General features: G+C 41.4%; 2 protein-coding genes and 1 long non-coding RNA gene across 5 annotated transcripts; 1 reads left to right on the top strand and 2 right to left on the bottom strand.

The window, feature by feature from the left end:
• The first annotated feature begins 12346 nt into the window (after nt 1-12346).
• CEP68 (centrosomal protein 68) lies at nt 12347-37533 on the top strand. 3 transcript variants are annotated; one of them, XM_020916224.2, is made up of 8 exons: nt 12347-12475; nt 18011-18098; nt 21728-22123; nt 23691-25205; nt 26599-26721; nt 29415-29511; nt 33149-33321; nt 34259-37533. In XM_020916224.2, the coding sequence occupies exons 3-8, from the start codon at nt 21770-21772 to the stop codon at nt 34280-34282; spliced, it is 2286 nt and encodes a 761-aa protein (XP_020771883.2). In that variant the 5' UTR covers nt 12347-12475; nt 18011-18098; nt 21728-21769; the 3' UTR covers nt 34283-37533. The 3 variants fall into 3 exon arrangements, with proteins under 3 accessions (XP_020771883.2, XP_020771884.2, XP_020771885.2); XM_020916225.2 differs by lacking the exon at nt 18011-18098; XM_020916226.2 differs by lacking the exons at nt 29415-29511; nt 33149-33321; nt 34259-37533 and adding an exon at nt 28703-29383.
• LOC139039466 (uncharacterized) lies at nt 29209-32995 on the bottom strand. Its single transcript, XR_011492726.1, has 2 exons — nt 32765-32995; nt 29209-31789 (listed from the first exon to the last, which is right to left on the bottom strand). It is a non-coding gene; the product is annotated as an uncharacterized lncRNA (long non-coding RNA).
• Nucleotides 37534-38350: 817 nt separating the features above from the next.
• Nucleotides 38351-66991, bottom strand: RAB1A (RAB1A, member RAS oncogene family). The gene is made up of 6 exons (XM_020916228.2): nt 66692-66991; nt 51208-51280; nt 45257-45352; nt 41011-41106; nt 39519-39650; nt 38351-39170 (listed from the first exon to the last, which is right to left on the bottom strand). The coding sequence occupies exons 1-6, from the start codon at nt 66712-66714 to the stop codon at nt 38973-38975; spliced, it is 618 nt and encodes a 205-aa protein (XP_020771887.1). The 5' UTR covers nt 66715-66991; the 3' UTR covers nt 38351-38972.
• Nucleotides 66992-133979: the final 66988 nt, after the last annotated feature.

Genomic DNA, 133979 nt, shown 5'->3' on the forward strand with positions numbered 1-133979 from the left:
TGCAAAGAATCGGACATGACTGAGCGGCTGAAACACACACACACACTTCATACTTACGCATATTATTCACATGGCTCCAAAGTCAGATCTACATATGAAGTCCTGTTCAGAGAAGTCCGACTTCTCTCCCTGTCTTCCTCCCCCCGCAGGACCCTGTCCCTCTGTCCCATCGGTGCCTGCGTGCTCAGTCAGTCATGTCTGACTCTTGGAGACCCCATGGACTGTAGCCCACCAGGCTCCGTTGTCCATGGGATTTTCCAGGCAAGAATACTGGAGTGGGTTGCATGCCCTCCTCCATGGAATCTTCCCAACCCAGGGATCGAACCTGTACCTCCTGCATCTCCCTACAGATTCTTTACTGCTAAGCCACTGGGAAGCCCCATCCCCATAGGTAACCATTTAAAAATTTTATTGGTTATTTTTCCATCACTTGGCTTTTAAATATAAGTGTGTGTGTGTGTGTGTGTGTGTGTGTGTGTGTGTAATCTATACATTTATGTATTTAATATTTTATACATTTTTTATGGCTGTACACTTTCTCTACCTTGCTTTTTTCTCACCTCACCATACATGCTGGAGACCACACCATGGTAGCATTTAGACATATTCTTCATTTCTCTCAGGTGGATAGCTGCCAACTGAAATTGAGTATTTAGTTTATCATGTGCCAGGCACTGTGCTGAGTGGCTTACACAGATTATCCCGTTTAATCCTCAGAACAACCCAGTGAGGTTGGCACTATTACAACTGCCACTTTACAAATGAGAAATTAAAGGTTAAGAGATCGGTCACCCAGCTGAAAAGCAGTGAATAATTTTTTAGGATAGAAACCAGAAATGTGTAAACTTTAGGCCAATATTACCCATGTATTTCTTTCTCTCTTGTGCTTAGTCATTCAGTTGTGTTTCACTCTTTGCGACCCCAGGGACTGAGGCCCGCCAGGATCCTCTGTCCATGGGGATTCTCCAGGCAAGAATACTAGAGTGGATTGCCATACTCTCCTCCAGGGGATCTTTCCAATCCAGGGATTGAACCCAGATCTCCCACATTGCAGGCAGATTCTTTACTTTCTGAGCCACCAGGAAAGTCCATCTTTCTCTCTAGTTAGACATAGAGAAGTTAGACATAAAGATAGACCATTTATACAGTGAATTTGTAGACATCAGTGCCCCAAAATACTCAGAGGTCCTGAATGACTTGTAAACAAGGATTCATGGAGAAGTTTCCATGGATTCAGAGGGCCTATCAGGCACAAAATTTAGATAGACATAGATCCAGAAAGTAACTTGAAAACCACTTTTAAATCTTTTCTGGCATGTGAAAAAAAGTGACCAATCTATTGTGTAGATTAATTATATATATCAATGAGGTAACTTGGAATCAATGAGAAATCAAAGTAGACAAAAGTCATCGTGGAATTGTCAGATCTTCAGACACAAAATACGAGGTGTGTCTTCGGACACGCTCCACCTTGCTCCTCCACTGAATTGTTATTGTTCTTTGTTTTCTCATAGGAGAGTCTCTTTCTGCCATCAGCTGTAGCTGGCCCCCATCCCAGGGCAGATGGGCCAACTGCAGAGGAAGGGTGCAGTGAATGGCTGGCGGGGCTGAGAAGATACCCCCAAATGGTATATGTCCCAGGCCTTATAATGCGTTGTCTCCTAGTTATTTGTATGGTTATTCCCACCTTCTTAAAAGATTGTTGGGAAATTTAGGCAGGCCCTCATACACTCGCTTCTGTATACTTTCCCCCATCTCAGCATAGCCAGTGGATCAGGGTGGGCACTGGACCCAAAGGAAGCCAATTACTCTTGTTGGAATTTGTGGTTGGGACCTGAGATGTGTTGAGGCTTCTGCTGGATACTCCAGATTCCCACCTCCATCAGCACGACTCTGTTCAGACCAGCCGCTGAGGAGTTCCTCTGCTTTCTTCTTTCACCTCCTACCTACCCATTAGGAAGTCATTCCTGCTGATTTTACCTCTAAACTAGATCTCAGATTCACTTGGTTCCTCCACCCCACTGTTGGCACCTATCTATCTGCCATCTTTCACCTGGACAGTTGCAGCAGGTTCCAGATTCGTGTCCCCCTTTCTCTCGTGTGATCTTCAGATGTGAATTGGAGTAAGGCTCACTTCCGCTTAGAGTCCTCCAGTGGCTCCTCTCTGCACCCAGAACAGAATCCACACCCTTATCCAGGAAGCCCCACCACCTCTCCTGCCTCATCCCTGCAGCTGTGCCCCTTGCCCACCTCACTCCAGCCACGGGCCTCGTATAGGTTCCCCATGCACCTGGCGCTTACCCACTCACAAGCCTGTGCCCATCTGGATGCCTGGAGCTCATGTTCTCCCTGACCTTGTTGGCGCCTCATCTCTCTAGCCTCACCTAATGTCGCCTCCTCCGAGGAGGTTTCCCTGACCACACAATCTGAAGTAGGCCATCAGCATTTTTCTTCTCTCAACACCTCATTTGTCTCTTTTCTGGCACTTAGCACAGTGTTTAATTATTTTTTATTTGTGTATTTAATTGTCTCCCTGGCTCAGTGGTAAAGAATCTGCCTGCCGATGCAGGAGACTTGGGTTTGATCCCTGGGTCAGGAAGATCCCCTGGAAAACAAAGTGTTAACCCACTCCACTGTTCTTGCCTGGGAAATCTCATGGACCAGGGAGCCAGGCGGGCTACAGTCCACAGGGTCTCAAAAAGTCAGACAACTACCACTTTTTAAAGGGATAATGGGATTTAAAACTAAAGTTGCTGTTTGGATTATAACTCATAAATCCATCTTTTTTTCAACTTATATTAATTATGCTGATAACAGTTTACTTCCTATTAATAAGGCATTTTCTTTTCTCCAGATAATAGAGGTTTACTATCCATCAACACTTTACAGGGAAGATCTGTGCCTTCAGTCAGATTTGCCCTTTTCAAATCGGTCAGTGTTCTCATTTGTTTGTTTTTGTTTTTGTTTATTTTCTTTTAAAGAAATGAAGGGTAGGGAAGAGCTTTGGTAGAAAGCTCCAGGAAATCGCTTGAGTTCTGTTAAATGTTCTCTGTTCTCTGAGTGCATTTTCAGAAACAAAAATTACTTTAAGCCCTTAGGGAACTGAGTTTTGCAGCTGACTCTGCACCTGGTCAGATATATCAATCACCATCCTGGAGGGAAAACTTCCCTTTAGGGAAGGCCTAAACCCCTACAGTGGTACCCCTGTACCCTCCCACCAAGCGGAATCCCCCACTATACAAGTCAGGATGCTTCTAAAAGGTAGAGTCCACTCTGTGGGAGAAGGCGAGGGTGGGATGTTTCAAGAGAACAGCATCGAAACATGTATACTATCTAGGGTGAAACAGATCACCAGCCCAGGTTGGGTGCATGAGACAAGTGCTCGGGCCTGGTGCACTGGGAAGACCCAGAGGGATCGGGTGGAGAGGGAGGTGGGAGGGGGGACCGGGATGGGGAATACATGTAAATCCATGGCTAATTCATTTCAATGTATGACAAAAACCACTGCAATGATGTAAAGTAATTAGCCTCCAACTAATAAAAATAAATGGAAAAAAATAAATAAATAAAAGGCAGAGTCCAGTACAGGGAAGATGCTCCATAGATGTTTGGCAGATCAATACTATACTCCCGACCCCATTAGTATGGGCTTCCCTGGTGGCTCAGTGGTCAAGAATCCATCTTTAATGCAGGAGATGTGAGTTCAAGCCCTGGGTTGGGAAGATCTCCTGGAGAAGGAAATGGCAACCCATGCCAGTATTCTTGCCTGGAAAACCCCATGGACAGAGGAGCCTGGTGGGCTACGGGTCCATGGGGTCGCAAAAAGAATCCCACATAAGGAAGCTTTTTGCACTGAGCAGACTCCACCTTGTGGCCATATTTGAGAACTGCGCTACTGCCCAAGGGCTGCAGAATCATCACCTCTTCTTTTGTAGTTCTCATACCTCTTGATGTTGTTTAGTCGCTGAGCCCTGTCTGACTCTTTTGTGACCCCATGGGCTGCAGCTGTGAAGCTTCTCTGTCCACGGGATTTCCCAGGCAAGAAAACTGGAGGTGGGTTGCCATTTCCTTGTCTAAAGTATCTTTCCAACTCAGGGATTGAATACACATCTCCTGCCTTGCAGGCATGTTCTTTACTGATGAGCCATGAGAGAAGCCCTCACATATTTCTGCTAAGTCACTTCAGTCGTGTCCGACTCTGTGCGACCCCATCCCTGAGATTCTCCAGGCAAGAACACTGGAGTGGGTTGCCATTTCCTTCTCCAATGCAGAAAAGTCAAAGTGAAGTTGCTCAGTCATGTCTGACTCTTCGCGACCCCATGGACTGCAGCCTACCAGTCTCCTCCGTCCATGGGATTTTCCAGGCAAGAGTACTGGAGTGGGGTGCCATTACATATTTCTAGGTCTCTTTAAAAAGTACACCAAGATATGGACTTCTCTGGCGGCCCAGTGGTTAAGATTCTGTGTGTGCTTCCACTGCAGGGGACTAGGGCTTGATCTCTGGTCAGGGAACTAAGATCCCATATTCTGCACAGCTCCTTCTCCCCCCCTCCCTCCAAAAAAAGTACACCAGATCTACTGCATGGAATCTCATGCAGAGCTCTTAAACACAATTTCTCTCAAACCACATATATTCTTTATTCTCCAAGTCTCTACATCCTCTTCTATCTATATAATTGGTTTTCTTTAATTTCTTCAAAGCCACAATAGGACAGGTGCTTTAAAAACACTTTCACATTTAATCCCTTCAGTAGTCCAGGAGACTGATGTATACTAGTATGACCATTTCACAAGTGAGGAAATCTAGGTATGTAGACTCAGAGTTTAGGAACTTGCCCAAGGCCACACAGCTAATTAGGGATGTGGTGGGGGGTGGGATTTGAACTAGGTCACTTAAATATGTAACCCAGACTTTCCAGCGAACCTCACTGCCCCCTGATGAATAGGATTTTCATCTACCCAGATTTTGAAATTGGAAAATAGTAAGATGCTCTTGGTTACTCTGTCTCTCTTTCACTGATAGGCAGAGAAGGTTTACTGATACCACCTCCTAAACGACACTAGAATGTGTCCCTTCCTCTTTTCCCACTGCCATACTCTTCCTTTGGCCCCTCCTCACATCTCCTGTAAAATACTGCAGTAGCCTCCTAACAAGTTTCTATTCCCCGCCCCTCCATCCCTCCCCACTAAGGAAAGGTCCTAGTTGGTTTTGTATTTTTTATTTATTTGGCTGTCCTGTGTCTTAGTTATGGCATGTGAACTCTTAGTTGCAACGTTTGGGATCTGTTTCCTGACCAGGAATTGAACCTACACCACTATGGCTCAGATAATAAAGAATCTGCCTGCAATGCAGGAAACCCAGCTTCAGGAAGGTCCTGAGAAGGGAATGGCTACCCACTCCAGTATTCTTGGCTGGAGAATTCCATGGACAGAGGAACCTGGAAGGCTATATATAGTCCATGGGGTTGCAAAAGAGTCGGACTCGACTGAGCAACTAACAGTAACTAACCGCTGCACTGGGAACGTGCAGTTTTAGCCACTGGACTGCCAGGGAAGTCCCGGTCTTAGTTTTAAACTCTAAATCTGAAAAGTCACAGACCACCCAGAGGACATTTAAGCCATATATACCAAGAGCCTTAAAAATGACTGTACCCTTTCAATCAGTAATTCTTCTATTTCTGTGAATCTACTTTTCAGAAAGAATCCCGTGGGTGGAGAAAGCTTAAGTGCGCAAAGATGATCAGGGCAGTATTACTGATGTAATACAGTCATCCCCTCCAAGTTTTTAAAAACTCTATTATGGAATAAATTATCTAGATCAAGTTACTTTCAACTCCCAACAATAAGAAAATCTGTCTCATGCCATCTTTGGGAGGTCCTTGGAAGACTCTGTGGTTATGGGTCCTCCCTGGTCACTGCCAAGGCCCCCAGTCTCCATTTACCTGGTTCACTCAGGTATGTTGTTGTTTGTTAAGTCTCTCATTGTGTCCAACTCTTTGTGACCTCATGGGCTACAGCACACCAGGCTTCCCTGTCCTACACCACCTCCCAGAGTTTGCTCAAACTCATGTCCATTGAGCCGATGATGCCATCCAACAGTCTCAACCTCTGTCACCCCCTTCTCCTCCTGCTCTCAATCTTTCCCAGCATCAGGATCTTTTCCAATGAGTTGGCTCTTCTCATTAGGTGGCCAGAGTACTGGAGTTTCAGCATCAGTCCTTCCAAGGAATATTCAGCATTGATTTCCTTTAGGATTGACTGGTTTTTTCTCCTTGCAGTCCAAGGACTCTCAAGAGTCTTCTCCAGCACCACAGTTCAAAAGCATCAATTCTTCAGCGCTCTGTGTTCTTTATGGCGTAACTATCACATTTGTACATGACTATTGGAAAAACCATAGCTTTGACAATCCGGACCTTTGTCAGCAAAATGATGTCTCTGTTTTTTAATATGTCTAGGTTGGTCATAGCTTTTCTTCCAAGAAGCAGGCTTCTTTTAATTTCACAGTCACTGTCCTCAGTGACTTTTGAGCCCAAGAAAATAGTCTATCACTGTCTCCACTTTTTCCCCATCTATTAGCCATGAAGTGATGAGACTGGATGCCATGATCTTAGTTTTTTGAATGTTGAGTTTTAAGCCAGCTTTTTCACTCTCCTCTTTCATGCTCATCAAGAGGCTCTTTAGTTCTTCAGTTCTAACAGCCACTAGCTTCCATGTCACCCTCAGGGCATGTGGAAGTTTGGTGAGGTTGGCGACACCTCACTGTTCCCTCTGAGGTCTGGCCAGCCCCTGGCAGGAGGGGCTAGGGAGTCGTCAGGGAGGAGAGCGTAGGTCCTGGCTGTCTCAGCAGCCTGGACCCTTCCCCTGGCCAGAGGACATCTTTTATTTTGGAGAAAATCCTCAAGTGCCTCTGCTCAGGTTTCCTCAGAGCCATTTCCTGTCTCTTCTCCCCACTGTACACTAAATCACCTCAGTGGGGTAGACTTTGAAAACAAAGCCAGGAAGGGAATGTTTTTCAGCTGCTTCTTTCATGTCACCACAAACCTCCCCTGAGGAAAGTAAACACAGGGCCTGCTACCTGCTTGAGGAAGGGGAAGAGAGGAAAATGGTTGAAAAAATAGATATATTACAGCAATAACCCTCTGTTTTTCCAGTCTCTTCCATGCCTGTGGAAATCTCTTTCCTGTCTGTAGCTTTTGTTATTTCACATTTGTTTGTCTAGCTGTGACAAACCTAGACATATTAAAAAACAGAGATATCACTTTACTGACAAAGGTCCGATTGTCAAAGCTATGGTTTTTCCAATAGTCATGTATGGATGTGTTGGGACTTCCTTGGCAGTCCAGTCTAGTACTTAGGACTTTGCCTTCCAATGCAAGGGGTACGTGTTCAATCCCTGGTGGGGGAGTGAAGATCCCACATGACTCCTGGCTGTAAAACCAAAACATAAAAAAGAAATAATATTGTAACAAGTTAAATAAAGATTTTTCAAAACAGTCCACATTTAAAAAAAAAAAATCTTAAAAAACAGACTGTCAGATATTTCTCCAGTAAAGATGGGTTTATTTGGGATCAACTGAAATTTGCAAGGCAGGAGTCTTCAACTCTGCCGTGCAAGTTCCCCACCGTAAGGGAAGGAGACTACTTTTTTAGAGGGGCAAAGGCACGGGAGAGCACTGTGGTAAACAGAGTCCTTGACTTTTCCTTGCCAGGAAAGAAGAGATGTCTTTTCTTCTTTCTGTTGGGCTCTGCTATGGTTGCAGGGCATGAGTGAGCCTCCGTTCAGGTCTCTAAACTCTATTTACTTGAGGTTTCTGCTTAATAATCTTAACATATCTATCCTCATTTTCACCTCCAGCTCTGACTTCTGAACTTCAGCTCTATATGTCTCCAACTAACCACAAATCAGCACCACTAGACATCTTACTTTCACTTTATGTCCAAAGTTAACCATCACCCCCAAGTCAGCTTTCTCTTTCTTCTTTCCGTCAGCGAGATGGAGTATACAGGCCAAGTGAAGTTCCTTCCCTGACACTACACCCTCCTAGAAGTCTCAAGATGCCTGCTGGCACCCCCAGTTTAGCAGCTCTTTTGCAGAAGTTGTTCCATCTGGTACCACTTCAGAGGCTAATGAATAGACTGTTATTGCCAAATAAAAATTGTCACTCGCCTTCTGGTTCTACAAGAATGAAGTCATTGGCCACTGCAGTCTCTGACTTTCAGCACATCCTTCAAGGTGTTCAGGGTGGATAATAGGAATGAGGCATTCTGTGCTCTGGGGAAAATTGGCTGGACAGGCCTTCAGTTAGATATCTTCAGAAGGAGTTTTCATGAGCCCAATTTCTGACATCTCCTCATACCTAGAAAAGCACTAAAATCATTACCAGAGATGTCTGTCCCTCATGACTAGAAGCAACCTTCTGCCATAATGTGTGCTGAAGTACAAGTGACCCCTTCACTAAGCTCACATATGTCCTGACTTCCTCCCCTACCTCTTCAGAGCAATGCCTCAGAGCTCCCTGCGAGGCTGTTTCCCAGGCTATCGTCCTCATTTTGTCCTAAATAAAACTGAACTCACAATTCTCACATTGTGCAGGCTTCCCCAGTGTCTCAGTGGCAAAGAATCTGCCCGAAATGTAGGAGATAAGGGTTCCATTCCTGGGTCAGGAAGATCCTCTGGAAAGGGAATGGCAACCCACTCCAGTATGCTTGCCTGGGAAATGCCCATGGACAGAGGAGCCTAGCGGGCTACAGTCCGCAGGGTTCAAAGAGTCGCACACAACTGAGCATGCATACAAGCAAGCATACACCAGTTTAAAAAATGAGGAGTATAGACTCTATTTCTATCTCCCTTCTTGCTATATTTACAAATGTAAAGTTTTCAGTGATTTTTAAGTGATTTTCATCCTCTTTCTCTTCGTTATTGCATTTAAAGTATATCAGTGATAGTTAACTCCAAAATTTAGTCTCCCTATTACATTGAGATAGGATACTGATGAAGATTTAGAAGATGAACGTGTTACCAACCTGGACTCTAATCAACAGGCCCTGATGAGAGGACAGAGGAGGAATTCAGGCAAGGCTTTATTGGGACTGGTGCTGTAGCATGAGGGAGGAAAGACAAGTAAAAAGATCCCTTGCTCACTCCCCGAAGGGGGAGAGCTGGTTCCTTAAGTGGGGTGAGGGGAGGAGTGGATCTGTGGGGGCCAGAAGGGGTTTGTGTGGTCTGCCCACCCCCTGTGTGGTGCTATGTGCAGGTATCATGCAGGATACCCTGCTTTTGCTCCCAGAACCTCAGAAGTGGCAGTTGGGTTTTGGCCTTTTTGTATCTTTTTGTTCACAGTTTGTGCCACCTGCTCACACATGCAGTTATTTTTAGTCTCTTATAGTTTCTCTGTATTTTGTTGCTTGAGGAGATGTCCAGGTGCGAGCACTGCAGAAAAGGGTCCCAAGTCCCAGGTCCCAGCCTGTCTCAAATGGACCATCATCTGCATACTTGGACCTGGGACCAGATACAATGACTGCTGAGACTTCCAACTGTTCTCCTTTGGGGCAGGCATGAGGACATTTTTGTTGCTCTAAGAGACATGGTTGTATTGTGCAGCCTCAGAGATGAACCATAATGGGGATCCTTTTGGCCACCAGGACCTGAATATCCTTCTGATTTGGAGTGAGCCCCCCCGGTCTGAGTCTTAGATTTAGATTGGGCCCATCTCCCACACTAGAAGCCAACTGATACAGCACAAACCACGACAGAAACCAGAACTATCTTTGCCTAATGGTAGTTAGAACACAGGAATATGACCTACAGTTAGACAAGTCGATAGTCCTGCCCAAAACTTGAATCTTGAATGCATACCTAACATCACAGAAGGGCTGGAAAATAATTCATGGAGGCACTGAAAGTGCAGACATACATTCCTAACCAGAGAGGCTGGAGCAGTGTGGCTTGGGCTGAGTATCTTGCTCCCCAGTCTTCCTGGATTTTTACCATTTCCAGACCTGGTCTCCCAGCTTTGCTGATATAAGTAATATAACCATATACATTTCTAGATTTATTTTGCTTAAGCTTAGAGGCACCATAGGTAAGAAATTCTCTCTCTCAGCCTCATTCTTTAAAATCCCAGACAGGGATTCAGGCCATCTCAGGTTGGGTCACACCTTTGTGGAGAAGAGGAAGGAGATTATAGTTGGCCTGCCCTGGGCTCCATGCCTTCTTGTTCTCTGTCCTTCCTGCCTTGAAAGGCAAGAAATGTGATGCCCCTAAAGACTCATCTGATCCAAAGGATTTCAGACAATTCCTCAAAGGAAAGATCACTTCTCAGGCAAAAGCAAAAGATGCTCACAACACATAGTTACAGGAAGTCATAGCTAAAAGGTGGCACAGTGGTAAAGAATCCACCTGCCAATGCAGGAGATACAGGAGACATGGGTTCGATCCCTGGATGGGGAAGATTCTCTGGAGAAGGAAATGGCAACCCACACTAGATGCTTGCCTGGAAAATCCGAGGACCCTGGCAGGCTACAGTCCATGTGGTTGCAGAGTCAGACACAACTGACTGACTGAGCATGGATGTGAACTCTGCTAAAAGGAACCTCAGGAGTCATCCATCCTCCACCCTCTTACAGACAAGGAAACGATACAGGGTAGAAAATTATAAAGGTTAGGTGCAAGGTACACACAGTGCTGCAGAGTTGAAAGGAGAAGGAGGGCACATCTGGTTGAGGAGATCAAGGTGGGATTGGATCTGGGACCTGACATACAACGGGGGTAATGGGCTGGTGTTTTGCTAACTTCAGAATTACTTTTCTGCTCATAGTCTGCTTATTTCAAATTCCACCTCCCATAACTTCCTTGGCTTTTTGAAAGTTTATTCATTTGCCCTTGATTTTGTTTTCAAATTCCCTTCACTTGTATTTGGTACCCTGATTCTATCCTCGACCTGGTTACCTGTTTGGTCTTGGTTAATTCTCTGTCCAGCTGGTTGTCTTGGCTAGGAAAGCCCCAAGTCTCAACCGGTGGGACTGGATGACAGCCCCAGAGGTCTTCTGTGTATTCAGAGAAGACCAAGGGCCACAAACAAAAACATCTTCCAGTGTCAGGCAGGTAATATATGTGTGAAGTGGCTGGCTGTTACTTAATACAGAAGTGGTGCTTATGGGATTTAAATTTCTTATCTAAAAAGCAAAAGCAAATAAAATCAATGTGTTGCCCAAGTAAAACCAAGAAACCATGTGGGCAAGTTTCTTTTCTGTCAAAGTTTATGACTCTTGGATTAGACAGAACCCCCAGCTATCATTGCAGACTCTGGAAAACCCAAGAAGTCTTTATCTGGTAACCTGTCTGAGGCCAAAGAGCTTAATGGTAAAGAATGTGTGCTCTGGAATCCAAGTTGTCCACAGCGGGGGTTCAGACATTTACAGACCTGTTTGATGAACTGGTGAGACATTCAAGGTAAGCCAGATTGCTCAAGTGCTGCTGCGTAAACGTATCAGAACGCAGGACAGGTCTGACACAGATTACCAGGTGATCCCTTCCCCATTCCAGGCCGGTGGTAGTCCTTTTACACCCCAGGATTCGCTCAGCAGTACAAGCTGTGCAATTAAGCTCCCAGGCCTCATGCTAGCTGGAGGAGAGAAGGAGGTGGTGGAAGAGGATGTGCATCGTGGCCTCCCACAAGCTGGATCCCACTTCCCCTCAAATTCCATCACCGATTTCCCATCGGAACGGGCTGCTCAGAGACCCGCTAAGCAGCTCCTGGTTCATTTATTCACGAGCCTCCCATCATTTCCGAGCCTGCCTAAGGTTCCACCTAAAGCTGTCCCCAACCACCAGGCCGGGGGGTGGGCACCTCGCCCTCTTCGGCGCTCGAGCGCTGTGGCACCTGTTCAGGCCTCGGTCACACGCCTAATTGTTTAGATGCGACTGTAAACAGACGCACGAAGACTGGGTCCGCCTCTCTGGCAGCGGCGCGCCAGGAACACTGCCAGGCGCTTTGCCCAAAACGAACGGAAATGAACGGGTGCATGACTTGGGCTGCGGCCTAGCTAAAACAGAGCGCCCGAGGGCACCGACCCTTCCTCGCGGCCGGGGACTACGCGCCCTCTCACTACTCCTTTCATCCAGAACACTAGAACGTGAGCCGCCAGCGCGGAAGGCGAGGAAGGACAGCCGACAGAAGAAGCGCCGGCTTCCCATAGGCCAAGGCGGTACCAGGGGTGGGCTGTTCTTGCAGGAGCGGGTCGTGCATTGGTCGGGCCTCCGGCCTGAGGGCTGGGATTGGTCGCACCTCTCCGAAGGCGCCTCCGCGCGGAGGCGGGGCGGCGGAGGGCGTGGCCGGTGCTCGGTCCCGCCCCAGGCGTTCAGGACTCCGGCGGGAGGGCCGCGGTGTCCACCTGGGACTCCGTCTTCGGAGCTGCCGTATACCACTGCTGACGCCGCAGGCCCGTTCGGGAAGTCCGAAGGGTTCCGGACGAGGTAGGTAGCAACCGACTGGTGCACGGGCGCGGAGTTTGAGGTTCTGCGAAACCCGGGGCTGCGGCCCGGCCCCCTCGCCCTGCGGGGGCGGGCCGCGGGGCCTTGCGTCCCCCTCCCCTAAGGGCGCCGAGCCTTCTAGGGGCCGGGGGCGCCTCGTGCCTGAGCCTCCATTTTGCAGGCCGAACGGCGGGTGAGGGTAGCGGCCGGGAGTCGGGGCGCGGAGGCGGGAGGCCGCAGTTGGAAAAGCCTGAGCGCGGCGAAATCGGGCCGCGGGAGCGAGCGTGTCCGGGCATCTTCCCGTCAGAGCAGCTGCGCCGCGTTGCTGCCCCTGCTTCCGAGGACTCTCTCCCTCGCGACCTCGTTTCGGGCTTGTCTTGTTTATTACTCTGCGCGCACGCCCGGCCCAGGTGCTCCGGGAGTTAGGGGCTCGAGCTGCTCCTGGGTTCGGGCTGCCTTAGAGACCCTCTCTCACCCGCTCAGGGTCATTCCGGCTGTTAAGATGGAGACGAACGATGCCTTCTGGTCGCTTTGAATGCGGCAGCCCCCGCTGCCGAGGAGAAAATGCAATTCGTCTCACATGTTTTGCCTGGAAAGGCCACCCTTTCCAACTGCCATCACTAGAATGGTTCTCAGCCCAGGGGCACAAGTCCAAAACCTGTTTCAAGCCTTTTATAATTATTGGGTTGGGTTCGGTGTATTGTTTGTAATAAAAATGAACGGAAACCTGCCAGTGCCACAGCAGATTTGGACCTCACTGGGAGTTTACTGGAGGGGGGTGGGGAGGGCGGACACGTAGATAGATGATATTCGTAAATACCCTTACGTTCCTAGACCTGGGATGTGAAGGATGTTGTTAAACACTGATGCATGAGACACTGTTTGGGGTCAAGAAGTCAACGTTACAAGGCTTGATTAAAAGAGGTAGAGGTAACAAAATTCTGTAAAGCAATTATCCTTCAATAAAAAATGAAAAAAAGATAGAGGTCATCCCTTCTCCTTGTTCCTTCCACCACCTGGGTCAATCAGTTCTGGGTCTCCTGCTACAGAAAAGAGCAAATAACTCATGTTTCACCTCTTCTGGAAGGCTTTTTAAAGTTCTTTCCCTACCCCTCAACTAATAATCACTTCCTACTTTGATCTGCCTTCTGTAGCCTCTGTTTTTATACATCCCTGTATTGTGGTTTCCCCAGCCCCTAGGACAGTGCTTGGAACACAGAAGACACTCAGTGGTTGAAGGAAGCCAAAAGAAAGCAAAAAATCAGTAGTGTAGCCAAAAGTCGACAAAATAAAAACTAATTCCATTAACATGTTGGGCCAGTTATTCGCACAAGTGAGGAAAGCAATTGAGCTGTGGCTCTCAAGTCAGACCCCATGACTTTAGCTCAACCTTGTTACTAACTTCGGATAAGTTAGGTAAGTAACTTCTTCATGCCTCAGTTTCCTCAGTAAAATGGGAGTGACAATAGTACTTGTTTCATGATTTCTGAGGATTAGATAAAACATTGACATAAAGTGCTTGGCATAGTTCTCTGGCACAAGGAAAATGTTCCTTAGCTGTTAACACTTGTTAGGATAAAAATAAACATATTTGAGCAGATTCACTAATACTAAACATCTGTATGGTATTTAACCCTCAGGTTCTGTCTGCCTTTTGGTCCTTATCTGTTCGTTGATTTTAAAAACATTCCTTAAGCCATTCCAGATTTTTTCCCCCACTGTAAATGTATTCCATGGATTACCTGTTTATGCATTTAAAGTACTGTCACCCACTGGAAATTGATGGAGTGCCAAATAACAGTTTGGCCAAGTATTGCAGTAATATTTGATGCACTCTTCATGTGGTCTGTTACTGAAAATGGTCATGTAGAAGCAGAGGCAGGGGAGGCCGATGTGACTGACAAAAAAGTTGGTTCAGATTGAAGTGGACTTGAGATGGTGTCTCTCCTTTTAACTTAAATCTGTTTTCATGAAAAAACTGTCTCCTGTCTTTAAAGTTGTTCACAAACATTGTGAACAGTGGAAGAAGTCTTCTAGTAGCTCTGAATCTATTTGCTAGACCTTGAGGTGGCAGATGCACCCCCTAGGGGGAGGTTGCCTCACTTCCAGATTTTCCTGTACCACTTTCTGGTCACAGGAAACAGGCTTAAGTTGTCCATTTCCTGCCAGCTGTAGGTCCCCTTGGCATGTCAGTTTTCTCTTGAATTACTCAGAGTCTCCAAAACAAAGACCCTGTCTCTTCTCACTTGTAACTATCACAGGAGAATTCTCCTCTCTGTGCTTTTAGTGTAGCTACATGAATCTGCAATCCTTTCCAGGAAATACTGTTCTTTCTGAAGATGCCTTTCCAGTTGTGACATCCTGTCATTAACCATTAAGAAACCGGCCCAAGGTGTGAGCTTTTCCTATGTATTTCCCTTTCAGGATGCTGAAACAGGCTTACTAACTTGGTGGTTCTGAAACATTACTGTGCCTACCAACCACCTGGAGAGCTTGCTAAGATGCAGATTCTGGTCCCAGAGCCCTGGGGGTGGTGCCCGAGAATCTGCATTCCCAGCAAGCCCTGAGGTGATGCAGGTGCTGCTTTTCCCTGGACAATACTTTTGAGTAGAAAGATATTAACATAAGGATCTACGTTTGATTTTTAGATGTACTGGTAAACAGGCTTTGTTTTCTTTTGGTATTTGATGAAGTGTTGGAGTTAGAGCTTTAAAAAAAAAAAAATCTGTTTTTAACACTTCCTCTATTTTGTTCCAAAAATCATTTGAGTAATCTTTCCAAAATCATTTCAGTGTAACAAGATTTTTCATAAAAGTGATTGAGACAGATCAGGTGAAATACAGAAGTTGAATGCCTCTCTGGCCTCTGCATTTTACTTGCGTGAGACTACTGATTTGGCTCTGAGCTTCCAAGCAGCAAGAGCAAAGAGGAGAATTTTTTTAAAATCAGTTTTGCCAGTACCTATATAAAGTAAAGAGCAAACTGGCTACTCAGTGAAATCACAGCTTCTGTTACAGAGACCTGAGAATTCTTCTCCAAAGAAAAGCGTTCTTAATGGCATCTCCAGAATATCAGTAAGTTTCTTATCAATCTTCACATCGTGTGGCCCGACAGACTTATAGAAAACTGTCAGCACAGTAAAAGCAGTGGCCTGTGGAACTGCAGCCATATGGTCCAGGGCCAGCTTCTTTAGACAGTAGGAATGATTTGTGTTATGGAGCAGATGTTTTTTGACCTCGCTCTTTGGTGGGAACAGAGTAGTGTTAGTCACTTGTTGATGTCCAACTCTTTGCAAATCCCATGGACTGTATCCGCCGGGCTCCTCTGTCCATGGGATTCTCCTGGTAAAAATACTGGAGTGGGTTGCCAATCCCTTCTCTAGAGGATATTCCCGACCCAGGGATCGAACCCAGATCTCTGGCGTTGCAGGCTGATTCTTTACCGCTTGAACTACAGGGAAGACCTTGGTGGGAACAGAGGGTCCACTTCATGGACATGTTCAACCCCCATCATCCTCATACTTTGAGCTTCGTTGGATGGCAGTAATCTACGGCCAAGGAGGCCAGAGAGCTTGGGGTGGGGGGAGGGGTTGCTGGAAGCTCAGTTAAGATCCTTGTAGATGCGGCAGTCGGAGAAGGCAATGGCACCCAACTCCAGTACTATTGTCTGGAAGGTCCCATGGATGGAGGAGCCTGGTAGGCTGCAGTCCATGGGGTCGATAAGAGCCGGACCCAACTGAGCGGCTTCACTTTCACTTTTCACTTTCGTGCATTGGAGAAGGAAATGGCAACCCACTCCAGTGTTCCTGCCTGGAGAATCCCAAGGACAGGGGAGCCTGGTGGGCTGCCATCTATGGGGTCACACAGAGTCAGACACAACTGAAGCAACTTAGCAGCAGCAGATGGCGGCAGTGTATCTCCTTAAAGGCCATCTAAAGACCTCTCGTGACAAGTTAAAAGATCAGCCTTGCTGTGAGGTTCTCTTGTCACAGAGAACACAGTTTTTGGTTGTTTTTTTTTTTAACTTTATTAAACTGGTTACATAAAAGATATTATACATTCTCATGTTAACAGTTCTTGTCATGAACAAAAGCACCAAAAATAGTGCAGCAGTAAGATGTGCTTCACATACAATCACACGGTGATAGGAGCTCGGGCCCGGAAGGGGCTGCAGGGCTTGCGCAGTCAGGGAAGGAGCAGGTGGAAGGGGGCGTGGCTTTGAGCCATGAGCCTCCCAGTCTCAAACCTCCCGCACAGCGTTCCTGGCAGCCACCCCACTCTGAGGCCAGCCTGGGCCCCTTGTGACTGCTCCTCTTGTTGGCCTCCCCTCATACGTCTTCACCTGCTTTCATCCTGCCTCCCATGCCTGGACTGGCTTCTGCCTTTGGGCCCCTTTCTGCCATCCATCTAGTTCCCCCAGAAGCCTTCCAGCAACCAGACAGTGCTGGGTCCACTTCACCGCCCCCCCTTTCTTCCTTGTGTGAAGATTCATGTTCCCAGAGAAAGGGCTGCACGGAGAGCCTCTTTGCTTCTCTGGCCTGATTCTGCCACCGCGTGTGCGTGGCATTCATTGACCATTTACACCTATGGCCTCCTACAAAAACAGCTTGGAGCTTCAGGGCTTTAGCCCCTGAACCCAGGCACAGGGAAGAACCTGGCTTCCTGGGCACGGTTGCTGTAAATCAGATGGTTTGTGCGCTTGTGATTTAGAGAATCCTGATCAGAGAAGGATTGCCCCCTAAGTTGAGCATTTGTGCATTTGAACGGTTTAGTTAAGAGAAGAACACAGCCAGCCCCCCTCAACCTCCCCCCTCCTTTCCACCCACATACGGACTTCCGAGTTCTCTGTTCTCCATCCTGGACAGGAGTGAGTGGGAGGAAGTCCTGGCAACTGTGATACTAGGAAGGGTCAGATGTCCAGACTTGACCAGTTAGTGTGACCCCATAGATGATATATGAGCATATCTTTACCATAGGGCAAAAGTAAGCCAGATTGTTGAACGCTACTGACAGCATAGCACGTTTTCATCTGAGCAGTCCATTTGGTATTCTAGAAAGGAGGACGCTTGTCTCACTGGAAGAATTCAAGCAGAATCCCCTTCTCCACCCTCACCCTCAGAGGGGTGAGAAGAAACGATGATGTGTAAAATCTAGAGTCTGTGTGGAAATGAGAGCTGGACTGTCATACAGTGTTACAGATGCCCACCTGACACTTGCCCACAGAGCTGAGCCCTTTATCCATTTGCTTGGCTGATGATCGATGTCTTCAGCAGTCATTCCTTCAAGGAGTTTTCCCTATCCCAGCTGAGTTCTCCCTTTCTTTGTTTTCTGCAATACTTATGTACAATTTGGATTGAACACTCATGGTGAACTTTTTTCATTTCACATGAATCTGTTTTAATTCTCATTTAAAAAAAAAAGAAAGCTCGTGTGGCACAGGGAAAATACACCTTGATTTGTTAGGCAGATTAATAAATGAGATTCTGAACAGACTATGTATCCAGACTAGAAAATAACCACCTATAATCTGTCTTTTCAGAAGTACCATTTCCATGAAAATCACTGAATTTCAGACCTTCTCTCCTGGTTGCTGAAGGACTTTTGGCGACACTGTTCACTTAGTTCAGGTTTGTATCTATGCTTGAAAGTTACCTAGCGGTATCTCCAGAGGAGCTTTTAATTCTAGCCCACCACTCACCCCCAGGATGAGGAGGTACCTTCTTTTTGAATAGTGAAATCCAGACAAGACAAATCAAAAACACATTGTTAAACAGAGACAGAGATCATTTCTTTGTACCCCTCTATTGCCCCAGCATCATCTTATTCCAGTCCCCTGTCATTCAGACCACGTGCTTTGGTGAATGGGGGCCAGGAGAGTAAATTTGGTTTAGCCACCCATTATGGCCTGACTCTGGCCATTGAAAGAATTTATAGAAATGGAGCAAGAAATTGGGGCCTGTGGTTAGGTTCAGCCTTCACCCTAATTTTTCCAGCTGGTGGGCTCAGCTTGTTGCTATAATTGTGAAAACAGTTTTCCTGTCATCGCCTTCATGTGCCGTCTCTTAAATAGCCACTAGGTGAGGATGTGGCTCCGTGAAGGTCTTTCCCTGTGGGACGTGGTCCCTTCCCAGTCTCTCTGCTTTGTGTCTGTTTGGTACCTTGTTCCCCAGTTGGTGCATAAAGAGCTTGGGTTCTGGAGTCACTCGGGCCTGGATTTGACTCTCTGAAAGGTTTCCCCCCTCTGTGAAATTAGGATGAGAGGACCCACCTCCTGTGGGAAACTGGCGTGCTCTCAGGCCACAGGTGGGGAGTGTACCAGATGTCTGAAGTACCCGTGTGAGTCCCCTTCACCTCAGCAGTTTCCTCTGACTTGATCCTGTGGGTGTGCTAGTACGTGTGCAGTGGGGTGGGGGTGGGGGGGCGGGGGGGGGCGTGTGCGCACTTGTTCATCACAGCATTAGTAGCAAAAGGTTGGAAATCATATAAATATCCACCAGTAGGTGGAATAAGCTATCGTGCATCCTTACAGTGGAGTACAGTACAGTGCTGTGTGGTGGCAGAAACCAGAAGGCGCTGACTGTGCATTGCTAAGGGAAGATCTCCAAAGTATTTCATTTAAAAAAAGAAAAAAAAAAAAAAGCAAGATTCTGAACAGCATGTCCTGTACAGTTAACTACTTTTATGTTAAAGGGGGTGGTGGGGGAAGATGAAATAAACTTTTGTGTTTGTCTACATATACATCAAGAGATGAGAAACACACACAGCATTAATTAGACCTACCTGGTTTTTTTGTGGGAATATATAGTGGTAAACATTTTTGCTTGATTGATATGAAAAATTGGCTGCTTTTCTTCCTCTGTTGGACTCCTTTGTTCCTTGTAAGGTGGCTTGCTTCACTAATTCTGTCTCGCAGCCCCCCGCCCCGCCCCATGACACCGGGTGACCTGCCCCATGCACTGTGTGCAGGCGCTGTCCACGTGGCCTGTGTCCTCTGGGCGTAGGGGAGGGAGACTTGCATGTGCAGTGTATTCTCTATCTGAACCATATGTGACCGGTTCAAGGCAGTCGTTCTTCTGCTGAGTCCCTGTGCACGCGATGGCCGTGAGAAGGTGCTAAGAGTGCACGTGACCTGTGTTCTGCTCTCGGGTCGCTGCTGACTGAAGCCTCGCCAGTCGGCCAGGCCGGGCAGGACACTCTTGTTTTCCGGGAGCACTGTCCCCACCAGTGGTGTTTCCAGTGTGAGGGCCGAGCAGGACGCGCCTCCTCCGTGGCTGCCTCTACCTGCTCAGGCTTCCCTGCTGCCCCAGCACCTCCCGTTGCCATCAGTGCCTTCCTGTCTCTGAGGAAACGAGGCTGTTTCTGGCCAGGTTTTAGCTTTGAGGTTGGCAGTGCGTTCCAGGCAGCTGCCCAAATCCTCGGCGCTTGCACTCGCTTGCCTCCCTGTTCAGTCCTGGAGGTCTCCTGCCCGCTTTCATCCCAGCCTCATCTGGCCCTGGCTCCCAGCAGAGCCCTCACCTGCGCACTCAGGCTCAGGGCCCACCCTGTGGTCCCTGAAGCTCCTGTTGGAATGGCCCTGTTCTCAGATCCAACTGCCAGGTCGCTCCTTCCCTTGTCCCAAGGGCTCACGCTGCTTCTCCCCCCTGCTGCCCGCCCTGTGTGCTTCTGTCTTGTTGTCACATGCGTGTGCACCGTGTGGCCACTGCCATTGTCATCCCCCCGGATTTCCGTGGCTTCCCTCAGTTACCTGTTAATCGTAACCCAGGTCAGCGGGAGGACAGTTGCTGCTGTAGCTCTGGCCATCCTTGGAATGAGAAGTGCCCACCTGCTCCACCGCCCAGGGTGTGGCTTCCCGACTGCCTCTCCTTCGCCGGCAGAGCAGGCACTGTGGGAGCCCTGAGCGCAGCCACAGCCTGGAGGAGAGCAGTCGGAGCCAGGCTGGAGCCGCCTGCCTGCTGCGGGGCTGTGGTGACCGCAGCGCTGGCAGAGAGAGGGCCCCAGCCAGGCCCCTTGCCCCGTGGGGCTGGGCCAGAGAGACAGGTGACTGTGTGTTCAGTCACCAGGTCGGGTCCGACTGCAGCCCCCTGGACTGCAGCGCACCAGCCTCCTGCCCCTCACCATCTCTTGGAGTTGGCCCAAGTTCATGTCATTGAATCGGTGAAGCTGTCCAACCGTCTCATCCTCTGTCACCCTCTTCTCTTTCTGCCTTCAATCTTTCCCAGCATCAGGGTGTTTTCCAGTGAGTCAGCTGTTCACATCAGCTGGCCAGAGTATTGGAGCTTCAGCATTAGTCCTTCCAATGAATATTCAGGGTTGATTTCCTTTAGGATTAACTGGTTTGATCTCCTTGCTCTCCAAGGGACTCTAAAGAGCCTTCTCCAGCACCCCAGTTCAAAAGTATCAATTCTTCAGCGCTCTGCCTTCTTTATGGTCCAGCTCTCACATCCGTACATGACTACTGGAAAGACTGTAGCCTTGACTGTGTGGACCTTCATCAGCAAAGTGATGTCTTTGCCTTTTTACACACTGTCTAGGTTTGTCATAGCTTTCCTGCCAAAAAGCAATTGTCTTCTAATTTCATGGCTACAGTCACCATCTGCATCGATTTTAGAGCCCAAAAGGAGGAAATCTGTCACTGCTTCCACATTTTCCCCTTCTGTTTGCCGTGAAGTGATGGGACTGGATGCCATGCTTTTAGGTTTTTTTTAATATTATGGCTCAGACAACAAGGGTGACTTTAGGCAGGACCAAACCATGACTCATGCTTCCCAGTGTTAGTGGTAAAGAACCCCCCTGCCAACGCAGGTAGACATAATAGATGTGGGTTTGATTTCTGGGTTGAAAGATCCTCTGGAGGAGGGGATGGCAACCCACTCCAGTATTCCTGCCTGGAGAATCCCATGGACAAGAGGAGCCTGGTGGGCTACGGTGTATGGGGTCGAAGAGAGTCAGACACAACTGAAGCGACTTAGCACGCAGCACAAACCTTGACTCTGGTTTGGACTTGCACTGACCCTCCTGGGCATCTGTTGGGGCTGCTGCAGCCACATAACAGCAAAGGACGAGATAACAGCTCCCACGTCCCCTTTGGAAGGGTTTGGAGCTGAGGAAAAGCCAGACCTCTGTTTTTCTTTGAGGAAGTGGCCATCATTTGTTCTTTTGGCCAAAAAAATATTTGTCTTAATTATTAAGAAATAAAAGGTTTCCTGGTCATAGAAGCAGGAAGTTTATCTTTTTCTCTCCTTTTCTCATCTTGTAGGGAGCTGAAGCTTCAGCAGAACCCTGACCCAGGGACATCTCAATGGCCCTGGGAGAAGAAAAGGCAGAGGGGGAGGCATCCTCAGACAAGAAGGCCCCTTCCTGTGGGAGCTGGAGCCGCAGGGAGCAGGAGCTGAGCCCCGCAGGGCCTATGCTTGGGGAGCAGCCGCCACGCCTAGAAGCTGAGGGAGGACCCGCCTCCCCTGTTGGGGGCACCGAGGGGCTCCCCAGCCCTACCTGCTACGGTGGGGTTGGCCCTGGCTCCTCCAGAACCTGCCAGCCACTGGCCAGTGGGGCCAGCAGGGAGCCAGCAGCCGGTGGGTCTAAGCCCGCTCTCAGTTGCATGACTCCTCCTGCCAGCCTGGAGACTGGAGATCTGCCCTCTGCGGGAAGCCAGGTAGGCACCAGGGTAGTGGGGCTGTCCTTTGAGAGTCCACTCCAGCATTGTCTCACCATCTTACAGCTGCCCCAGCACCTGTATGAGGCGGGGAGGTGGGGGAGCTTCGGTAGCTTGGATGTGCTGATTTCTGTTCTGCAGGTTCACATGGACAGGTGGGCCAGCTGAGAGCTCTGTTCACAGCATCTGCTCTTCCTCAGAAGTGTGACTGGTGACCTTTTGAGGATTGGGGATGCTGTAACCAAGACATCCAGAGGCCAGGCAGGGGATCCGCAGTGGGGGAGCCATGTCCTGTTTTTGACTTGGTGATGTGGAGGCTTTCCGGGGCCCCTGGGGAGACATGGGGAAGAAGGGTCCGGGGCCATGGGCTCCTGGGGGCTGTATCCCACTGGGCCCTCGGGGACCTGGCAGCACTGTCTCTGGGCAAAGAGGATTTCGGTTGCTTCCCCGACTACAGGCAGCCTCGCCTGTGGGTGTCGTGTGGAGCAGGGAGTCCTTCCTGTCTCTGACCTCAGGCGAACCACCGGATCTTGCAGGCCCTCAGGACAGTGGGAAGGGTTACCCGATTGACCTGTCCCCCAACTCTGGCGGCCTGTGGTGGTCTGCCTGCCAGGACCTTTCATGGTGACGGCTTCCATCTGTGCTGTGTCACGGTGGCACTGGCTGCCACGTGCTGCCCGGGGCCCTGTGACATGAGGAGGTTCTAAGCATGACTGCCTGGGAGGAGACAGAGGCTAGGCCCCCTTGCCAGGGGCCCGGGGCCCTGTGAGGCTCAGGGCACCTGAGTCAGTGAGGTGGGCGGCCAGTGAGCGAACACAGAGGCAGGCTGTTTGTGAGTGTCCGCCTGGTGCTAGTTGCGGCACTGCTGTTTGTTGAGCTGCCATTGTTCACCCTGGAGCTCATCTAATCCGCGTAGCCTGAGGAGGCGGTCCTGTCACCACCCCCACGTTGCAGGTGAGGGAGGTGAGGCTGGCAGCTAGGGGTTGGCCTCAGGGCTGGTGGTTCCAGAGCCCATCCCCTAAGCTCTGTGCCATCCTGCCTCCCTTGGGGGTGGGCTCTTCATCGAGCCGATTAAAAGTCTGAGTGAGGAGGCTGGGGTGAATGACTCATTTTGCCACTATTGAGTCACTGCTGGGTGTGAGCCGAGCCAGGTGGGGCCTCATGGGCCACCTGCCTGCCAGGTTCGCATGTGTGTCCTGTCAGCAACAGAATTACTGAGGTCCTGCTTGCCCAGGGCGCGCTTCTCTGAGGTTAGGCAGCGTGTTCCAGCTCCTGCACAACAGAGCTATTTGAGTTCTGCTCGCTCACGCATGGGGCGTCTGTGCAGGAAGAATGGGGGAAGGCTGGTGGTGGGGGTTGGGGGATCAGCTCCGGGAGGACCTTCTGCCCCCTTGTCTCCATCTCCAGCTGCACCCTCGCTGAGTCTGACTCTCGAACCAGGTAGCAGGCTCTTTTTTTCCACAACTTTCCTCTGGATCATCTGGGTCCCCAAAACCACCCCCGAGTTGTCCCCGAGGAGAGAAGTCTGGCTCACCTGTCTGACCTTTTCCTTCCCTCCTGTCACTAGGTGGAGGAGACCAGGCTTCCTGCCCCAGAGGTGGACGAGCTACCTCGGACTCGCGCCATTCCCAGAGCTGCTGCTCTTTGCTCGGGAGACGATGCTGACACCGAAGACGACCCGTCCCCTGTGGAGTCGCCGCAGGTGCCAGACCTCTGCCCACAGTCTCCCATCCCAGACTTCCCATGCCCGTCGAGGTGGAGGTCAGCCGTGAGCCCGGGGATGCCCGCGCCACTGTCATCCAGCTGCAGCGTGTCGGCCTCCTCCCCTGGCAGCAGTCTCCAGGGTCACCAGGAAAAGGCGGAGCCTCGGAGTGGCTGCCTCGCCAAGGTTTCCTCCTGCCTGGAGCTGGCTGTCCCACCGTCAGCCCCCTCAGCGGTAGGCCCTGGGCCTCGGCTCCAGTGGTTGCCCCAGCCCGTGTCCTCAGCGGGGGATGCCCCCGGGCTGGGCAGGAGACGCCTCTCCTTCCAGGCCGAGTACTGGGCCTGTGTGCTGCCCGATTCCCTGCCTCCCTCCCCAGACCGCCGCTCCCCACTCTGGAACCCGAACAAAGAGTACGAAGACCTGCTGGACTACACCTATCCCCTCAGGCCCGGGCCCCGGCTCCCGAAGCAGCTCGATAGCCACGTGCTGGCTGAGCCCGTCCTGCAGGACTCAGGCGTAGACCTCGATAGCTTCTCCATCTCCCCGGCGAGCACCCTCAAGTCACCCACTAACGTCTCACACAGTTGCCCACCAGCCAAGGCTGCCACCCTGCGGTTCTCTGGGCCCAGAGAGCCAAGCCTTAAGCAGGGGCCCTCTGGAGTACCCCAGAAGCAGGGTGGTGTGGGGTCAGCATCTTGCAGCCCTTTTGCCTCTACCCCCAGAGCCCCAGGCGGTAGGGCCCCTCCTTGGGTGAGCAGAGAGCCTGCCCGGAGGAACCTGAGGGACTGGCCACCTGTGGGCAGGCACCTTGAGCTGGGCTCTCCACACCTGAGGACACGGCACAGAGGGTGGCCCTCACCCGGGCTGGAGAGGGAGAAGGGGGCCGGCCAGGGCCTCAGGCGCCTCGCCTGCACGGAGTCTGGATGGAAACCACAAGAGGAGGTGGAAAGTGATGACGAGTATCTGGCCCTACCCACTCGGCTGACACAGGTTTCTAGCTTGGTTTCGTATCTGGGCTCCATTCCCACCTCCGTGCCCCTGTCCACGGATGCTGCTGAAGGGCAGAGCTCCCTGGATGTGTCGGACAGTGATGGGCCAGCTTCCCTCCCATCAGACTCCAGCCAAAGCCAGCTTCCCTCCAGGGCTACCTTCAGAGGGTCCTGGAGCGCTGAGGACCAGAAGCACCATTTGCTGCGCTCCTTCGCCCATGCCAGGCGCTCTGCTGGGGAGGGCAGTCTGGTGAGCGGCCAGGCCCTGGGGGCCTCTGGACCAGTGAGAACACGCGCCTCCTGGTCGGCAGTGTTGGATCCAGATGCTGAAGGGCAGCCTCCCAGGAAGGGTGGAGAGCAGGGACGAGAGTCACTCGTGCAGTGCGTGCAGGTAAACTCGGCGTTTCAGCCCTGCTGCCTTTCTTCCCCTTGTCCACTGGTGAAGCTTGGTAACATTGAGCACTTAGGTGCCAGGCACTGTACTGCGCCTTCTGTCCAATCCTGATGACCGCTGGCGTTCTCTTGTCACCGTTGGAGGAAAAGGCAGCGAGGTGTTAGGTAACCTGCACCTTCATGGACCGTGAGAGTAGAGCCTGTGCCAACCAGTCCCCAGGCTGCCCCCAGGGCGCTTCACCTCGAGGGTCAAGAGGCCCTCTGCACAGGAGGGACCTATGCTCAGACGCCTTCAGGAAGTACAGGCTCAGTGAAAGTGTTTTCTTGGCCAAAAGACTTCCCAGAACTTTCATTTGATGCAGTGCTGTAACTGCAGATTTGAGAGGGTCAGGTACACTATTGCCTAGACTTGCTAGACTCTTGTGGACCGTCTGAGAATATCAGGAGGTGGAGCTAACACTGCATGGAATAGGGTTGTCAGTATCAGGTAGTTGTGAGTTTTGGCTCCATCTCTTTATTTTGCTTGTTGGTAGGGTGTGGAGCTTTGCCTCTTTGGTCATCGTGTGGGTTAAATGAATAATTCATGTCACATACCTTGCATAGCCCCTCACATAAGGATGTTCAGGTGCGTGGCTGTCCACCCATTGGGAGAGCCCAGGGCCTGCCTCCCGCCTGAGCACCCAGATGATGTGTCCACATGGCAGCAAGGCAACCAGCCGAGGGCTTTGTCCCCAGGAGCGGCATCACAGTTGTTTTCTAGCTCTCAAGGAGGACTTTAACCTGCCCCATGGTGTCGTGTGGACTTTATTTGTACTGTGAAGCAGGTGGTACGGGTGTTAGCATGTGGAAGATTGAAACCGTGGGATACAGGCCTGGGCTCACAGCCCCCTGGTGAGTGGCTCGCAGGAGTCTGGGACCCGGCTCCCTGGGCGGGTAGGAGCAGACAGGGACAAGCAGCTTTAGTTCAGTTTTCAGGTGTAGGATCAGGTCAGTCTTGGTCACGGGCCCTCATTCTGTGTCCACGTCGTCCCCAGGAGCAGTTGTACAGTCAGTACGGTGCTGACCGAGGAAGTGATCTCTGTGTTGGGCAGGTCCCTTCTGGGCCGTTCTTCCCCCCAACTCTCTCCCCTCACGTGCCCTCCTTTGCCCCTGCACACAGGGCTGGCCCTTCACAGATGGGGGACAGAGCCAGGGTGAGCCCTCCATGTTGCCCTGGCAGAGGTCTGGAGTCACGGGGTGGGGACAGGCCGGGAGCAGAGAGGAAATGACGTCTTGGTGGGGAATGCTCTGGAAAGGTGCAGCCTGTAGTCTGGGAGCCCCCAGATATTTTTAGCCTGTGAAAATGTAGCCTGTGGTTCCATGGGTGACACACGATTTATTTGTCTACACAGACATTTTGTTGTCAGCTGGAAGAGCTGATCCACTGGCTGTATAACGTTGCAGACACTACTGACCACCTCACTGCACCCAGATCCAGCCTTACGGGCCTCAAGTCTTCCCTGCAGCTTTACCGGGTAATAAGTGGTCCTGGTTTCTGATTGTTCACTCACTAGAGTCGTGGTAAATTACTTGATTAGAAAGTAAAAGTTCAAATGACTGATGCACATTATGTCATGATCCATTGACTTTTACCTGAAATCTAATCGGAGATCTTCCCAGAAACCTAATTCTTTTCAAATCCTTAATGCTGAAAAACTTAACATGTAGGAGTTACTTCCCAAACCAAGTAGAGCTTGAAGAAAGTGCATTTTACTTATCTTCAATCCAGAATACTTCAGGATTTTTTGCAATGTGATTTTCCAAATGTTTCAGGTTTCCCTGATAGCTCAGTTGGTAAAGAATCTGCCTGCATTACAGGAGACTCCGGTTCGATTACTGGGTCGGGGAGATTCCCTGGAGAAGGGCTAGGCTACCCACTCCAGTATTCTTGGACTTCCCTTGTGGCTCAGCTGGTAAAGAATCCGCCTGCAATGTGGGAGACCTGGGTTCGAACCCTGGGTTAGGAAGATCCCCTGGTGAAGGGAAAGGCTACCCACTCCAGTATTCTGGCCTGGAGAATTCCATGGACTACAGTCCATGGGGTCACAAAGAGTCGGACACAACTAAGTGACTTTCACTTTCCAAATGTCTCAGGGATTGATAGGGAGAGAGCTGCATTGTTAGGAAATCACAAAACTATTGAAATTAAGTAAAATTAAAAGACTAGGTTTTCAGTTCTGGCCACATCCCAAGTGTTTGGTCGTCACATTTGTCTGGTGGCTGCCATACTGAACAGAGCATTTGGAACATTTCCATCATCACAGAAACTGTTGGACAGCCCTGACTAGTATTTTAAGGATTTGAGCTGAATTGCACTGACTCCAGAATACACACAAGGTATTTTGATGGTATTTAAACCAAAATATGACCCAGGTTACTTCTCAAGGTATTTTTTGGGGGGTAGGGGTTACCTCTTTTTAGATTGTTAACTATCTCTTTGTGGGTCCTGGTTAACTTTGTAACGGGTGTATTTTGTGACATTTTGTGCTGTTCTGGCATAATTATCAGTAGGCCCCCTTCATTCTTAGAAGTGTTCTGGATTTGATGATAAAGTATCAATTGATACTGATATCAGTTGATACTGATATTCACATTGACTGAACCACTTGCTGACTTAAAACATGTCTGTCTGGCTGACCAAGTCTTTCTATCACCTCTTCCAAAGGAGCAGAGGTAGTGTTGTGCCTGAACTTGTGGTTTAATCCAGTTTTCTGGGACAGTTCTTTCAGAAGAGTGTGTGATTTACTTGTGACCAAGCCAGGGCCACACCACCCAACTCAGAGCTCCTTCCACACCCAGGCAAGAGGGGGGACCCTTTGTTTTCCAACTTGGAGCCAACTAAAATTTAGGGGCAAGGCCTTGCCTGGGTGGGCCAGCTGCCCTACCCTCGTGGGAATGCTGCTTCCTGCTGAGTGGACAGTGGTTGCCAGAGTTCCTTTCCCAGAGCACGCTTGAGAGAGGAGAGGAAGGCTGAGCGTGAGGGCCCTCCATGCAGAGCCGTGCAGGGCCCGCCCCCAGGAGGCCCAGGCCAGCACCACCATGAGAGAGGACACTGCTTGGAGTTTGGACCTACCGGGGTGGCCTTTCTAGAGGGCCTCTGCCCCACTCCGCTCAGAGCAGGTGTCTCATAGCAACTCTTGTTCTTTCCATTTAATCCCTCCTCCTGTCCTCTGCGTGTCTCCGCTCCCAGGCCGGTCACATGCACCTGTCTTGCTTTGTGGGTAGAGCTGAGATCTGAGCTGGGAGTTACTGCAGGTTAGCGAAGCCTAGCCTGCTTGTGTCATCCACACAACTGTGTGGGATCTCAGTCAGCGCTGCTCCACACAGAATTGTGCTTGGCTCATGCCCACATGTGAGCTGCCTCGAGCCTACTTAGATACCAGATTTAAGCACATGTACGCTGGTTCACACATTTTTCATTTGTGACCCTGTCTTGTGTATTTTGTCTTAACACAGTGGGTATGTGGCAGCATATAAACTGCAGAGTACTAAAGAAGAAAATAATAAATACAGGTTAATACGCAAATGAAAACAAGACAGGAATATAGTAAATCCAAAAGTAAAACTGCAACTTCAAAATGTGAACTGCACCCTGTGCTGAAGGTGGTCATGGATATGACTTTACATCTTAGCAGCTGAAGGAAAAACCAGAAAGAGCTACAAGGCTTGGTACTGCAAGGGGAAAAGAAATCAACTGCTCAGGAGACTCACAGCTTCCCTGACGTCTTCCCATGGCCTCAGGTCCAGAGAGCAGGACAGAGGGAGGACACGGGGCAGGCTGCCGCTACCTGTGGTCATACTGAAGGCGCCTCTGGTGGCTCTGACCAGGTCCACTAGAATGGAAAACAGTCTCAACAGGCCCGTGAGCTTAAAGGGGACTCTGTGAGGTGTAGCGCACACAGGAATCCCTGCCTCCAAGCTCAGGAGCCGGGTTCTGCCAGAGAAAAAACCCTGCTTTTGTCAAATTGTAAACAAAAAAAAAGGATTGACTCTGGATTTGCCTTGGGCTCAAAGAAGATGAAATTAAACTACTGTACCGTTTACTTGGGGAATTCTGAAGACTGGTGGGTTAAAGGGGAGTCCAACTACCAAACAAAAGATCCTTTTTAATGACTTTTATGAAATGGTGGTAATGAAGCTTTTCCCTGTTTTTTTGTTATGCTCTAAGCAATTTAAGAAAGATATAGATGAACACCAGTCCCTGACGGAGAGTGTCTTACAGAAAGGGGAGGTCCTCCTTCAGAGCCTGCTGGATAATACCCCAGGTGAGATGCTTGTGTTTTTAATTGAGCCGGTGCCTAATACCTCTCAGTGCAAGTCCGGGACCCACTCTGTCACCAGGCAGAGCCAGTAATACAAGAATCCCTCATGTCCACACCCTTTGGCTTCAACTCCCACAGCTGACTGCCAGCCTCTCGCATCTTCATGGCCCCACAAACACGTGATGAGGCAGTCACAGCCCTGCGGGTGTGAGAAGTCAGGCATTGAGCCTGCAAGGATGCACCTTTTTTCCTTTTCTTTAATATGTATTTGGCTATGCCCAGTCTTAGCAGCATGCAGGAGCTTTAGCTGCAGCGTGTGAACCTTGTTGCTGCATGTGGGATCTAGTCCCCTGACCAGGGATCAAACCAAGGCCTCTGTTTTGAGAGCGTGGAGTCCCAGCCACTGAACCACCAGGGCTGTCCCAAGAATAGTGCTCTTTAAGCTGCTGCCTTTCCTTGGTGGGAATGCTGGCTTTAGTCCAGATCCCCTTAGCTTAGGGGAGCCATGGACACAGTGAGGAGCCTGCAGGGCTCCCTTCCTTTTTGCCCTGCAGGCTGGACCCCTCTCTGGTTATCTGCTTTGGGAGAGGATTTGTTCCAGGACAGTCAGTTCCAGAGCAGTCAGTCTGTTCTATGGGAAGAGACTGAAGGAAGAAGTGAACTGATGAGAAAGGGACAGGTGGACAGTGGTACACAAACTAAGCTTGAGCCCCTTTTGCAGGATGGATTCCCAGATTAGGAAGGCGTGAAAATCAGACTCTGAGAGTGCATCTCAGGGTGCAGGTGTTTCCAGTTGGCCTTGCCCTTGCTGGGGGCAGGTATGATAGGATGAATATGACAGGAGAATGCTAAATTAAAGCAAGGAATTGATAGACCCCTCAAAGCAGTCCCTATTTTTCTGTAAGACTGAGCAAGCAAGTGCTGAAAAAGCCCATCTATGTTCTGCCTCAGTTTTGGAGTGAAATGGGATTTACACTGGAAGCAAAACAGTGTAAACAACAGTGGGCAGGACCCACTGGCTTGAGAAGGGAAGAGGTGGCGCTTTCCTGACCAGCAGTGGTGGGTGGGTGTGTGGTAGGGAGGTGGCGCGAAGTGTCCCAGCCTGAGCACCGCTGACACTCTGGGCCATGTGATACTCTGTCACGAGGACAGCTGTCCTCTTGTGGCACCATGTTTATCAGCGTCCTCAGCCTCTGCCCGTTAGATGCCAGTAGTATACCTCCTTGGTTTTGACAACCCCAAACACCTCCAGACACTGCCAGGTGTCCCCTGGGAAGGAAAACACCACCAGGACTGAAAACTGAGCATGGGCAGAAGGGTTTTGCTGGGGGCAGCCACTGAAGGGTTTTCAGCAGGGCATGACTTAACCCGTTGTCATTCACGTGAGCCCACGGCAATCCCTTGCCCTGGGGACACCTTTGCTTTGGCTTATCCACTGTGCTCTTGCATTAAGAGTTTTTTAACTTTTATCGGGGCGGAAATGTGGTATGCCAGGCTCCTTTGCCACTTGTTACACCAGCACTGTCTTGAGTACTGTGTGCAGACCGCCACAGCCCCGTGAGGCGGGCAGTTCATACTCTGACTTCACAGAGCTGACTGCATGGGGCCACACAGGGCGTGGCAGCCTGACTCCAGCCCCTATGTGCTGACACCCCACTCAGGCTCCTGCACCTCCACACACAGTAGTATAAAGAACTCAGCACCAGGAAATTTCCTGGAGGCCACATGTAACAGAGGGCTTCTTACAAGCTACAGGTTGTTCTTGGACCTTCATTTAAAAATTGACTCAGTAATACTTCTCAATACTTAACCGGTAATGATGTCCCCCTCTGCTCTTCTCTCCAAAGGAGTCTAGAGGTATTTTACTACCTAAATAAGAGACTTTTTTTTTAGGGAATTCTCTGGTGGTCCAGAGGAGAAGAGCTAGCGCTCTCACTGCTGTAGGCCCAGGTTCAATCTCTGATTGGGGAACTAAGATCCCACAAGCTATGCCTGGCCAAAAGAAAAAAAAATGCTTTGGGGTGTTTTGTGGTTTTCAGATCTGTATCCAGGGTCATTCAGATGGACACCATGCCCCTCCCAATTCTCTGCTTGCGCTAATCAGGAACTTGGCTGTTTTGTGGAAATCACAGGTTCCCCTAGACATACACAGGGTCTTCAGCTAGGCGCACAACTCTTCCCTCCAGATCACACTGTCAGAGTCAGTGGAGCCCAAGCATGGACACCGCAGTCCCCGCAATCTTTTTCAGAGCCCGCTTTCATCTTCAGCCACATGCAAAACCTGAGGGACAGGTCAAATTAATTCCTTCAAAATGTGTTCATCTCACCTCCAGCTAAAGGGTTTTCCTGTAGTTATCTGGCAAGTTTTCACTACATTTTGGCCCGGTTACCTTGGTGCGTGAAGTAGCAGATCTGCCTTACACCCTACCTCCTCATTATCCTAGATCAGACAACTAGAACCTATTAACATCGAGCTGAACCAGGCATGTATTCAATGAAAACATCGAAGTCTCAACTGGGAAAGAATTTCATCACTGTTCCAGCTTTCCTTTTGTTTGGCCCCAACCAAATGTTCTAACATTTTAAGATAAAAGTTAAAAAACTACAGGCCCCCTGAATCCCACTGACCCCACCCAGGACTGTTCACATGACTGGTGAGCTTGGAGGAGGGAACCTGACCCGCTCGCCCTTACAGGTGAGCGGTGCCATGCCCTGGCTGCGTTCCTCGGCCGGCCCTGCTGGCTGCTCTAAGTTGTCAGGTTGGCGCTTTGCCCGGATGACGCTGCACCGCTGTGGCTTCCCTAGGGGCTAACCTCCACAGCCTATTCCTCCTTCCGCCCATCCATCGGCATCCTCTGCAGATAACTTAGCTTCCCCTTTCCCTTCCTCTGCTCACAGATGTTGCAGCTGTGGCAGGAAATTAGGGAGAGGGTGAACACAGCTGATAAAAGGCACAGGAAGCAAAAGCAGCCTTTGTGTTTAACAAAGGAAGTCAAGTTTTTAAAAGAAAAAAAACCAAGCCTGCTGTGTGATGCACTCTGAACCTGGTCCCTCCCTTCCTCAAATACTTGGCCTGTAGGGGTTGGAATCTTGGCCTCATGAACCATGTTGTCTTAGCCTGCTTTCAGGTAATCTTTTGAAGTCTGTTCATTTAGGACCCACCAAAAAGGGTTCACAAGCAATCCCATGTTACGTTACCGCATCACCCATATATGTGCTAAATGACAGTCCCACAGGCAACGTAAGCTGATTGGACCTGGTAGCAGGACCTGGAGTCCTCATGGTGGCATGTTGTTTTCATTTCAGACTTCAGCCCCACAGGATCTGGGTGTGAGCCAGGGGTCTTATCTCTAAAAGTCAGATAATACCAGTCATCAGACAACCATGTCTCTCTGCATTTTTGTGAATTGTATAACTCCACAGAGTGGAGCCAGTGAAATAATTCAGCATCAATCACAAGTTAACAACATAGATTCCGCAGTGCAGTTCAGTTCGGGGGCGGGGGGGGGGGGGGAGTATTTTTTTAAGTGGACATTGTGAAACTTGCCATGTTCCTGTTTTCTGCTACACCCTGGTATATTCCTTGAAGGTACACTTGTGTTGTCTCTTTGGCCTTACTGCTTTAAAACTCGTTTGTTAGTGTTGAAGGATGTCCTGGGCAGGATCTCAAGGCAGCCCAGCGCGCTGGAGAGCCACGCGGATCGCCTGTACGACACCATCTTGGCCTCCCTAGACACACTGGCCGGCTGCACCCTCACTCCCAACAGCACGCCAACGGCGCACAGGAGCGCCAGTGTGAAGGGTATTAGCCTGGTGAGTAAAGCAACCCCAGAGGAGAAAATTTGTCCTGAGACCCCAGTGCCTGATTCTGGAACAGAGTTCTCCTCTAATAGTTGGCTGTTTCTTAGAAGCTTCTTGAACTAAGACCTACTGAAACAAATGAGAGGCTGGGAGAAGCCGCTGGAACTGAAAAGGGGAGATGCTGCCATTGCCAGGAAGTGGGGCTGGGGTGTGGCGCTTTCTGTGATGATGAAAGCGGCACGTTCCATTGCTCACTTGCAGCCCTGTGCCTGCCGAGGACTAGGCTGCTCTGTGCTTCCATCTTAAATGGCTGACGTGTCACCCCTCCCCACCCATGGAAACAACTGTAGAATTCACCTGTACCAACTTTTTTATGTCTGTGCACATGTGCTTCTCCGGTACAGGCTGCCTCTATCCTGTAGGCTCTTCCCACCCAGCTCGTGTGGTGCTCCATCTGTAAGCAACTCTTGACAGTGCTGAGTAGCCACAGGGATCCTAAGTTACAACTATCCACATCTCCTTTTCCTGGAAATTGCTCTCTATAAGCATCACACACCACCCCCCTCCAAAAAAAAAGGCTAGGGGATGGATAGATGGGCGCGCCAGGCCTTGGAGATGTCACAGATAGGAACAGAAGCTGAGAGCAGAGGGACTGCTGCCCACTGTGGGGCTACCACTGCCCCACACCATGATGCCACAGCTGGAGCATGCTGCTTCTGAAACTTCTACAGCCGAAACCTGGCATTTAACTCAGATTTCCTGAGTGAGAATTCACTGTAGATAAAAGAAGGTAAGGGATAAATCCAGGTACGTCAGGAGCAGGGAGTCCCTGTATTTGCATCAAATAAATCTAGGTAGTCATTTTAATACTAAAATGAATGCAGATGATTGCCATGTCACTTCCTCTGCAGCATTCTGCCTGTAACAGATGCTTCTCTTTCTCTTTTAGGCATCTTCTCTGGAAGAGATGTAATAATCTGTCAGTCAAAATGTGGCTGTTGGGAAACTTTCAGAAGTCCTTGTGAGAGCTATTTAATATTGAAACCAAGGGGGAAATGTGACTCTAATGTACTAGCTTTAAAATGCTAGCTCTTCCCTGAAAGGAAGGGCTGCTGAGTTACTGTTTCTATTTAAAATGAGTCCTTCCCAGTTAAGGTTTTCCTTTGGTGCTTCTTATAAAGAGCATGTAGTTTTCCAGTTGTTGATAAAATAATGCCAACAAGGCTTACAGGATTTCCTCTCCCTATGTCCAGTTAAAAAGAGGAGACAGAACTCCTAAACTAGTCCGTGTACTGAGATCATTTAAAGAAGGCTGGTATGAGAAAGAAGGTACCCAGTACTTGGTATTCTCAGGCATACAAGAGGATCCAAGAGACAAAAGGTGACTGGTGAGCCAGGAACTTGGATCTTTTCATAAAGCGAAACATAGGCTTATAAATCACTCTTTGAAGACTGTAGGAGACACTCAAACTCTCCAAAATAATAGAAAGTTTTGAACAAATAGAAGCTCTGCAAATTAGTTTGGGCTGCTAAGATACCTTTTATCATCTTAAGTGCTCAGGGCTCCATCTGCCTGCCCAACATTTTAAAGGAGAATGTGATAGGGGCTTAAGAAGCTGCTATTGAGCTTCAGTCCATTAATGATCTGCCTTCAGGGTACCTCCAGGAGGAGGCATCCTCCTTGCCTCCCTGTGAAGAGTCAAGAGAAGGGCATGGATAGGCTCACACAGCCTGGTTAAATAACTATAGAGCTAAGGCTGTTCATAGTGAGGAAAAAAGGGAATTCTTTGTTGCTTTGGGAGTTGACATGTAAGTACCTTGTTGGGGGGGAGGGGGGCTTTTTAAATTTAAATGAATGGCCACTGCTGGTAATCACACATTCTGCAAAAACAAAGAAGTGCTTTAAAAATGTTTTATTGGGCTGTGAATGCACATGGAAGGAGGAAAGCACTTTCCCTGTGTACTTGTATTCCAGTAGGCTATGACCTGAGGAAAGGGTTCTCCACACTTAAATATGTGATCAACACTTCAAGAAAGTCAAGATCCTTTCTCAAACTCTAGGTTCTCACTTGAGGAGGGTGCTTAAGAAAGGAAGATACTTTATAAAGAAATTGACAAATCACCTGAACCCAGAGCAGGTTAACATTAGAACAGTTGCTTTCATAAAGGAGCCTTCTGATATCCCCTCAGAATAAAATAACTTAATAGAAATTACCCTCTTTAAGAGAAGCTTAGAACTTTAATTTTGGGGTAAACACCATCTCATCCACCTCTGTGAACTAAAATCCTAAAGAGTTTAAACTGGAAAATAAGCTGTTAATAAGTTTTAATGTTTAAAGATTTTAATTCTAAAGGGAAACTAAAAAATTCAGTAGCAGTTATATAAAATGGAGTATTTCAAGTGCCTCTGCCATTCTAGTATTTATCAAAATGCTTAAGGGCATAATTTTGATTCTGCTGTCTCAGTTTTCATCGTGGTTCTGTACATAGATTTAAAAAGACAAAACACCTTCCTAGCAGATTATTATATATGTAAAATAGTCTTAACGGCCTTAATTGGTTGAGAAGGCGTATCTAATAATCTCTGTTCTTAAATTGATATATTTCACCTTCTCTTTGACGTGACTATAAATTGGTACATGCCTTTCCAATGAGTGTGTTACAGGACAAGCCCTTGGGAGTTAAGCCCATTTATTTACAAACATTTTGCTAGGCATGAAAATGCCTTAACTAGTTAGCAAAAGAATTGTTTCTATAGGACTGTCATCTTCAAAGTGACCAATGGTATTTCTAGTAGTTGAATGCTGTAAGTGCCATTCAATCTAATAATTAGCTTCAGCTGACAGAAATTTTCACAGAATATTTTATTTCAGAGTACCCTATTTTGTAAACTATTTTACCAAGCGATGATCTAAAGATATTTTTGTTCACTTCCTTTGCCTACTCTGGACCTACTCATGAATATATCACTGAAGAGTATCTGGACAGCTATTAATGGTATCTTCAGCAGTGCTATAGGTATAAGACCTCCCTTAAAATTCAAGCGGAAATTGTTTCTGACTAGAAGATGCTGCCAGCAGCATTTCGTGAGCAAACACGGCCAGGTTTGATTCTGGTAGCCTAGCTGGCCAGTGCTCTGTGGTACATGTTAGCCACAGCAGTGGCTCACAGTGACACCTTATGTAGTTACAGAATCCCAAGTTTACCTGTAGTATAATTTTCTAGTAGTCCCCTTAAAGTAGTAGAACTGAAGTCCACAGGAAAGTGGCAGTACTGGGAGCTAGATTGGCAGTTTCAAAACCTGGGTTCTTGTTGCAGCTCCATGGCTTAAGCTCATCTGCAAATAGTAGACAGTGTCAGTACAATACTATTTTGAAGCTTAAATGGGAATACAAGAAGGGCAGATGTAAAATACGTTGCAATGACAAGCATACATGCTAAAGGAAATTTTGGTCCGAAGTCAAAAAAAGTCATTGCTTAGACCAGAATGGCTATCATTTTGCAAGGATTACCAGAGACTGTGACTGCTCAGGTTTAGAACATGTGAGCTAATTCATAGCAACCACTTACAAAATATGGACAGCAGTAATTCGAGTGACTGGATTATTAAAAGCCCATAATAATATAGCTTGAAATATTTGTACTTGAAAATGGGGGTAGGAATGGGAGTATTTTCCCCCAAAATTGCATTTATTAAGTGAGTAGTGAAGCATGCTGAAACATCTTGTCCCAGCCTTGACTACCACAAGGAAAAGAACAGTAGAATTTTCAAAAATAAATATGTAAATATGCTTACACCTCAAATTCACATAATTTTTTTTGCTAACTCACCAAGAAAAAGCTGACAGTTTGAACAACTTGCTGTATTAAACAAAAGTGCATTACATTGTCTGAAATTTGTATCATCTACTTTAAAAATATTTCTAAATTATTTGTACTGTATTGATAAGGCAAAAAAAACCTTTTGAAGCATTAAAAAAATTTCACCCAAATAACTATTGGTAGCTTGAGGAGTTTTTCAGTTGCCTTATGTGAAGATGAATAGACCCAACAAGCACATCTATAATACAAAGTAAACTGTGATTTTATTGTGAAATTCTCATAGATGGAAAATTAAATTGAATATTTATTCTGTCCATTTCATTTTACAATAATCTTACCACTTATTTTTGTACCATGTATTTCAATTGCCTGTTTAGTGAAAATAAAGAAACCTATAATTTTTGGCTTGTTTTTAAGTTTTATCACTGAATTAAAGACCCCACCATAAAATGTGTAGCCAACAGCCACATCCCATGCCCCTAAGTAAAGAATATTTTGGTTACTATTTCAACCCCAAGGAAACAATCTGACTTCTATCACCTTAAAATGCCAGAGTTAGCAAAAGATTTTTGTTTCCCCACAATAAAAACAAACCCTAGGATCTTTCAGGTCCTAGTTAACAAAATTTTCACATGTGCAAAATTCGACTGAAATAAATATTTCTCTCATTTATCACTCCCGCCCAGCATTCATGTTTTCAGCTAATTTTAAGGGACATATTAGGGCAAATCGTAAATGTCCTGCTTCCTACTTAAATGCTTTAACTCGCCTCCAACCTAAGGTATACAATTGTGGAGGATAAAACAGCTGACATCGGACTCCAAACATGGAAGAAACAATATTAGCACACATGTTAGTCTGCCAATTAAGGAAAGGTGTTTTCCACCTCTACCACAGAAGAATCAAGTGTTGATCAATGAAGCCATTTCAAATGGTTCTAGAGAAGGATCAGAGATAATAGGCTACATAGCATACATTCTAAAACTTATTTTCATACAATTTAATCTCCCTGAACCACTAAGCTTGGTTAAATCCCTGTGCAGCACAGAAGCCTCCCTAGGTCATTTACTGGGTATATTATCTGGAAAGCATATTGGATGCTGCTCTAAAATAGGTCTACAATGCCCTGGTTGCACACACAAATGGCTGTTTTGAGTATAATGCAAGGCTCTATTTCCCTTTAGCCATAAGAATTAAAACAATACTTATCACCATACAGTTTGATATTACTTCCAATAAGTACAATATTTATTAAACATATCTTCAGTTGTTTTGTTACATAGTGTGCAACAAATTACAATATTCTGCAGCCACAAATTATATGCAGAGTAGAAGAAACTATTAATCAGATAGTGTAATCTTTCCGCTTATAACTCTACAAGGAAGAACTAGCAAATCAGATCTTACATATAACATCTCACTAAACTTTATGCATGGAAGGTGACAGACACTGGTTGTGCTGTTTGATACAAAATGGCTGAACTTCATCTTCAGAAGACTAAACCTGACATCTAAACATGCCAATATAAACATCAAAACAAAATATATTCTAACCAACCACGGGAAACAGTCTGGTATCAGGAAAGCAACAAGGATTACACACATTATTTTATAAACCAGCACACAAAGGTTTAAAACAGTTCTGAAAATGAAGTTAGCTGTCTTGAGTCAAGGGAATAAAAAAAAAGTCAGTATTGACCATTTACAATCTCTGACCTTTGTGGAGACGGTAAGAATCTGTTGTAGTGCAGCTACATACAGTACAATTCAGGCAATTTTGTTTTTTTCACTTGGGTTCGGATTGCAAATTCATTGCTGTGAGAAAAGGACGGAGGCAAATTTTAGCAGCAACCTCCACCTGACTGCTTGACCGGAGTGCTCTGAATTTTAACATTGGACTTCTCGGCACCACCAGCTGTTGCTCCAGGACCCATTCGCTTTTTAATCTCAGCTGCCATCGTCATGAAAGACTGTTCTACATTCGTTGCATTCTTAGCACTGGTTTCCAAAAATGGAATTCCAAGGGAATCAGCAAATTCCTAAGAGAACATGTAAGGCAAAATTAATTGAAAAATCTTTTTCACCATCTGAAATAAGGAATGATGAATGACTTAAGCTTACTGAACTCAGATAAGACAATGCACAAATCATCATTGTGAAAGTTTCTAGTGCATGTATTTTAAAAGTTAAGGTGGGGACTTCCCTGGCAATCAGTCCAGTGGTGAAGACTCCGTGCTTCCAATATATGGGGGCATGGGTTCAATCTCTGGTTGGAAAACTTAACAATAAAAGCTAAGTTGGCTACAGCTACTGTGTGACACTAAACCCATATAAAATTCAAATTCAGCACCTTCCAATTCAGTCTGAAAGTCAAACTTGAAACATACCTTTGCTGTTGTGTAGTCTACTACTTTCTTTGTGGTCAGATCACATTTGTTCCCTACCAACAACTTGTTGACATTTTCACTGGCATAACGATCTATTTCCTGCAGCCACTGTTTAACATTATTGAAGGACTCCTAAAAAGACAATTTAAAGAATGATAATATAGTTCTGAACATAACTATTCTAATGAAGCAAGTGATAAACAGAAGTGTCTCTCCTGACCTAAGAAGAGCTAGTGAGACAATATAGCTATTAAAAAAGAACTCTTAATGCTAGGAAAGAAGTGAACTGACATTTTGATACATACTTACATGAATAAGAATACAGAATTTGAAAGCTTGAGGATGACAATGCCTTATTTGAGAGGGAAATACAGCTCAAGAGTTAAACTATAGCCCAGGCAGATCCCATTGTTTTGGAATATGCTATTTATATGCACGACAAAACCTAGTTTTTGAAATGTGACAAAATTCTGGCTTATGAATAAGGCAGCCTAACTGTTAACTACTAGAGATGTCAAAAGTTATTAAATAAATGGGTCCAACATAAAGATACTTGTTTTCCACAGTCATATTTAAGGGAGGAAAATTTCCATTTTAAATATTATAAGCAAATGACTTGAGATTTATAACTATCAATGATTTCATGTTTTATCACCCAGTACTCCTAATGGTGCTGAATCTGAAGTCTTATAAGTCTAGTTATCTCCTAATTAGCTCCAATTTCATATTTGACCTGAGATTGAACATTTGCTATAAGAATTATACACTGTAATTTTCATGAACATTTTCTACAAGAATTACACATTGTAATTTTCAAAGTTCATCTTTCAATCCTTGGCAGGCAAAAGAAGGACCCTGAAATTTTCTTTCTGAGCAAAAGAACAATTACTGCCTTTGAACCACATTCTTACACTATTCTTCACATCCCCCTACCTTTTTTCAACAAGCTTATCTTTAGATATTCACTGTCCTCTTAAAATGTTCCTTAAAGCTCATCCCTATTTCTGAACCACACACTCCATAGGCAGAGACCCCTAATCTTACTTTTGGCAATTCCAACAGGTCTAATTACCAGGCAAATTTCTGTTAACACCTATCACCAAGGACACAATATGAGCCAAACAATCCCAGTTCCCTACAAACCCTTGACAAAATGGTTTAATTGATAATAAATATAATTTGGGTCCCTTGAAAGCAAATGTAAATCCAATTACTAAATTTTCTGTTTACTAAAAGAAAATAGGAAATTTGGGCTGACCAGTTTATTAGGTATTCAAATGATGTAGGGGAGAAAAAATAACACTATACCTGTTCTTAAAAGATAACTGGTTTAAGATAAATGGTTTTGTATCATTCACTTCATTTGGGGTGGACAAAGTCTGCTATATAAATAATACTCATTGCTTGTATGCAAAGTAAAAATAGTGTGATATTTAATCAAATAATAACTTACTACATTGTTAGTGAGACACAATTTTCTCCTGGAACTTACCTGATCTGTCACATCATACACAACTATGATGCCATGGGCTCCTCTGTAATAACTGGAGGTGATTGTTCGAAATCTTTCTTGGCCCGCTGTGTCCCACTATCATAAAATAATCAAGAAATCCAAACAATTCCATTAAAACAAGAGTTGGGGAAAAGGAGGCAAGGAGGGAGAACAGTTTAGTTTACATAGTTGTGGATTACCAGGATTTGCTATGGGAACATTAGCTCTCTGTGCTCACACTACTAAATCACAAAGAAACTGCCAAATATCTGAAGGTTCAAAAAAGAAGGCAGAGTCTAATTTAGCTTGCAGTTAATGCTACCAATATTGTAAATTATAAGCCCTCTGATCAGCAACTATGTCATACTTTTCATATACTCAATAGCCTTTAGCACTGTGCCAAGCTTACACTATGAATGCAAAGATGGGCTGACTTGATATTAGCAAATCTACTGGTGTAGTGCCCCTGCTAACACATTACAACTCTCATCAAACATAAGACAAAATCTCTTGCTAGCACATTTTATCATCATGGCAAACACTGAAAGGACCTAATTCAGGTAACTATCAGTCAAGACAGCACTTTAGCCATCTCAGGAACAATTATTTTAATCCTAGGGAAAACAATGTAAGGAATATGATTCCAAATACTTTTATAAAATTTCATTTTAAGAGCAATTTACCACACTTCAATCATTTAGGCTCCAACAGTGGAAACAAATAACACTGCCACATTAAAGTTCGGAGTTAAAACTATTAAAAAATATCAGGTAAACATTTTAAAAACCATGGTTTTAACAAGCGCAATGAGAATTTTGTTTCAATTGCTCCTAAATAATGACCTTTCCTTTTTAAAAAAATTGGTTTTTTTTTTTGTTTTTTTTTTTAGAAAAGCTACCTACCCCACTAACAGGCTTCCCAGCTGGCACTAGTGGCAAAGAGACATAAGAGATGCAGGTTAGATCCCTCAGTTGTGTCCCCTGGAGGAGGAAATGTCAACCCACTCCAGTATCCTTGCCCGAGAATCCCATGAACAAAGAAGGCTGGCAGGCTCTAGTCCATAGGGTCACAGAGAGTCAGACAAAATGGAAGCAACTGAGCACACACCCCACTAAAACTTAATACTTAATGGAAAAAATAAATGAATAAAAAAATAAAAATAAAACTTAATACTTGATTGATCGGGAAATAACCGAATGGTTACTTAATGGTTAACCATTAAAAAAACAAAAGATAGACTTGTAGCCTAATACAAGTGGAGATTATGATGAAACAGCCTTTCGTGGGAAGAAGTTGTAAAGTTCTGGAATATATATGTGAACTTGACATTGCTCCCCACTAGTGTCCTAAATGGCAAAAAAAAAAAAAAAAAAAGGAAAAAAAAAAAGTTCAGGAGCACTGAGTGAAATCACTTCCTTTTCTAAGACCCAGCCAACAGAGCTGTTAAAGTAAGCTGCAATTTGGGGGAACTTTAAATACAGACTGACTACTGGATCACATTAAGGCATCAGTATCACTGCTGTATTTAAAATGGATAACCAGTAAGGACCTACTGTGCAGCACATGGAACTCTGCCCAGTGTTATGTGGCAGCCTGGATGGGAGCGGAGTCTGGAGGACAATGGATACATGTATATGTATGGCTGGCTCCTTTTGCTGTCCACTTGAAACTACCACAACACTGTTAATTGGCTATACCCCAAAACAAAAAGTTAAAGAAAAAAAAATTTTTAAGGCATTAGTGTCAGTTTTGTTAGAAGTGGTAACGGTGGTTACATAGTAAAATAGATGCATAGTTAGTATTTTTGTAGTAAAATATGTCAATAACCACTTTAACATACTCCAAGGGGGAAAAATAATAATGAAGTAATAAATAAAGTAATATGTTAACACTTGTTCATCTAAAACAAGCAAAAGCTACCTTTTTCATCCAAAGTACTAGCCTATTAAGAGTCAGAAGACCGTCAGTAGGGAGCCTCAAGTCTAAGCAGGATCTCTAAAGTCAATTTGACTTCAAAACATTAAATTTAGGTTCCTAGTTATTAGTTTCTTCATCCATAAATTCCAGATATCACTACTTTATGAAACTGCTAAATTTAAATGAAATAATGTTTATAAAATGCCTAGCACAATACCTCATTATAGTAGCTACTCAATAAAATGTTAGTTCCCTTCTCTTCTCCACCACTAACCAACCCCTTTCACAAGGATAGGACAAGAACAGGAAGAAACTATTTCTGAATACCTGTTAAAGAATTGTAGCTAAGCAATGGCACCCAGAGAGTAAAATTCCTGCTATCTTCTTGCCACTCTGAAAACTCTCCTGACTCTACATCCAACATTACCTTCCCTCTGTAACTGATCACCCTTTATGGACATAATCCTCATTACCCCTCATAATCACGAGGTAAACCGATTTTCCCTGCTGTGTCTCTCCTACTGAAATGGGATCCCCTATGGGGCTATGCTATGTTTCATCCATCCCGGCAACCTTGAACCTATCTGAATGCCTGTGCAATGTGAGCATTTCTGTAAAGCTTCGTGAATGAATCAACATTCACAGAAAGAGGCCTTTCATGGGACTGGACTCCATACATGCCCTGCAGTGCTGAATGTTTTGTAATCACCAACTGTGATAAAGACCCTGATGGCACACTTGAACAAGAAAAGCAGAAAAAACAATTAAAATATAGATAAACCCAATCATTCTTTTTAAAGACCTGGAAAACATGAAAGGGTAAGTCAAGCCAGGCAAGGTGAAATGTAGCAGGGTTAAAAGTAAAATCTTGCATTTAGATTTTTAACGCCCTAGTCACAAAATTTAAGACTTAAACAAAAAACAAACCAAAACCTTAAGACCCAAACTAGTAGGTAAAATAGCTACTGAGATAGCAAATGTAGTAAACTCAGGCTTTCTTTTTATGTCCTTGTATGGGCCAATGATGAGAAAATGGCAAGAGTCCCTACAGTCTGAGAGGAAAAAAAGAAATTCAGAGACCAAATCAATAGAGAATTTACCCCATGTAGTCCACACTGGCCAGATACTATCTTATATTTGATTTTAGGAATCATATTTTAATAAGTGGCACTTATAAAGGAGTAACCTAAATTGTAAAAGGTTCTGAAAACATGCTTCCAAAAAGGAATGACAGGTTGTGATAAGATCAATCTAAATGGCAGGGGCTCCCAACAGAAATTAATTTTGATTAGGCAGCTGCAAAGTTTTTACACAGATTAACATATATACATACACAAAACTATAGATCTGGTTCTCACAACTACTTAAACTATAGGTTTGGTTCTCACAACTACCTATTAGTAAGTCAAGTATCATCACACTCATTTTAGAGGTAAGAAACTGAGTCTCAGGAAAAAGGCTGAAGGTAAGTTAAACCCATGACTCTCCAACTAATAAACAGCAGAGTGAACACAACAAATCCAAGTTTTCTGACTCCAAATTCAGAATTCCTTCCAGTTCAGGGTGTTATCAATTCCATAAAAAGAGCAGTCACTTGTCTTCCATGTTACCTCATAGTAAGAGCCAATTCGAAAAGATATCTGAGATTTTTTTTTAAAGACCAAAGGTATGTGCATCCTGGTAGTACTCAGACCTATGGTTAAGTTTCTACTACAACTGCATATTTTTAATTCAGTGTTGGGGTTTTAAGGATGGGTAAGGGAGTGAGAATGGCACAGGAACACAATATACTGAAAACAGAGCTATGGGTCACTTGGTTCTGCTACTAATGGTAGGCAAGTCATTATATCTCTCAGCATCCATTTTCTGAGCTGTAAAATATGTAAGAAAAGCTAAATTCCCTTCCAATAAAATTCTACACTTCTACAGCGTTGGAACATACTATCTAATAAATACTCAACTAAAACAAATATGAAGAACCTCTCCTAGGTTTTTCCTGGATCCAGAGTATTCAGCACAATAAAAGACATATGAAAACTGCTCAGTAAACAAACATCAACTTAGACCCCGCAGACCTCACTGATAAAAGTGCAAGAAAAAGAACTAGGACCAGGTTTGACTTAAAACATGCATTTCTCAACTCTATGAACAGAAAATTCAATGAAGAAGGTAATCTTAAATCACTTTCAATCTAAACAATTCTTACTCTACCATTCTGTCACAGATGAATGATTCCTAAGATACTTTCATTTTAACATATTAAAAATAACAAATATTCTAAATTTACCAAAATAATTTCCAAAATATTTCTAGTCCAAAAATTACTTACTATTTGAAGTTTGATTGTTTTCCCATCTAACTCTATAGTTCTTATTTTGAAATCCACACCAATTGTGCTGATGTAGCTTTCTGTATATGTATCATCCTAAAGGGAAAAAAGTTAACAATTAAAATGAATGTTCAATAGAGTAAATAAGAAATATGTTAACTTTTATCCAGAAAGCTGATAAAGTTTGTAAGACACAATCTGAGAACAGCCACTCCATCCTGCTCCTGCACTCAGTTCACATTCTGAAGACAAAGTGCTATTTAATAATGGTTTAAGATTTTTTTCCCAATAGCTATTCTTTAGTTTTCCAATCATCTCTTGGCAAATTCTTTACATATATCATACAGATAAGGTTTTATATTTTGAATGACTATGAATGATTTTTCTAATTTGCTAATCAGCAGAATTCTTGCTCCTCCACCCCCACTGGTTATTCAGTTTATTCAACACAAACCTATGGATCATGTCCCTCTCCTGAAATTCTTTTAGAAGTCAATTTTATTTCTTAGTTATGACTTTTAAAATTGAGATATAATTCATATACATAAAATTCACCCCTTTAGAATATACAACTCAGTGGTTTTTAGTATATTCAGAAGACTGTGCAACCGTCACAACTATTTTAATTCCAAAACATTTTCTTCACTCCAAAAGAAAACCCTATACCCAGCAGCAGTCAGATTTCTTCCTCTCCCCCTAGACTCTGAAAACTACTAATCTATGTTTCCACAGATTTGTCTGTTTTGGATACCTCATATGAATGGAATCATACAATGTGACCTTTTGTGTTTGGCTTCTTTCACTCAGCATAAACTTTTCAAGGTTCAGCCTTTGTTTTTTTTTAATCTATCTATATATATATATATATATACAGAGAGACACACACAATTTATTTTTGGCTGTGCTGGGTCTGGTTTTTCTCTAGTTGTGGTGAGTGGTGGCTGTTCTCTAGTTCAAGTGCATGGGGGTATTCTCTTTGCAGCGGCTTCTCTTGTTGCGGAGCACAGGCTCAGTACTTGTGGTGCAATGGGCTTAGTTGCTCCACAGCATGTGGGGTCTTCCTGGACCAGGGATCGAACCTGTCTCTCCTGCACTGGCAGGCAGATTCTTTGCCACAGAGCCACCAGGGAAGCCCCAGCCATGTTACAGCATGAATCAGTACTTCATTCCTTTTTATGGCTGAAAAATAGTATACTGTATAGATATACTACATCTTGTTTATCAGTTCATGGACATCTGGGTGGTTTCTACATTTTAGCTATTACAATAATGCTGCTATGGACACTTGTGTGTAAGTTTTTGTGTGAATAATGTTTAACCCAAGGCTAAACTTTTAAAATTACACCTGTTTTTTTCCCTCAAGTACCTATTACAATTATTTTACTCATAATGAAAACAAAATTGTTTTTTTCTTTAAGTGAAAAGATATGTAAATGGAGAGATCACGCTTTCACCACATAACCCCACTGTACAATCATCAGGCATAAAGCACCACCTAGCAAGTATTCTGCTAACAAAGATGGATTTAGGCTCAATCAAGCCTAAACCTATTAAGAGTAGCACTGTTAAAAAGAACTTTCCTTGATGACAGAAAGGTTCTAAAGGCTGTGACTGTCAATACAGTACCCAGTAGCTCCATGTGGCGAGAACAAGGAACTGAATTTTTTATTCCATTCAATTTTATTTAAATTTAAATAATCACAAGGGACTCGTAACTACGATAATGATAGATAAAGCACTGCTCTGGGGCTTACTTCCAATTACAGAAACAGGAGGGACAAGTTTAAAGACACCACAGAGAAGCAAAGTGACAAACCTAAAATGTTGGACAATTTATAGGACAACTGCCCCAGTTTCTACAAAAAGAAAGTGACACGAAAAATACATAAATAAAAAAGGAGGAGGTGGAAGTGGGAAGTTGGAAAAACTCTAAAAGACTAAGCAGCAAAACAAGGAAATGAAAGTATGAACATTGTGTTACAATGTTGTGTTAATTTCTGCTATAGAGCAAAGTGATTCAGTTATACATACAAAACTGAATAATAACATACACATTCTTTTCCATTATGGTTTATCACAGGAAACTCAATAATTTAGTTCTCTGTGCTATACAGTAGCATTTCCATTCTATATGTAAAAGTTTGCATTTGCTAACCCCAAACTCCCGCTCCCATCCTCCTCCATCCTCCCCTCCCCACCACTGGCAACCACAAGTCTGTTCTCTATGTGATAAGTCTGTGTGAACCATGTTTTAAATTGTGATTCAAACTAACACCACACTTTTTAAAACAACCAGGAAAATTTATTTTGTAACTCAACAAATGTTTTTTATATGATAAAGTATGTGCGTTAGTTACTCAGTCGTGTCTGACTCTGCAATGCTGAGGACTACAGCCTGCCAGACTCCTCTGTCCATGGGATTCTCCAGGCAAGAATACTGAAGTGGGTTGCCATTTCCTTCTTCAGGGGATCTTCCCAACCTAGGGATCGAACCCAGATCCCCTGCATTGCAGAAAGATTCTTTACCATCTGAGATCAGGGAAACCCTATATTAAATAAAGTATGTAAGGAGAAATGACACATTGGAATTTCTATTTGTAGCACTCCAACAAAAAGAAGGAGAAAAAGGACTAAATGAAACGAGTGTGGGCAAGTCTTGATAATGCTGAATCAGATATGTATATGACACTGAGACAAAGATGGCTAAAGCAAACTGTAAAATGTGATCAGAGTTCCAAGTGGCTAGAGATAGCTATGTTGACTTATCCTCCACATATATTCACATTTCTCCATAAACAGAATCACTGGGTAAAAGGATATTTTTGAAGCACTGAATGCAATTTCACAAAATACTCATCATTAGATACTCCTTCTTTAAATTTAAATTTTCAAGTAAGTATCACGTACTATAGAAAATGGATAGAGAACAACATTCAGCACTAGAACATGCCAAGTGCTTTGTTAGAAAAACTTATAAATGCTGTTATTAATAGAATTCTTATATACCCCGAAATGACCCTTACTTGCATGCCTCTGAGCCACTGCACTTCCCATTTCAACTGTCCAAATTCTCAATATCTCTTTCTCCCCCTTTCTCCCCCAGCTTTATCCCCCTAACTCCCCAGCCCGTGGGCAAGTTGGCAATTTTTATCCATTTTTCAAATTTGAGTTCAGGCAACAGTGATTGTTCAAACATTCTTCAATTCCTTGGCCAGTAATTAAGAGATTCTTCCCTCTGTGCTCTCAAAGCTTATTATACATTTCTTAATCATACTTGTTACAGCTTGAATCTATTTTAGGGATCTGAGAATCAGTATTTTTAAAATGCTTCCTGGCTCATTCTGTGTAGGAAATACTGAAAACCTGTGACTTAGGTCAGTAGGAATCTGGAAAGGATTTTCTTTGAAGCACAAATACCTCAGGCTATAGCCATTTTCCTCAAGAGATGCTAGCTTCTTCCCACCTACCCAGATTACTGATTTAATACTAGGAATTATTCTCAATTTTAATACTTGTCACTTTAAGAAATATGAAGTATTGTCTAATTTTGACAGTAAAGAATCAGCCGGTAATGCAGGAGACCTGGGCTCAATCCCTAGTCAGATTCCCTGGAGAAGGGAATGGTAACCCACTCCAGTATTCTGGCCTGGAGAATTCCATGGACAGAGGAGCCTGGTGGGCTACAATCCATGGGTCACAAAGAGTTGGACACAGCTGAGCAACTAAACAAAAAGAAATTTTTAAGTCCTTTAATTACAAATAAAACTGAACATTTTTTCATATTTACTGGCAATTTATATTTCTCCTTCTGTAAGCTGCCCACTCATGCATTCATTCTTATTTCCATTAGGACAAATATCCTTTCCTTACTAGTGTATAAATGTACTTTATATATTGAGATCATCACCTCTTCCTCCATATACTTTTTGCTAGGACCACTTGTTTTCTAATATTATGTGTCAACATTAATTTTAATGCAATCAAATTTAACAATCCTTTCTTTCCTGATTTTTTCCTGTTATTAAATACTTTCAAGTAAGATTAAAGAGTCACCTAGGTTTTATTCTGGTACTTACATGGTCTCATTTTCAAATTATTATTATATAATGAATATACATGAGACTCACTAACATCTCATCAGAAAAGTAATATTAAATATTTGAGATGCTGTCAAGCTTGCAGTGATGGAGTTTAAATTTTTAAAAATTCTAATTTTCCCTTGAATAACTTAAAGTTATTATAGGCAACAATTACTATCAGGTATTTTCCTTGAAGTGACAATGTCTGTTTATCTGATAAAATGTATACCCAATACTCAGTTCTAGATAAATACAGCCTGTTAGTTGTTCTTTCAAGTTTAAAAAAAAAAAAAGTTCAATGAAGAAAGCAGCTAGTTTAGCTCATAATGGAAACAACTATACAAACGCTTTTCTCTCCCTTTAGACAATCAACACATTCCAGTCTTCAGGAAAACTGTTTTATGTGTACTCATTTTTTCACACAGAATATTTAAAAAGGAAACACTCAACAAGGATCAAGATCTCTAAAAATTAATCATTTTTAGAAGCAACCTAGGTGTCCATCAACAGATGAATGGATAAAGGAGATGTATACATACATATATACATACCATGGAACACTAGTCAGGCATAAAAAATGAAAAATTGACATTTGCAACAACATGGACGGACTTGAGAGGGTATTATGATAACTAAGTCAGACCGAGAAAGACAAATACTTACATGTTGATTCTTAAAATAAAAAACAAAGCTAATAACTATAAGAAAAAAAGACTCACAGATTTGAGAACAAACTAGTGCTTACTGGCGGAGAGAGAAAGGAGGAGGAGCAAGATAGGGGCAAGGGATTAAGAGGTACAAACTACTATGTATAAAGCAGAAAGTTACAAGGACATATTCTACAATACAGGGAATATAGCCAACATCCTATAATAGTAAGTGGAATATAACCTTTAAAAATTGTTAATCACTATATTGTACATCTAACACCTATATACACTGAACATTAATTATACCTCAATTTTTAAAAGTATGAAAAAAAGTAATCATTTTTACTGTTTCATCAAAGACACACTTAAGTGATAATGGTGTTTTTTCCTCCCCTGCGAGCGAACAGAGGTAAACACCATGACTAGGAGCATAATCTGGGGCTTAGCATTACTTCAACATGGGACTAATAAGGCACTTGCAGTTTTACCTACCATTGCTTTTGCACCATCAGGGCAAAGATCAACAGAGTGAAAAAAGACAAATGTCTTTTGTCTCAGTACAACTACTTGGTAATCATTTATACTAATGATTTAGTGTTATTAGCAAGTGGTTTTTGATCTCACGGACCCCAGGAGGGTCTTGATAATCCCCACTGGTTCACATCTTAAGAAGCAATCATCAAGACAGTGAGAATGAAAACATGTTAAATTTGAAGGCAGTTCATAAACACTACGAACAAGACCGTGCATTTTATTTATTAAGTTGAAAGTTATTATTAAGTTATTTATCAGTTTGTAAATTTCATCCATTGTCAAATGACAATGATGCCACTGTCAAAAAAAATAAATAGTCTGTACCAGGCCCTGCTTTTTCTTTTTATTCAATAAAGTTTTACTTGAAGATCTGTCTTCCATCAAGTCACTTTCAACCCAAACCTACCATTTTTTCCCTTACTCATCATTTATGTTGGAATGAAACACTGTTTGACCTCCAAGCAGAGTATTAAGATACTTTGACTTTGTAACTACAGTTTTCTTGAATTTCTTTTAGCAACAGTATTTCTTCTATTTAAAGAGTCTAGATCTCACTGGGGATGTGTATTTGGAGGCTTCATATATAAAATTCTGGAAGAATATCCTGAATAAAACTGTGTTATCTTTTGTCTACCCAGAAAATATACACAGCATTAATTCCTTTAAAATCACTTTGACTTCAACTTACTGCAAACCTAAGAAGAAGGCAAGACTTTCCAACCCCAGAGTCGCCAATCAGAAGTAACTTGAATAAATAATCACTGCAAAGAGAAAAAGAAAATCACATTAATAAAAAGCATATTGTATTTTAAGTTCTACAACAACAAAAGTATAGCCAAGAATAATAGTCCACTGAGGAAGACTACAGCTTCTGAAAAGCCCATGGACGCCCTAATAAGCCCAAATTCCAAGAAACAGCAGTTTGGGGCCCTTTTGATGAATCACTGAACATGACAGAATTATGCATAAGTAAGACAGATAATGCCACCCATACCTCTAACATCACTGAACTTCCACATCCAAGCAATGAATGAAAGGAAACACAAATGATATGCATTCTTGGAGAGTCCAATAGACTTTCGCTAGAAAAATCCCTCTTCTGCAATATTAGAATACAGGGAGTTAAAGTTTCATTTGATTTTGCCAGTGAAACAAATCTCTCCTTCAACTTCAAATCTCAAATCATTATTTCCTAGCAATCCTCCAACAAAGGGCTTTTATGATCCTTCCCTAGCAGCCACCTGGAATTCTCCCCTTTTATTTTAAACTGGAGATGCAATAAAATCAAGGGGGCTGTTTGTGTAAACGCACAATTTAACCAACATTCTAAACTTGTATTAAAGCATACTTCAGAAAATACTGAAAAGAAAAAACAACAACAACACTGAAAGCTAGGCTTTTTATGCACATTTACCATCACTGAGACTAACTCAAAAATTATCTCCAGGGAGCCTTTCATAAATCTCAAGACAACAGTCTGCCCATGGTCTCCAAAGGAACCACTCATAGATTCTATTTTTTCCCAACTCTGACCAGTTCTGTAAGTTCTTTTAAAGCAATTTCAAAATGACAAAAAATCCAGAATTTACAGATTTTTTTTCAGAAAACATATGTGATTCTTAAATTTCTTCCCTGTGACTTAGTTTTTATGAAATGCTATCCACCTAAAATGAAACCCAAATATCACTTGCAAATGAAATGTAGATTACAAGTGTATTTACGTGTAAGTAAGATGTTTAGATGTGATTACCTCTGGGATTATTAATCAACTGTTTACCGACATTTGTAACACCAGGGGGGCTTTCCCAGTAAAGAATCTGCCTGCAATGCAGGAGACCTCGGTTCAATCTCTGGGTTAGGAAGATCCCCTGCAGAAGAGAATGGCAACCCACTCCAGTATTCTTGCCTGGAGAATTCCACTGACAGAGGAACCTGGTGGGCTACAGTCCATGGGATCTAAATAGTGGGACATGACTGACAGACTAACACTTTCTCTGTCACTGAGGTTTATAGTATTAAAACATAGCTTTCTGGGACTTCTCTGGTGGTCCAGTATTTAAGAATCCACCTTGCAATGGGGGAACATGGGTTCGATCCCTGGTTGGGGAACTAAGATCCCACATGCTGCAGAGCAACGAAGCCAGAGCGCCACAACTACCAAAGCGCACACACTGTAACTAGAGACTGTGGGCCACAAGGAGCGGTCCCGCAGGCCGCCAACTAAGACCCAACACAGCCAACTAAATTAAAAAAAATATTAAAAAAAAACAAACAAAAACCACACAGCTTTCTGGTTTACCAAGTTACTGTAGTACACTCATTGTCCCTAATTATACCAAAAAGGAAAAAAAAATTTTAAATCCTGCCCTAGTAAATGGGAAAATAAAGGTCACAGAAGGAAATAAGCTTTTAAAATAAGTGATTAAGAAGGGCTGATTGAAGCACAGGACGAACGTAATAACTAACACCCTTTCCCATTTGAGAGCCTAAAGAATAAAAGGGGATAGTAGGGACAAGTATTATAAAAATTTACCCTTAATAAATTATTGATACCTAATACCAAACAACTTCTATTAGTCAGTACATTTGCTGACTGGCTTCAGTACTATTGATACCTTTCTCTTTAATTAGACCAAATGAATTCTTAAGAAGGATGAACACTGAACATCAGCAACGAGAATCTTACAAGCTTCCATCTCAGTTAGCAAGAAAAAGCACAGCACCAGTACTACTACAGCTACTTTGTTTTTAACAGGAATTATGACACAACAAATGCCCTGAAGGTACCAACTTCCCTGAGCACAGTGCCAAGTATCCAGTAAGCACTCAATAAACATGCCCTCAATCAGCAGTACTGGTAAAGGATAGCAATGGGCTACCGATGTTGCCTGTGATGTCACTAATTACAATAAGGATCAATTTCTCTCTTCCAGAATAACCGTAAGGCTGGAGAAAAACATGAGTGCTTCCTAACTATGTTACAAGTTACATTATGGTTTCAAAGAAATTAGTCAATTTTTTAAAACTACCTTTTTCAATTATCATATTCTTTTTAAATTTCACAAACAGCATTATTTTGAAACATCATTTATGTGTTTCTGATAATTTAAAGCCCAGAGCCATTATAAATAATATAAAGAGTTGAGCACTGTGCTCCGCAATGAGTCTTGCTAAAGAAGCCTATTTTGTTCTCTCCCAAACCATCAGCTTCATGACCAGACAAGACAGACATCCAACGTGACAAGACACATGGAAAAGAACAGCAAACAAAATCAACCAACAAATTTCTTGCCCTACTGTATTCACACAGCAAGAGACTATGATCAACAGCACATTACCTGCACTGAAACGTTTTAAATTACCTACTCCTGTAGTAGCTTTTTTCTAAACTATTAATATACAGGATGTATTAACACAAGATAATTCAGATTTGAGATCACTTACAGATAGTTCTGTAACTAATTTACAAAAGAGAACAAGTAATAATGTTTATAGAAATACGCAAATCTAAAGTTAGAAAGCTCAAGATCAGTTCTGCTACAGAGCCAAGAATAATTTAGCAAACAGTAAGACTTCAAATGTATTTTTCATTTATTCTTAAGAATTTGGATTAAGTTTTCAGTCTGCAATACCATTTTAACTTATGTGAAAAACTGAATTCTATCAGTTGAGAAATTTTAGCACAAGTAAAGAAATCTTTACAGATTACAGTACAACTATAATCGCCACTCTCCTAGATTGTTTCAGTGAATTCTACCCACTGTTTTCAATCAAAACTTCCTCTAGTCTTTTTCACGTCTAATTTACAATGACAGTGATACGTCATACCTTCTCCCCATAGTAGTCTGGAGTCTGTTTTTCCTCACTCTGATGTTTAACATCTCTCTCTGTGTGATGGTAAACAGACTTACTCATCCAAAATATGACATTGTGCCTTTAACAAAGTACCGTGTCAAGAGTTCAGAGAACATTTTAATTTTGTGTTTTTAATCAGGTCTCTCTCATAAGTAGTCATTCTTGAGTAACATTTTGGGCAAAATGCCAGAGAAAAAAATCTACAGGAACATAGCATGTTAAAAGAACAGCAGCAAACCTCAAACGCCAAGGCAACAATTTGAGCCCCAAAGTAAACCATCATGTACTGGATTATAACCCAAAGAATAAAATAAATATCCATGAGTCCATAAGGGTACAATGATAACTGAAGAGGAGAGAAGAGACAACTCTTCCTTACGTGAGGATTCCAATAATACATGTAGAAGGAACAAGAGAAGTAGAAAATCACTAGTAGATTCACTGCTGCAGACAAGATCCACTGATGAATGCTAAAATTAGTGGGTGAAACTTCGAGGAGAATTAAGATATCTGCATGACCTCAAAATATGCCCCCCACCTCAAATATTTATTACTGCAGTGGTTTTAACATATGCCCACAAATTCTTTGAATACTCCTCCCTCCAGGAGATGGAGCTTCTTTAATTCCCTTCCCCTGAGGGTGGGTTGGTTCCTAATGACAGGTTTCTAACATTGTGTGAAAAGGGGAAAATAGTTATTTCACAATGGAGAAACCTGACAGATGCCACCTTTACAAAGTGATCAAGGTGAACATCACCAGCAACGTCACATTGATATCACGGAACTTCTGACATGATGTAATGAGTAGAGTGCTTCACCTCTATGGTATCTCTCCCCAAATCTATAACCCCATCTAATCAAGAGAAAACATCAGACAAATGCAAACTGAGGGAAATTTACAAAATACGTAAGCTCTTCAAAACTGCCAAGATAATGAAAAACTACACTGAGAAACTCAGATTGAAGGAGGCTAATATGATATAATAATTAAATACAACATGGTCTCTTGGATTAGGTTCTGGAACAGAAAACGACATTAGTGGAAAAACTGGAGAAACTGAAACAAAAGTCTATAGTTTAGTTCAGTTTACCCATGTTAATTTCTTAATTTTTATAAATGTACCATGGTATATAAGATGCTAACATTAGGGGAAGTCGGAAAAAGGGAATACAGGAATTTTCTGTACTACTTTTACAATTCTTCTGTGAATCTAAATTTACTTCAAAATAAAAAGATTTTAGAAAAACAAACTATGAGGACATTAATGAAATAGGTGTAATCTCATTGAAAAAAGCTAGCTCCTGATATTTTTTAAATGTGAGAGATAAATTTTGTGGTTTTTTTGAGTTAAATCAACAATCATAAATCATGGTGGAATCTGTAAAATAAAAACTTTGCTTTTGAGGCACAAGTAATTTTTCAGAAAATTACTGTAAAGTGGAGATAATTCAGTGAGAAAGTAAGACAGTTAAAACTGACAAAGATTAAGACTGGATGGAAGGGGGACAGATTCAGCCTTTTAACAAATGGATGGTGGGATGCCAAAGACAACAGCAAGTGAAAAATTATTTTTGTTATCAGTTTCTCCTTAGGTCAACTCATGGTCTACTTTATCAATACTGCAGACCCTTTATTTCCATTATTTACAATCTGAACATAATCTTTTTTTTTCCCATTTATTTTTATTAGTTGGAGGCTAATTACTTTACATCATTGCAGTGGTTTCTGTCATACATTGAAATGAATTAGCCATGGATTTACATGTATTCCCCATCCCGGTCCCCCCTCCCACCTCCCTCTCCACCCGATCCCTCTGGGTCTGAACATAATCTTAATACCCATGCCATTTCTGCATGTAAGCATTAATATTTTCCATACCTTAAAAAAAAATCACTATTTTGAGAGCACGAAGAGTATTTTTTAAAAGTCACTTAAAACCCATTTCCATTCGAAATTCTATTTAGATAAAATGTTTTCCTTTTTATGAAGTTACCAAACTGCATACATAAAATAGGAAGTAGGAGATGAATCTGCTTGTTGCTCAATCTAAAATACTACTCAGAATTCTATAATATCAAGAGACTATTACCATGATATACTACTAAGTAAAAAGATTATAGAACATCTTTGTCCAGTATAATCCATTATTGTTAAAAAAACAATTTGTACACACAAAAAAAATGGGGAAAGAAGTGGACACTTCTAAACTGTATGATTATACTTGTCTTTTCTTTATACTTTTTAAAATGTCTGCAATCACACTGTTATTACTTTTCTAATCAGAAAAAAAAAAATGCTATTTGAGAAGAGGAAAAATTTTAATCAATAGCTTATTCAGTGACTGAACAACCTAATGAATTCTTCCAGCATACCTGCCCTAACACAAATGACATGTAAGTAGGCACAGTAGGTCAAGGCAAAGCAGGTCGCATTGGCACACTCCCAATATAAGCAACAAAGATATGAATCAACTTTTTGGATTAAATAAAAATAAACATTTTTTATCTTCAAATAAAATTTGGATTATCACACACAGTTCACCTGTCAATGAAAATGTTACAAAAGAAAGTTGACTGACATTAACACAACTTTTAACATACACTTTGGAAACACACCAAGGAAGACAAAAGTAAACAGTGGAGAATTATATAATTGTTTTTATCCAAACAGAAACACCCAAAACACAAATTTCACAATGTCAGCTATAAGTATACCTTAGAAAAGACCAGCTATTTTAAAAAGTTAAACGGAACCTGTAATTTGTTCTCTTTTACCTATAACAAGTTCACTTGTATGACATGAAACATGTAGTTGTATCTTTTTATAAAATCATACTAAAACAGCCTAAAACTAAGCTCATTTTACAAATTTAAAACAAAAGTCATGATTATGATATAGTGGGCCAAATTTTAATTCATCTTTAAACTACACATTAGCCAATTAGTGTTTGGGGTTTAAAATGATTAATAAAACTTTGGAGCTGCAATAATTGTGCATGACATCAACTCTTCTTTACTCACTTTAAGTATGATCCACAGAACACAATTCAAAATTGATCATTAGGCTAGAGAAAAGAGGTAAGAACTTTTTCATATGCTTCAACTGTATTGTTTGAATTTTATAGAGCATATACTACTTTTCTGATTAAATTAATAAAAAGAAATAAATAAACCTTCAGTAATGGCCAAAAACAACCTTAATCAAAATCAACAATTAAGAATCTGAGAGGGCAACAGTCTTTCCTTCATATTTAAGAAAATAGCCAAGCAATTAAAAAAACAACTCTCCCCACAATTGACCACTAAAACCACAATTAAATAAAATGTATTTAGAGACAATAGATTAACTTCCGAGGTTCCATTTTAGGCACCATTTAAAAGTGTTCCAAAAACCCAAAGCTGGAATTCTGAAAATGAGAGAAACTTTGGCTGATTGGAAGTGGTAAGCCATACAAGAGGACAAAAGAATAAATGGTCTTGAAACGTATTTAACAGTAAACATTTGCTGAAAAACACACCAAGTGTCCACAACCTCCTTACCTTTCAAAGCCTGCATGGGTTTTAAAGCTGGAAAGACCTGTATTTGAATTCAGGCTCCATCAAATACTAGCTAGAAAATCTTAAGGCAAGGTACTCACCTATCACTATGAGGCTCTATTTCTTCATCTGTAAAAAGACTTAATTAGCATACTACCACCCAATTAGAGGGCTTCCCAGGTGGCTCAGTGATAAAGAATCCACCTGCCAATGCAGGATACACTAACGATGAGGGTTCGATCCCTGGGTTGGGAAGATCCCCTGGAGCAGGAAACGGCAACCTACTCCAGTATTCTTGCCTGGAAAATTCCATGGACAGAGGAGCCTGGAGGACTACAGTCTATGGGGTCGCAAAGAGTCGGACACCACTGAGCACACATGCACACACCTGAACCACCTGATTAGGCTCTGGTCAAGATTATAAATACTGCCTCTAAAATATTTAGCAGTGTCTGGTACATTACAGGAACACAATAAGTGGCAATTAATATTGTCCCTTCCTCCCTCCAATCCAGGATGTAACCTGAAGAAAAAACTCAAGACCGACAGACAAAAACGTTGAAGTTGTTTATCCAAAGTTTCTGTACAGATGATGTGTGACAAATTATCACAGGAGTTTACCAGTTTAATTTATAATATAAAATAAAAGTGCAAAAATTACCAGCTAACAGTTTTAAGTACAATGATCACAACTAGCAACACATACAATAGTAAAATGGTCTGCAGCAAATAAGCCTACCTCTCCAGTAAAAGAAAGGCATTTTGCTTTACCTGCTTTTCTCACAGAAAAGGCTTGCACGACTTTAAGGCACCAAGTGGTCAAGAATAGTCATGAGGGGAAAAAAAAAAAAAAGTCATGAGGGTAGAAAAACTGAAAATGGATAACAATAATTAACTTCAAGTCGAGAGAAGCTCTAAAGATCAACCAAACACAAGATGTGAAGAAAATCAAAGGCCTATTAACAATACGTACCTCACAAACCCTTAACATTTTTTTTAATTTATTTTTTTATTGAAGGGTAACTGGTTTACAGAATTTTGTTGTTTTCTGTCAAACCTCAACAAGAATCAGCCACAGAAGGGAGGGGATATATGTATACTTTCTTAACATTTTTAAGACCTCTCCAATCAAGAATTTTAGACATAACTGACCACAAAAATACTAGTTGCCTAATTAAATGGCTTAATTTCAAGTTCCTAGAAGTTAACCACACACAGTAACTGGAAACCGCGTACTTGGACTGTAAAATCATAGGCCCTTGAGTTAAAATTCCAATTCTATTTGCTTACTCTGAATGCCTTGGGCAAGTCATTTAACTCTTCTTTGCCTCCGACTCCTGTAAAATTAGGACCCTATTTCTTCACTGGACTAGGGGAAATAATGGACCTATGTAAAATTTCTGACTAGAGGCGGGAACTCAAGTTGTTTCCTATTGGCCTTAACTCAGGACTAGCACCAGGGCTTCTGGAGAGTCCTCCTCAGTGCTCTGTTCTCCTAAATCAACATAACTTTCTGTCAATAACTGAAATCCTAGGCCTCTTCTCCAATTTTTTTGCACTATTATGCCATTCTATTCTTTACAAAAAAATCACAAGATTTAATTTGCACTAATACTGTTAAATTGATTATACTTGCTTAAGTTTGAGTCATCTTAACTAACTGGTAAGCACCTGGAAGCAAAGTCTATGTTGTATAGTTAAAAAATTAAAACCCCTCAACTCCTAGCATAGTCTGATGACAAAAGGCTGGCTGTTTTCTTTATCAAGCTTTTTCTCCACGGAAATTAGATTTTTGCGTGTTGTGTGCCTACGTGTGTGTGCAAGTGTATGCTCACAGAAAGATTTTAAATATCTGTACTGAAAAAATTTTTCAGAGAGACAGGTCAGTGATCCATGTTTGATGATTAAATGTGTTAGAAAAACTTTAACAAGCTCAAAAGGCATAAATGGACTGTATGAAGTAGTGGTAGTCTGAACTTAAACCTATGGTTTTCAACTCAAAATTCTGGCTTGGTTTCTTTTCCCCACCATTTCTCACCAATTCCCTCAGTGATAATGTTTTATACTCTCAGATGATAATAAAGTCAGTATGTAAGTCCTACTTTATATATAAAACCTATCAGAATGAATCAGCCATCTATGAACTAGCACACAGAACCTGAACAAATATAAAGTGTAACTTACTGCTTAAATTAACTTAGAACATTTGTTTTAGTAGAGAGTAAGCTCAGCTCAAAACAGCATGGTAAATTTTGGAGTTCTGACTTCATTAGCTTTAGTAAGTGATGAACCCAATTGCTCTTTATGAGGACAAATGCCAGCCACCAACCTATAAATTAAGCACTAAATAATAATTTGACAAAGTTGCTTGAACTATCCTTTTATAAATTTAACTACTTTTATAAATTCCATATAATTCAATTGAGAATATATCACATATTCCTCTGATCTAGGCATTTACCCTAATTACATCCATATGAATTTTACAGCAATAAAGATACTACAGAGATGACACTGTTGTTTATGTGAACATTAATGCTGTTTGAACTTAGTGTATCTTTGTTTCAAGAATCTTGGAAACACTTCATGTATCAATAACTTAATGAGAAACAAACAGGTAAACATTTTAATAAAAGGAGAAGAAAAGAAAAGCACAGACTAGGTCATGAAAATAAGCCATACCCAAACAAATCTCACATTTTGAAATTAGTTCAAGATCCCGGATTTAAAATTAAAATCTGTCCCCCTTGGGTTTCTACATTTCAAAAGAATGGTAGTGAAAATTCTCTTTTCTGTTTTCAATCTTCTACATCAGGCATTTATAACTTTGAGGTTCATGAATACACTTAGGGAATGTGAATAGCTTGCAACTTTATGCAGAATGCTATGAGTATGTATATACATAGGCAACAGATCCACAGTGTTTATCAAATATTCCCAAGGGTACATGACCATAAATGGGTTAGGAATAACTGCCCTAAATGGGCAGAGCAGCAAGTACAAGTAATAATTCCATTTAAGTACTATTGTTATTCAAAGAAAATACAGTCAGACAAGTTAAATTCATCACTGTCCTGGAAAACTTCAATTATATAATTCACTCAATCTCATTTGTAAAGCTCACTAATCTGAGGTACAGAGTGCATAAAATGCCCTATGTGAAGACCCTAGCCAAGCAGCTGGCACAGAGAGTAAGTACTTGTCAATTAGTAGTTATTATTATTAAAAATAATGTTTCCAAAGAGTGGTTCTTATGAGGAAAAGTAATACTACCTGTCAAAATCTATAAATACGGAACAGAGCAAACTAACTGGAACCTATCAGCAACCCTGGATTTAATACAGTGGGGTGTTCTGACCAACCGAACCATCAGTCACAAAAGTACCAAGGAAAATTTCATTTCCTACTTCTCCTTTGTACCCTATTTCTTCACATATTTAAGTAAACAAACCAACAAACATTTATTCTCTGGCTCCCTAAAGCCTCAGGATTATTTTCCCTTTAAGTATCATTACACCACTACCCTTTTATAATTTGAAACATTACAGGGTGGGTCCAAGGAAAAGCCAAGTCCTCGGTTTTCTTCCCTGAATTCTATTCCTGATATCAAAGAAGCAATCTCTCCTCAGCCCCACCTTCTACAAGAAAACAGTGGAAAAGTCTGACTGTTCTGCTCTCCTAGAGCAGGGCAGGGAGGTTGTCATTTTGTCTAACTCTTACTAAAACTTCAAAATGCAGTTCAGACGAACAGTGGTAAAAAGCAGGAAAGTCAACATATCTAAGGTATCTCAGGCACTGGCATCCTACACCTATTTTTAGTTTCTCCTCATCTTTTTTTTTTTTTTTGCAAATTTTAAAAAATTTCAGAATCTTAAAAAAGCATTTTATTTAACCCCATTTTCATACATTAGGAAAGAGACAAGAGTAGGTAACAGCAAAAGGAAGCGCTTAACTATCAAAAATGAAACTTAACTATTACAACTACAAGTGGTAAAACCATCATGTATGTAGTCAGAAGTTGCCAAGGAGAGCAAAAACATATACACAGTCAAGCGATTGCTGATAGGATATGAATATAACAAGAGGTTAAGTAAGCACTTGTTACATCACTTAGATAAATCACTTATTGCTTCTAGAACAAAAATTGAAACACTAAAATCACTCACAAAGCAAAATTCCCTTTAAAAGTCAACTAAACAGTTGGCAAGAAAACACCTGATTCTAAAGCTCTTCTATCTTAAAAAAAAAAAAAAAAAAAACTCTGAATATATAAGACACTGTCAACATCCTATACTTTAACCTATTCGTGATGAAAAGAAGAAATTTTAATGTAAAATTTCAGTTTCTTTAAATGATCCTACAAGATCATCTACTCACACCAAACTCTTAAAATGCATTTTGTGGAAAGTCTACATAGCTACTGGCAACTTACACTATGCAGAGAAATTACATACACTGATTCTCTACAGACATTAAATAGTCATATTCTGGACAGTGAGAATACTTCTTTAAACTTCTTTGAATTTCCCAAATCACTACTAACACCATCAAAAAGTCACCAAAGCAGCCAACAGAAAAAAAACCTATTTTTAGTTGGTTTCTGCTTCTTTTCTAATAAAAAAATTCTAACTAAAAATTACGTAAAAGGCAGTAATGATGTATTTATCAATGAAATTACACTGTTAGCCAGATAATAGAACTGATTAACTTTTTACTTTCAAATCCCTAAGTTAAAAGACAGACTTATAACAACAACAAAAAAAAAAGATAGACTTATTCAAAGCATAGCACTGGCAAAAAAAAAAAAAAAAAAAAGTCAAATGTTCCTTGAATCTACCATGATAGAAAACAAAGTTTAGGCGACTGATTAAAACATGCCATAATTCTGTTAAAACGTAATAAAACAAGTTTTAAGATTTTTTTTTTCTTTCACAAATTTTTCTGCAATGAACTAGTTGATCCAGGGACTATCCTGGTGGCACAGTGGATAAGAATCTACCTGCCAATGCAGGAGACATGGGTTCCATCCCTGCTCCAGGAAGATTCCACATATGGTGGAGCAACTGAGCCCTCTGGACTGAAGCCTGCACGCTCCAGGGCCCATGAGCCACAATGAATGAGTCCCTGTGCCACAACTCTGAAACAAGAGAAGCCACCCCAACGAGAAGCAAGGGCACCCAACCTAGAGAGCAGCCGCCGCTCGCTGCAACTAGAGAAAGCCCTCGTGCAGCAACAAAGACTAAGAGCAGCCAAAAATATATAAATGAAGTTTGTACATGTCAAAAAAATGTGATCTTAAAAAACCCCAAAAACTAGCCAATCCAAAGACACTACTACATTTAGGTCTTCCGACTGGAGTTAACTGGTTGAGATAGGTACACATATTTCATTCTTAACATACTCCTTATAGATGAAGCAGCCAAAATGACTTTGACACTAAAAAAAAATCCAACAGAAGCTAGTGGATTAGGAAAAATGCTTCTGGTATGAGAATAATGTTAAGTATTTCTTAACTAGTGTGCTGAAATAATCACTGCCTACTTCACCTCCTTGCTCAGGAAAATTAAAATCTTTCTTCAAATCTCCAGGAAAAAAAAAAGAGCTTTGATGCTTTCCATCTACTTTTTCCACTGCTCAGACTCCACTCTGGTTGCATTTTGTTTGTAGTATTTGAAGTTCAAATGAGTCAGTCATTACCCTTAATTTCTGCTAATAAAGATAACCTAGGACCATTTATCCCAAATCAGCCAAACAACATGGAAAGCAGTCAAAGAAAAACCTTCAAATTAATCATTGATGGACATATTTCTTATTCTCCTCACTCCCAAACCAAAAACTCAAAGATTACAAAATAAAAGCATTTAGTAATAAAGCTACCAACAGGTAATCGTGTCAACCTAAACAAATCTAAAATCTTGTTCATTCGGAGAACCAAACTTTTGTCAAGAACACATTTTCATTATCAAATTCAGCAGCACCCATACAGCAGATTTTAAAAGCTTCTATAAGGAGTAAGAAGAACATGACAAACCAAAACAAGAAACACCTGGGGTGCACCTATAAATATTCCCTTGTATACTATTGTTTCAAATTAGCATATAAAGTGTCCACTATGATACATGTGTATTATATAATGCATATATTGTACCTGGCATATAATAAGTGGCCATAAATGTTTGCTATTAGGGTAACACTGTGGAATCATAAAAGGCACTCGTCCATTAAAAGTTTTAACTTAATATAAAAAAAAACCCTTTGATTTTAAAGTTTAGAACACGGTTTTAAAGCAAACGGGCTTGTGTCTGGATGATTAAACTCTAAGAATTTCCTTCTTTTCTCTAGTTCCCAATTTTTTTCTAATTACTTTAATGATGCTAATAAGCTTGATTAAAGATAAGAAGAAATTGCTGAAGTCAGATTCTAAAAATCTGCTTGCTGGTTGCCTTTGTGACCTTTCATAATAAAATATCACCTGTTCTCACCTTAAGTACTTTTCACTACTGCTTTTCCAAAGGTTTTCCCAAGCTACGAGGTTATTTTACTTAAGAGACAGCCTAGAATATAAATACAGTAGCCCAGGTACTGGGCACACTCCATGCCATAAAAATATAAAAATGATTTCTGGGATTGATTCTGTTGAGGTCATTAATCTAGAACCCTCAAAATAAAGGATGGCTTGACACGCTACTGAAGAATTACTATCCCTGTCATTTATTAACCATTCTTTCTTCTTCCCTCCTGAACAATCTTTCTCACTCCCTCTGCTTCTCCAAATAGAATGCTAATAATTCCGTTACTGATTTATTCTCTATAAGGTCTTCCTGAACCGTACCAGCCAACCACAACCCCACAACTTCTTTTAAAATCTGGTGGTTCCAATCCATGTCACCCATCTGGAACTTGCCGTGTCGACTGTTATTTAACACGTATAATATCTATTTTTTTGTATTCCATTATAAATTCCTTGAGGATAAGGGTTATATTCCTAAATTTTACCATGACTGGAAAACCTTATACAATGATGCACCCTGCTCTTACAGTTTACCAAATTCTTTTACATATACATATCCCCGATAGGAATAAACACTGTTGTCCCGTTTTACAAAAGGAGAAATAAATTCCGAGTCTAAATCATTTGTCATGGTTCTGTTCAATTAATCCTCATTACAGTACTATATACATGCAGCAAAGTTAAGAAACTCCCTGAACAGAAGACAAACCTCCATAAAATGGAAAACCCATGTACTTTACTGTTGCCAGGACAACTTCTTAATTAGAGACCTCAAGTTCAACTCTGTCCAACTATGCAAAACCAACTTTGTCCTTGGAGCCCTTGAAAAAAAAAACTGCCAGCATAGCAAATAAGACACTATTAGAACACTATCTTCAACTTCTTGAAGTATATAAAATTTTAATAAAGTACTAGGGCTTCTGTTTAGAACAGAAAGGGACATTTCAGCGTCAAACCACAGTATTACAAAACTTGAAGTCAGAATGCATTTTGCAAGAGCCATGTGACACACACATGACAGGCAGCTAAACCCATGGGTAGACCTTTTAGGGGAAATATTTAGCAGTAATTGAACAAAACAGCAAATAAACTCAACATTTGGGTCAAAGACTGATCTCTGCTTTAAAAAATTCCCCATCTCCCCCCAGATCCTTCTGACACCGAGGAGGAATACCAATTAAATCTCCTTCAATTATTCACCAATTTCAAAATGCAAAGTGTAGTAGGATATTTTTCAGGGCCATTAAGGAGAACCCAACAAAGTCTTCCTAAGAAATACCGGTTCCCAGGAAAGGTGACGGGTGTGCCACATCTGCTGTGGTGACTTCTTGAGGAAGCAAGAAAAAGAAATGCATTAACTTTTCATGACACGTCACGGAACCTCATTCCCTATCTGCAAGCGTTCAAGTAGGTAATTCAAAACCTACAGATCTATCTATCAAAGGGCCCATTCGTTTTTCTTGCAACTTTACGGCAAAGTCTTTTATTTGGTAATATCACAAAGATGTCCCTAGGTTTAGTGCTAGTGTTTTGTTATGTTTTTCCCTTGACCTACACAAGGCAAAAGGACTTAAGTGTCCTCTAAAAAAAAATTCTCACGAACGCCCAGGAAGGCAATGGGCCCGCTGAGTTCGTAAAGAACTCCAGGAAATAACTAAAAAACAGAACTAAAATGTTTAAATCGCTTCTCACCATCTACTCATTCCCCTTAATCCCACGCAGCCCTGAAAAGCATCCATATTACCTGCAACCTGGAGAGGAGGGTGGAAGAGATAGCCAACAAGCTCAAGATTTACAAGTAAAGCTGGTTTCCACCCCGACGGTTCTGACAGCTCCGCAGAGCGCGGGCGCAGGGTCTGACAATGCCCTCTGAGAGTTATCTCACCTCATCCCCACCCCTTAAAAAACTGGCCCTCCTTGAAAAGTCACTGCCTCCAGGAGAAGCTACCCCCTCCCACGGCCCCACCACCGACTCCCAGACGCCCCAACCCTCTTCGCCGACTGCCCCTACACACCGGCCCGGCACTCAGGCCAGTACTACAACCAAACAGGGTCCAGGCCCAGGCGGCTCACCCCTCCGGCCTGACCCCTCCCCTCGACCGCCCCTCCTCCGTCAGACAATGGGGCCCGACTCCCGGCCGCCAACCTCTCCAGCCCCATCACCCTCACCTCACCGAGGCCGAAGCCCCTTCCTCCGCCCTCCTCGCCCCCTCTAAGCCTTCCCAAGGTGGCCCACGGACCCAGCCGACCGCTGCTCTCCTGCACTCACTATTCGGGATTCATGCTGGACATGTCACTGCAGCTGCCGCCGCCGCCACCGCCGCCCTTGCTGCTGCAGCCGCCGCCCTGACTCTCCGCGCCACGGGTAGTCGAAGGAGAGGAATGAGATAGGCTGTTCCGGGAGAGCAAACGTCTTTACCCCACTCCGTCCCCTTAGAACACAATCAGCAGCCGCCACCACTCAGCTATCGCTTCCACCCAAAATGGCCGCCGGCGAACCAGGAAATAGGAAAGCCTTAGACCGAGGGGCCTTTACACAGCCCAAAGGGCGGCCGCACCGCGTGGCATGCCGGGAAAGAGAGTTGCGAGCGCGGCTGCGGGCGCTGGGGAACCACGGTGCAGCTCCAAGACCTGGACTCAGCTTCCCGCCAAGCCCCGCGCCTCGGGCGCACGCGTACTCGAGGGGTTGTCGCTCGCCCCATTCCCCCCTCTCTCCACGCCCCCCCCCGCTCCGCCCCTCCCCGCTCCCCTCCCGGCTGACTCGCTGGCTAGGACTTCGCTCGGACTCCCCCTAGCGGATTGGCTAAGGCCGAGCGGCCCTGGTGATGTCATCAGTGAGACGTGGCAGCCGGGCGAGTCAGCGCCCCACGGGGGAGGGGGAGGGGGGAAGGGGAGGGGAGGGACAGAGGGCGGTGCCGGCAGCTGGCGGAAGAAGGGGGTGGGGATCCCGGGACCCTGCGGGCTGGAGAGAGAGGGGTCGGAGCCCGAGGGACGGCCTGAGAGTGTAGGCGGAGGGAAGGGGAACTAGGGGTCTCGGCTCCTGTGTGCCTTTTGCTTGTCTGACCTGCTTCAGGCTTGAGTTTCCCCGCTGGTCCCAGGATGTCTGCTCTAAAGATGGAAGAAGACTCGAGGGGCCTCTGCGGAAAACTTTGGGTCTCTGGAAAACACGAAGCCTTTCTTTTCCGTTCTCTTCCTCACTCACCCAACGCCGGACCAGTGTTGGCACGACCATTTTATTTTTTTATTTCTTACTATTCCCTTTCCAGCCCTGCTTGATCACTTCAGCCTGAATATTGCAGCAGTCTCCGAGTGGACTATCTGCCTCTGCCTCTTCTCTGCCCCAAGCCATTTGGACTCACATCCAGATTTACCTTCCTGAAACATTTCCATCTCTAACCCCACACCTTTTACTGCCTCCGCATTGCGTGGACAGGACACAACCCTGAGCCAAACAAAAATTAGTAATCTTCCTGCCCTGGTTCCAGCCTTCGGGTTGAAATGTACTTATTTTTAGTTGCTATTTAATTCTGAACCATTCTACAAGATTGGAAAGTAGTAAGCGATAGTGCAGATCATTACTGTATAATGCCTGGAAACTCCAGAAGTAACATGAACACATTTTTTAAAAACCATATTAACAGCTCTTTTTAATCAGCTCAGGAATTTACATCTCCACTGAACTTTAACATTTTATCTTGAGTTACTTAATTACAAAGAGCACTGGTCAAAGTTTATCTTCCAACTTGTTCTTAGAACCAAGAAAATTATCTCCAAAGACTGACTGACTGCTAGATCACTTCAGATTCCCATAACATCAAAATATGGAAGGAAAGCAGTTTTTGTTTCTACCTATTTACCCACTGTACCCCTTTAGCACACAAATAGAACACATGTGCTTTAGTGGACCACCTCATCAAACTGTAGGCTAGAATTCCTTTTCATCATGTTGGCTTCTGACGTGAATGTGATCAACACATCAGGAAAATACCCTGAATGGACCAATGATAGTCATCAAAAAGTGTATTTTATCCTAGACTCTCGTCTCTTCCTGCTTATTGTGATTGCACAGAAGAAAAACTCAGAAAACCTCTGAAGAATTCATCTTGAGCCAAAGATAAAAAATTTGACCTGTTCCTCTTCTTGGAGGTATACCCATAATATTGTTGTTGTTATTTAGTCTCTAAGTCATGTCTGGCTCTTTGTGACCCTGTGGAACCCGCCAAGCTTCTCTGTCCATGGGATTTCACAGGCAAGAATACTGGAGTGGGTTGCTGATTGCTATTCTAGGGGATCTTCCAGACCCAGTGATCAAACCCACATCTCCTGATTCTTTACCACTGAGCCACCTGGCTATACTTTAATTATTTATTTCCTTTCCCAACAAATAACCAATAGCTTTTAACCTAAGTGAGAGAGTAGTTGTGAGAATTAAACAAAACATTATAAAGCATATAATACAGTGACTTTGAGGATACTTGGTAAATAGTAACTACCTTTCTCCCTGAAAGTTTTAAAAATACCTGCTGTATACCAAAGACAGAATGCTTTATATCCTAGTTGTGATGTATTAATAGAATGCAAGGAGCTTAGAGGCAGTGGTGCGCAGACATTTCCCACCCCATGGTGGTGGTTTACTTGCTAAGTCGAGTCCAACTCTTGCAACCCCATGGGCTATAGCCTGCCATGCTCCTCTGTTCATGGGATTCTCCAGGCAAGAATACTGGAGTGGGTTGCCATTTCCTCCTCCAGGGGATCTTCCCAAACCAGTAATCGAACCTGGATCTCCTTCATTGTAGGCAGGTTTTTTACCAACTGAGCTATAAGGGAAACCCATACTACACCTTGTATGCCATTTACATTGACTTCCTTCCCCCAAGTGTCAGTTTTGCTGATTCGAATCTTAATATATTTTATTTTAATATTTGATTGGTTGATTTTTGGCTGCATCAGATCTTATCCGCGGCACGCAGGCTCCTCTAGTGTGACACGTAGGCTCCACAGCATGTGTGCTCAGTAGCAGCACTGGGCTTAGTTATCCTGTGGCACATGGGATCTTAGTTCCCTGACTGGGTATTGAACCCACGTCCCCTGCATTGCAAGGCTGATTCTTAGCTCTGGACCACCAGGGGAGTCCCAATATATTTTATATGAGATGTTTAAGAGTAGCTACTTTCATAGTTCAGATTAATAACTCAATAATTCATTAAACTAGCATGAGGCCTGTTGGTTGCCCTATTGTTAACTCTCCTAGGGCTGTATGTCCATTTGCTATTTGGCTCATTCTTTTTTTTTTCTTCCTTTTTTCCTTCCTTTCTTTTCCTTTTCTTCCCTTTTTCTTTTATCAAATATTTATGACCTGCCATGTAATAAATATGCTTGGAACCATAAAGAATACAGAAGTGAATGATTACAGTTCTCTGTCTGTGAGATAACAACCTATTGAGAGAAAGATGTGTATACAAACAAGGCTTGGAGAGGGAAATGCAAAAATAAATTTAAATGATACAATGTGTATAGGGACAGATCAGTGACTGCCAGGAACTGGGAATGGGAGGAGGGAATTGGTTCACAAAGAGACACAAGGGAACTTTGGGGTTTGATGGAAAGACTCTATTGCTTCTTTGTGGTGATGGTTAGTTACTCAACTATATATGCCTTGTCAAAACTCGTAGAACTATATACCTAAAAGGGGTAAATTTGATAGTGTATAAATTATACCTGGATTACGAACTTGACCTTCAAAAATGATATGGGATGGAAGTACAGAGGAGGGAAATAATTTCAACTCAAACTATTGGGAATGCTTTCATGAAGGAGGTGATATTTGAATTAAGTCTTGAAAAAGAATAAAATTTTAATCATTGGCAGAGGTCGGGGAGAGGGAGCCATTTATACCAGAATGACAAAAGAAAGTGAGCACAAGCCTAGAAATGTGAAGACACCCATGTGTTTAGGGAATGGTAATCACAGGTTCCATGGGAGATGAGGTGGGTGATATTTAGATTAAAGCGAGATGGTGGGGAGCTCCAAATACCTGTTAAAGAGTTTCAGCCTTCTTCACTGGGCAGTAGAGAACCAAGAAAGTTTCCAAGAAGGGAAGTAAGGAGACTACCTCAGTATTCTAAAGGAAGCACTCTGGAGTTCCATGGAAACTGGAGGTAGGGAGATTAGTTTAAAGGTAGATTCATTTAGGCAAGAGATGTTGTGTTCTTTACAACAGAAACAGACTCAGATATAGAGAACAGACTTGTGGTTGCCAATGGCTGGGGAGTAGGGGGAGGATAGATTTGGGGATTTGGGATTAGCAGATGCAAACTATTATATATAGAATAGTCCTACTATATAGCACAGGGAACTATATTCACTATCCTGTAACAAACCACCGTGGAAAAGAATATGAAATATATATATATATATATATATATATATATATCTGAATCATTGTATATCTGAATTTTGCTATACAGCAGAAATTAACACAGCATTGTAAATCAACTATATTTCGATAAAATAAATTTTTAAAAGAGAGAGATGGTATATTCTATAAAACGGAAGGGAGGGGCAATTTCAGAGAGGAGAAGATAGAATCTGAGGGTGTGAAGGGAAGTGAGGGGCTTAAAGTGGTCCAGAGATATCCAGTTTAACTGACAACTTGGGAACAAGATCCCAGCCAAGTCAGAGAACAGAAGAGGGGCTTGGAGTAGTGTAGAGAAGGAGGAAGACAGGCAGTGCTATGTGATTTGAGGTCAGAGTTAAAGCTGCCCTGGTGTGGAAGCATTAGAACTACCAGAAACTGTACCCCTTCTGAAAAGCACACACACACATACACAGCAGATGGTAAAGAATCTGCCGGCAATGCAGGAGACACGGGTTCGAGCCCTGGATCAGGAAGATTCCCTGGAGAAGGGACTGGCTACCCACTCCAGTATCCTTGTCTGATGGGCGGCAGACCACCAAACAGTGACTATGACCTTTCTGGTGTAAGTTTGGCTTTGAAAAGTGTTTTGAAGCTTTTTTTCAGTCCACCCACTGAGCTGTTCATCACTGGCTGTTGTGGAAAATCCACTTTTCGTTGCATGTCACAAGCCAATCAAGAAATGGTTCGTTGTTATTGTGTAGAAAAAAAGAAGATGACACTACAAAATGATGATTTTTTTTCCCTTAATTTGCGGTCAGTTCATGAGGCATCTACTTAATAAGTTTTTTCACCTTTCCAATTTGCTTCAAATGCCGAATGGCTGCAGAATGGTTGAACTTGAGTTCTTCAGCAACTTCTCATGTAGTTGTAAGAGGATCAGCTTCAGTGATTACTCTCAATTGCTGGTTGTCACCTTCCGATGACTGGCTACTTTGCTTCTCATCTTCAAGACTCTTGTCTCCTTCGCAAAACTTCTTGAACCACCACTGCACTGAACATTCATTAGCAGTTCCTGGGCCAAATGCGTTATTGATGTTGTGAGTTATCTCCACTACTTTACGACCCATTTTGAATGCAAATAAAATCACTCATATTTGTTTTTTGTCTAGTGTTTCCACAGTGTAAAAGATATATATATATACAATAAACAGAAAGTAATACATCATTAGCAAAAAACATAAAGTGAAAAGTGCATGTTAAAATGATGTAACCACATTTATTTAAGAATGTATCCCAATATCAAATAGCTGATTTCAACAATGCAAAAATCACAATTACTTTTGCACCAACCTAATAACTTCTTATTCTGATATCGGAATTCTGTATATTCCTAGGACCCAGCTATAACCACACCCCTTCCTGGCAGCCTTTGCTGTCAACATCAACCTAAAGGGGGTTAACCTTTGCCCTTTTGTTTACCTCAGCTCCTTTTTTTAGTGCTTTCATAATGCCTCATACAAAGCTGTCCAATTCGGAAGCCATGATCCACATATGGTTATTTAAAATAATTAAAAGTAAGCTGGAACTTCCTTATTGATCCAGTATCTAAGACTCTGCACTCCCAATGCAGGAGGACTCAGGTTCAATCTCTGCTCGGGGAACTAAATCCCACATGCCACAACTAAGATTTCGCATGCCACGACTACAGATCCTGCACGCACCAACAAAGATCAAAGATCATGCCACTAAGACCCAGTGCAGCCAAATAAATAAATAAATATACTTTAAAAAAAAGTAAGTTGGGACTTCCCTGGTGGCACTGTGCTGTGTTGTGCTTAGTCATGCCCGACCCCATGGACTGTAGCCTGCCAGGCTCCTCTGTCCATGGGGATTTTCCAGGCAAGAATACTGGAGTGGGTGGTCAAGCCCTTCTCCAGGGGATCTTCCCAATCCAGGGATCAAACCCAGATCTCCCACATTGCAGGCGGATTCTTTACCATCATAGCCACACAAGGAAGCCCAAGAATACTGGAGCGGGTAGCCTATCCCTTCTCCAGGGGAACTTCCAGGGCCTCCTGCCTGGAAAATAGATTCTTTTCCAGCTGAGCTACTCAGGTGGCACAGTGGATGAGAATTTACCTGCCAGTACAGGGGACATGGGTTCAATCCCTGGTCCAGGACGATTCCACATGCCCCAGAGCAACTAAGCCTGTGCATCACAACTACTGAGCCCATGCTGTAGAGCCCATGAGCAGCACCTACTGAGTCCTCTCACCAGGAGTCCGTGCTTGGCAAGAGAAGTCACTGCAATGAGAAGCACCTTCTCACTGCAACTAGAGAAAGCCTGCACACAGCAATGAAGACCCAGTGCAACCAAAAATAAAATAATTTAATTTAATTTAATTTAAAAAAATTAAGTAAGTTAAAAATTCACTTCAGTTGCCCTATCTACATTTCAGATGCTCAACAGCTGCATGTGACTAATGTCTACTTTATTAGACAATGCACACTGTGGAACATTTCCATCCTCATGGAAAGTTCTATTGCACAGCAATACATATCATTAGTTATAATATTTTATGTATGTGTTTTGTTTTTCCAGCTAGACTATGAGTTCCATGAGAGGAGGGACCACACCTTATCAAACTCTGTATCCCTTCCCACCAGCACATAGCATAGTACTTTATACCTAATAAATATCCAACATATTCATTGATTGGCTCCTCAGGAAAGCATTGCCTTATTAGTAAGTGCTGCTGCAGCTGTTTAGTTGCTCAGTCATGTTCGACTCTTTGCAACCCCATGAACTGTAGCCCGCCAGGCTCCTCTGTCTATGGGACTTCCCAGATAAGAATGCTGGAGCAGGTTGCTATTTTCTTTTCCAAGGGATCTCCCTGAGCCAGGGATAGAACCCATGTCTCCTGCTTGGCAGGCAGATTCTTTACCACTGAGCCATCAGGGAAGCCCTTAGAATCATCTAGGATTACTTAAATCTTTTCTGCTTTTTTCTTCAGCCAAAAATAAAGTTCAGTCCATCTTCCCAGAAAGAGGTACAATGCCTTGATGCATAACAGATAAGAAACTGCTATCTACCCAGGAAAGGTCAGCAGGAAGAAAGGACAAAGGAAGAGATTGGCTACAGTGTACTATGGCTGCCATGGATACCAAACTGCAGGCCTTTGATCCTCTCAAAAGAACTCCCTCTGAATGCCTAGTTCCTTGACTTCAACCCCCTGTGAAGTTGTCTCCAATTTGCAATATTTCTGTGCTGCCAAGGCCACCACACTGTTCAGCAATCAGTAGGGCAAGTCAGAGGTGTGTTGAATAAAATCAGATTGAAAGTTCCCTAAATAGTTCTCAGAACAATACCAGATACACAAGGTGCCAGATGACAAAGGGCTCTCAGCCAGTCAACCTGGACCTCCAATAGAGCATACCTCCAACAGCCTGATCTTCCCCAGTTCTCAGGTACCGACCTGATCTCAGTCAGCCCAGCTTCTGGACTCAGTTACTAAAACCAGAAAAGAGTTCGTGTTAGTCACTCATGTCCAACTCTTTGGGACCCCATGGACTATAGTCCACCAGGCTCCTTTGTCCATGGAATTCTTCAGGCAAGAATACCAGAGTGGGTAGCCAGTCCCTTCTCCAGGGAATCTTCCTGATCCAGGGATCGAACCCCAGTCTCCTGCATTGCAGGCAGATTCTTCACCATCTGAGCCACCAGGGAAGCCTCAATCTATCCCGCAAATCCATTAACAAATTAAGAGCTGAACTACACTTGATTATATTCAGTCTAGTATTCAGTCTAGTATTCTCTTCTCTAACAGCTTCTATTGTTTTCTAATTGTTTTAAGCATAAAATTTGTACCCTTGAGAGCAGAGACCTCATTGCCATCACTGTCCTCCACATTTTTTTGAGGTGATTAAATGAAGACAATGTTTGTGAAAGTGCCTGCCATAGAGGAGACCTCAAAGATGTCAACTCCCTCTGAAGTTTCCCTCTCTAGCATCTAGCCCAGAGGTACACCTCCTTTTCCCATTTCTCTAAGTCACACCCATTCTAACGATGCAATTTTAAGTCCCCTTTCTCTCCAGGAAGTCCCTCTTGACCATCCAGTGGGAAATGATTTCTCTCTCCTCTGAGCTTCCACTACCAACAGCACTGAGCCCTTCACAATTCTGTTGGCCTGGGTATTTTGTTAGTTTCCTTTCCATGTATGCTTCTTGAGGATTGTAAAACTTCTTTGCATCTCCAGGGCTTAGCCTATAACAGATTTTCTATATATACCTAGTGTTTGACTTGTTTGTAAAATCAATAAATATATTTTAACAGATGGTCAATTATACTGAACACAGGTATTGCTCATCTTTCTCCATAAAAGAATGTATTCAGGACAAAGGTGTTTAATGTGTCCTTCAAAAGATATTCATGTCTCTCAAAGCACTTTCCACAGTGCCTAAGACATTTTAAAGTGAAAGTCGCTCAGTCGCGTCCAACTCTTTGTGACTCCATGGACTACAGTGCATGGAATTCTCCAGGCCAGAATAGTGGAGTAGCCTTTCCCTTCTCCAGGGGATCTTCCCAACCCAGGGATCAAACCCAGTTCTCCCTCATTGCAGGTGGATTCTTTACCAGCTGAGCCACAAGGGAAGCCCAAGATGGTTTAATTGCTGAGTAAATGTACAGTGAGTGAAGTTTCTAGATCTATAGAAAAGCAAGTCATGGTCTTCTGGCCACTTACTCTCTAATATGTATATGACAGTGTCAGGCTTTTATCAGCTACAACACTGGCTGACAAATCTCAATGATGGCTCATCTTATGGAACATGTCCAGTGCTGCTGCCGTGGCACCACCTATGGGCATAGCAGCATAACCTTCTGCACAGGATCAGTTGAGTTTCAGCTGATGCTCTTGTAGAGCAAAAAATATCTTTTTAGGTTCATTAGCCAGTGCCCCATAAATTAAACATACAAAAGATTAACAAGAGAAAAACAAACAGAAGTTTATTAACATGTTTATTGTACATACACATGGGCATACTCAGAGATGCAACTCAGAGCTGAGTAACTCACACAGTGTTAGCATTTTAACAAAAGAATAATAAACTTTTAGAGAAGTTTCAAGAGGAAGGGAAAGGACTTTGAGTTTCTACCAGTGGCAAATTGTGGAAAGGTATATATATGGGGTGTATATATATTATATATCTATATATATATGTGTGTGTATATATATATATATATAATATATATTATATATATATAATTCAAGGAAAGCGCTAATTAACAATGTTTGTTATTTAGACTCCTCTGGTGCCATGTCTGGGCTGATAAGGGTCTAGAATTGTCTCTGATGATTAACTTCTATCATTCCAGGTAGAGAGGAGAGAGTGGTACAGCTTTACAAATTTATGTTCTGCTTTTAGGCAACTATGAGAGGATAAAGAAGTTGTTGTGTTTTTTTTATCTGTTTCTTTTTTATTGCCTTCAGCTCAGAATAATCCTTATGCCAAGTGGCATATTTTGGGATGCCATATTCTGTTCCCAGTCATTCTTCAATTAGCCGAGCCACATGACATTACTATGTGCAAGGGACTCATTTTTATAACTCACTTTTCAAACAATGGCACCCTGAGTGGACACCTTCTGTTTCCTCTAATGGCAATATTACATAAGTAGCTGAGCAAATAAAAATGATGATCTAGCAGATAAGCAGCTGTTAAGACACTTTGAGGTCACCATCAGTACTTCAGGCAAAGTCCTGTGTGATTGCAAGATGGTGTCTGGAACTGGGTTAGAGAGGAAGGGTAAGAAAGTGGAGCTACCTGTTCTGGGTCACTTTGCCACAGGACCCTTAGGCAGGAAGGTTCATCAGTAAGAGCTGCCTCTGCCCATGAAACCCCTCTTGGCCTCTCACCTATTCTTTGATCCACTCATTGATTCAACAATTGGCATGTTAAGGACCTATTTTTTTTAATTTTTATTTTGTATTAGGGTATTGTTGTTCAGTTGCTAAGTTGTGTCCAGCTCTTTGTGACTCCACAGACTGCAGCATGCCAGGCCTCCCTATCCCACACTATTTCTCAGAGTTTGCCCAAGTTCATGTCTACTGAGTTGGTGATACCATCCAACCATCTCATCCTCTGTCGCCCTCTTCTCCTCCTGCCTTCAATCTTTCCCAGCATCAGAGTCTTTACCAATGACTCAGCTCACATCAGGTGGCCAAAGTATTGGAGTTTCAGCATCAGCATCAGTCCTTCCAATGAATATTCAGGGTTGATTTCCTTTAGGATTGACTGGTTTGATCTCCTTGCTGTCCAAGGGACTCTCATGAGTCTTCTCCATCAGCTATATTGGGGTGCAGCCAATTAATAAACAATGTTGGGATAGTTTCAGGTGAACAGCAAAGGGACTCAGTCATACAAATACATGTATCCATCCTCCCCCCAATCCCTATCCCATCCAGGCTGCCACATAACATTGAGCAGAGTTCCATGTGCTATATAGTAAGTCCTTGTTGGTTATCCATTTTAAATATAGCAGTGTGTACTTAAATATCTATTCTGCTCTGACACAGAGATAAACCAAAGAACAAAACTGACCAGGTCTATGCCCTTATAAGGAATGTAAATTCTCATGAGAGATCTATAAGTCAATGACTGTGTTCCCTCAAAGCTAAGGCATCATTGATTTCCATCATGGATTTAATAGCAGATTTTCAAGGGAAAAAAAAAGTGCTAAATATGTACATTGATTGGATGTTAGCATCAAAAATACCTCCCTGCAAACATCACCAAGGCAACGCGTTGCTATGACAAAACTCAGTTTATTTCTTACTAAAGTAAAGAAGGACACTATCTAGACAGACTTTGTAGCATCTCAAAGAGGAGTAAGGGCAAATTGGCCTATCTATTGAGCTTTAAAAGTCTGGTTCAAGGTGGGTCTTTCACTGAGGGGCGAGGGAAGTCATGGTTAGCACTGGGTAAGGATCACGATAAAATAGTCTGGATTGGTAGATACAGAAATTGAGGCAATAGGACTTTCCTGGTGGTCCAGTGGTAAAGAATCCACCTGCCAGTGCAGGGGACAGGGGTTCGATCCCTGGTCTAGGAAGATTCCACGTGCCGTGGAGCAACTGACCCCTTGTACCACAACTACTGAACCCACACTCTGGTGCCTGAGAACCAAAAATATTGAGTCCAAGTACCTAGAGCCCGTGCTCCACAACAAGAGAAGCAATAGAAACTGGAAACCGCAACTAGAGAGTAGCCTCTGCTCACTGCAACTAGAGGAAACCCATGTGAAGCAACAAAGACCCAGCACAGCCAAAAATAACTAACTAAAGAAAGAAACTGAGGCAATGGGCTCCAAGAGTCTTGGAGTATAAATTATCATTTGAGGATTTATTTCAAAGAGCTGATGATGGGTCTTTCAAAAAGGCCCTGGAATCAACAATAAAGTCACTTGTAACTTTTATCTTCTTGGTCAAAAGTTTCCTAGAATAGTAAAATTATGTTGATGACAGCAGTAGAATAGTAAAGTCGTGTTAAATGTATAGCGTAAACTATGTAAATGGCTTTTTAAACATGTGAAAAATATGCATCTTCAGAGAAATAAAGTGGTTATACAAATAATTATTAATTAATTATATAATTATAATTGCAAAACATGCTGGACAAACATAGGGTGCTAGGGGAACATGTAACTGAGGCTCCTCGCTTACTCTGCAGAGGTCAGAAAAAGCATCTTTGAGGAATTTGTGTTTGAACTGATGCACAGTTAGAGGCTAGAGGAAGAAATGGAGAGGCAGGGTTGGGAGGCTAAGATAGCATGTGCAAAGGTCCAGTGGCAGGAAGCAACATGGTGTATTTAAGGTCTTGTCAAGAGATCAGCAGGGCTGGAGCACAAGGTTAAGAGGACATTGGCACATAGTAAGCTAACTGGCTTCGGGGTGGGGTGGGGAGGAGATTGCTGCTCACTGCTATACTTCAGAGTGATTTCTTTTTTCTTAAAGAAAAAATACTTTATGCCCTTGGATCCAAAGAAAGCATCCCCAGAACCTCAATCTAACATTCTCAAAGCTTTAAAAGGGGTAAGGAATGTGCCTTCATGCTAGCTTACTAGAACATCAGATTAAAATTGTTGCCCAACAATAGCAAAACCAGTTCTAGAACATCCTCCTACATGAACCCAAACTTGTGATCAAACAGGTTGTTTTGATACTGGTCTGGAGATCAGGACATGCCCAGGAAGACAGATAAATTTAAATTAAGGAAGCAGAGTAATTCCCAAGTGCTCAATTTGTAAATGAGCTAAAATCAACATTTCTTTTTTGAAAAGTCCAGGATTTACACCTTTACAGTGGTTTTTGTTTTATATCCAATTACCCATTAATTCAGTATTAAAAATACTTTGATAATGTCTGCTAGATACCAGCTGCTCTGCTAGATCTTGAGTAAAACCTGCTTCCTGTTCTTAAATATTGTAAGCAATTGAGGATGAGAACAATGGCAATGCTAGAACTACATGGTCAAATGACATTCTCTATTTGGGGGCCTTTTTTTTCCAGTTCTCTATGTCTGTGTAACAAGCTACCTCCAAACAATTTATTATTATCTTTTGTGATCTTGTGGGTTGATTAAGTTCAGATCAGCCCTTCTTGCTTGGTGTCCCTGAGTCCGTTGCTGCCGTAGGTCAACTGGAACCACAGTCACCTGAGGACTCAGCTAGGTTAGACAACTCACTCAGATGGCTCGTTTACCTGGCTGGCAGCTGATGTTGAACTTTGGTCAGGAGCACAGCTGAGGCTGCCATCTGGAGTAGCTACACGGGACTTCTCCACATGGTCTGGGCTTCTCACAAAATGAAGGCTGAGTTATGAGAGGAAGCAGCCCAGGAACCATGCCTTCCAAGAGACAGGAACAGAACTGTTGGGCCAGGAAAGGAAATTGGGTGAAACTTCCCCAGTGTTACTTCTGCCATGTTATTGGTCAGAGAAGTAACAAAGCCTTCCTAGATTCGAGGAGATGGATAAACAAGTTCCATTTCTTTCTTCTATTTGTTTTTTTAAAACTTGTTATTTTATACTGGAGGATAGCTGATGAACAATGTTGGGATAGTTTCAGGTGGACAGCAAAGGGACTCAGCCATATGTATACATGTAACCATTCTCTTCCGAGCTCCCCTTCCACCCAGGCTGCCCCATAACATTGAACAGAGTTCCCTGTGCTATACAATAGGACCTTGTTGGTTATCCATTTTAAACACAGCAGTGTGGACATCAGACTCCATCTCTCGATGAGGGAAGGACAAGGTCACACTGTACAAGAGCAAGAGGGTGGGGTGGGAGATATCACTGCAGCAATCTTTGGAAAGTCAATCTAACACATTAGAATAGTGATGATATTCTTATAGAAGCTTGTGCCAAGCCTTATAAGAAGGAGGAGAGGGTGCAAAAGAATAACATGCATTGCTCTTGCCTCTGAGCTGGTTGTTGGCAATGCTAAACACTTGAGAGAATGAATTAAGATACTTCCAAAACCACATACCAGTCAGTAGCGAGAAACACACAGGCAGCTCCCAGTTCAAAACAGAAAAACGCTTCTGAAAAGTAGAAACTTCTTGTAAAAATCCCAACTGGGAGCCTGATTTAGAATATTTAAAGGGGGAAAAAGTATAATCAGTTATATATCAATTCCAAATTCCTGATCAATCTTCCAAAGTGAAAGTGAATGTTAGTCGCTCAGTTGTGTCCAACTCTTTGCAACTCCATGGACTGTAACCCATCAGGCTCTTCTGTCCATGGGATTCTCCAGGCAAGAATACTGGAGTGGGTAGCCTTTCCCTTCTCCAGGGGATCAATCTTTAAATCAAAACTAAAACACTGCTGGGACTCCCCGATGGCCCAAAGCTTAAGAATCCGAGCTTCCACTGCAGGGAGCATGAGTTAAATCCCTGGTTGGGGAACTAAGATCGTGCATGCTGTATAGTGCATCCAAAAAACCAAACAAAAAAACCACTGTAATATATCTATATGTAAATGACAATCAATCATATTAGGGTGTAAAATGCTTAAAACATTTCTTCTTGGTCATTAATTAATATGAATGTTTATAAGCAGCTGCTTGTGTTAAGAACCGTGAATCATTTAAGATTCTATCCTACTTGCAAGTGAACAAGTTAGTCTGCCACAGTTTTGTGGAGGCTGACCAAAAACAAATCTCCTGGATTAGTGACAAAGGCCAGTTTATCACTCAGAGCAAGAGCAGTAGTCAGAGAACTATCATTTTCTTACATCAGTTCTCTGACTCCAGTTCCTACAGGTGACATAGCAAGGGCCAGGTGACGCCTGAACATGCGGTGAGTTACATTCCAGGAAAGGAGCCTCAGGCTTTAGGAAACTCCAATTTTGGATAATGGACAGCAAGCAAACCCATTGCCCAAGCTTTGCCCCAGAGGAAGATGTTGTCTTTATTATACTGCAAAGCATACAAAACTTCTGTTCCTATCTCCAGCTTCCCAGGCTACATTATGCTTGAAAATATAGTGTGGAACAAAAGCCTGTTGGTGCCTTTGCTCATAAGATATGAAGAAATATGAGCAACCCATGGAGAATCATCTCCTTGCATCTTGTAGGCCATCAAACGCTATTTCCTAGATCAATTGCTGAATCGTGTGCCCCTTTCATTGACATTTGGCATTTTCAAAATATCTATATGGAATTCTTCTGATGTTCTAGCACTTGCTTTAGAATATGACAAGAGACTTTCCCTGAATATCACTTTATCATTCAGTTTCAAAAGAGAAATAGAATTGACAAGATACAATTTTTTTTTTCAATTACCAATACACTGAAAGCTGAGGCCATGAAAGGGGATGGTGACATCATCTAAACACCTACATCTAAACATTTAAACATTCCTGAATTCACTCATTCATTTATTCAATAAATAATTACTGAGGCTATGAGGGTTTGAGAACTAGAAAAGATAATGTTCCCTGCTATCATGGAGCTTATGTTCTAGTGGAAGAGGCAGACATTAAACAAATAATTACACAATTAATTGTTTATTAGAATTGTGGTAAGTGCTCTCAAAGAGAGAAAATTGATCTTGCCTGGGGAGCTGGGGAAGGTTTATAGTAGAGCGAAATAACAAAACGTTCCCATTAGACATGTCTGTTCTCTCTCCCAAACCATTCCGACCTCACTAACTATTCCTAATCTTCCTCCACAATCTATCCTCTGCCCTGCTCTCCATCCCCTCTATTACCCCATCAATAAACACTCAGCATCTTCCACTAGTAAGACAAAACCCCAAAGCTGGTTAGATGGTCCTTAGGGTGGATCTTAAGCCAGCTTATCTCATCTAGGTTATACCTTTTTGAGACTAAAAGCTAAGAACTCTGTTCCCCAAAAATGAGCAGCTTGCCAACATCTCTGGGGGCATCACTGGACTCCCGTAGTCCATCCTTGACCACCCTCCCTCCCAGATTCCCAGGGCTCCCTGCATTCCTGAAAGCTGGCCATTCATCGCGGCTTGACCGCATCTGGGAAATGGAGTCCTTAAGTAAATCTGTTCTCTGGAATGACAAATAACTCAGGATCCCTTCCATATCACTGCCTTTCCTACATTTGAGAGCTGCCATCATAACTCGTTTGGTTTTCTGATTTTTCTAAGTAGCCTTATTGTCTTCAGTTACTCTTTTTAAAAAATATTTATTTATTTGGCCGTGTCAGGTCTAAGTCGCAGCAGTGATCCTCCTACAACATACGGGATCCTTCATTGAGGCCCATGGACTCATTAATTGTAGCGCATGGGCTTAGTTGCTCCAAGGCATGTAGGATTGTTCTCCAACCAGGGATGGAATCCAGGCCCTTGCATTGCAAGGTAGATTCTTAACCACTGGACCACCAGGGAAGTGTCTTCAGCTATTTCTTAATGTGATATTGGTTCATAATTTTCATCAGCCTCCACACTTTTCACTGGATATAAGATCAGTTTTCAGAGGCTTTTTAAAATGTGATACCCCCAGTGAGATTCTACTTCACACCCATCCAACTAGGAAATCTGACAGTACTAAGTACTAAGTGTGGCAAATTGCTGTTGGGTAAATCAGTTGAAGGATATATCCATTCAATGGAATACTACACAGGAGTAAAAGTCAATGAACCCGAGTTACATGTATTGATACAGATAAATCTCACAAATGTAATGTTGAACACAGTGGCAGAAGGATACATATGGTATGATTTCATTTATATTAAAATGTAAATACATGGAAATGATCTTTATATATGTAGTTTAATTTTTTATACAAATATAAAAATATGTGAGAATAACAAATATCAGATTTGGCAGAGTGAGGTCCTCTGGAAACAGGAGGAGGATGAAATGAGAACTACATACAAGAGGCTTCAACTGTTGGCACAGTTTTAATTAAGTGGGGTATACCTAGGTGTTTCTGGTATTGGTTGTAATGGAAAAATAAACAAAAGTGTATCTAAAATTGGCAATATGTATTGAAAGCCTCAAAACTGTTATACTCTTTATCTGTTCATGCTTCTTAAAAGGAATTTTCCTAGGGAAACAATAAAAATGTACACAAATATATAAATGGATGGTTTTGGTGGCTTTATTTATAACAGGGAAAAAAATTACAATCTAAAAGTTCAACTCTGATGGTTTAGTCCAAAATTATGTTCCACCAATATGATAGATGGATACAATGTAGCCACTAAAACGTTTGTGTTAGTGGAGTATTTGGTGGCCTGGGAAAGTGCTGACCACTTATTATAGTTTTTTAAAGAAGGATGTCACAGGGACTTCCCTGGTGGTCCAGTGGCTAAGACTCTGTGCCCCCAAAGGATGGGGCCTGGGTTCGTTTCCTGGTCAGGGAACTAGATCTCACACGCTGCAGTTAAGACCAGTGCAGCCAAATAAAATAAATTAAAAACGGATGTCACAAAGTAATACATACTATATGATTTCAGTTAAACAATGAAGATATATGGGCATGAGGAATGCATAAATTGTGATATATTCCTACAATGATATACAAAATAACAATTAAAAAGAAATGAATTAGCCCTCATGTATCAGCTACCTAGAGCTCAAAACTATAAAGCTGAGCAAAAAGTTGACAAAAATGATGTATAAGATATGCCGCCACTTATAAAAGGATTAAAAGCATACAAAATGGTATCACATCTTGACTGTGGATCGGTACTGTTTGTAAAACACTTAGAATAGTTCCTGGCACATAATAAGTTCTTGCAGTGGGTTGTATTTTCCAAGATGGCCACAACAAGATTTCTCATCTTACATTGTGACATTTACATTCTTCCCATCAAGAAATGGGAGTGTCTATGTTTTCTCTTCTTGAATCTGGATAGGCAGAAATAATGCCGTGTGCTTCGAAACACAGGTCAAAAGAAGTGATACAACTTCTACTTGGTCCTCTTGGAATCCAGCCACCATGCTGTGAAGAAGCCCAGACTACACTCAGAGGCTGCACGTAGGTGTTCCAGCTGATGGCCTTAGATGAGGTCTTAGCCTACAGTCAGCACCAGCCACCAGATCTGTAAGTGAGAAAGCCTTCAAGATGACTCCAGTCCCAGCTGCCATCTGACTGCAACCTTATAAGAGAACTGCCCACCAGAATCCAGTCAACCCTCAGACCCATGAGAGATAATAATACAATTACTGTTGTTACTTCACTCCAGTAAGTTTTGGGGTGACTTGTAATGCAGCCACAGATGACTATAAGGTGTATATAGGTGCTTATTAAAATAAATAAAATAGAAAATTATAAAAACAGGGACAGAAAGTGTCTCTGCCTTTCTGATAAGCTGCCAATTTAATGATAATAAATACATCTCGGAAGGAAAGGAAGAAGATTCAGACTGCAGAGAAATTAATGTTAGTCTTTTAAATACAAACAAAAAAAATACCTTGAACAAAGATACAATTATCATTTGTTAATTCTAGGTTTGAAAGTTTTTCTTTAAAAAGTTATCCATTTTCCCCCTACCCCCCAGCACACATATACTCCTCCAAAAAAGTAGATACAGATCTATGAAAGGGTCTCTAAAGCTATCAGTTTTGATCAGAAGCTGTGTCACTAGTCAGAGAAGCCCTGGAGCCTTGAAAGACTTCTCAGGGTGGGGAAGGGCGTGTGGGCGAAAGGATAACAAAGAGGCCAGGAGGACGCCTAAATCAGCCTCCTTTACAATCCATGGCAGAATGTGAGAGGGTGATCTCATCTCTCATTACAGACTACCACACATCTCAGCTAAGCTCACTCATCTCTGATACAAGAATGATAATAACATACAACCCCTCCTGGAATTCGATGAAGGAATGTGGAGGCACCAGAGAGAGGAGATATTCCTCAACACTCCTTAAACATAGGGGCCCAGCCAGCGTATCACAGGCACTTTACAAAGGGCGCCCTTTTGTATTGCATAAGATATGAAATGAAGTAACTCCTACAGGGAAACAATTAAGGGGGCTAGAAAAGCAGAAGGAATGGAAACTCATTCTCCATCAAAGAGCTGGTCTTTGCAGTTGAAAATGTGCATCTTCACATTTTCAAGTAGAGCAGCTCAAATGGACAGAACAGGATTATTCTGCAGCCTAAGAAAAATAGATGAATTCAATCATCCTTCGAGAAGATAGCCCAGTTGCTGAAAGAATCCCTACAACGGCATTCTCAAACTATCTTCACTGAAGAACCAGCTTTTTTTCATTTCCGATCCAACATCTACTGACACCTTCGCCAAATGAAATGAAAATAAAGTACTAGAAAGAATAAACACGTGCTTAGATTGCTGTGAAACTTCCTAGATGCTGACTCTCAATTCCCGTGCTTATGTTGTCATGGACAAGTAACAGTTAGCCAACTGGTCTTGGTCAGTGGATCCCACCTTGAATAGCACTGCCCTACGAGGCTCTGTCTTAGACAGCAAACTCCCACTGTCCGTTCACAATAAATGTTGTTTAGTCACTAAGTCATGTCTGACTCTTTTGTGACCCGATGGACTGTAACCTGCCAGGCTCCTCTGTCTATGGGATTTTCCAGGCAAGAATACTGGAGTGGGCGGCCATTTCCTTCTCCAGGGGATCTTCCCAACCTGGGGACCGAAACCACATATCCTGTGTTTCCTGAATTGGCAGGTGGATTCTTTATCACCGAGCCACTGGGGAAGCCCTTCACAATAAATAGGTCTCTTGTAAATGAAGTACAGAAAAAAAACTTCTATAGAAAGGTGGGAATTCAACATTTATGTTTATTTTTCATTGCCACCTCGGAGGAAATTGGCTCATTCTTAGCCAATATATTTTAAATCGTTTTAGCGGAAGAAATTAGGACAGGTTGGAATTTTGTAAAACTCTGTCTCAAGACTTAAATATAGAATATGACTGTCCAGAATCTCAGGAGGCAAGCTACTTGTCCTATCTGGCAATTTCTATTAATTGATCCACCAATTAAGGGAGTCGGACAGAGAGAGCACCCTGAGAGTTAATCTAGAGCGTGGATTTTCAAAATTGATGAGCATAAAATTTCACTGCTCTTTGACACACCTCACACCTGCCTAACTCTGGACCAGGTGCACCTGTTTTCCAAGACAACCTCCAAGACAATGCATCTAGTCAAGGTGGCAAGGAAAGGAGTGAGTTTCATTCAAGGACCTGCATTTGGGGCTTAATGAGGCATACAGGATTATTGTTTATAACACAGTCACAATAAGCAATTTACAGAGTGATTAAATCTTGCCCCAGAAGGGTGCACATGGATCCATGCCATGATGCCCCAATTATTTAGAAGATTTTCTTTTCTGTCATAATTTGCTCTCCAGTGACCAAAAAAAAGAAAAAGGATTTGAACTACTCTGAGTTCAAGGTCATAATGGCCTTCGTTTTCTCCCAATTTAATGGTAGCAGAAATAAAGCCTCAGCTTATAAAGTAAAAAAAAAAAAAAAAAAAAATGAAAATAACCTCCTCCTGAACCCCCAGATGTGACCATGCAGATTTTGATCTTTGGGTTGTCATCCTTGGTAACTTAATATCCTTTCATTCTCTTAGACTTTACTTTTATATGATTGTTATTCTTTGAAGGTATTTTTAGTTACTGTACAGATCCTTCCCAGCCCTTTGGGGTGGGCAGTATTGTTACTACATCCACTTTCGGTGGCAATAGCAACAATATTTGGCTTAGGTGCCGTGGGTCTAAATGAGGAATGAACCAATCAGAAGTGACCCCGGCAGGGAACTCCCTGGAGTGTAGCTGGAGCAGAGCCCAGCAGGAAAACAGGCCCAACCCATTTGTGAGAGGAGGAAATAGCGGGTTAGGAAAACTATGCCTCTTGGTCACACAGCCGATATTTTCCACTTCACTTCCAAGCCAACCCTCCTCCTCTCTCCCATCACATTTCCTACCACTTTAAAATAATGTCAAAAGTCCAGAATGAGCGTAAAAGATGGTAGATAAGTTTCTTTCATGTCATATAAAAAGGAAGGGAGAAAGGAAGGATGAAGGGGAAAAGAGAGAGACAGAAAGAAAAGGAAATATCAGAGCCCCATAGTCAACATTCTTTATGAGAAGTGGAAATGTAGCCTCATTGTGATCAACTGTTTTCAAACATCAATTGTTCAGGTTGATTGTAATTTTTCAATATATTTTGTCTGTGTAGTGCTGGGTTTTTCAACAGTGGTGCTACTGACATTTGACATTGTGAGTCATACAATTCTTTCTTCTGAGGGCCGTCCTTGCATTGTAGGATGTTTAGCACCATCCTGATTTCTGCCTATGACATTAACAGCACCCCTGGAGTTGTGACGACCAAAACTGTCTTCAGACATTGTCAAACGTCTCCAACAGCTCTCCAGTTGAGAACCACTAGTATAGTGTGCTTGTTCTAAACGTGCTTTCAAACTCAATTTATTTTATGCACAAAAATCAAAAGTTGCAGCCAAGAATAGAGAAGAAAACATAAGATTCTTTTTTTTTCTTGTCTTTTTTTTAAATTGGAGGATAACTGCTTTCAATGTTGTGTTGGTTTCACAACATGAATCACCCCTAAGTATACATGTATCCCCTTCCTCTTGTGCCTCCCTTTCATCCCTGTCCAAGATTCTTGCATTAAGAGAATTTTATACAAAATGGATAAACAACAAGGTCCCACAGTACACCACAGAGAACTATACTCAATATGATGTGATAAACCATAATGGAAAAGAATGTGAAAAATATATATATATATATATATATATATGTACATACATACACACACACACAACTAAATCACTTTGCTATACAGCAGAAATTAACACAACATTTTAAATTAACTGTACATCAATAAAATAAAATTTAAAAAGAGAACTCTGTAAGTTGATCAAAAATTTACCTCAGGATCTTCTCTGACTGGATTTTTAATGCAAATTGAATCATTAAATCAGACAGGTAGCCAAGAGCGGAAACCTATCTTTAAACTGTATGTTTCACAGACCTAATTATTAATACATTCATCTGCCTATTATGATGCATAGAATGCCATTTCTTGATATTTTTCTAACATTTTCAATAATTTCTTGTTTGTTTTAGATATAACTTTTTTCTTTCACTTTTTCTTAAGTAAAATAACGACATTATCTGAGGAATTTACACAAATTCTCTTTAATTTTTTTATACAAAAGTAATTTTCAAAGTACTTTGATAGCATTGAAAAGTGCTCAGTAAGAAGTATACCTTTCAGCTTGCCCTATGCCTACACTCATAGCTGCATTACTCATAACAGCCAAGAGGTGGGATTAACTTAAACGCTCACCCAAAGTTGGACAAAATGGATAAACAAAATGTGAAATATAAATACAGTGGAATATCATCTAGCCTTAAAAAGAAAAGAAACTGACACAAGTCACAGCACTGATGAACTTGAGGACATTATGCCAACTGAAACGAGCCCATCACAAGAGGACAAATATTGCACTATTCCACTTATATGAGGTACCTGAAATAGTCAAATTCATAGGCGCATAAAGTAGAATGGCAATTGACAGTGGCTGGAGGAAGGAGGTATTGAGAGTTCTTATTTAATGGGCACAGGCTTTCTCTCTGGGAGAATTAAAAAAGATATGGAGCTAGATAGTGGGGATGGTTTGCACAACAATGCACCAAATGCCAACAAACAGTCCACTTACAGTGAGAAAACTGATAAATTTTGTGATGTGCATTTTGCCACAATGAAAAAATTAAAGTGGAACATCAGCAATATAAAAAAACTAAAATATGTACCAAAAAATGTGCAACCGTAATACTGAATACCTCATTCATAGAAAGCACTTTTCTCTGGGGCAAAGTGCATGACATCACTGTCATATACAGGGACACACCCATTGTTCCTTGGAATTTGTTAAATGTGTTTCCAGGCATTCTGCTGGACGGTCCTGTGGCCAATCCAGCTATTTCAGTTACCACTGAAATCCAATTGCTGAGGCAAGTCAACCCCACATAAACTCTCTAAGCTCATACAGCCATTTCCAAAGAAGGATCTGCCCTCACTATGCCTTTTCCTCAGAGTGCCAGTTAAGGCTCAAAAACTATTCAGATCATTAAGAGCTGAGAATGAATCTTGTTTCTCTCATCCACTGCTGCAAGAGGGAGCAGCATCCCTTTTCTTTCTTTTTTTTTTAATTCATTGTTAAAACTTTATTTATTTTATTTATATTTATATTTGGCTGCACCGGGTCTTCGTTGTTGTACTCGGGTTTTCTCTAGTTGCAGTAAGTGGGGGCTGTTCACTAGTTGCGGTGTGTGGGCTTCTGGTTGTTGTGGCTGCTTGTATTGTGGAGCACAGGCTCTAGGGTGTGTGAGTTTCAGTAGCTGCAGCGTGTAGGGTACAGTTGTCACAGTCTGTGGGCTCTAGAGCGTGGCCTCAGTAATTGTAATGCACAGGCTTCGCTGCCCTGTGACATGTGAAATCTTTCCAGACCAGGGATTGAACTCGTGTCCCCTGCATTGGCAGGTGGATTCTTAACCATTGTACCACCAGGGAGATCCCCCACTTCTTTTCATTGCCCAAAACCCTATTATTAAATATCTGACACTGTGGAATTGATTTGTTCTGTTAATAATAGAAAAAAATTAGTGGCTATCTCTCGTAAAGTGCATTGTGAACAAAATGATACTCTATCCTGGTTAATGAAATAAAAAGTTGGAAAAGAGAGTTGTCATATGTGGGATGAAGTGCAATCACTATCCAAACATTTCTATTTAAAACAGGACACTTATTGCCTGGCTACTGTCAGCATAAACACCCTACTTCCATCACCAATCCTACATCCAGGTCTGTATCAGTTAGCATGTACACATTCCCATGCCAGAGTCTTTATTTCGGAACAGGACGTGGAGAGGAAGTCTGGGGACAGGGTGAGGCGGGAATTAAGGATGGAGAATGGAAGGAAATGGAAGGGCTTCCAGCATCCATCTAGTTCCTTGGACTGGTTTTGAGCTCACTAGTGAGAGAGGTTTAGCGGTAAAATTTGATGGAACTATTCAAGAGGGGCTTTGGGAGATCTGTCAATAACAGGGAAGGAATAGGCGGAGGCTCCTTCCTCCCCCTTCTGTTTGCTTCAGCACTGTTCTTGGGCTCTGAGAACCTGGAAATGTTGGGGACCCCAGAGTCCACAGCTTAGGTGGGAATCAGAGGGTACCACCGTGAGGCTAAGACAGCAGCAGTGGATAGGGGATCCAAGTCTGGAGAAGAAGATGGAGGAGGAAGTCATAACAGGCACTACTGAAACACTCCTGTTAGTAACAGTAATGCTGGGTCACTAAGAAGTGAAAACATATTTTATCCATGGAATTGAATTAGGCCTGAGGGCTTGAGTCAGGAATGACAAACAATAGCTAGCACAAAACCTATTAATTTCCGTTCTAGAGCTCCAGGGAAAGATGATAATTTTATCCATTAAAACAATAGTAATATATTATACAGGAATTTTTTAAGGCGTAAACTCACAAGGAAAGGAAAAATAGAAGAAGAGACAACAGCATCACAATTTTGGAAACCAGAAAGCAGGGAGCAAGGGATTTAGCAGAACAAAGAAGCCTAAAAGTAACAAGAGAAGGTCTCCCAACCAACTGGCCCAGCTGGATTGACTACAGAAAATTTCAGTCTATAAGATCCATGTATGCACTAGGAGCTTCAAATCAGATTTTCCATCTCCACACACACTCAAATAAAAGCATTATAAGATTGGGATAAGATAAGAATGCCTATTTTCACCACTTCTATTCAATATTATAACTGCAAATTCTAGGCAGAATCATTAGGTAAGAAGAAGAAATACATGGCATTCAAATTAGAAAGGAAGAGATGAAATTATCTCTATTTGCAGGTGACATGACACATATATAGAAAATCCTAAAGAAATCATAAGCACACACACGTACACACATACATACACATACAGAACTATCAGTGCTAAGAAATGAATACAGCAAAGTTACAAGATATAAGATCAACACACAAAAATTAGTCATATTTCCATATACACTAGGAGTGAACAATTTAACACTGAACTAAGAAAATAATTCCATTTGCAATAAAACTAGAAAGAATAAATACTTAGGAACAAATTTAACCAAAGGAATATAAGAATTGTCCACTGAAAATTTTTTTAAATGCTGAAAGAAATTAAACAGCTAAATAAACAGCATGAACTCTTATGATTATGATTTGGAAAACAATACTGTTAATATTACAGTACTACCCAAAGTGATCTACAGATTCAGGATCAAGATCTCAATAGCCTTTTCCTCAAAAAGAGAAAAGCTGACCCTAAAATTCAAATAGAATTGTAAGGGAATCTGAAAAGGCAAAACAATCATGAAAAAGAAAACCAAAAGCTTGAGGGCTCACACTTCCTGTTTCTAAAACTTTCCATAAAGCTATAATAATCAAGATGATGTAGTACTGACATACTAACAGACATATAGATCAACAGAATAGACTCAAAGTCCAGAAATACATCCATACAGCTACAGTCAACTAAATCTCAACAAATGTGACTGATTCTCAACAGTGGGGAAAAAATAATTCCTTCAACAAATAGTGCTAGGCCAACTGGACAGTCACACATAAAAGAAGAAAGCTAGATCCCTACTTCACACCATATTTTGAAAAGTAACTCAAAATGCATCAAAGACTTAAATGTGACTGCTAAAAGTATAAAATTCTTAGACAAAAACAAGAAAATCTGTACTACCATGGATTAGGGAATGGTTTCTTAGATATGACACCTAACACATTTTGCAAAATAAAAAAACAGATAAACTGGACTTTGTCAAATTTTAAAATATCTCTGTATTAAAGAACACTATCAAGAAAGTAAAAAGGCAGCCTCCAGAATGAGAGAAAATATTTGCAAATCACGTATATCTCTCAAGGGTCTATTATCCATAACATTTGGGGCTTCACTGGTGGCTCAGTGGTAAAAGAATCTGCCTGTAATGCAGGAGACCCGGGTTCCATCCCTGGGTCAGGAAGATCCCTTGGAGAAGGAAATGGCAACCCACTCCAGTATTCTTGCCTAGGAAATGCCATGAACAGAGGAGCCTAGGTGGGCTGCAGTCCATGGGATTGCAAACAGTCAGACATGACTGAGCATGCACTCAGGCATCCATAATATTTAATACAAGTCTCACAACTCAATGACAAAAAAGCAACAATCCAATCAAAAAAAAGCAGACACCTGAGGATTAACAGACATCAGAAGAAAGCTTCTAGGGTCAAGATGTGGATCAGGACAAGCAAACAGAAAGAAGAAATTGTTGGAAACAGTGATGGTGCAGGGAGAAGATGTTATGTGAAATAAGCACAGTATGCTACTAGTGAAAAAAGAAAACAGAGAATGGCCTTGAAAATAAAAAATAAAAAGCTCTATAGAAGGCTTGCAAAATGAAGTAGAGTATCAAAACTGCCATTTAAACCTGAGTTAGCCTGACCCCAAAGCCCACAAAAATAAACGATATCTTAAATTCGTTAACATTATCTAACTTGGATTATAAACTTGTGTTTCCCTGTGATGAATAACAGGGCATCTTATATTGCTATGTTAATTAGAGTCTGCTTGAGTCTTCAGTAGTTTTTGAATCCAGCAGATCATCTGTAGAACTAGAGGCAACTTACTGCTTTTATTTGTACTCGAAATATAAAAAATAACAATTTCTTGTTTGAATCTCTCTATGAAGTCATTGCGTGCAAATTATGGGACCCCATTCATACCAATTGCTATTGGCTAAAGCCTCACAATACATATGGGGTTTTGTTGTTTTTGCTTGGAGAATCTCACTTTGAGAAAAACATGCAATGTTTTAGAATTATGGAATTTTGGAGCTAGGAAGAACCCTAGATATCATCTAGCCTTGTGCAAATATGTGAAAAAATTAAGGCAGCTGGTGACTGAATTGGTATTAGAATTCAAGTATGGTAGCTCTGAGTCCACTGCTATTTCTGCTCTATAGAACTACTGGAAGTTGAAATAGCAATAGCACTAATGCTCACATATAATTACCTCAAAATCAGGAAACAGTAAGTGGGTCATCTGCTTCAACCACGGAATAAAATGAAAATGAGGACAGAAACACATAACTTGGTCTCTAAACTATAGCGCTGATGGCAAAGAAAGAGCAAATGTAACTTCACTTTTCCTTTGCATAATCATCAACAAGTATTTATTGAATTGTCACCAAATATGTAACAAGGAATGAAGCCACTGGAATATAAACTGAAGCATAAAAATTGCTGTGTATAATCTGTCCACTATTAAAATCATTTGGTGCAACACTCATTAATTTCAATGAATAACTAACTCATGAATTTTAAATATATATGAAATTGAATTCCCCTCACAATTAAACCAATTACACATTGTCTTTTTGCAAGTAGTATTATTTTATAGTGAATAAACTGTGAGAAATCATAGGGAGAGGAAGTGGAGCTGGGTCCACCCTGCTGAAGTAAAAAAAATAAATATTTTCTACAATTTTTAAAATGACCTCTTATTATTACAGATATATTCAGTGAAAAATTTGAAATGTAGATAAACAAAAATCAAAACCAGAGATCATCGGATTAGCACATATTTGAAATCTTTATCTCTGTAAAGATAAATAATTTAACATATAAATTAGATTATATGTTACATACTGCTTTGTAACCTCATTCCTTTTTTTCCAGACAATGTTTGCTATCTTTTCATTTTAGCAGATTTTAATCTCAATATCTGGATCCCTAATTATCTTTATCATTGATCTTATTGAGGAAGATTCCGTCTAGGTTTTCTATCTCATTTGGTTATTCTGCCCCTTATATCTCTTAATTTGCAGCACTGCTTTAATTTAATAAAGAGACTTGGCCAGGTTTTCCATCTTTTGGTTTTTGTCTGATTGCTTGCTTGTATATATGAGTTTGGTCCTCTATCTCCTGTATTTCCTACAAACTATAAATTAGATGAAAATGTTTCATGTGTCCAACTGGATGTTTTTGGCTAGACTATGTCATCAGTGATATTGGTACTTCCTTGCATTACATCAGAAGATATAATAATATCCAACTGCCTAAAAGAGTAGTAATTAATCGCCTGCTGTGTGCCTAGTCCCTAGGAGAACATTAGCAAGTGCCCTGGCAAAAAACAGGAGACGTGTGCCCAGCACAGTTATCCTGGTCCTCTTTATCGTCTCTCTTCAACTTCTGGATTCTCTATGTTCTGTCTTTGTTGTTATTAAGAAGCTTGAGAGTTTAGGTGGGGTTTCTAGTGAGGAGTGATTGGGGTGTTTGTGAAAGTCAGGAAGAAAGAGTAATTATTAGAAGACAGGATGAAATAATACCCAGGGATCTGGTGAGACTCCATTTGGCTCCATTTTCCCTTTCCTGTGTCCGCGACACTGCATTAGTAACTTCCCTCTTGGGCTCCCTGTCACTGACCTCACCCGCCCAATGGGACATTTTTCATTCTGTCACTAAAGTGAAAGTCGCTCAGTCGTGTCTGATTCTGCGACACCATGGACTATACAGTCTGTGGAATTCTCCAGACTAGAATACTGAAGTGGGTAGCCTTTCCCTTCTCCAGGGGATCTTCCCAACCTAGGGATCGAACCCAGGTCTCCTGCATTGCGGGTATATTCTTTACCAGCTGAGCCACAAGGGAAGCCCAAGAATACTGGAGTGAATACTGGAGTGAGTGGCCTATCCCTTCTCCAGCAGATATTCCCAACACAGGAATCGAACTGGGGTCTCCTGCATCACAGGTGGATTCTTTACCAACTGAGCTATCAGGGAAGCCCTCAGTCATTAAAGTCTCTGTTTAAAATATAACCGAATAGAATCATGCAACTCTTTGTAATTTATATTTTTTAATTTTAAATTTATTTATTTTTTAATTTAAGGACAATTGCTTTACAGAATTGTATTGGTTTCTGCCAAACCTCAACATGAATCAGCCACAGGTATACATATATCCCCTCCCTCTTGAACCTCCCTCCCACCTTCCTCCCCATCCCACCCCTCTAGGTTGTTACAGCCCTGGTTTGAGTTCCCTGAGTCATAGAGCAAATTCCCACTGGGTATCTATTTTACCTACGGTAATGTAAGTTTCCATGTTACTCTCTCCATACATCCAACCCTCTCCTTCCTTCCCCCACCCGTGTCCATAAGTCTGTTCTCTATGTCTGTATTTCCATTGCTGCCCTGCAAATAATTTTGTCAGTACCATCTTTCTAGTGAATCATGCAACTTTTTTATTGGAAAGTCTCTGCAGGCTCTGTTCTATCTGCTACATGATACAACGCAAATTCCCCAACATGGTACCCAGGGCTTTCAAAGCCTGCCCCATCCTTACCCATCCATTCATTCCCTACCTGGTACCCACACACTCTTCACTAGAGCCATATTCCGCTTGCAGTCAACCTCTGAACACACCATGTCCCTTCACAATCCTGTCTCAGATCATGACAATTTCTTCCATCTTCAATGTATCCCTCACTTCTGGCCTAAAAGCTCCTAGTTAACTCTCCAGACCCAAACACATGGTCCATTGTGTAAAGCATTCTTCACTCTCATGCACGAGGTGTTCTCTGCTTTGAGTAGCTATTACCCTTGTTACTGTCTTATGCCCTTAGTGTCACTTGCTTAACTTGCCTGTTGAACCAACAGGTTGAGCAAGCATCATGCATAGATTGTAATCAAAATCCTACTTTCTTTGATCCACTCTTCTTTTTTCTTTAATTTTATATAATGGAATTTTCACCGATATATAAGTAGAGAAAAGAGTATAATAATTCCCACGTCCCCATCACCCAGCTTCAACAATTTTCACCCCATGGCCAAAACTGTTCATCTATGCCTGTGCTAATTTTCTCTCCATAACAGTATTGGGCTTTGCTGGTGACTCAGACCGTAAAAAGTCTGCCTGCAATGCAGGAGACCCGGGTTCGATTTTTGGGTTAGGAAGATCCTCTGGAGAAGGAAGCAATAACCCACTCCAGTATTTTTGCCTGGAGAATCCTATGGATGGAGGAGACTGGCAGGCTACGGTCCATGGGGTTGCAGAGTTAGACACGACTGAGGGACTAACACTTAATTACTTATGACAACAGTACTATTCAGAAGCAACTGCCAGAAAATATCATTTTATCTATAAGCACCTCAGGATGCATCTCTAAATGATAAGAAATCTTAAAAAAAAAAAACATGATGATATTAATGCCATTCTTTACAAAATTAACCATAGCTTCTTCTCTTTTGGCTACGTCGGGTGTTAGTTGCAGAACATGGGGTCTTTAATTGGGGCATGAGAACTCTTAGCTGTGGCATGTGGGATCTAGTTCCCTGACCAGGGATCCAACCCAGGCTCCCTGCACTGGACTGTAGGAGTGGAGTCTTAGTCACTGGATTACCAGGAAAGTCCCTAGAATTTCCTGATAGTATCAATGTTCATAGAAATGCTGTCATTTTTTATTCCATGAAATTCCTCTTCTGGCACTAGTTGAAAATTCCAGTCGGCCTGTGAAGCCTCTGCTCAGTCTTAGAAAATAGACAGACCTAGGCTTGCTTTTCCTACAGTCAACTGAAGTAGCAAATACAGTCTCATTTCAAAAACCAAAATGTCCTATTTCCTGTAATAATCAAAGCTCAGAGCCTCAAGTAGGGTGTATCTTCCTACTGGACCAGGAAGGAGAATTTAGATCTTCTTTCTGCTTTTTCTTTCTCATTCATTTCTTCTCCTACTCTGCCAGAGTTGGGGATCTGGGGGAGAGGTATGAATGGGCCCCTTCTTTGCCATTTCACTGCCAAGAGGATGCACTGCTTCTCTGGAGAGTCACACGTGCCTCCATCCTCAGCCTCTTGGCCTCTGGGCCCCCTCCAGCCTCTTCTGTTCTAGGCAGTCAGTCCTACGGGACAGGGTACAGAAGTGCAGGGCGATTCCAACGCAGGGCAGTCTTCTGACCCTACCTTCAAACAGCAGCCCCTCCTCGCTCAAACCCTGTTCTGTGTTCTGTTTGAAATGTCTCAGGTCCGAGTTTTGCAATCGCCAACTGGAAGAAACACATTTTAGCATACCTGCATGGTTATATTTGAAGTGAGTTCCTTGTGGATGCCATCTAGTTGGGTCATGTATTTTGTTGACTTCATCAAGCTCTGTGTTTCAATTGGTTTATTTAGACCATTTATGTTAACAATAGGTTAGGGCTTAAGTCTGCCATTCGGGTTTTTGTTCTCTGCTTATTGTCTCTGAAAAAAATACATTTGAAAGCCTTCCACTGAATCTACTTTGAGTACCCCTCAAGCATGGGATTAAAAAGGTCGCATTTTAATTCTCTTTTCTCAAAGACTGGGCCCCCTGCCCTTTTTATAGACTTGATCTGTTTAAGGAGTCCAGGAACTGCAAAACAAGTTATGTTTCATTTCCTATGTAAACAGTGCCTGGGGAAGGGGATACTTATCATCAACTGACTTTATTACACTGATCTCTATTCACTGATACCTCAGTTGAAGCTGAGACAGAGATGCCCCACTTCACTATCCCATGACATTTATTTACATGTCTCTCTTCCTTTCTGGACTATGAATAATATTTGAACAAGATTTGAATGTTATTCATCTTTCTGTATTCCCCAGCAACTGCTAGATGCTTACTTAATACATGCTGATGCTTTATTGACTAACACTTTCACCAAAATGATTAAACTCATTAAGAAAAATCCTTTACTTTTAAAATTTATTTTTATTTATTTTTTTTATTTTGGCTGGATTGGGTCTTCGCTGCAGTACACGGGCTTAGTTGCCCCCGTGGCATGCAGGGTCTTAGTTCCCTGACCAGGCACTGAACCTGCATCCCCTATATTGGAAGGAGGATTTTTAACCACTGAACCACCAGGCAAGTCCCCTAAACTCTTAATTTTGAAATAATTCCAAACTTACAGAAAGGTTGGAATAATTGTGCAAAGGACTCACAGATACCCTTTGCCCAGCCAGATTCACCAACAGAATTTTGGTGGGGATTTTGTCACATTTAATGTTACCATTTTCTCTCTCAGGGATCAGATATTTTTTTGAAACCTTTATTCAACTTACTGCTGTAAAATTAATTTCCCGTTATTAGCTGCCTTTTCTCTATGAATTCACCAGTTTTCATGTCCTAATAGAAAGGGAAAAGATGGAGTAGAAAGGATAAGATGAGCTTTTTCTATTCAGTAACTACTGGGCTTTCATCCATTTAAAACCATAAGATTTAGTTTGAGAAACCAAGAAAGGCATTTAAAATGTCTAGGAATATGGTTAAGCTACAAGAAAGTGAGACCGTCTTCTAGAATAGACTGTTTTTAGTAGCAGAATTACTATAGAAAAGAACAATGTCACATTACATAAATAGCCCTTTCTGGAAGCACAATGATAATTCTGTGTCTCCTATTTAAGGAATCAGCCAAGAAAGGTTGAGAAAAATCTATTATGTTATCAAAAGGAAATTTTTCATAGTGGTCCAGGGAACTAACATTTAGGTAGAACCTGGCTTGTCATTGGATGTAGAGGTGTGGGTGAGTTTTACAGAGTGTTCTCAAAGGTGCCTCTTCATATCCCACGGGACACTTCAATTTCTGACAGTGCAAAGGGAGATTATTCTTATTTTGACTTTAACTCACCCTTGATTCTGATTCTGACTTTAACTGACACTGATTCTCACATACTGAGAAGTGTCCTTTCACCTTAAGGAAGTACTAAGTGAAATCAATGAAACAGCTTGATTGATACGAGTTCCAAGAATTGCAACATACAGAAAATAAAAAGAACAATGAAATCATTCATAAAAGAGGCCATTCACAGAGAGTTTTGCACACTGTAGTAAGAAAATAACGAACAAACTAGAGTAACAGGAGAGTATAGCTCAGGATTCTGAACTTAGAAGAGTTTTGACTTGAATTTAATTCATAGCCTCTTAAAGTTCACAGTATAGGTTCTTGGCTCAAGAAATAACAACCACAGTATCACTGTTCATTCAACTCATTTATTCTACCAATATTTACTGCCTTCTAGGCTCCGTACTGAGCCAGGCAGGATTCCCGGCACAGGGCATTTAACAGCAGGCAAAACATCCCTATTCTCACCAAGATGCCATTCAAGTAGGAGAGACAGTAATCATATGGAAGTGAAACAAGAGTGTGACAGAAGGTAGCAAGTGCTGTAGGGAAATAAGCAAGATTAGATGGATCTAGCCTGTGTGGAGAGCAGGCTGCAACCACAAGGGACAGCTTTGTTAAGAAGTAACAGTAAGCAGACTTCACTGGCAGTCCAGTGGTTAAAACTCCATCTTTCCCATGCAGGGAGTCCAGGTTCCATCTTTTTTCTGGGAACTAAGATTCCACATACCTCCTCAGCTCTGCCCCCCAACCCTGCCCCCAAAAAGGAGGAAGTAAGCCAAGACTTGGAAAAGGTGGGAGGAGCCTTCGGGAAAAGGGTCACAGCCAAGAAGGCAGGAGCACTTGGGCTTATTCCAGAAAGAGCGAGGGGCCCGGGGTGACCGGGGCAGAGCTGGACACGAGAGAAGTGGACATAGACCACACAGCGCCCAGGCCTGCTGAAGCATTTCAGCTTCCACTCTTTCCTTGTCTGCTCTGGCTGAGGCTGTGCTTTTGAGCAGAGAAGGAACACAACGGGATGCTGTTTTTAAAGAGTCTCCCTGGCTTTTCAGTTGAGAATAGATGGAAAGGGATAAGACAGAAACAGGGCGACCACTGGGGAGACCACTGCAGTGATCCGAGGAAGGACTGGCAGCGGTTTAGCCCGGGGTGTAGAGACGTGGTGGGGGAAGCAATGGCCTGCTGGATACACTCTGCAGACAGAACCAACAGGACTTCTCGCAGGTGCGATGTGGGCTGTAAGGGAAGGAGGAGTCAACGTGCCTCCAAGGTTTTTGCTCTGAACAGCTACCAAAAAATGGAGCTGTTATCAAATGAGGTGGGGAAGCTACTGATAGAGCAGCCTTGCAGGCGCAGGGCAGATCTGTTCAGTTTGGGGTATATTACTTTGACCTCCTAATTTGGAAGTCACTATGGCAATTGTAGTCTGGAGTTCAGGAGAAAGCTCTGGGCAGGAGACATGATTTGGGAGTTGTCAGTGTATAGAGGATATTTATATACCTAGTTCCATTTTTTAAACATGTACGCTTATAAACATATGGAATTGTACATATATTTAGTACATAAGCCTTCTACTTCCATTCAATAGTTCTTAGCATTTTGCCACGTTTGCTCCATGCGTCTCTTATTTGTACATGCTCAAACTCTCTTTGTTTAAAGGAACCATTTGAGTTCAGGGTGTCTTGCTGTTCACCTTTGCACACTCCTGCATTCCCGAGTGGAATGGCAAGTCACAAGACTGAAGGAGATAGCAGGGTAATGAAAGCAGATAGTGCCCAGGGCCAAGAAAGGAGCCTGGGGGCACCCCAAAGGTAAGAGTTTTGGGAAAGGAAGAAGAACCAGAAGAAGCCACAGAGGGAAGAGAAAAAGCAGAAAGAGTGTAATGATGAGCTGTAGTATAATGGTAGTAGACCTCCTCTTCTGACTGCTGACATTTACTGAAATGTACAGAGAGAAGAGCTACTGATGGGATCTGCTCTTCTAACTTCAGAGTTTCTCTCCTTCACACTGTGGAACTGATCAGTTTTTCCTTGGTCTACTTAAGACAGGAGTAATTATGAGAAGAATCTGGTAACTCCCTTGGATTGTTTTAAATGAGCAACCTAATACGCCCCAGGTCACAGCCTCCATGAAGGGGTTCTGTGTATGTGTGTGTGCACATGTGTACTCTCAATGAAAGGTTGAAGGGTAGCAGATTCTGCCACCTCAAAACACACTGCTTTGGTATGCTGGGTTAACTTGAGCTCAAGATACTTGAAAAATAGCAAATGCAAAAATAGACTTTTCTTATCTGCCTAAAGACAGACCCTCCAAAAACTCAGCTGTCATAAATCTCCTGCCCCAGGAGTTTCATCAACCAGAGAAGACTGATCCTTATCACAAGACAGGAGACTAGAAGTCCATGCCACACCCAGACAGACTCTGTCACAAACCATCCTATCTCCCATCTGTTCTTCTAAGACTTGTTCATCTTCCCTAAAAATCATTTACTCTCCTTAAGAGACTTACAGCTCCTCTCCCCTTTCCCTACTAAGATGAAGTTAATCCTGAATTCTAGCCATCTCAAAGAGTTACTCATTTTTCCCCGGGTGTCTCCCATGTATATATGAGATATACATGTTAATCAACTTCTGTTAACTTTTCCCTCATTATTCTGTCTGTTATTACAGAGGTCTCAGCCAAGAACTCAGAAGAGCAGAGGAAAAATTATTTTTTCTCTTCTATAGGATCAAGAAGCCAAGTCTCAACATGGCTGTCTGAACTGGTTTAAAAAAAAAACAATCAGTTTCTAAAATAAACTCCAATCAATCAAATTCAGAGACTAATTTGAAGGGGAAAAAAAGTTGGATGACAAGTTGATTTTTTGTTTTAATCACTTTAATCCCTTTTGTCCAAAGGTGCTATTTACTAGTGACTTCCCTGGTGGCTCAGATGGTAAAGCGTCTGCCTACAGTGCGGGAGACCCGGGTTCAATCCCTGGGTCAGGAAGATCTCCTGGAGAAGGAAATGGCAACCCACTCCAGTATTCTTGCCTGGAAAATCCCATGGATGGAGAAGCCTGGTGGGCTACAGTCCATGGGGTCACAAAGAGTCGGACACGACTGAGTGACTTCACTTTCACACAAAATAAACTATGGTCCAAAACTAAAAATACTTTCTTCTTCTTGAAGTACTGTTTATAGTCTAACCACAACTGAGATAAATAGGGCATCTGGGGTAAGAGCAAACTTCTACCCTGTACCTGGTCATTGGGTATATCACTGAAAAGATTTGTTTTTAAACAGAGTTTGCCAAGAAGTCAAGCAAACCTCATCCATCTCTTGGGCTTCCTGAACACTGGAACCCCTCCCTTCATGACTCAGGAAATAACAGCCAACCAAAACTCATCATATGTGGGTCCAAGATGAGACAGGCATTTTACAATAAATAATAGAACAGCTGATGTCATCTATAGTCTAAAACCCAGAGATACAAGACACTGGATTGAAGACCAGGGGAACACTTGGGTCCAGCATCATGCATTTCATTCCAGAACTAAGATAAACTAAGTCTGGCCATCTTGGGAAGTTGGAGAGTGATTGCTCCAAAAATGAACCAATCACCTCAGGGAATGTCTTTTCCCTGGAGTCTGTTGCTTCTCTCTCCAGCTCTGATTCTTCATCTAAGAAGCTTTGTCTCTCCTTTTTCAGTCAAACACCAAGTTCAGAAAAGTACTGCTGCTTCATCCATCTGGTTCAGAATAATATCAAGTCCAGGACAATATCAGCTTCATCTGAGTCATAAGGAGAAATTCAAGGAAACAAAGAGCAAAGGAAACAAAAGAGGAAGAAGAGAGACCCAGAAGAAAAGGATCAGCACAGAGAAGGGAAGAAAGTAGGAGGAAGGACTATGAAGACTCTATTTTTCTGCTTAGCACACTAAATACTAACTGCAGAAAGATCAAAGCAAGAAATTCTTTTTTAAAATGAACTATTAAAATGATTCTATTTTAAAATGAACTGTATACATACTAGGAGGGCTGCCAACAGATGTATCTTATTGGAAAGGCACTGAGATGGGCTTTGGGAGGCAGAGGTAGGCCCCTGGACAAGTCTAGAAGCAGGAAGTTGAAAAAAGAGAAATGAACTCACTCTGCATAATAACCTCAGAGGTTATTTGCAGAAGGTCCTCGCAAAAACTTTTGCAGATTTGTCTCTTTGAGGCAAACTTCCTTTTTCCATTTGGTATAAATTTAGATTATTGTCCCTAGGAGTTGTTAGGACATTGAGTATGTTGAATTTTGTCTGAGGGCTATCCACAAAATTAAAAGACACTTGCTCCTTGGAAGAAAATCTATGACAAGCCTAGAGAGTGTATTAAAGAGCAGAGACACCACTTTGCCAACAAAGGTCCATCTAGTCAAAGTTATGATTTTTCCAGTAGTCATGTATGGATATGAGAGTTAAACCATAAAGAAGGCTGGGCACCAAAGAATTGATACTTTCAAACTGTAGTGCTGGAGAAGACTCTTCAGAGTCCCTTGGATTGCAAGGAGAGCAAACCAGTCAACCCTATAGGAAATCAACCTTGAATATTCATTGGAAGGACTGATGCTGAAGCTGAAGCTCCAACCATCTGATACAAAGAGCCGACTCATTTCCCTGATGCTGGGAAAGATTGAAGGCAGGAGGAGAAGGGGACAACAGAGGATGAGATGGTTGGATAGCATCATGGATTCAATGGACATGAGTTTGAGCAAACTCCAGGAGATAGTGAATGACAGGGAACCCTGGCATGCTGCAGTCCTTGGGGTTGCAAAGAGCTGGACATGACTGAGTGACTGAACAACAACCACCCACGGCCACCAGGAATAGAGTTGCAGAGGAAGACAGAGAGCTGAGCAGGTCTACCTTGATGTCACAGTGGCAGAGGCCCCCTCAAATCATGCTTTCAGCTAACATAGAGTGTTTATTATGTTCTAGGTGCTGTTGGAATGCTTTTCCGTATTATGAATACAGCCTTAGGAAATTATTCCTCCACTGTTAGCGATGGAAAAACAGGTACATGTGGTTAGAGAACACGTCTGAGGTGGCTCAGGTCGCTCAGGCAGCAAGCAGAAAAGCCCAAGCTTGAACCCAGGCAACCTGGACCTCCAGACACCGGATTTTACCCATTTCACCACATTGTGCCTTTTAAAAAATTTTTATTTGTTAGGCTGTGCCAGGGTCTTAGTTACAGCATGTAGGATCTTTAGTTGCACATACAAATTCTGAGTCGTGGCATGTGGGACCTAGTTCCTTGAACAGGGACCAAACCTGTGTCCCCTACATTGGGAGTGTGGAGTATTAGCCATTGGTTCACCAGAGAAGTCCCTCCACTGTGCTTTTAAGAGGAGAGAAACTGGAAGGTTCTTCCTCCTCCTTCGCCCCCTGCCTTGTAGGCCTCCTTGCTCTGCTTCTTGCAGTCCTGAGTAACATTCCTGCCTCACCCTGACATGGTTATTTGAAAATAAATGCAGCCTACAGAGTATATACAGAATACAGAGTAACTCTTAATGGGTATAGCATTTGGGAGGTAGGGATTCACAGAGTGATTAAAATGTTCTGGAAGTAAATAGTGGTGGTGCTTGTGCAGATTTGTGAATATACTAAAAATTGCTGAATTACCTACTTTTAAATGGTGAATTTTATCATATGTGAATTATTCTCAATTAAAAATAACTAGAAACAATTCTGGTAACACCCTGACCAAAAAGTGAGCAGAAAGACTTCCCTGCTGATGCAGTGGTTAAAAATCTGCCTGCCAATGCAGGGGACACGAGTTCGATCCCTGGTCCAGGAAGATTGTTCAAGCCATGGAGCAGCTAAGTCCATGCTCCACAACAAGAGAAGCCACCGCAGTGAGAAGGCCACATGCCACAACTGGAGAGTAGTCCTGCTCGCCGAAAACAGAAAGCCTGCTCGCAGCAGTGAAGACTTGGTGGAGCAAATAAATAAAAACATAATGAGCAGAAGACCCAAATAGACATTTTTACAAGGAAAACAGAGACAGCCAACAGGCACATGAAAAGATGCTCAACATCATTAATCATCAGAAATGCCAATTAAAAGCACGATGAGGTATCACCCCCACACCCATGAGAGTGGCCATCAACAAAAAGAACACAGATAACAAATGTCAGGGCTGTGGAGTAAAGGGAACTCTCATCCACTGTTGGTGGGAATGTAAATTGGTGCAGCCATTATGGAAAACAGTAGAGAGGTTTCTCAAAAAACTAAAAATAGAACTACCCAAAGACCCAGCAATCCCAATCCTGGGTAACATACCTGAAAAAAATGAAGATACTAATTCAGAAAGATACAGGCACCCCAATGTTCATAGCACCATTATTTATAATTGCCAAGCTATGGAAGCAACCTAAGTGTCCATCAGCAGCTGATTGGATAAAGAAGATGTGCTATATATACGTAAACAATAGAATACTATTCAGCCATTAAAAAAGAATAAAATTTTGCCATTGCAACAACATGGAATTGGAGGGTAAGTGAAATAAGTCACACAGAGAAAGACAAATATTGTATATGACTTATAAGTGGAATAAAAAAAATAAAACTAATTAGCAAATATGGCAAAAAGGAAACAGACTCACAGATATAGAGAACAAACTAGTAGTTACCAGAGGGGTGAGGGAAGGGAGGAGGGGCAAGATAGGGGTAGGGTATTAAGAGGGACAAACTATAATAAATCAAATAAAACCTACAAGGATATATAGTAGAACATAGAGAGTATAGCCAATTTCTAAAAATAATTATAGATGGAATATAACCTTTAAAAATTGTGAATCCCTATGCTGTATACTCTGAAACTTTTATAATATTATATAGCTCAATAAAAATAGCAACAAGGCATTCTAAATATGCAAAGAGGGTTGACATACCTTTGTGAAAATACATTTGAAGATATAATCTAACTCAGCAAGAGATGATGTCCTGGATCAAAGAGTTAAATAAAATCTTAAACCTTAAAGGGAAAAAAAGAAGTATAAAAAAATACCTAGAAACTATCCTGATTTTAGCAAGCCAGACCATATAAAGCTGACCAAAGAAAAGCTAATCATCTCTCTTCTCATTCCTCTTTTAATTGTGCCCTTCCATAATAAAATGTAAATCTATTTATTCGCAATCTTTTCTTCTTGATTTTACATACACAAAAGCACATTCAAGGAATTTTTGTTTTTTATCTTTACAAAAATGAGGTCAGTCTATACTCAGCTTGCTTTCTTCACTTGGCTTCTCAGGGACATCCCACCAAGTCAGTATACATAGATTTGATTTGTATAAAGGTCATACCTTCGATCTATATAATTTGCTTTTCCCCTCATCTGATTTTTTTAATTTTTATTGGAGCATAGTTGCTTTGCAATGTTGTATTAGTTTCTACCGTACATTGAAGTGAATCAGCATACGCATACAGGTATCTCCGCAGAACAGAGTTTCCTGTGCTATACAGTAGGTCCTCTAATTATTTGAAAATGGTATCACACACACAAAAATGGCATCACAATATATCAAGACATTAAGTTGTACACCTTAAATGTATACAATCTTTATATGTCAAAGTTATCTCAGTAAAGTTGTTAAACTTTACTTTTTGTTGTTCTTGTTTAACTTTTTATCAAAGTGTACACATCAGTATATCTCTTAGTGAATTTTCATAATCTGATCACACCCTGTAACCAACACCTCAGATTAAGAAACAGGACATTACTAGAACATATGCATTTCCTATGACCCAGCAATTCTTCTCCTAGGCGTATACCTAAAGAAATGCAAATACATGTTCACCAACAGACATAACTCAAGTTGGATAACTGTTACTTTCTTGTCACATTTCCCTTAAATCTTAACATATTTTAATAAAAGAAATAAGGCATTGCAGTTCAAGTTGAAATTCTTTTTGCCATCAAATCCCAGATCTACTACCTTCCCCTAGGCCTCTGATCCCTGAGGCAACCACTTACAGATTGGCTATTTTTATGCCTTTCTTGTACGTATTTTTATTCATGAATTCACAGCATTTTCCTGACTCCCAGTGCAACTGAGCATATTCTCCTAGGTCCTCCTATATGAAGTGCTTTTTCATATACTGGCTCATTTTTCTATTGTGTTGTGCTTTGTTTATCAATTTGTAGGAGGTTTAGTTTATGAAGATATTTACCATTTTCTGTCATTTTTACTGCAGACATTTTCCCTACCTTTTTCTTTTCATTTACAGTATCTTTTGCCTTGCAAAGAAATATTAGTTTTTATGTAGTCAAACATGCCTAGTTTTTCTTTAATTTCTCTCAATTTCCCGTCCTGCTTAGGAAGACCTCCCTATCCACAAGGTTATACAAATATACCCTCATATTTGTTTCTAATGTTCATTATTTTATTTTTTTCTATTGCTATTTATTTGCAAGCACCATTGTTTCAGACAGCACATGGGACACATATGGATACCCTGGATTGGACAGGGAGAGAGTTTGAAAAACTCTTGAAAAGCTAAACTGGAACCACTTTTGTCTTCAAATCTTTCCTATACAACTGAGGAAGCAATGTATATACAACTAAAAATAATTAGTCCGGCAGCTAGCCTAGCATTTGATATTTTGCTAGCAGGAAGTTGAAAGTCGCTCAGTCGTGACCAACTCTTTGCAACCCCAACGACTGTAGCCCGTCAGGCTCCTATGTCCGTGGAATTCTCCAGGCAAGAATACTGGAGTGGGTTGTCGTTTCCTTCTCCAGGGGATCTTCCCAACTCAGGGATCAAACCCAGATCTCCCGCATTGCAGGGGATTCTTTACCGTCTGAGCTACCAGGAAGTTGAGAAATATTAACCATTTGATAAGATGAAATCAGATGAGGACTTCTTAATTGTGAGTTTTTTCCAGTGGTACTTGAAAAATGTGGTAGTCCTGAAACTATCGTAGTTTCTTTGCAGGTAATCACAAGACCCAAGTTTGAATACTGAGAAGAGCTGAAAACAATTACTTCCATTTATTTAAAATACCAGAGAAAGCATTTTTTGGTGTTCGCTATTTCTTTACCAGTGCTGGCTCTCTGCTCTGTTCTCCCTCAAGAGCAATGCCTTTTTAACACCGAGAAAGGAGGAGGAAGAAAGGTTGCTGAACAAAATTGTTATTGTTCCCACTACTCAGATGCCTACAATATACCGTGTTTGATTTCATACTTTCCCAACAAGGACAGAAATACACCAACACCTTTCGCTGAAACAGTCACCTTGAACAAACTTTGAAGAATACAGAGTTTGGGCTTACTTTGTTAAGTGGTGGCGAACTGTTCCAAGTGTTTGAGGCAGTTTTGTCCTGGTTTACTTAATCTGGCAGCCACAGTGGGATTTTAAACAAACAGAAACTATTTGATTCCGTTCAAATCGTCCCGTAACGTTCCTGCGCGCCCCCCTCCGGCTGAGTAAGCACACATCCCTGCAAGATCCGTATTCCTTGCCGCTGCGGCTCAGCCAGAAGCTGACCCAGAACTGCTCTCTGAAAGGGAGGGGGAAGTTAGTTCTGGGAAAAGGTAAATCATTTAAGCTTTCCTTGGGTTATTTTTCAGTCTTTGGCAGTAGATGAGTCAACAACCCATTCAACTCTCCCAGAAAGTTTCCCATGAATTTATTGAGTCGGGGAAGGGATATTTTGTTTGGACTTTCCTTTACACCCTTTAAAAAATCTTTCTTTCTTTTTCTTTTTTACTTTAATTTTTTATTGAGCTTAGTTGATTTACAATGTTGTGCCAATGTCTACTGTACAGCAGAGTGACTCAGTTATATTAATGCACATAGATATACCTTTTAAAATATTCTTTTCCATTATGGTTTATCAAAGATATCAAATATTGTCCCCGGTGTTATACAGCAGGATCTAAAAATCTTTCTTGAAGGTGTTTTTTCCCCTTACAGATTAGAAGAAAGCAAATTTAGTGAGAGAACCAACAACTGGACTGAGACACCAGGTGCTTGGAATGCCTTGCAAACTTAGTTTTCTTCTCTGGTTTCTTGAGACAGAAAGATGGCCACAGCGTTCTCACTGGTGCCGCCTGACTTAGTTTGCAAGGTTAGTCAAATACCCTGTACCACACAGCACCCAGGTTAATGATTTACCTAACTAGGGTAGATACCATATGCCACCTCTATACTGCATTTTTTTTTTCTGTTTTTCTAAACTAGTCAGCTTTTATACATTGATGACTGGCTTAATGGCTTACCGTTGTGTCCCTGGACTGTTCTAGAACACACGTATGTATTATGCTCACAGTGCCACAAGGAGCAAAAGAACTTCCCTTTTTGATAGTACTCTTTCTGATAACCTTGAAAGGAAAAACTAGTGACCCAGAGAGACAAGATAGCATGTGAGTAAGGTTAGATCATATTGGATCTCAGATCTGAGGGCCTTTTTAAAGTCAGTTTTTATTGATGTGTAATATACATACAGAAAAGTACACAGAACAGACCATTAATGCTTAGCTTGGTGAATTTTAAAAACTTCACATTCTTGTGTAATGTTCATAGACCATAAAACAGAACATTATTACAATCCCAAGAAGCCCTCATGTCTGCAACCAATCACAAAACCCTCTAAGTTAATCATATCCTCCCTCTGACATCATAGATTAGTTTCACCTATTTTTGACCTTCTGTAGATGGAATCCTATGTTTTGATATCTGGATTCTCAACTTTTAAGTTTGTGAAGTTCACCTATGTTGTTGCATGCAACTGGAATTTGTTCATTCTCATTGATGCATAGTGTTGGGTGGTAGGTGCATACCACAATTTATCTTTTCTATCATTGATGGGTATTGGGGTGATTTCCAGCTTTGGATTATTATGGATACTGCTGCTTTGAACATGTCTTAAAATATACATTTCTTTTGAGCATGTATCCCTAGGAATGGAAGTGCAGGGTAATATACATACAATTGCATATACACACAAGTATACATATTTTTAAAGTTAGTAAATACCACCAGTTTTCCAAAGGGATTGTATGACTATTTTTATTGCTGTATATCTTTGTGAACTTAGTATTTTCTATCTTTTTAATTTTAGCCATTCTGGTGGGTATGTGGTGGTATTGGGTTATGGTCTGTTTGTTTTTTTTAATTTTTATTGAATTACACTATGTATACAAGCATAACTTGTTTTATTTCACTTCACTTTGTTGTACATTGCAGATATTGTGTTTTTTACAAATTGAAGGTTTGTGTCAAGCAGGTCTATTGGGGCTATTTTTTCAGATCTATTGGGACTGTTCACTTACTTTGTGTCTCTGTGTCACATTTGGTAATTCTTGCAATATTTCAGATTTTTTCTTTATTAATTTACTTATTATGGTGATCAGCAATCTTTAATGTTACTACTATGATTTGCTGAAGCCTCAAATAATAATTAGCAGTTTTAGTAATAAATTGTTTTTAAATTAAGGTATATACATTGTTTTTCTAGGCATAATTCTATTGCACACTTAATAGACTTCGGTATAAGTTTTACATGCAGTGAGAAACCAAAAATAAATCATGTTACACACTTTTTCTTTCGATGTTTGCTGTATTGCAGGAGTCTGGAACCAGATCTGTAATATCTCCAAAAAAAAAAACAAATGCATGTATAGTAAGTGTAGAGTTCATTGAATTTTCTTGAACTAAACCACTATTCCAAAAGTGTCCTCGTGTTCCCTTTCAGTCACTACCATAGCTCACACAGAGGTATAATTTCTATGCTGACTTCAGATTCATATATTAGTTTTGACTGGTTTTGTACTTTGTGTAAATAAAATCATAAAGAAAGCATCTTTCTGTGTCTGATTTTTGTCACTCAACACCAGTAGTGTATGCAAGTTCTTTCTAGTCATTCCATCTGCTCACTAATACTTGGTATTTTCCATCTTTTTACCTTAGTCACTGTGGTAAATGCATTTTAAATTGCTTTCCTGTGATAACTGATATTTTCATATATTTATTGACCATTTGGATTTCTTCTTTTGTAAATTTTGCTCAAGTCTTTCTCCTATTCTTCTATATGTTTGTCTTTTTCTTACTTGTCAGAGTTAATCATTTTCTCATAAAGTTAAACATAGCCTGATCCACTGCCCAACTATTTCTGCTTCTAGGAATTGACTTAAAAGAGATAAAAACATGTCTACAAATTAGTTGTCTATGAATATTCAAAGTAGCTTTATTTATAATAGTGGAACATTGGAAATGACCTAAATATCTATTAATGGGGACTTCCCTAGAGGCTCCATGGCAAAGAATCCACCTGCCAATGCAGGTTTGATCCTTGATCAAGCATGTCTTGGAGCAACTAGGCCTGTGCACTACAACTACTGAGCCTGTGCTTTAGAGCCCAGAAGCCACAGCTGCTGAAGCTGCCAAGCCCTAGAGCCCATGATCAGCAACAAGGGAAGTCACTGCAGTAAGAAGCCCATGAGCTTCAATTAGAGAGTAGCCCCCACTCTCCACAACTAGAGAAAGCGTGTGTGCAGCAATGAAGACCCAGCATAGCCAAAAATAAATAAATAAATAAAATTACTTTAAAAAATAGCTAGTAACAGAAGAATGGATAAACAAAGTAAAGTATATTCATAAAGTATATTGCTGGGTGAAATACTACCCAGCAATGAAAATGAATGGAATACTGATAACATACAACAATATGAATGAATTTCAAAAAGATGCTGAGCCAAAGGGACAAACACAAGTGTACATACTGAATGATTGTATTTATGTAAAGTTCTACAACATACAAAGTTAATCCATGATGAAAGAAATCAGAACAGATTGTTTCTGGAGAGGATTGACTAGAAGAAGTCACCAGTATCTCTCTGGGTTTTGGGGTGTGGTTTATGCAGGTTTATGTGCTTGTCAAAACTGATTAAAATATACACTTCATATCTGTGCATTTTTCTTTGTGATAATTACACTTCAATTAAAAAGTAATATAGACTATTTCTTACGTGTAATTAATCTTCTTTATATAACCCCAAAATGTAAAGGGATGAATTAGGATACAAAACTGGTTATTTGGGGAGAAAGAATTCTAATATTTTTATAAAATGAAGCTAGGAGAAGGAAGGCGAGCTGTTAAATTGAATCATTAGAGACTTACCTCTTGGTCCAGTGGTTAAGAATCCACCTTCCCGATTCGGGGGACATGGGTTTGACCTCTGGTGGGAGAACTAAGATCCCACACATCACAGGGCAACTAAGACCTTGCACCCCAACTAGACAAGCCCACATGCCACAACTACTGAGACTGCCCTCTGTAGCGCAAGAAAGAGCCAGCACAGCTAAAAAAAAAAAAAAGAAATAAATCATTAATGTTTTTATTTCTAAAGAAAAGATATATTTTACAAAATTGGTGTCCTTGCTGCCCACTTGCTGAATATGTCAAGTGATTTTTAATAATATTTTTAGCAAGAGTTTCAAAGAAAGAAGAAAATTTACAATTTATCAGTTAATTACTTTCTGAAGTTTTTTTTTTTTTTAAACCTTTAACACTTCGGCAAATGAGAATCCCTGTTTTTTTTGTTAGCTATATCTGCTTTTCAAGGGTCGACTTTCAGATTCATATGTGTGTACAATGCTTTTCAAGGAGTCTAGATAGGCATTTTGAAATAGATAAGAAGTTATTACCTAATTTTTATATCGCATCCAAGATGTAGTGATAGAACCCTTTTGGAAGCAGTAAGACCACAGAAAGCAAAAGTAGAAGCTCTTACCATTTTATGGTAATTTGGTTATTGACTGGGGTTCATGGGCTCTCTAGTCAATAGAAATTGATAAGAGGCCTGATGAGGAATTCAGGCAAGGTTTTATTAGGACTGCAGCAGGAGTGAGGGGAAAACAAGTAACAGGTTCCCTTGCTCGCTCCCTGAGGCGGGGTGCGGGTGGGGTGAGGAGCAGAGCTGAGCGGGTTCCTGGAGGGAACTGAGCTCTCTGAAGGGCAGTGAGATCAGTGGGGGCGGGAGGGGGGCTTCGGTGGTCTGCCCACCCCTTTGTGGTGCCATGTGCAGGGATCACATGCAGTACCCTGCTCCTGCTCCGGGCACCGCAGAAGTGGCAGTTGGGTTTTGGCCTTTTTGTATCTTGTTGTCATAATCTGCCCCAACTGAGAGCACGCATGCAGTTAGTTTTAGTCCCTTGTAGTTTCTTTGTTTTCTGTTATTTTGAAGAAACGGTTGTCTAGGTATGAGCCCTGCAGTTTTAAAAGGTTCCAGGCCCCAGCCTGTCTCAATTTGACTTGTAAAAATTCATCCCAAAGAAAATGTTTAAGCAAAGTAAAAACAATCACTGATACAGCTTTTCCTTATAGCACTGACTGTGATAAATTTTAAAAACTGAAAATAGCCTAAATATCCAGTGTTAGGGCTTCCCAGGTCGTGTGGTGGTAAAGAATCCACCTGCCAATGCAGGAGACTCAAGAGATGTGGGTTCAATCCCTGGGGTGGGAAGATCCCCTGGAGGAGGAAATGGCAACCCACTCCAGTATTCCTGCCTAGAAAATTCCATGGAATTTTCCTGTGGAAAATTCTGAAAGAGATGGGCATACCAGACCACCAGACCTGCCTCTTGAGAAACCTGTATTTTACTGTGATTCATAACTCCAGGGAGCTAGGTAAAAATGTTAATCAATGAGGACTTCCCTAGTGGTTTATTAGTTAGGGCTCTGGGCTTCCACAACAGGGGATGTGGGTTCAGTCCCTGGTTCGGAACGAAGATTCTACTTTTTTTTAAGTGCCAGCAGATCTCTTGTCTGGTGAGGTTTTTTTTTTTTTTTTTTAAAGAAAGATTTACTGTAAAAAATGTTAATAAATGATGACAAAGATAGAGAGGAAGAGGCAGCATCATACATAATTAAACAAAACATGTTAGTCTGTCCTAACAGATTGCAGCCCATTAGTCATTTGTGTTAGTTTCACAGGAAACGTCCATTTAAATTTTCACTGGTGTGTCTCACAAGATTCATTCACTATGGGCTATTATTCCTATATATGTATATTAAAAACTGCATCTGACAAAAATATTACAGCACAACATATTTTTAAAAGGACTAACCAAATTAAATCAAATGCCATGACCTTTGCTTCTCTCCTAGAGGCTTATTTTTAAACTATCACTTTATCCTGCCTAAAGCAATTTTTCAACTGGCATGTGGCCTTTCTAATAAGCTTCTTTAGAATACCATCATAAAGAGAACTAACCTACCTACCTTGCATCCTACTCTATAATTTTCTAGCCAATCCTATGAGGGGTGGGGAGGGTGAAGACTACCCCATTTGCTCAATGCATTGTTAGGTCAATTCATAGTAACTGCCATGGCTGTGGTATATAGCCCATTCCAAAATAAAGGGGGTTTGAAGATGCAAGTTGTATAAGATAAACTCTTTCAAAGAAAGACAAGAAAATGGACTTTAAAATAACTGAACTAAGAGAAAACAGGCATCTAGAAGTCTGCTTCTAATTATCAGGTCTTTTTAAAGGGTATGCACTTGGAAGTGGCCAAACCAAGAGTTTGGTTACACATATAACACTTTTTTTATTCCTCAAAGGCAACAGTATTCAGAGATAGGGGTAAATTTAAGAAAACAAATCCCAATGTTGTCAGAAGTTCATGTCAAACATTTGAATTAAATATCACTTTAAAAGGCTTTGTACTCCATGTTAGTTACCAAGAAGTATGAAACATAATCATTATTCTCAAAAGACTTTCACAAATAATGACTTTGCTTGAATGCTTCCCACATTCCATGTTCAGCACTACGTGTGTGTACCTTATACATATATTCGAAAACCTCAACACAACGTCCTCGGATAGATATCGCTGTTTCTATTTTAGAAATGGAAGCTCAGGGAAGTTAAGTAACTTGCCCACAGTCACACAGCAGGTTCAGTATTGGATATAGGTTTGGAACCTTAACAAATTATGCTTAGAGCATGAAAATTTAACTATTAAGGCTACCTTCTCCACTGTAAGTTTGATTGAGAATCAGAACATTTATGTACACAGAGTTGAGATGTACAGATGGGTAAGTTAGAGATTTTGGTTTTAGTACTTACTCTGATTTTAGTCGCTTCCTTTGCAACCCATTTTCTTCGTCTATCAAATGAGAATTATAACACATCCAACTTGTATAACCTATCTTATGCAATTATTACAATAATTAATGTGAGTGCTTTAAAGGACAAAGTATTATACAAATAATAAAGTGCTATTTTTTGTTTCCTAAAGCAACAGAGGACCTCCATCTGTCCCTGTCTTTGTGGGGTCAAGGTCTGGGTTGATATTCTAATTCAATAAATTGAGCATCTTCTGTGGACCCAACAAAAGCTTGGCACTACTTCTATAAAAGATTTAAACCAGATATGGTCACTACCTTTGTTGGGTGAACAGTCTCAAGTCAAAGACAAACATCAAATAAGTGCACAAATATGGGTATAATTTTTAAATTGTGTTTTAAAGGAAATAAATACCTTTACAGAGAATGGATTTGAAGGAAATGTTACTGGTTGAGGGAAGAAATGAAAGTATGGTTGACTAAATGGAAAAAGAATTTGAAAAAGAATAGTTACATGTATACATATAACTGAATCACTGCTGTATATCTGAAACTAACACAACATTGTTAATCAACTATGCTCCATAATAAATTTGTTTTTAAACCTGGAGAAAGTATGATTGATGGTTAATGGTTGAGGGAGTGTGGTGGGTGATTCAGGTAGAGGAGGTACCAGCCCAGGGCTGGAGGATTAGGGCTCTGTAGTGGGTTTTGTGTTTTATTTCAAGTGCAATGGGAAATCATTATTGGGTTAAAAGCAGGGGTCTGGCATCATGAAAGAGTTGAAGGTGTTTGCAAAAGTGATTACAATGATGACAAGTGATTTCAGAGCTGGATGAGGTGTCAAAGAGAGGATGGGACAGCAGGTTGGAGAGAAGATGGAAGGTCACTGAAGTGCAGGACTTGATAAGGTGAAAGGAGTATTCCTGGAGTTAGTTGAGAAAGAGAAAGGATAGGATAGCGTCTTTGAATGAGTGATGAAGCAGTGAAGCTTCTAGTCCATGTTATATTCATGGGAGCGGGTAGAGATGACAGAGTAAAGTGTGGCTGAAGAGTGAAGCAAGAGAACTAAAAGGCCAGGACAACTTGACTGACCTGGGAAGAAGTTTCAACTCAGAGAAGTGTCAAGCTCGAGGGTTTATATAGTGCTGACCCCTGCTGGTCAATTCTTGCAGAAGCCCTGAAGCCCAGCTGCTGGCTGAGCGAAACCAGGAGAAACTGTAGCTGCAGGACCCCTGACCTTACTGAAATTTTAAAAATTTCAAACGAACACTATGAACTGTATGCCCATAAATTAGATAATAACCGAAACCAACAAACTCCCAGGAAGACACAAATGACTGAAATTGATTCAAGAAGAAATAGAAAATGGGAATAGACATAAAGAGATTAAATTAGTAGCCAAACTCTATCCACAAAAAATCCTGGGCCCAGCCGGCCTCACTGGTGAATTCTACCAAACACTTAAAGAAGAATTAATGCAAATTCTTAAAAACTCTTTAAGAAAATAGAAAAGGAGGGAACATTGCCCAATTCACCCTGTGAGGCGAATATTACCTTGATATGAAAACCAAAGATATCACAAGAAAGAAAACTATAGACCAATATCTCTTATTAATATATATACTAAAAATTCTCAACAAAATATTAGCAAATTAAATTCAGCAATTTGTAGGAAGAATTGATTATACACCAGGACCAGAGGGTCTTAGCCCAGGAATGCAAGATTGATTTATTATCCAAAAATCAGTTAGTATAGTATACTGTATCAGTAGAACAGAGAACAAAAACCACATGAACATCTCAATAGATGCAGAAAAGCATTTCATAAAATTGAACACATTTGTTATAAAAAATTCGACAAACTAGGAATAGAATGGAACTTCCTTGACTTGACAAAGGACATCTGTAAAAAATCTACTAACATCAAACTTAATGATGAAATCATGGACTCAATGGATATGAGTCTGAGCAAACTCCAGGAGATAGTGAAGGACAAGGAAGCCTGGCATGCTGCAGTCCATGCAGTTGCAGAGTCAGACATGACTTAAGTTGACTGAACAACAGCAACAGTGAAAGACTGAATGCTTCTCTCTAATATCAGGAAAAAGACAAAATGATGTCACCAGTTTTATTCAACATTGTACTGGAGGTTGTAGTCAGGGCAATTAGACAAGAAAATAAAATATAAAGTGCATCTAAATTGGAACAGGAGAAGTAAAATTATATCTATTTCTAGATAATGTACTCTTGTATGCAGAAAATGCTAAGGAATCCACTAAAAGTGATTAGAAGCAGAAAATAAGTTGAAAAAGATTGTATAAGATCAACATATGAAAATCAATTCTATTTCTATACTTTAGCAACGAGTAAACCAAAAATGAAATTAAAATCATTCCATCTACAATAGCATCAAATAATAAAATATAATCAGTTCTTGTTATTCATAGTAGTTATGTTCTGTAAAGTCACAATGAATACAGAATTAGCATATACTGAACAATTGCTCCTAGGGGAAATACACTGTAAGACTCCTATGAGTCTCTGGTCACAATATTTTCATCAATTGATCAATGCATAATCTTATCAATGCATAATGCATTATGCATAATCAATGCATAATGTGTGTTTCTGTTTAAAAACACCTGATTTAGTGTATATTGTTGATTCATTAACACTGAACTCATAGCCAACAGCACTATAACTCATGCTTGAATGAAGTTTTTACCTAACATGTTTTTTCCCATTAGGCACATAAACAGCTTTCTGTGCTCAGAAGCACTAGACAGCACTTCTGCACTATGATTGGAAACAATTTAACAATGTGAAATCAAGAACAAAAAGCACAAAAAATGTGGGAAATGTGGCATTAAGGAGACCATGAAAAAGACACTTGTTTATAGCAGGAGAGCTGAAAAGAAGGCAGGATTTTGCCTTATTTGACTTCAGCTGGGGATGTTCATATCAGGCAATTCAAATATGTTGCTGCTCTATGCATGTCTACAAATGACTGTTAAAGTGCTAGGGATTATAAATACATTTTAGTGAACAGAAAAATTAACAGATATATAATCCATGATTAATGAGAATAAACTTACCTAAGAATAAATTTAACAACAGAAGAACAAATCCACACTCTGAAAACTACAAAACATTGTTGAAAGAACATTTAATAAATGAAAAAACACTTCAGAGCCATGGATCAGGAGACTTAATGTTGATAACAAATCACTTCTTTTCAAAATGATCTACAGGTTTAACATAATTTATTTCAAAATCTCAGCTTGGTTCTCTGCAAAAACTGACAAACTGATCCTTAAATTCATATGGAAATTCAGAGGACCCAGAATAGTCAAAACAACCTTGAAAAAGAATAACAAATTTGGAGGACTCATGTTTTCAAATTTCAAAATTTACTGCAAAGCTATAATAATCAAGACAGTGTGGTCCTGACATGAAGATAGATATGTTAATCAACGGAATTTAATTGAGAGTACAGAAAGAAACGCTCACACTGATGATCAGTTGATTTTCAACATGAATGGTAAGACAATTCAGTGGGGAAGGAACAGTTTTTTGGCAAATTGTGCTGGGACAACTGGATGTCCACACAGAAAAGAATGAAGTTCATTCTCTACCACAAATCACATGCAGAAATCAACTCAAAATCAGACTATAAAACTCTAAGAAGAAAACACAGGCCTAACTCCTTGTGATCTTGTATTAGGCAATAGTTTCTTAGATATGACATTTAACACAAAAACAAGAAAAGATAAAAGAGAGGCTTATATCTAGAATATATTAGAAGCTATTCAGTTCAATTCAGTTCAGTTCAGTTGCTCAGTCATGTCCGACTCTACGACCCCATGAATCACAGCACACCAGAGCTTACTCCCTATTCATCACAAACTCCCAGAGCTTACTCAAACCCATATCCATCGAGTCGGTGATGCCATCCAGCCATCTCATCCTCTGTTGTCCCCTTCTCCTCCTGCCCCCAATCCCTCCCAGCATCAGGGTCTTTTCCAATGAGTCAACTCTTCGCATGAGGTGGCCAAAGTACTGGAGTTTCAGCTTCAGCATCAGTCCTTCCAATGAACACCCAGGACTGATCTCCTTTAAGATGGACTGGTTGGATCTCCTTGCAGTCCAAGGGACTCTCAAGAGTCATCTCCAACACTACAGTTCAAAAGCATCAATTCTTCAGTGCTCAGCTTTCCTCTCTGTCCAACTCTCACATCCATACATGACCACTGGAAAAACCATAGCCTTGACCAGATGGATCTTTGTTGGCAAAGTAATGTCTCTGCTTTTTAATATGCTATCCAGGTTGGTCATAACTTTTCTTCCAAGGAGTAAGTGTCTTTAAATTTCATGGCTACAATCACCATCTGCAGTGATGTTGGAGCGCAAAAAATTAAAGTCAGCCACTGTTGCCACTGTTTCCCCATCTATTTCCTATGAAGTGATGGGACCAGATGCCATGATCTTAGTTTTCTGAATGTTAAGCTTTAAGCCAACTTTTTCGCTCTCCTCTTTCACTTTCATCAAGAGGCTTTTTAGTTCCTCTTCACTCTCTGCCATAAGGGTGGTGTCATCTGCTTATCTGAGGTTATTGATATTTCTTCTGGCAATCTTGATTCCAGCTTGTGCTTCTTCCAGCCCAGCGTTTCTCATGATGTAACCTGCATATAAGTTAAATAAGCAGGGTGACAATATACAGCCTTGACATACTCCTTTTCCTATTTGGAACCAGTCTGTTGTTCCATGTCCAGTTCTAACTGTTGCTTCCTGACCTGCATACAGGTTTCTCAAGAGGCAGGTCAGGTGGTCTGGTATTCCCATCTCTTGAAGAATTTTCCATAGTTTATTGTGATCCACACAGTCAAAGGCTTTGGCATAGTCAATAAAGCAGAAATAGATGTTTTTCTGGATCTCTCTTGCTTTTTCGATGATCCAGCGGATGTTGGCAATTTGATCTTTGGTTCCTCTGCCTTTTCTAAAACCAGCTTGAACATCTGGAAGTTCACAGTTCATGTATTGCTGAAGCCTGGCTTGGAGAATTTTGAGCATTACTTTGCTAGCATGTGAGATGAGTGCAATTGTGCGGTAGTTTGAGCATTCTTTGGGATTGCCTTACGACTTAATAATTAAAGATAAGTAGCCCAATTAAAGGACTTCCCAGGTGGCACTAGTGGTAAAGAACCTGCCTGCCAACGCAGGTTAGACATAAGAGACTCAGGTTCAGTCCCTGGATCGGGAAGATTCCCTGGAGGAGGGCATAGTAACCGACTCCAGTATTCTTGCCTGGAGAATCCCCTGGACAGAGAGGAGCCTGGTGGGCTGTAATCCATGGGATTACAAGGAGTCGACATAACTGAAGCCGTTTAGCTTGCAGGCAGCCCAATTAAAGGGCTTCCCAGATCGCGCTAGTGGTAAAGAATCTACCTGCCAAGTAGGAGATTGGGGCTCAATTCCTAGGTTGGGAAGATACCCTGGAGGAGGGCATGGCAACCCACTCCAGTATTCTTGCCTGGAGAATCCCAGGCAAGGGAGCCTTACCAGGCTCCCTTGGACAGAGGAGTCTGGTGGGCTACAGTCTATGGGGTCACAAAGAGTTGGACACGGTTGAAGCATCTGGACACAGGACAGCACAGACCAATTAAAATGAGCAAAAGATCTAAATGGACAGCTCTCCAAAGAAAATGCACAAATGGCCAATAAACACATGAAAATATACTCAACATCATTAGTGAAGTCTCTCAGTCATATCCAACTGTTTGCAACCCCATGGACTGTAGCCTATCAGGCTCCTCCATTCATGGGATTTTCCAGGCAAGAATACTGGAGTGGGCTGCCATTCCCTTCTCCAGGGGATCTTCCCGACCCAGGGATCGAACCTGGGTCTCCAGCATTGCAGACCTTCTGAGACACCAGGGAAGCCCTTCAACATTGTTAGCTATCAGATAAATGTAAATAAAAATCATAATGAGATATGCTGTGATAAAAAAAGACAAATAATAAAAAATATTGTCAGAATATGGAGAAATGGGAGCCCTCATACATTGCTGGTGGAAGTGTAAAATGGCATCTTACTTTAAAAAACAGTCTTGCAGTTCCTTAAAGTTTATACATGAAGTTGCTGTGTGATCCAGCAATTCCACTCTTACTTATTAATACATAAAAGAAATGAGAAATAAAAATATATGTTTACCAAACTTGTACTTATATACAAAAACCTGTATGTAAATGTTTATAACAATGTTATTCATAGTAGTCAAAAAGCTGAAATGACTCAAATTTCCAGCAAGTGATGAATGGATAAGCAAAATGTGGTATACCCATACAGTAGAATTATTTAACAATAAAAAGAAATGAAGCCTTGGTATGTGCTACAACATGGATGAAATTTGAAAGCATGCAAAATGAAGGAACTTAGTCACAAAGGGTCATATAACATATGATTCTGTTTATATGAAATGTCCAGAAGAGGTAAAAACTATAGAAATAGGAAGTATATTAGTAGTTGCCTAGTTCTGGGGAGAAATGGTGGAATTGGGGGTTACACATAAGGGGTATAGGGTTTATTTTGGAGATAATAAAATATTCTAAAATTAATTTTGATGGTGGTTACACAACTTGCTGAAAGACTAAAAGCCATAGAATCATACATTTTATTTATTTGAATTGTACATTTTAAAGAGGTAGATAGCATATTATGCAAATTATATCTCAACAAAGCTGTTTAAAGCAAATGAGTTACAATTTTCTAAAAGGAAATTGATTAAAGGATAATTTAAAATAACAAAGGTAATTTTACCTAAAAGACTGTGGAAAGATTTAAATTATCATTTAATCCTGTAAGATGTTTGAACAATGAGGATATTAAAAATATTGATAATGATATTTTCTGCTTAGTTATTATTATTTTCTCCTCTCACTTTTTCCTTCTCTCAACAAATCATGTTTTTATGTCTTTGAATGTCTCATACTACATTGATTTCAAAGTTCTTTTTACTTCAACTAAAACTCTATGAAAAATGGACGTAGAAGCAAAAGAAAACATAGTTATTTCATTATATACACATATATAATTTTAAATTGTTATACTAGGTCTCCATCATTAAATTCTACAACCTATGATGTATACAAAAGTCTGTTTTATCACTTGTTTTGTCTCTAAATTGTTTTTTTTTGTTTGTTTGTTTGTTTTGTTTTTTCCCTAAATTGGTTTCTTAAGGGGAGTAAGAACCCTAGATAGTCTGTTGAAGTAGAGGAAATTATTTTTTAAAATCCATTGTACTGTCTGAGAATTAAGTATTTGTCTGCTTTGTTAGACCTAAGTTCTCTAGCTAAATTATGTCTTTTTTTATTTCTAAACTGTCAGTAGTAATTGTCACAATTCCAGAGTTGTTAACAATTTGGCTGTGCTTTAAGTAAGCCTTTTTATTTTAAGTTTATTTATATCTCTTCCTCTGGGTCTAATAACACTTGAGAATTTATGTATCCTTTCTTTTATAATGTGCTCTAGAAACCAACACTGAGACTAGGAAAAACTTATGAAGCAAATAATGTTTTTTCTGTGTTTAAACCTTCTGTAGTTATTACATGTCATATTCTCAATTCACCCCACCACTGAGGTTTAGGTCTCCATGATTTTGGCCAGGACCTTCAATTGCAGCATCTATTAATACAAGGAAGGAATGGAAAGGAAGAAAGGCAGTGATGAAAAGCACTTTCATCACTTGGAGGTTGGAAAGCATGTTCTTGATGGACTCTGAAAAGACAATTATTGAAAATGACAGAAAGGCATGTTCTCAGCAACATGAAGTCCTATCTCTTCACACAGGAACTAAAAGCATCAACCTGAGCGACAGGAAACATAATAAAAGAAGAAAAGCCGACCAAGGTAATAGAGAGTGTGCTAGGCAGTAGAAACACAGAAGATTAGAAATGGCCAGACAAAAATGCAGAACCCAGAGGGCTACCAATGGAGAAGAGAGGCGCGTAGAATCAGGCAGAGAGGGATGTGAACAAGTGAGGGGCAGCTTGGATGAGGAGAGTGACCCCAGAATGATGGCAGAGAGGAGAAGGGGCAGGGGTCCCTAGACAGCAGGTGGACAAGCCCATGGCTCTGGGGAGGATGTGGAGATGAATGGGGTGGGGAGGATTATTGCATATTCTCTGATGCTTTCAGCTCCAAAAAGGGGCAACTCCACAGTTTGGGTCATGTGGGGAAAAGCAGGTGAGGGAAAGGTTTATAGAGAGTTGTGAAGCACTGAATTGTTCATTCCTAATTCTAACATTTCCTTTATCATACAGTTCCTACTTCCTGTCCTGCAGGGGATGGGAACAGCATAAACAGATGTGCAAAGACCGGAAATTGCAAGGTGTACTGGGGGAGAGGGAGTAGATGACTTTAGTTACAATGGATGATTCATACAGGGGAGCCATGGCAGAGAAGTCTAGAAATCAGGGCAGAGTTAGATTTGAGGGGCCCAGATATCCCCTCAGATATCCGGATTAGGAACTGGGCCCCAGCAAGGGGAAAACATGGGTTTTCTGGAAGGATCTAAAACAATAAACATAATATTTCAGGAAGATACTTTTATCAACGAAAGGCAGAACGGAGGGAGAGATCAGAGGTAAGAACATGAGTTAGAAAACTAAGGTGCTTGTAGTTCAGAACAAGGTCTCAGAGATGTGTGTATAAAGCAATTCTGCTTCTGGGTATTTACATTCTAAGGAGATAATTATGTGTACAAGGAGTTAACTACTAAAGATGCTTATTACAATGTTCTTATACAAGATGTATGAAAAAAGTGAAAGTGAAAGTCGCTCAGGCATGTCCGACTCTTTTTGACCCCAGGGACTCTACAGTCCAGGGAATTCTCCAGAACAAAATACTGGAGTGGGTAACCATTCCTTCTCCAGGGGATCTTCCCAACTCAGGGATTGAACCCAGGTCTCCTGCATTGCAGGCTGATTCTTTACCAACTTAGCCACCAGGGAAACCCACAAGATGTTTCAAAAAAAAATTTTTTTTTAAAGGCTGTACAATGCAGCATGTGGAGTCTTAGTTCTGGGACCAGGTATCGAACCTGTGCCCTCTAGGTTGGGAGTGTAGCATCTTAAGCACTGGATGGCCAGGGAAGTCCTTCTAAAAGTACTTTGTTAAAAATAATAATAATAATAAAAGTACTTTGTTGTTGCTGTTTAGTTGCTCAGTCGTGTCTGACTCTTTTGCAACCCCGTGGATAGTAGCCTGCCAGGCTCCCTTGTCCATGGGATTTCCAAGGCAAGAACACTGGAGTGGGTTGCCATTGCCTTCTCCATAAGTACTTTAAAGAGTGTCTTTTTGCAGCTAAATCTGTGCATACATTCTTCATTATTTAATAAAGCTCTATCTATAGATTAAAAGGGGCTTCCCTCATAGCTCAGTTAGTAAAGAATCTGCCTGCAATACAGGAGATTCAGGTTCGATCCCTGGGTCGGGAAGATCCCCTGGAGAAGAAAATGGCAACCCACTCCAGTATTCTCGCCCAGAGAATCCCATGGACAGAGAAGCCTGGCAGGTTCCAGTCCATGGGGTCACAAGAGTTGGACACGACTTAGTGACTAAACCACATCACATAGATTAAAAACCTCCAACTTTGCTAATGAAAATGAATCACTATGATTTTTCTTAGATCCACACTCCTAAAATGACTTACAAAGATATAGCTATACACACACACACACACACACACACACACACACACTACACACATTCAGAGGAGGGTGAGAATTTGCCCTCCTCTGAGGGCAAATTACAACCCCTCCTCCTCAGATGGGATGTAAGGGACAGTTACCTAACTATTCATATTTATATCTCATCTCTACACTGCACTATAACTTCAGTGAAAGTACAGACATAATACTATCCAAATGAGAAATTTATTAAAGTCTTCAAAAAATTTTTTTTCACTCATTAGGCCAATTCTGACCCAATTCCAATGATCACCCAGTCCCAAGCAACTGGTTTCTAGTTAGGCTACCTACACCAATGATGCTGCAAATGAGAGAGAATTACACTAATCGAATTAAACCCATCTGAGTGCTACCTCGGTGACAGAGGATGAGATGATTGGATGGCATCACTGACTCAATGGACTGGAGTTTGAGCAAAGTCCGGGAGTTAGTGAAGGACAGGGAAGCCTGGAGTGCTGCAGTCCATGAGGTTACAAAGAGTCACACATGACTGAGAGACTGAACAATGAGAGCTCCCTAGAAACTGGGGATGGGGATCCACCCATATACCCTCTCAGGTCTTGTAGCTGCTACATTATTTATAAGGAGTGGATGGTTGTTGGTAGAATGAATATCCTAAAGATGAAATTGAAGCCTATGACAGCAGAATTCAAATGTCAAGGGAAATTGCATCGTATTGCAATGAAAGACTTTGCAGTCATGATCACAGAACTGCTAACAGTCATCTGAAAAATCTTAAAGAAAAGATGAAATACCCAAAGACTAGACATGTGTAGGCAGTATTATAAGATGATAGGGGATGGTGAAGGGTAGGTGGGGGATCAATTCTTGTCAACTAATATAGCAACTTTAAGACAGAGTCCTGAGTGTCAGTGAGACATTTTTAAATACTACAGTTCTGTGTTCGCTTTGGCAGCACAAATACTAAATACTACAGTTCTCAATGACACAGTGACTGGATTGACAGACTCCAAGTTACACTAAACAAGTCAGCAGTAATTACAAGGTAATTGCATAGTGAACAGTTGTTGCTTTGGTTTCCCCAGCATCCATTCCCCATTCTTCTGGGAAAACCCACGCCAGAACATCCCTGGAGAGCCACCTCTTGGTTCTCAATCGTGTGGTTGGAGCACTGGGCGTGCTCCCTAAGTCAACAAGCAATGCCCATCTCTCTGGTCCAGCAACTGGTACAAATCTGGCCAATCAGAATGAGGATCAATAATTTTTTCTTTGGCTCTTGGAGTAAAGAAGCTCTTTCTTAAAAAAAAAAAAAAGAAAGAAAAAAGAAAGAAAAAAAAGAAGCTCTTTCTTTCCTTCAGGATTTGAAGCAGAAAAGATGTTGGAAAGAGATGCAGCCCTCTTTTGGGCATCACTGATCTGGGGGTGCAGAAGGCAGCAGGGGAGTCTGAAACTGCCTAGGGACTCCTGGAACCTGAGTTCCAGGAACCTGAGCATGATGCAGAGATGATGTTGTATGTATCATATCTAGCTATGTCAAGAAATTTATTTCTTTGAATTTTTCAGTTATAGGAACTATGTTGACTATATTTTCTTATTTTTTGTAGTCTTGATGCTCTGGCATTTGGGGCCTTGATCCTGGAGAGACTTTCCCTCCCAGGGCTAGCTAATTCTTACAGATAGCAAATGATTCCCCTCCCGTCTCCCATACCCAGAGCGTGCCTTTGACATGCAAACCAAAGAATCCAGAGCCAACCTCTCCAATTATTTTCTTTATCAAACTCTCATGCATGAAACCAGTATTCCCCCTGCCCTAAATCAATCCAGGGCCAGGACCAGCTAGAGACCATCCCAGAGCCCAGAGCCTACTGCAATGAATCAAACTCTATAATCCTAAACTGACTCGGGTACCTACCCTATTTCACTCATTCTTTCCTATCAAAACCCTTTTAAAGGCTCTGGACCGCATTTTCCTGCCTTGATCCTCCCTGCCCTCTGACCAGCCCTGGCCCTTCCCCAAATGGCCCTGTGTGATAGGCTGGCCCTCATGTTTCTAAGGATCTATGAGTATAAACTTCTTTTATGACGATCATTTCCAAGTGGGTATGTCTTAGCATACCTGATTAAAACAAGTCCAGGGTACATTTTTAAACAGAAGCCAATAAATTCCTTTATTTTTAAAAAGACAATTCAAGTTAGATTGCTTTTGTTACCAGTGTTGGTGGAAAATTGAATAACAATCAAGCTAAGAAGAAAAAAAGACTTTTATTTGCGCTAAAATGAGGCTTCTAACTCTGGAACAGATTCTCAGGAACTCTGAGAACTGGCCACTGGTCAGCAATTAAATACGCAGTTTTTTCCTTTTTTGAGACAAAGAATTTATGCAACATATTAACATTGTACATAAAGTTCATTAAAAAATGTTTTGGTTAGTTGTACAGGTACAGAGCAAGCCTTTGGTCAATGTGACCCCTGTATGGGATAAAAAAGAAATTTTAACCTTAAAATAATAATGCTGGTGTCAGAGGAAAGAGACCATTTTTCTCAAAGGTTGATTACATCCTTCTGTTTTGAGGTGGTCTGGTTAATGTAAAATGCAGATTCATGCTATATGTTGGGAAAGGCCTATCACAAAGGGGGCATGTTATTTATTTTTTTCTTTCTGTCTTAGTTTGGTTGCCCTACCACAGAAAAATCTGTGATTTTACTTCAGCACTGTGTCGGAAAAAGTCCCAACTGATACAAATAATTTTATTATATTGTGGAGGCCTCCTGTGACTTTTTGGTTTTCCAACATACACCCATTTCCCTTTCTTTTGGTAACCTCACTCTGGTAACCTGTTAGAAATTCTTCCTGTTTTTAGTCCATGTGCAGCAAATGGGTACCTTCCCTCCATCAGGAGTTTAACATGTGATCAGGACCAGCCAAGTGTTGGAATTCCATTCCCTGGTCACAGTGACTGGTTCAGAGGAGGTAATTTGGCCAAATTTGCCTTCACAATGAGTCATGGGAAAGGACTTCTTTTCAACTGACTCTGAACCCAGAATAATATAAGATGGAGAACTGTTGACACTGTCTTACCACCTCAAGGTAAAAGCTTGCCTGATATAAAGCCAACACAACAGAAATGTAACCAAAAGATGGGACAAGAGAAGTTGAGTCCCGATGTCATTATCTGAGTTCCTGTCACATTGTGCTTGAAGTTCAGCCCTACACTTCCAGTTACATGAGTCACCTAATTCCAAATTCCTTAGGGACACCTTTGTCACTCTCAGCAGAGGAAACTCCAGAGGCTTTAGGTGCTCCAAATATATGTTTTTATAAATCACAATTGCTGTTCTTCATCGTTCAGTCGCTCAGTTGTGTCTGACTCTGTGACCCCATGGACTGCAGCACGCCAAGCTTCCCTGTCCTTCACTATCTCTTGGAGTTTGCTCAAATTCATGTCCATTGAGTCGCTGATGCCATCCAACCATCTCATCCTCTGTCGTCCCCTTCTCCTCCTTCCCTCAATCTTTCCCAGCATCAGGGTCTTTTCCAACGAGTCAGCTCTTCGCATCAGGTGACCAAAGTATTGGAGCTTCGGCTTTAGTATCAGTCCTTCCAATGAATATTCAGGGCTGTTTTCTTTCAGGACTGACTGGTTTGATCTCCTCGCTGTCCAGGGGACTCTCTAGAGTCTTCACCAGCAGCACAGTTTGAAATAATCGATTCTCCAGTGCTCAGCATTCTTTATGGTCCAACACTCACATCCATACATGACTACTGGAAAAAACACAGCTTTGACTATCCAAACCTTTGCTTAAAGTGTATCTGTAGTGCCTTATATTTTAAAAGAAAGAATGAATTCATATATTGTTTGTGTAGTTAACTATTAACTAAAACCAAAAAAAACACAAAATAAAAAGCATCAGCAGTATTTCATCATGGAGAGAACTCAGACTTCAAATCAGACTTGGGTCTGAATCCTGATGTTCCTATCAAGTATGAAACTTTAAATAGTTGATTTTAACCCCGTTTAGTCTCACTCCTCTCTCTCTTTAACTCTAAAGTAAATGTTTTATTTTTATTAATTTTTAGTGGAGTGTAGTTGATTTACAGTGTTGTGTTAGTCTCTGTTATCAGTTATATCAGTGAATCAGTTATACATTCACATATAATCACTCTTTTTTATTTTTATTTTTAATTAGTTAATTGTTTTTATTCTCACCGTGCAGCATGGGGAATCTTAGTCCCCCAGCCAGGGAACTGAAACCATACCTCCTGCAGTGGAAGTGTGAAGTCTTAACACTGGACAGTCAGGGAAGTCCCATCTGTACTTTTTTAGACTTTAATCCCATAAAGATAGACTCACTTCTCTTGACTGTAAAATAGGTGATTATAGTACCTATCTCATAAGACTGTTATGAAGATTTAGTTAAATTAGATAATGTATTAAAAGGCTAAGTATAGTGTATGGCAGAAAAGAGTTGCTCAATAAATAGTAGTAAGTTATTGTTCCTACAAAGAATGAAATTTTTAGTATTTAATGTATTTAGACCTTCGATTCCTCTCAACTTCCAATAAATGGACTAGTGTTTATTTTCAGATAAAGTATCATGCTGTAACATGCTTGGTGATCTCATTCCATGCTTTCTAACTGAGTAATAGGTTACGCTTTGGGGTTGTACAAAGTTGACACTCACAAATCCTTAGTAAACTCTTTTCCTTGAGGTCCTCGAAATTTACAAATTAATCTATAAATTTGTAAAAAAATTTACAAAAATATCTATAATGCTTAACAAAGTCTTTTTCTACATCAGTGTCATTGTTAGACCAAATCAACACATGAAAGCATCCTTGTACCAAAGTCTTACACACAGAGCAATGATCAGGTCTTAAGAATGCCAAAACAGGTTTGAACAGGTCTGTTTCTCTGTGGCAACTTTATGTTCCAAGATGAAATCTCACACAGATTTTCAAAAGAAACTCAAGCTTTCTGTACTGTGTGATAAATGAAGGTGCCATATCATGAAAATTAAGTCAGAGGTCTCCAAGACAAGTTAGTCCACTTTAGCACACTTGGTTTTTCTGCCATTTTTGATGTGTGATCTATCATCAATGCCAACATTCTTCTAGGTGCCAACATGTCGAATTTCTCGTTAAAGTGCAAATTCAATTCAAGAGTAATTTGCACTTATCTGTGTGTCAAGTATCTATGTTTACCTGAACACATATAGAGTGATGACAGTTCTAGAAATGTTAATAAAGGTTGTGGGGTGAACATGATGAATCTTACTCTGATAATAAAGGAGAAAAAAGAAACATGGGAAGGAGAATAAGGAACAAGTATATGACATGAGCCTATCTGATCATCTTAATGCTCACTTAATGAAAAAACAAAGGGAAGATGAATTTCACTATTATAACTGTGATTTGTAAAAGCTACTACTAAAACTGCCTTCTATAAATTAACAGAGTAGTACATTTATTGGGGGCAAAAAACCAAATTGAACTCTATAAAATGAGAATAATTTGAAAAGTCTGATCAAGATCACAAAATTAAACCTTCTAAGTGAAGAAAAGAGCCCAGATAGTCTCATTCATGGTTCAGGATGCTTTCCATTAGATTCATTATCCCATGATATAACTATATCCATTATTCCATCATTTAACTTCTCTGCACCTCTGTCTATTCATCTTTAAAAGAAGAGAGTGGGAGGGAAGTGGGAGGGGGGATCGGGATGGGGAATACATGTAACTCCATGGCTGATTCATGTCAATGTATGACAAAACCCACTGCAATGTTGTGAAGTAATTAGCCTCCAACTAAAAATAAATAAATAAAATAAATAAAAGAAGAGAATGGGACTTCCCTGCTGGTCTAGTAGTTAAGAATCCACCTTCCAGTGCAGAGGACACAGGTTGGATCCCTGGTTGGGGAAGATTCCACATACCTCAGAGCAGCTAGGCTGGTGAGCCACAACTACGGAGCCAGCACTCGACTACTGAAGCCCCAGAGCTGTAAAGCCTTGCTCCCCAACAAGAGAAGCCATCACAATGAGAAGCCTGCAAACTGCAACTAGAGAGTAATCCCCACTCGCCGCAACTAGAGAAAGCCAGCATGCAGCAAAAGAAGGGCGTGGTAACGTTTGAAGGTAATCATGGGCATCTGAAGGGTGCTTTCAATGCTCTGCCAAAAACCAGCAATATCATTATTTTGTATAATAGTGACACTGATTATTTCAGGGTGTGCCACAACAGTTATTGGAACATGTGTCAGACAGTCACCAAACCGAACACATAGAGGATGTGCTCTGTCTGGCAACAGCTCAGAGCAATAGCCAAAATTTAAGCAACAAAGTGTACTCCCTGGGCTCCACGTGCTGGGAAGGTTGCGAACCACTGGGCTAGACCACGATGTCGCTTTAACAGTGGCAGAAAGAGAGTTACCTCCCTGCTCTCTCCTCTCGATATCTACACCTTCTCTAAAAGCCAGGACTAGCACATGAGTCAGGGGATGAGCCTGGATGAGTCAGGGCTCATGGCTTCTTCTGAAGGCTGTAGGTAAAGACCTCAGCTGGACTCATAAAGACCAGAATTCAGATAAGATGAGATCCCAGGAGGGTAGAAGCAACAGCCCTCAGGCCTCCAGGCCAACAGAAGAGGCAGAGCTCAAGCTTTGTCTTAGTAAGTCCTATTTTTATTTCCATAAAGTCACTTATTTTTTATTGCAGACTTGTTTGTTAAGCTTCAAGGCCCGAGCAGCTTGTGACTAAAGCTCATGCTGTTCTACAGCTGCTGTTGGGGGATTTGGCCACGGAACCTATTCCTTTTTCATCCTTCATTAGAAATTTAAATCTATCACTGCCTCCACAAGCTTTGTGTTTCTTCTCTTTTCACTAGCAAATTATTAACATAAGATTTTAATCACAGTATGGCGGTAACAGCATATATATTAAAATATTTAGGTTCAAGATATGTAAATTCTGAATTTAGTCAGATTTAATACATTTTATGTAGATAATTCAAATGATTCTGGAATTGAAACTTGCCATTCTAAGAGTTTTCTGTCAGTGATGATGGATCATTTGGAGGTTGGGAGCTTACATTTTGATGTTGGATTCTAATGTCAGGCACTCTTTTCCCCCTAAATCATGTGAACAGAGAAATTCAATCCTACTTGGTTATTTTAAAAACTTTTTAGTGGTGCTGGATCCTTTTTAAAAAGTCATCTATTAATAGTTTAATTGTGAGAGCAATGACAACCTCAAGCAACTACATGAACGAATGACCCTCACAAACACAATGTTGAGCAAAAGAAACAAGGCAAAAGAATATACATTGTAATCATTCCATTTATACAAAGTCAAAAATAAGTGTGTGCTGTGTGCTCAGTTGTGGCAGATTCTTTTGCGACCCTATAGACAGTAGTCTGTCAGGCTCCTCTGTGGAATTTTCCAGGCGAGAATATGGAGCAGGTTGTCATTTCCTACTCCAGGCGATTTTCCCAACTCAGGGATCGAAACTGGGTCTCTTGCGTTTCCTGCATAGGCAGGCAGATTCTTTACCGCTGAGCCACCAGGAGAACACCCCCCTGCAGACAGGCAAAATTAATCTATAAAAGCTTAGTAAGGTTTTCCTTTGGAGTGGGGAAGAGGGGCAGTGATGGAGAGGAAATGTAGGGGCATTTTCCGGGGTTCCTACGATAGTGTAATTCCTGACCTTGCTGTGGTTACATAGCTGTATTTACTTAGTGATAGTCTTGAGCCAGGAAAGTCCCATTTGTGCACTTTTCCTTTTTTTGGCTGAACCAGAGATGGAACTTGAGCCCACTGGAGTGGAAGCACAGAGTCCTAACCATCAGACCACCAGGGAAGTCCTGTGCCCTTTTCTATCTGTGTATTATATATAGCTCAGTAGAATTTAGAATTTATTTTAAACTCTACATATTTATTTAAACATTAATTTTTAATTTCATGGGAAATACATGAAAATATCCTCTGTAAAAAAAAAAACCAAAAAACTAGAATATTTTAGTTAGAGTAAGTCCTTTTTGGTCCCTTTCAAATCTTATATTCTCCCAAGAGGATATTGGTTTATCCTTTTTACATACATTATCTAAGTAAGGACATATAAAAAATATATAGTATCATTGTATGTGTCTTTAAGTTCTGTGCTCTATTTAAAACTGTCTGGATTAATAGACTTCATATTGCCTTTTTCAATAGTACAGAGTATCAACAATATCTTTAAGAAACTTCTAATAATTGTCATTAAAATTATATACCATTTTGTACTACACTGTATAAACAGAATTTTTTATCATATATGTATGCTTACTTTAATATGTGTTCTATATGTGATATGTATGTTATTATAGTATAGATCTATTATACAACGTGTAGTAAAACCTATACAACAAAAGAGTCATTGTGTATCTGTCAGTTAGCAACCCTCATGGACAGAATTAAACCTGGAGATAGAAGCATATAAGAATCAACAGTAAGTGGCGAGCACAACTTTCAAGGTAAGCAGAGAAAAGTTTGAACAGAAGTTTTACCATTTACAGAAAAGTAAACTTGATTAGTTAATTTACTGAGCTTTAGTTTCCTCATTTGTAAAAATGGGACTAACAATACCTGTATATCAAGAGTGATGTGAGGACCAGGTGAGAAAATGCATTCAAGAGATTGAGCAGTTTGCTCAAGGAGAGAGCCTGGAAGCAGGGTACCAGGTTTAAATCCAAGTCTTTTTGATGCTGGATCATTAGACGTTAACTTCTATACTACCTGCCACTAAAATAGACCCCATGGCTAACTTCCTCAGTCTTATAGTCTTACTATGTTAGAATATCCTCTCCCTAACTTAAGAAGAATACAAACATTTATTCATCCATCCATCCATGCATTCATTATTTTATTTATGTATGCCAGAAATCTCAGCTTTAATTGGTGATGCAAGACTCACCATTTAGGGCCTGGAGTTTGCTCAATGACAGAATTAGAATATTTGATAGAAAGAATAGCCTGTGGATTGGAAGGAAGACTGACAGAATGGATGAGTTCAAGTTTTAGTCCACCATGAACAGTAGGACAGTTTGCCCTCAGTGAACTGCTCTAATTTTTATCCTGTAAAACACCCTCACAAACATTTATTGAGATGCACAGGTACCATACAATTCACTTGTTTAGAGTATATAATACTATACTGTATTA

This window comes from Odocoileus virginianus, chromosome 2, assembly GCF_023699985.2.
Source record: "Odocoileus virginianus isolate 20LAN1187 ecotype Illinois chromosome 2, Ovbor_1.2, whole genome shotgun sequence".
NCBI lineage: Eukaryota > Metazoa > Chordata > Mammalia > Artiodactyla > Cervidae > Odocoileus > Odocoileus virginianus.

Bases quoted from the DNA above. Each gene is read 5' to 3' on its own strand.
- CEP68 (XM_020916224.2), top strand. From the start codon at position 21,770: ATGGCCCTGGGAGAAGAAAAGGCAGAGGGGGAGGCATCCTCAGACAAG. The intron at 26,722-29,414 runs GTAATAAGTGGT...TTATGCTCTAAG, and splicing joins CTTCCCTGCAGCTTTACCGG to CAATTTAAGAAAGATATAGA. The intron at 29,512-33,148 runs GTGAGATGCTTG...CTCGTTTGTTAG, and splicing joins CCTGCTGGATAATACCCCAG to TGTTGAAGGATGTCCTGGGC.
- RAB1A (XM_020916228.2), bottom strand. From the start codon at position 66,714: ATGTCCAGCATGAATCCCGAATA. The intron at 45,353-51,207 runs GTAAGTTGAAGT...TTTTCCCTTTAG, and splicing joins GCCTTCTTCTTAGGTTTGCA to GATGATACATATACAGAAAG. The intron at 41,107-45,256 runs GTAAGTAATTTT...ATTTTATGATAG, and splicing joins AAACAATCAAACTTCAAATA to TGGGACACAGCGGGCCAAGA.